The sequence below is a fragment of the Anas platyrhynchos genome, chromosome 24, assembly GCF_047663525.1.
Source record: "Anas platyrhynchos isolate ZD024472 breed Pekin duck chromosome 24, IASCAAS_PekinDuck_T2T, whole genome shotgun sequence".
NCBI classification, from domain to species: Eukaryota; Metazoa; Chordata; class Aves; order Anseriformes; family Anatidae; genus Anas; species Anas platyrhynchos.
In genome coordinates, this window is record NC_092610.1 from 296308 (window position 1) to 438547 (window position 142240).

Genomic DNA, 142240 nt, shown 5'->3' on the forward strand with positions numbered 1-142240 from the left:
CAGCACACAGTACCAATAATCTGTAAGGGCTGGAATTCAGAAAGTCATGTACAGCTAAAAATTAGGATATAGACAAGTGGTGAATGTGTGAGAAAAGGCAGTTAAAAGGAAAAAAAACACTGAATGTAAATGGGTTATTATTTCAATCACCCAATTAGAAATCTACAGACTCTCTTCTCCATTTCTTCTAAGGCAACGTTATAATTAATTAAAGAAAAATGTCTCTGCGCTCCTCTGCTCCGCTCCTGTCTGTCACTCACCAGCGAGTCCGAGTGAGTTGCACAGGCCTCCCATGAACCAACAAATACAAACCATAAAATTATTAAGAAAAAAAAAGTCGAAGCCACAGCGATATCGCCAGGCCCGTTGACGCCACGAATCAGGTGACGCTGCTCTCCCACCCAGCGGATGCCGAGCTGGCGGCTCTGCTGAGCCGACCACAGAACCACGAGCGAGCCAGAGGCTACCTGCACCGCCGGCGGGGTTTTCCTCTTCCTCCCCCTTGCTGCTGCCTCTCCCATCCCTCCACCTCCTCCTGCCTGCCTCCAGCTCCTAAGGGGGAGCCGAGCTGCGGGACGAGGGGATGGCTTCCAACAGCATCTTCGACTCCTTCACCACCTACTCCTCCACTTTCCTGCGCGGTGAGTACAGACCGGGCTGCCTCATTCCACGGTGGCAGGAAATGCTGTTGGGTTTTGCATTTATTTAGTTATTTTTTAAAGAAGCAAGCCAGCAGCAGGCTGTGATGCAGCTTTGCTGGCACATCTCTTCTCACTGCTCCTCGCCAGGGTTTTCTGTTGGGTCTGCAATGCTTTGATCCATCGCTGTCCTCGTGTAGGACTGGTGTGTGATTTCCTCCCAGTAGTTCTTTTCCTTTTTCCCATGTGGTATTGTTGCCAGCTGTGCTGGGAAGGGTCAGTGTGGACATTGCAGAGGGTCAGGACTGACTTGTGCTGGGACTTACTTGATGTTTTTTCTACTGTCCAAGTTGTTACCTGGGCATTGGGTGTTGTGGGCTGGATGCTGTGCAGGTACAGCAGGAGGTAACCTGCAGGGGGAGTAAAAATCTGCAGAAGTGTAAAGAAATTACTTCTAGGGAGAAGCTGCTCTGCAGGTGGAAAAGGGCTTGTGGGGAGGTTTGAGCTGCATTCAGGCTTGGACTTTTGTATGTTTACTTCTATATAAAACTATAAATGTGAATACAGACAGCAACTGTACATAGCGCTTCACCAATTACGTAATTTCCTTGGAAAATGGATTTATTCAACCTGTTCTTACTGCCATGGCCTCTCTGCAAACCCTGGGACATGGTGGCCTCTTTCCTCGTCTGCCTCAGGACAGGCACGTTGCCTGCTCAGTGCCTGCTTCTCTCTGGGTTTCTCCTCTGCAGGGTCCCAGCTCCCAGCCAGCAGTGCCTGCTCCCAGGTGTGGCACTGGGAGGAGCAGAATTGCAAACTGCCACAGTCCGTCACTTTTTCAGGCCATTGGTGCTGTTTCAACTGCATGTTTTATGACATGCAGTGCATGTGTGCGAGCACAGAGACACCCTGAAGGATTTATGTTGCAAAGGATCTTTCTTCAAGAAGGGGGATAGGGCCTGTAATTCCTGCCGGCTGCGGTGTGCTGGTCCCTGTCTCTTCATTGCACACTGGTGGCTGCAATGCCTTCAAAATGCATCTCACAAGAGCATACATACTTTGCAGGTAAGTTGCATGAGATGAGCCAGATGATTTGGCCTGTCCTTGTTTCTGCAGGCTGCAAGCGGGTATATGATGACACCTTTTTGGGAAGAAGCTTGGTGCTTGCTAACGAGTTGGGCAGAGCTCTGCAAACTGCTGCCTTCTCCCTTCCTAGTTTTGCAGCTGCAGTTAGGGAGTGTCAGCCGAAGCTTGAGCTGATCACAGCTGTAAAGACTCAGGTCCTGAACCCAAATGAATAGGGGCAGGGTGATCCTAAATTGAGCCCTACTTTAGGGGCAAAATAGAGCAGGCTGCAATTCTTTGGGGCTTTCCAGCTGCATGACCAGAAATGGATTAGCCATAGTTTTTTCTGAGAATGCAAAGGTTATGTGTACTTTTGAGGCAGATTGATGGTGTCAACTCTCATTGCTGTACCTGGGGGTTTTGAATTTTCTTCTGAGCAGAGGACGTTGGACAGGGAGCAGAAGCCAGAGCTGGTTTGGGGTATGGGAGTGCGAAGCCGGGTTGGCTCCTCTGACCCCAGCATGGCTGCACTGTGCCAGAGGACAGGGAGAACAGGCAAAATACGCATGGTTGTCGTAATGCCCTCTGCTCAGGGACGGTGGCATTACAAATGTGTCTTTTGTACTCCATGGAGCTAATTAAAGGCAGTTCCATGGCAAGGAAATAAGAGAATTTTATAAAAAACATTTGCATGGTTCTTTTTAATCTATACTTCAGCCTCCACAAGGCAGATGAAGAAATGCCGGAGTTTAACTGTGTTTGCTCATTTAAAAATAAAAAGAGAGTGAGAAACAGAAATATCACGTCTCGTATGCAATTTCCATACAAATAGGAACTCATAAAAGCAATAAACATCTTTGTTTCAGACATAATTTTTATTAAACGGGGGAGAATTAAATGATTACTCCAAGGGTGGAATATGGCCAAATGGTGAAACATTTGTTTAGTATTAGGACAATAAATCCTTGTTTTCTTTACGGAGCTCAGTGTGTCTTCTGCACAGCTTTGTGCACAGCTAGATTTGGGTGAGTACAGTAAAACATTCATGAATGTTCATTTAAATTCTTCATGGCTTTTTTGGATTCAACTGTATTCATATTTTTTGTTTGTTTTTCTGGGCATATCCATGAAAATGGATGTTTGTTTGCACAAACATTTAAGGAATGAAACAAAAAATCCCAAAGGTATTCACTAGTTAGTCTGGAAACCCTTTTTTTAATAGAAAAAGTATTTTTCATCTCTCCAATGGGGTAGCTGAAGAAGTGCCACATGGTAGAGCTGCACCAATCGCCAGTCAAAGGAGTGAGGAGGAACTGCTCATATTCACAGCTGAGTAAAAGATATGGTAGAACCTCAAATGAATTTGCTTTGAGTCCATGGCTTTTTGGATATAAACCCCATGTTTTGTAGGGAGAGCAGCTCCATGGGGCAAAGAACTGTCGACAACATGTGGTTCAGCCGATGTTCCTCATGCCCAAAGCAGGCACAGCTCCTTATGATGCTGGTGGTAAAGAATTATGATTTTTGCTCAGCAGATCAGCTCCTGGTTCCAACCATGCCCTCCTGGGACCTCACGAGTCACCACCCTGGTGGCAGCAGGTTGCCGCAAAGTTGTCAGGCCACTCGTGTCACATTAGCCCGTTGCTAGTGATGGCTGTCGGGACAGGAAGGCTCAGCGAAGACCTCTGCTTTCTTCACAGCCACCACTGCTGCTTCAGTAGAAAACGGCTCCGTTTGCAGAACTCTCTGGCGGTGGCTGGGCTGTGACACCGCGGCGGGGCCACGTTGGGTGGCCGGGGCTGCCAGCACTTCGCTGCGGGTCGTGAGGGGCTTGGTGCTGGGGCGAGCCCTGCCGAGGCCTGCTGGCAGCGGCATGGGCGACTTGTCTCCACAGCTCAGAGCGCCCATGCTTTGTGTTTTCCCTTTGCCTTTGTAAATCTAAGAGCACGAGGGAACAGCTCCTGAACCAGCACTCTCCGTCTGTGCTCCCCAGTGAAACAACAAAACTGTGCTATCTTGTTTTTGCATCTTTCTCCGTCATGTTGGTGTCCTTGTGGGCAGCTGCCCTCTCCTTGCCTTGTTGGTGGCTTGACCGGTTTTCTGAAATCCCACTGAGAAAATTGGCTGCCCCAAAGGGGAAGAAATGAGCCACATTCCCACGGGGCACCATCCCCGAAATGCAGCGGCTCACACAGATGAGTTAACTTCTGTCTCCAGGGGTGGCCAGTGGGAGCTCTGCCTGCTGTCCTGCTGCTGGGGGGAGGGGAGGAAACATTGTGGCCGCAGGTGTCAGAGGTGCTGCTGGTCACCTTTGTCTTCTGAAACTGGGTGAGGATGACAGCCCCCGTGCAGTCAGAGGCTATATTTCTTCTCTGTCAGGTCGATGCCGTCCGCATGTTGCCAGCAGCCCCAGGGAGCCCATGAGCACAGGTTACTCAGAGGTTTCACCATGACTGGCTGCAGCGGCTGTGCCCTCAGGGCGCCTTTCCCTGTGCCCCCAGGCCCTGTACAGCCCCTTGCCATCCTCTCCCTTCCTCCTTCCCTCTCCAGCTCTTGCCAAGTGCAGCAGGTCCGCTGCTCCTTCCAGAACCACTTTTCTTCTCATCTTTTTGTCATGGACCACACATGTTTTTATAAAATGACCAGCTCGCCTCATGTGCTTGGGAGAGGCAATGTCCCCGTCTCTCCCTAGGCAGAGGTTTCTTCTTCCAACCTTCCCATAACTCGCCACCTCAGGATTTCCTCTCAGCAAACTGCCTTTAATGGCTTTCTGTGTTTCTTCCTAACCACAGAAAACTGTAACCCTGGCAATGTTTCCAGCAGTTTTTCCTTGTCCTGCCTCCCGACGCTGTGGGCAATGCCTCTGGCCGAGGCTGGCATGAGCAGGCACCACACATCCCCACGTACGGGTAGTGGCAGCACTGAGCTTTGCAGCTGAGTTTCCCTAAATGCAGGTGCTGTGTCTCATCCCGCAGCACTCAAGGAGACTTTTTCTTGTTTCAAACACGAGAGCAAATGCAGTTCTCCCCAGCATGATGGCAGTGTGCACCAGAGTCTGCAGCAGGGGTGGGAGGCAGGAGGACAGGGGCCATACCTGCCCGTGGCTGGGCACCAAGCGCGGCCATGTCTGCGGGTGGGAGAAGCAGGGCAAAAAATCTGGATGCTGGGGAGGGGGGAAGGGATGCTATGCAGGCCAGCCCACAGACACGTGTTTTGGTGTTAGGCTAATTTATAATGGGTAAAATCGGTGGGTCTCAGCACTATGCTTTAGCTTAGAGTGCTGAGGAAAGCTGGTGGTGATTTTGGACAGAGAGCTGGTGATTTGGGTGCACTGGAGCAGTGTCGGAGCAATGCTGGCTATCTAGGCAGGGATGCTTGCACACCCTTGAGCACTGCACACCTGTGAGCTCTCCAGTGATCACAGCTCAGCCGGAGCCTGCTCTCACCCAGTGCCTACCTATGCATGCACAAAGCCTGGCTCAGGGCCCCCCAGCGCCCTGTGGGTGCAGAGTGGGGGAGCCCGAGTGCTGCACTGCACTGCCCCTGCAGCACGCACACACTCACACACGTGCCAGGGGCCTGGTGTGCTGCAGCACGTGGCCGCAAGGTCTGCTTTGTCTCCATTCATCCTCCCTTCGTTGGGATGGCTTGTGCGGTGAGTTTGACGGCTCCTGATCGACTGTCAGTGGCTTTGCCTTTTCCAAGGGCACCCTGCTGACTCGTGGCATGTCTTTTTTTTTTTTTTTTTTAATATATTTGTGTGTGTATGTTTTGGGGGGGGCAACAGTGAGTATAAATTCATTGTCTCTCATCACCTTGTTATGATCTAATAGGGGTAGAGAGACAGTGGCGCTTCCCTTTACTAAGCACTTTAATTCATGATGATTTCTTAGACTTGATCTGCTCTGATATGTCGTCAGTGTTTGTGGTCCACTGTTTTGGCCATGTACAGTTTAGGAAACAAAGAATGAGCTGTGTGCTTGCAGGCTCAGATCCACACATGGTTGGCATTAGGAGCAAGAATGTGACTTCCCATCTGAAGCAACGAGCCTGAGCCACGGACCACGCCATAAATATTCCCCAAACAAGGCTGATCAACAGAAGGGAGAACATTCAAAAACCTGCCAGTACGTTCTCAGCGCCCGCCTGGCGGGACATCCCCCAGCAGCGTCGGGGCGGTGGCAAGGAGGGTGTGGGGCTCAGCCACAAGGATCCATGTTTCCTTGTCCTCCCGTTACGTGGGGCATTCACACCCCATTTTTTCTCATGGGTACGTCCAGGGTGGGAAGAAATGTCATTGCTGGGTCGTTAGCTGCAACCTGCTGAAAATGGACTCTCCTGCATTGAACTGCCATGCAAGCAGACCAGGGTCCAGCAGGCTGAGCTGTGCCCTCGTGGTTTCCTGAAGCACCCGACCTGCCTGCTGCAGTGCCCCAGCCGTCCTGGCACACGGTGCTTCTCAGACGGGCGCTTTCATTTTCTTTGGCCTTGGTGCTTTATCCCTGACATGCTGGGGATGGAGCAGGCGCAGCAGCTTGGGCTGAATCAGCACTCCAGACCCTTTCATCCTGGAGTCCCAGCAGCCTGTGCACAGAAGTCCCTTTGAAGCCTGGCCACCAGTTCACTCAGGGTTTCTTGGTGTGTTGTTTTTTTTTTTTTTTTTTTTTTTTTTTCTTTTTAGAGCTCACCCCAGTTTTGCACATTTCCTGTCCTGTGCAGAAAGCAACGACCAGTACTTAGATCAAATGGAGCAGGGCCAGTGCTGCCATGCAGTGCCTTCCCACGGAAATCGTGCTGCATGCCAGAGCAAATGCGCTTTCAAGGAAGACCTGGTTGGCTTTAAGAGCTTCAGCTTTAATTCTTGTCCCAAAAGAACACTATCCTTGCCCTGACAGCAGCACCTGGGGTGGTGGTGTAGGGTGGGATGGAAAAAGGAGCAAAACCCATCTATAAATGTGGTAACTCTCCCCCTCCTCCCTCCCCCCCCCCCCCCAAATTATACACAGGCTGTTGGTGTTTGCTGCAGCAGAGGGAAGCATCACAGACACTTCAGGCTTTTGGGCTGCAAATGCAAACTGTCCTCTGCCCTGCAGCCTCCATATTCATTCTGACCATGCCTACTCCATCCCTGGCTCCTGTGATCACCCAGACCCAGCTTGTTAATTGCTCTGATTTACCTGTGTGAGAGCAGTGGGCAGAACACAGCATCAATGCACTGGGTGTTATACAGGCCCTGGTGATGCTGTGGGGCTCTGACAGTCTAAATCGACACCAAAGCTGGCTGTGACCATGGTCCGCAGCAGGACTGAGACCCACATGTAGGTCCCCAGGGTGCTAGGCACAGCCTTTGAGCACAGCATCCTCCTCCTCCTTGGCTCTTCCCTTTCTAAAAATGCTTTTTTTTTTTTTTCAAGAAAGTGGGACAGTCAATGCGTCTGCAATCTGGGGGTATTTTCCATAACATAAACATATTAAAAAGAAAAAGAAAAGGGAAAATAAAAAGAAACAATGTTTTTCCATTCCCACTGGAAGAAGCAAGTGCCTTTGGAACATGAGGAACGTATTACTCAAGCTATTGTAAAATAAAATATAAAAACAACCAAAATAGGAGAAGGCAGAGTTGAGTTTTTGTTGTTGTTGTTGTGTTGTTGTTTTTTCAAAGAAAATGAAGGATTGAGTTGGGAAGGGAGATGCTGAAAACGTGCTTTTTTCAACAGCCCCTGTTATGCAGGAGGGCCCTGCAGGAGGCCTGACCTCTGCCTCTGGGACAGCCACAACCAGGACAAGAGGGACATGAAATGATGGAAAAAGAGGGTCCAGGGTCTGTGCGTCCATTTGGGGAGGTGAAGGCTGGGAAGGGACCTCCTGGCACTGCATTATTGTCCCAGGGAGAAGCAGCCCAGGAGGGATTTGTGGTCCTGAGGTGCCAGCAGCTTTGTAGCGGCACCGTGGGGTAGCAGGCACGCGGCCTGGCACCCGCCACGCCTGCTCAGGCCTCCACCTGTGCCTCGCGCCACGCCGGGGCTGGAGCTCATCACTGCCGGCAGCCACGCACCCGGAGCCGGGGGACACCGCGTGCTGGGGGCTGCCCAGGAGACAGCCACGCTGTGGGAGCGGGGCCGGTTCTGCCCCTGATGGTGGGACTGGGGGGTCTGGGGCTGCTTTTTGTCAGTCAATGTTTGTGTTTGTCTGCTATATTGGGATGCGATTTCACAACTCAGCATGGTTTTTGTTAAAATAACTTCTAAAAAATCAAAACAAAATGGTAGGAATGATGTTAGCAGCACAGCCCTGGACAAAAGTCTGCTCTGGCTTCTCGCACCCTCTGTGCCTCCTGGTCCCTGGCCAGGGCTCGGTCTGGCATGGGGACAGGCAGACAGGCTCAGGGTGTCGCAGACTTGCCGCGGGGCGGTGGGGAGCGTGCAGGCAGGTCGGTCCCGTACCGATACACCAAGTCATGGCTGGGCTCTGCTGGAGGCTTCCCAGCGGGCTCCAAGAGCAGCCCTGGTCTCTCTGCACAGAGTCAACAGCATGAGTGTTAGTGTCTGCTGAATGGGCGTTGGTTAAATGGTGCTTGGTTTGTGGTTTGCAACTGCAGAGGTTCATGCAGCAATGATAACTTTGTAATGAAGGGGAGTTCTGGGGATGAAAACTTTAGCAAGCAACCGAGGCATTGGCTTTCTGATCTCTGCAGCGAGCACATGGTTATTGCTGGGAGAGGCGTGTTTCCTAAGGAGAAATGCAGCCTGTGCACACCTCCCATCCAGCCTGCTGCTGGTAGCATGATTGCTACACGAATGTCCCCAGCAGTAGCTTGATGCTTGATTTCTTTCCTGATAAGGAGCCAAGAAGCAGGGGAGGAAGCCACACTCATTACAAATATTAAAAACTACTGCCAGAGTTGCCTACTTCCATTCTTGTTCAGACACTGTGTGTCCCGGTGCCATCTGCCCATTTGTGAACCCATGGCTCTGCTGGAGTTAATGGGACCATTTGAGTGAAATTATTTGCACATGCCTTGATGTCTGCGGAATCAGCGTGTCTCACCCAGACACCGATTTTTGCCTTGTGCTACTGCAGGGAGATGCAGGAGATCATTTATTGGTGCAGCAAGGATGTCTCTTGTTCAGCAAAGGCAAGTGCATGAGAATTGCAGATAAATGCTTGAGCTTGGTCTGGAGCAGCAGCTTGGGCTGGGTGCGGGGAGATGCACTGAGGTGGGCAGAAAAGCTGCAGAGGCTGTTTCTTCGCAGCCTGGCAGACATTAAACACCAGACATGGGCTTTGCTGTTCCCTTTAAACTCAAAGCATATGCATGGAGATAATTTCAGGACAGAGCACAATGCCATGGTTTCAGTGACTTGAAGTCAGGAATAAACTACTTAGTGGGATTTGAGAAAGGCTGTGCCATTTTCCCTCATTAGGAGAGAGAGAGAGAAAATGCTGCCCGGAGAATGTAAAGAATAAATCTCATGTTCTGTTCCAAGATTAAGCCTTGTTCTGCAGCTCCTTTGTACCATGGCTGCATTTTACTGGCCACTTTTGTGCCCAATTACATTGAACCCTGTAATTAAACACCTCCTTTTATTAGTCCTGGGTCAGTTTGGAAAATCTCACTGCATGGGCAAGCCCACCATTTTTTCCATAAACTCAGCACAACTGCCAGGCTAGGGAGCAGCAGCCCCAGCCCTGGTTCCTCATCCCTGCACCCAGTGGCAGGGTGCCCACCAGCTCCTTGGCCCCGGTGCTGCTGGGCTGGGTCCCTGGCAAGGCGCTGGCTGTGAGGATTCATCTGGCACCGTCCCCCTCTGCCTGCCCTGGAGGTGTCTGTGTCCCCACATCAAAGCCTCTTATCCCTACAACCTTTGGTGTTACGCTGTCATTAAAAATCCTGTGCACGTGCTTTAAACTCTCCCTACCTCCACAGCTAATAGGGGCCTCTAAGTGGCAAAGCATGTCAGCTCCTAATTTACTCCACATTAATGCTGTGTGTTTGCTTTTGCACCTTGAGCTGGGCACAGAGCTTCCCTTCCCTTGTGTTTTTTCCAAAATGTCATGGTTCTGCTCCTTGTTAGCTTTGCTTTCCTGGCTCTCCCCTCGCATAGCTGAGTACAGTGGCCCCTGGGATCACAAGCAGGAGCTTAAACCACTCTTCCAAGTGCTAGGGCAGCTGAAATCCATTGTCACTTGCTTTCTCGTGTAGTTTTGGGCACTTTAGGTCTGCTGAATTTGATGTCAGGATTGTGGAGGCGTTTCATGACATACAAGAGATGGAGAAGGTGTTGGGGAGACATCAGTGTGCAACAGAGTTAACGTGCTGCTGGGAACCAGACCTGTCCACTTCAGTCCTGAGTCCTTCCATCCTGCAACTCTCCCCATTGCCTTCCTCCCTTGGGTGATGGAAGCCAGTAGGGTAATAGATATGAATGAAGTAGTTCCTGGTCAGCCCCCGATTCAGCTAACTTTTCCAAGACCAGGCTGTGGTAGCTGAAACCCACTGACATACATTTTTCTGCTATCATTGCAAAGGCTCATTCCTGCTGTGATGCCAGAGTTCTTTGTAATTTATTCTGAGACAACATTACAGGATATTATTAACATGCAAAAATGCTGTTCAAATTATTAGAAGGGGATTAGGGTTTTATGGGAAGACCACAAACGTCTCTCATGCAGCAATCTTGTAGAGCACTGGGAGTCCAGAGGTGTACCTGCTCACTCCCTCTCCTGCAGCAGCTTTTGCCTGCGCAGCTCCTGGGGACAAGGAGCTGCTCTGGCCCTGACCTGTGATGGTGGGATGGACTGGGATCCACAGCACTGAAACTTTGTGTCTGTGGTGGGACAAGCAGGTCTACGATGCTGGCCCCCCAGCCCCTCCATCCTGGCTGCCCCTTCACAGGAGGGATTGGATGGGAAAGGCAGTGCTAGGATTTCTCTTGTATTGACACACTCTTTGGTGTAGGAGGGATACTAGCCAAGCCCTTGAGGTAGCTATTTTTTATTAATTTCAAACCTCTTTCTACCCTGAGAGTCAGCAAGTGCTATTTAAACTGACACCCTGCAGAAAACACAGCTTGGGCGCTTGATGTCCCTGTCTCACCCTGAGTCAGAGGAGGTGAAATACCCTCATCACCTGCATAGAGCAGGTGCGTTGGGGTATGCTTCCGAGATGGGGGAGTCATAGTTTGTCTCCCCAGCATTTGAATGGAGACCTCCCGCCACCCATCCCCAGCCATCACACGGCCGCTGCAGTTTTACTGTGTGGCTGCATTTTGGCAGGAGAGAGGATCCTGACTGTTGAGAGATCAAAAGACCCCGTCCCGTGAAAATCCGTTCCTGCTGACATAAATGGAGGTCGAGAGTGCTCGCTGTTGGCAGGACTGGCTCATATGTGCGCGTATTTTATTGGCACGGTGGATTGAAATGTCAAGGAGTCAAGGATGTGAGGCTGCCGGGGCTCGCAGTATTTTCCTTGAAGGAGCACCATGGCCAGGGCCTGATGGAAACGGGGGCTCCTCAATGCCAGATGCGGGATGCACACGTGGCACTGGGGTGGGTTGTGGTGCTGGGGGCTGCCAGGGCTGGGAGAAGCACCGTTATCGCTGCTCTGCAGATGGGGGAACCGAAGCACTTGCTGGAGCCCATGAGCAACTTGTCCAGAGTCCTTGGGGAAGGCTGCGGTGGAGCTGCGAATTGAACCCAGACATCTTGCTTCCCCCGCCAATGCCTTCTCCCAGAGCCCACGCTTCCTGCCAGTGATGGCCCTCTGTTCAGTTTTAGGAGAAAATGTAAAAATATTCTCCAAAACCACACGATCTCTTCCAGTTTTGGAGGTTCAGGCAGTCCCTTCAGCCAGACACAGAACGGCTCAGACCCGAGGAAACAGCTGAGGTTGCGTTTCACAGATAAGATCCCCCCTCTCCCCGCAGAGCTGGCTGCTCATGCTAGACTGAAAGCCACTACCATGTTGTCTGGACAAGTTCTCCATTTCTCTCAGCTCCAGCCCTAACCTGCTGCTGAACTGCTTCACTTCCCAGCCCGTGGCCTCGGCTGGGGTGGGAGCCTGCTGGTGGTGTCAGACAGCTGACCCCGGCAGACAGGCACCTCCTGGTTGCATACAAACTTTTATAAGAAACTTCTGCAAAAATGAGCTCATGTAGCACGAGGCTTGCAGGGCTGGGGGGTTGGAGGGCAGGCGTGGTTCCCTTCCCAGGCCCAGGCAGGCGTGGTTCCCTTGCCAGCATGCTGGAGATGGATGAGCAGCAAAAAGGACTCAACAACATTCTCTACATAACATTGCATTTGATTTGTCAGAGTTCATAGCCAGAAACCAGAGAAGTACCTTCCATGTAGTTTTTAGCCTGTGACTAATTCCTTAAAGTCCAGGGGATTTGTTCTCTGCCTACATGGATGCTAAAGTGCAAGGTGAATTCACAGTCTGAGCCCTCTTTGGGGTTTTCTGTAGCTACTCTACCACTATGAGACTTACCATCCAGGGATGCTGGTTGCCAATGAGAGTCTTTACAGAACGGCAAATATGACAAGAGAACGTTTGCACCGGAAAAAATAATCCGAGGAAGGAGCAGAAGCAACCCTAACCCAGACTCCATCTAGTCAAAGCTGCCTGACCGCAGCTCTGCTGTGACATCGTGGTGATAGTGCATCGCTGAGAGTTATTCATAGAAGTGAAACTAGTGAATAATTGCAAAAAGCAAACCAGCCTGGAAAAAAATGGTGTGGGCCCAAAGGACAACTTGCAACTGGAAACAGAGGCCAGTTTTCTCAGAATTACTTTACCATAGGTTGGTCACTGACAGCAGATTGAGGTTGCTCTGTGTCACTGGTGGAGAACCTTTACTGTTTCTCTGGCTGATTGCCATGGAATCTGCCAGATAAGGCACAAGTCAGGGATCAGTCCCATGGGAATGTTACACAACTTGTAAAGGAAAAGCTGGTCCTAGCCTGGGACCTTGTTTTCTGGGGGGGGGGGGGGGGGAAGCCAATCAGTTGCATTGACAGAAATGTCCAGGGTGCAATTACAGCCCTGGCATTGCAAAAGGGATGCAAGCCAGCCTGAATCTCATTCGTATCATCTGCCTTGAGCTATAAGGTAGTTATAGCTGTGTTTGCCAGCGATTTCATGGCTTAATTTGTAACTGGTGTGATCCTCAGGGAATGGCTGTTGAGTCCCATTGACAGGGCTACACACAGCATCTCCTCGCGTGCTCTGATGTGTCCCCAGAGGCAACTTTACTCTCCAGTGTGAGTTTTGGGGTGGGATGGGCCCCATGGCCTCAGCACCCCGTGGGAGGAGACCTTGCCAGCACTACTGGTCCCCAGAAATTCCGAGGTTCTGGGCAAGCTGCTTGAGTCACAGCCCATGTGAGGTGGACCTGGGGCAATGACCGAATGCAGAGACCTGGGATCTGCCCACAGGGCTCGGCCGGCAGCCGCTGCTGGCTGTTTGCTCATGTTTGTTCCCGTTGCAATGCTGATGTTCTGCAGGGAAGTTAAATGGTTGAGGTGTGTTTGCACTTGCCTATAAAACTGGTTTTGCTGAGATGTGGCACTAAGAGGCTCTATTAGACCTGAAAAGGAAACTGGAGCTCCAGCTGGTTCCAGTTCCAGCTGCAAGATGCTGTCAGTCCCCTCCTGCCCTCACCAGGCAGACAAGCACCTGTTTCTGTCCCTGCCTCCAAGGCGTAGTTGCGGCCATTGCAGCAATATCTAAATCTACGGCCACAGTTTGCTACAAGCCCGGTGCCTTTCACAGCGATATTAGGTGAGAGTGGGAGAACATGAGCACTTCCCAGCATTCACTTTCTCTCTGTTCGTGTTTGACTTCCCCAAATGCGCGGCTCCAGCTGCTGGAGCACGGCGCAGCAGTGTTCAGGGCACTGCGAACACTTCACCCAGCTGGCACGCAGGCACACAGCCTGGCCGCTGCTTTGGTGTGCATGAATGACCCTTCCCAGAGGCTCCGTGTGCAAATCTCAGCCTGCCACAGGAGTACTGTGCACCCATTTGATACCCAGCATCACAGCAACATTTGGGGCCAGACTCATGGGAGCCTCACTGAAAAATGTTCTTTGGGAAACATCATTACACATTGAGTCACCACATGGAGATAAGTGATGGGGCAGGTTTGCCAAAGCACGGCTACTTTCTGAGACAAGAAAGTGCCTTCCAGAGCCTGTTCGTGTTGTGGGAGAGCTGCTTTGCCTGGCACGTGCAGCAGGGTTTCCCTGCACACTGCAGCTGTGTGGGTGCAGGGCTGCCAGCGCCCCAGCCCTTGGCCTGGGAGCCCTTCCGTGACAGCAGCTCCTCAGAGCGCCTCTCCTCGAGCTTAGAAATCATACTGTGTTTTTTTACATCGACCCCGTTGTACTTTTCTTGTCGTCATGTGCCTTTCAGTTCCTCTTTCCACCATCCAGACATTTCCCCTTTTTCTTTCCTTTGGAATTTTTTTTTATTTCTCCCCATGTCGCATTTTGAGTTTTGAAGGGTCTGGCACCAGCCCAGGCTCTGGCAGCACCTGAGGCCTTGTGCACGGCTGTGGCCTGGGCAGTGCCTGGGGCCCGGAGGCTGGAGGCTGCTCCCTTCTCTCCTGGTTTGGGCTGCCTAGGCTCTGAGAGAGGTCCATGCCACATCCCAGGTGCCCTGCGAAAAATTCGGCAGGACTTCAGCCACCTTCCTGCCAACGTGGGAGCGGGCACCGCGGGGGTGTCTCTGTGAAAGATGAGTCCTCACCCCTATAGGGTCTGGCAAGAGGCATTGTACCCCTCTAGACTCCTCAGAAACCCCCAAAGAGACAGAAACTCCACAAACCTTAATAACTCAGAAAAAAAAGCGCTGTGTTTCCAGTTGTTATCCACCTTGGGCATTTTTTTGGAGGAGATGGGATGTCCTTAGGTGCTCCATAACCTTTGCATGAATAGTTCCTTTTCTCTGCATAAACACATTCTTAAAGGAGCATCAGGCTTTCATTCTCCACTTACTTCAACCATCGTACTTCTCTGTTCACTTGTTTAAATCAAGCATAAAGCTCTAACTGTTCTTTGAATATTTATGACTAGTTTTTATCTCATGCCATGCATACAAAACATACTTGATTTCTTTCCTAAAAGTTTTTTCAAGTGCAAAGTTTTAAAAACATGTGGCTTTTATTGCAGGCAGGAATGAATAACAGCATTCCACCAGTAACCACATTAAATGGAACAGTAATATTCATATGCGTAAGGGCAAAAGCTGCCTTGTTTCCTATTTGCAGTTGAACTCTGAAATTAATTAAGAACTAAAAGGATCTGACAGTCATTAGGATCTTTTAAAAAGGAGTGGAAGTGGCAGATGGGACCCATGCTCCAAAAAGCTCGGCTGTGCTATCAATAGCACAGAGGATGTAAGCCCTGAATATGCTCTTAATTGTTGCCGTTGTGAGGAGAGGAGAATCACAGTGCTGAACAATGAAGAATGGCACTTTCGTGACTTCAGAACCACAGGATTCACGTCAATAGCACTCGTGCTCCTAAGTCACTTTGCAGCTTTTGAAAATCTCCTCCCATCATGCTGCACAGAGTACAGGACACCCGCAAAAGTCTGGTGCCAGGGGAGCCGTGCGTTCTGGCTCTCATTGCATGCGGTGTGTAGTGCTGAGAATACCTCAGGAGCAGCGGCATTGCCCGTGATTCACCCCAGTGCGTGCCCCTGGGGCTCAGTTCTCTGGTTCCTGAGTGGTCAAGGATGCGTGTGTGGGTGCACATGCATGTGGAGAGTCTTCCTGGGGATGCTGATTTAAGTAAGGACTGGTATATAATGCGCTGGTGTAAAATGGGGAGAAATGGGAGGACAGGCAAGCCCCAAAGTTGTAAGGAGAGAATGCAACCACTCCTCCAACTGTGGCCTTTCTAGTCCTTCAAATGGTGAAAGAAACCTGGCCCCAGGCAGCCAGGTAGGAATCTCATGTTGATTTTCCTGGGTGGCAGCATTTCATGCCAGGATCCAACACTTTTGCTGGAGTCTTCCTCCTGCTCTGGCTGCTCCATGCAAGGATCCTGGACACCAGGCTCCAGAGCTGCTTATGAAGACAGTGAGGTGGAGCTGGGCAACTGTGGCTCCCATGGGGTTAATGGATGCCCTGGCTCAAATATTGATGTCAAATTGCAGCTCTTGCCTTGTGAGCGGGTGCTGACATAGGTTTTCCTCCCTTCTCTATGGGTGTCACCCAGCCCCGGGGCATACTGGCCACAGAGCAGTGTCTGGTGCAGCACTGCTGGAGTCACCAGCAGGACAGTCTCACAGCAGGTCCCTCGCCCAAGTACAGGCTTCCCAGTGAGTTATGTCTGGGGCAGGCACTGTTTTTTGCGCGCGCACACACACACACACACACACACACACCAGTTTCCCCATATTTCTTCCTTTGAGTGCCACAACTTCCCTCCTGCAGGAGCCTCTGACTGCGGCTCACATAATTGCCTCGTGAGAGCCTGTTTTGTCTGTGACACTCAGGGGTTAAAAATTGTCACCATCATGCACCCCATTGGACCTAGCATCTGTTGTTTGATTTATGAATGAATAGCACGCTCCCTCCCTGCATGCTGCTCTCAGATCCCCTTCCCTTAACTACAAAATAGATCCAGACACCCGCATGGCCCTACTGAGCACTGTGCTCCTGAGACAGAGTTTGTGATGAATTTTTAATAGAAAGCTTCCTATAAGCCTCTGCACTTACTTCCTTGCTGTTGAAGCAAGTGGCTCTGCTGCTAAATAACAGCTCAAATGAATTAAAAACTACAGAGGAGACTGTAAGGGAACTAATCCCAGCAAGTAATGATTTAAAGAGCTGCTGACCTCCCTGCAAATGTGAACAGTAGCTTCAAAGTATTTGAAAAGAGGCCCATGCAAATCCGTGGTCTTATACCACATTAACCTTCCCTGGAGTGAGCAGGGGATGGAGGAATACTCCCCACGTGTCGATATTTCCTGGTTTGCAGAGGAACAGAGTGGTGTGCGCTTCGTTCCTCTCTCTCCATTTCCAGCGCAGCTTCCAGGGCAGTTGCTGTCCCGTTTGGCTCTGTGCTGCAAAGGGAAAGGGCAGGGGCTGGCAGCTGAAAGCCTGGTGTTTCACTCGGACGTGAGTGCCTAACTTTACCCTCCATCACCTGGAGGAGGAGCCCCTCTTTGAGACTGAGGGATAATACAAACGAAAGATAATTCCTGTCAGGCTCAGAGCTTGCTGGTGCCAAGGGTCCCTGTAGCTCTGGGACATGTTTTCTTGCTTGAACACCTCTTTGCTGGAACAGATGCTGAGTTGCTTTGCTGGGCTTTACATGTCTTGGGATGACCAGCCAATCTGAAGTTGGGGAAAGTCTGATTTACCACTGCTCAATGTTTTAGGTTGCATTTTGTGTTGCTGCAAGGCAGTGGCCAGCTTTGTACCTATGCAATGGGGAAGTTCAGGGCCACAAAATGATGCAACAGGTTATGGGAGTGAGCTTGCCTCCCGTTGCTCAGAAGTAAAAAAAAAAAAGTCAGTGTGGGGGATCAGAGGGTGCTGGTGTGAGTAGCTTTTGGGGTGGCTGCAGGGGAGGAGTGGGACATGGTATGCTTCACACCTGGAAATACCCAGCTTGGGTGACTGACTCCAGGTATTTTGGGGAGGCATTTATATGGTACCTTGAGGACACTTAGACGATGAAATTAGGTGTCCTTTTGAGCGTGTTGTTACCAGTATAAGAAGGGGTTCGAGCAATTCATGGACATCAGGGCTGCAAATGGACACTGACATAAGGCAGGAATGTGCCTCCATCATACCTGAAAGTGGAGGTAATAGCAGGAGTGTAGGCTATGGAAATCATCCAGGTTTGTGCCCTCTCTCTGAATAGCATCACCTCTCCTCACCAAAGGATGATTTGGGTTAGACGAAAAAGATTTGCATAAAGCGTAATGAAAAGCAAGAGCCTCCTGGGGAGGACAGTGCTGTGTGGCCACAGTGCTTACAGAGTCCCGGTGCGGAGCAGCTCGTCAGCACACAGCAGCTGGACAAATGCGCGAGGACGGGCTGCTCCTGCCCACCAGCAGGCCCCCAGCTGGGCACTGCCGGGCCCGGGCCCGCCTGTGCTGGGGGACGCCAGCCCCTCCGAACAAGCGCCCAAAACCCGTGAATGGGTTTGATGTGCTCCATGGCAGGTGCTCAGTCCCTCCCTGGCTGCAGTGAATGGATTATATTCTCACTTTGCGGCATCTATAAACAGGAGAAGAACTTGTCACCTCTACTGGTGGGGAGCAGGCTGGGAAGAAGGGGGCTGAGGTGCTGTGTCACTGCTCATGCTCTGTGGGAATGTCAGGTTTTAGGGAGAGACACTTTAAAGGCAAGTTCCCAGCAGAACTTTGAAGAAAATAAAAAATAAAAATAAAAGACAGGACAGGCAGGAAATGTAAAGCCAGTAAACCTAGAAATGAGCATCATGCCGCGGGGAGGCAGCTCTGTCCCACCGGGACCCCCCCACACCGTCCCAGCCCGGTGCTCCGTCTGAGAGCAGCCGGGCGAGGAGGTGGGGGGGGGGGGGGCAACACGGGGGCCCCGGGGCCGCGCCTCCCTCTCCGTCGGGGAGAACCCGCGCCAGCGGGGAAGAACCGAGACCGAAATCACATCGGGGGGGGGGGGGGGGGCGGCAGCAGGACGAGGTCGGCAGCCGCGGCGGGGCTCTGCGACGCCAGAGCAGCGCCGGGCCCCCCGCCCAGCCTCGGCACGGCCCCGGTCCGGGGCGGCAGCGGCCCGGGCAGCCCCGTCGCGGCCGCCCCGTCGCGGAGCCGCCGCGCGGAGCCGCGGCGCCCACCGGCGGCCGTGCGCCCGCACTGCAGCGCTGCCCGCGCCCCGCCGCGCAGGCGTGCCGTGCCCGCCCCCTGCACAACCCCTCCGTGCCACCCCCGAGGGTACCAGGGGGACGGCGGGGATCGAGCCCCGGCCGGCCCCGCCGGGAGGCCACGACAAGCCCGGCCCGCCCGCGGCGCTGCCCAGGGCTCCGCGCCCAGCGGGGGCAGCCGCTTTCTGCGTGCGTCTCCCTCGCGGCTACACGGGGGCAAAAAATAGCAGTGAACGCGGCGGCCCCGCGGCCCGGCGAGCTTTCCCCTAAAAAGGGCAGGATCGCAGCGCCTCCGCGCAGGGAGCCGCCGGGAGACGCCCGGCACGCGGGGGTCGGCGGCCGCCCCCCCGGGCCGGCTCGGGGCCGGTGCTGTCCCCGGCACCGGTGCGGCTTCCGCGGGGCCGGAGCAGCTTCCCTCTGTGCCCCGGTTACCAACGGGGCACCGCCGCGAGGGAACCTCCGATCCTCCCTCCTCTGTCCCTGTTAAATGATGTCTTTGTTCGCTTATTTTGACACACGCAGATTTTGTCTTTCGGTCGTGTCCCCGGCTCGGCTCTTGCCGGCAGCGGAAGGGGAGCCCGGCCTGGGCTCCTCCGCGCCCTGCGGCTTGCGGGGGAAAATGTTTCGGCAGTTCGAGGCGGAATTCGTCAAAATAAGAATTTTCTTTCTTTTAGTTTTAAGGGAAACCGTGCTGCTCCCAGCGCGGAGCCGGGCCGGCTGCGCTCCGCCTCCAGCCCCGACGTGCGGTGCCGGCCCCGAACCTGCGGGAGGCCGCTGAGCCCCCCCCCGCGCCACTCGGGCCCGACCGCGGAGCGCGGAGCTCGTCCCCGCCGCGACCCAGCCGGGCCCCGGGGCAAAGCAATCCCCGCCTCGCCCCTCCGCCGCTGCCCCCCGCCCGGCCCCGGCGCGGCTCGCCTCGCGGCGCGGCGTTTCCGCGGGCAGCCGCAGAGAGCCCGACGCCTTCGTTTTGTTCCTGCAGCACCGGTCGCTTCGCCACGAGTTTTCTCGCCAACGATTCCGGCCGGGGCCGCCGGCCGTGCCCAGACCCGCAGCCCCCGCAGAACGGCCGGGGGCGCCGGGCACCGCGGGCGCCCCGGGACCGCCCGAGGCTGGGGCGGCTTCCAGCTTTGGGGGGCCGGAAAACGGAGGCCGGGGAGCCGCGGCTTGCAGCGCGGTTTGCGGGGCGAGCCGCCCCTCGGCGCGAGCCGGCGGGGCCCAGCGGCGCGGCCTCGGCTCCCCCCGTCCCGCGGTGACAGAGCCGCGCCGGGGGTCGCGGGCGGCGGCACCGGGAGCGCTCCGCGGCGGGGAGAGGAACGGGCCTCGCTCCCTGCCGCGCCACACGGGCACGGCGGCGCCTCCGGCCCCAGCCCGGCCCCACCGCCCCCCAAAAAGCCCCGGCGGCGGCGGCGGCGAGAAGCTGCCGGGGCCCCGACGTGCACCCGGCCGGCCCGGTGGGGCGGGGCTCCGCGGGGACACGCCCGCCTCGAGGGAGACCCCGCCCCCTCGGCGGAGTCACCGCCCCTTTTCCGTGTGACCACGCCCCCGCGCCCCCCAGGAGCCGGCGGGCGGGCGGGGACGAGGCCCCTCGCGGCTGCCCCATTGGCGCGGCGCCCCGTCCTTCAGGCGCGGCCCGCCCCCCCGGGGCCGGCAGTAAATACGGTACCGGGCGGCGCGGCTGGCACTGGGGAGCTGGTTTCGGGGCCGCCCGGCGGAGGGGACCCGCCTGCAGCCGAGCGCGCCCGGCCGCGACGTGGCTGTGCCGGGGCTCCGCGCCGCCTTTCCCCGGGCGGGGCGGGCGGGACCGCAGCGAGGCCTCCGGAGACGCGCCCCGGAGCCGGGCGGGAGGAGCAGCCCCCCCGCGCCGCTCGCCCCGGGCCGCCCCGCCGAGCACGGGAATCTGCCGGGACGGAGCGAGGCGGCGCGGGTCCCGACTGCCGCTGCCCGAGCCGCCCGCGGGGAGCGCCCCCGCCGCGCCCCGCCGCCCCGCCGCGCCCCCCCGCGGGAGCCCCGCCGCAGCCGAGCGGTGGGCGCCGGGCCTCGCCGGGCCCCTCTTCGTCCCCCCCGGCCGCGGCGGTTCCCTGACGCCCGCTGTTGTGATGCGTATTCCCGTAGACCCGAGCACCAGCAGGCGCTTCACACCCCCCTCCACGGCATTCCCCTGCGGTAAGATGGGAGAGAACAGCGGGGCGCTGGGGGCCGCCGCACCGGGCGCCCGGGCGCGACCCGAGGTGCGCTCCGTCGTGGATGTACTGGCCGACCACGCCGGAGAGCTGGTGCGCACCGACAGCCCCAACTTCTTGTGCTCCGTGCTGCCGTCCCACTGGAGGTGCAACAAGACGCTGCCCGTCGCCTTCAAGGTAAGCCGGGAGCTCCGGGGACGGCTGCGGGGCGCCGGGTTCCGCTATCCCCCTCCTGCCCTCCGTTCCGACCCGCTCGCCTCTCTCCCTCCGCCTCTTTCATTTTGACTCGCTCCTGACATCACCTTCACGAGAACCTCTTTTATTATTTTTAATCAAGTCTCCGCATTGCCCTGCGGTCACCGCATCTTAGATATTCCGTACAGTTAGGAGCTCTCAGGCAACTTTGAAGTTTAATGAGACTGGAGGTTAATTACCTTCCCGGGAGAGGGAGAGGGAGGCAGGGAAGGGAGATCTAATCTGCAAGAAGAAAGCGAGGAGCTGGAGCGCCGGCACCGGGTTGCGCTGCCCGGGCCCCGCGTGCCTCCCCGCGGCTCCGCTCCCGCGGGACGGGACGGGGCGGCCCGACGGGGTGCACCGGGATGGGCGGCCCCGCTGCGCGACCGGCGCTGGGGCCGGGGGAACGGGGCCAAGGCGAAAAAAGCGAAAAGAGCAGCGGGAGGAGAGGCGGGGGAATCGGGAGGGGCTGGAGAGCAGGGCCGGGCTCCGGGCAGCCCGGCGAGGCGGGGAGGTTTTTACAAACCGAGTCCCGCTGCCGTGCGCTGTCGCCGGGAGCGCGGGGCGCCGCTCCGCGGACCGGGGCCGCTTCGCTGCCCGCCGGTCGCTTCTCCCCTCGGCGGCCGCTCCGGGACCCCAGGCGCAGCCGCCCCGCGCTCGGCAGCGAGTTTCTCCCGAACCGAACAGAACAAATCCGTAAAGCCGCTGTTCGCCCCTGCCGGAGCCGTGCGGCGGACAGACCCCCGGCACGTGGAAGCCCCTCACTACTTCTTACCCCCCGTTTTAGCTCATTTTCTCCTTCCCCATCCGTTTTTTAGTGTGTGGGTTTTTTTGTTGTTGTTTTGCTGTTTGTTTTTTTTTTTTTTTTCTTCTCGGGGACTCGGATTGCTTTTGGTTTTGGTTTATCTTTGAGGGGGCTTGAGGGGAGAGAAACCGTAGGGCAGGTTAGCTCAGACCGCAGTTAAACTCAGCCTAAAATCCTTTTGTCCTGCCCTAGGTTGTAGCCCTTGGAGATGTGCCTGATGGGACGGTGGTAACGGTGATGGCAGGGAATGATGAAAACTACTCTGCAGAGCTCCGCAATGCCTCCGCCGTGATGAAAAACCAAGTAGCAAGATTTAACGATCTCAGATTTGTTGGGAGAAGCGGCAGGGGTAGGTATCGGCCAGGAAATGGTTGGCCTTCTTATTTGGCTTTTATTTTCTCTAAGAAAAAAAGAAGTTTGTTGTACTTTAACGGCATATGTCTTGTGAGCCAATGGAGGTGGTTTTGCTGCTGCGGGCTGGGCTTGTTGGGCAGGGAGGAAACCTCCAGCACCGAAGTGGTTTTTGAGTGGGCCGTGGGCAGTGGGGCAGTTGGAGGGATGTGGCAGCATCCCCGGCTGCTCCCTGCAGAGCAGATCTAGTGGCGGCTTTGCTCCGCTCCTCCCTGGGGTTTTTCTCTGCTGAGACATCAGGCACAGATGGTGCAGGAAAAGAAACCTTGTAAAACAAATGTGGTGTTGTAATGCAGCCCCTCTCAGGTGCATGGGTTTCACTCAGAAGTGCACATGCATGAACTGGTAGGCAGCCCCAGCCCAAGTACTTCTAAATTTATGGAGAGTCTTCTCAGTGAGATAAGGCAGACAGGTGACTGCTGGAGCCTGGGTCCCCTCTGCCGGTGGATGTACTTGGGGTCTGATGAGGCAATAACCTGCCTTTCTGTTAGCTGTTAAGGGGTGCAAATCAAATGTTTGAAATTCTTATTAGAAGAATAATTCCGTGCTCTGCATGGAGTAGATGCTGTGAGTAGGGTTGCAGAGAGATTCATTCAAATTGCTGTGGGCAGTACCACTGCCAGGGACGCAGGAACTGGGGCAGTTGCAGGTGTGAGTGCCTTTTGGGGAAGATGCGTTTGTTTTTCCCTATGCTTGCTGCACGGGAAACTAGAACAGAAATTTTACCTTCTGTCTCTAGAGACTGGCTCTGTTATTTATCCTTAAACTGATCACAGTACTGGCTTTTTGGAAACAAATCATCAAAGAAATTAGTCCTTGCTATCTGAGAAAAGCAGAACAAATCCCATGAAAATACTGAGAGCCAGTGGGTGTTGAGAGGAGATCCCAGTGTGCCCTTCACTTCTGCACAATTCCTCACAGCCGCATTTCACCTGAATTTCAAGTAATATAAATAGAATTTCAGCATTTCATCACCAATAAACACTACGGACTAAACCACTTAATTGTTAATTTAAATAATAATTAAAAAAAACTATTTTAAATGGACATATGATAGCACTTTCTCAGTCTTTGAATGTACACATACAGTGTCAATTGTATTTTGACTTCTCTGCATTAATTAAAAGCAGTGATGTTAGGAATTATTTGCATGTAATAACTGTTTACTTGTTCCTCTTTATGAAACTTGAATAGTTTACATTCTTTCATACATTTCCTTTTTCCTGTTGGCTCCTTCTCCAAATTGCAGTTTCTTTAAAACTCTCCACTTAACTGGTTGCAGGTTGATGGATGGAAAATGTTTTTCTTTTATGAATTAAGCTTTCATTTCTGTAATCAATTATTCTCTTAGGCTCTTTTCTTTGTTTTTTCATTCTCCTTACACAAATTTCCAAACTGAATGCAACCCAATCTCAACTTGACTCTTGAATTCATTATTAACTTTCCTCCTCTGCAATCCCGAGCTCTGAATTAACAGTAGTTTACAGTCTACTGAAAGTGGCTGGGTGAATTGTCTCCTTCCTCCAGCAGAGTCCTGGTAAATGCTCATTACAGCAGTGGAAACACCTCTGTTGCATCTAGCAGGCTTTGGAGCCAGCAAGAAGTTTTAACTCAAGTGCGGATTTCTTTACCTGTTCTTACGGGATGAGGCTTTGTAGTGTCTGCACAGACCTAACTCCAGCAAGGCTCCCTGGTGCTGTGTGAAACAGGCACAGTGGCGTTTTTTTTTTTGCAGCTGGAAGCGTGTGCTTAGTTCTCTGTGCATGGCTGTGCTTTCTCAGCAAGGGGCTACTTGAGGCATATTTAGTGCTAAAAATCGTTTAAACTGAATTTTTAATCTTAATCTTAATGTCCAGTGTTGGTTTTGTTAATTCTGGTGGAAATCTGAATTTGATGCAGAACATTTTGTTGGAACAGAGTTCTGTGTGTGTAAAGTTTGTGTAAATACGTTGTGTGTAGATGTGTGCTTGTAAACACGCACAGCCTGTGTCCACCGACTAACAGCAAGTCAATGTGCCTGAGCTGCAGGAGAATCACAACCAGCGAGGCTCTTGTTTTGAAAACAGGAGCTGAAGTGGTTCAGAGCCGGCCACTTCTGTTCCTATCGTGTGGGTCACCCAGCACCGTGAGCCGCCCGGGGGCCGGGGAAAAAGCAGGTTCTTACCTCCCCCTCTCCAAAATTACCATCCCCCTGTGCAGGACGAAGGGAGGGGAAAAGGGCCGGGTCCCCGGCTTCGCTCGAATAAAGATTTCTGCTCATATTTCAGCATATAAAATGAAAGCCAAGGGCAAGGGGATGCTGCAGTGTGCGCTGCTCTCCCGGCCAGGGAACATCCCCACGGAGCATCTCTCGGAGCTGCCCGGACCCCCCGAGGGAGCCGGGCTCCTTCTCGAGCCGCCGGCGAGCGGCTGCTGCCGCCCAGGCGCTGGGGCCGGGGAGCGGTGGGAATGAGAAACCACAGCCCGGCTTCCCGAGAAGGCGGGAAATGAGTAAAAATGGTGCTGAGTAATAATCGTCATTTTCAACTCATGGGAGGATTTTTGAGAGCTGTTAGAGACGCAAAATGTCACGGCCGGCTCGGCTCTGCAGCCGTGCTCCCTGCGCAGAGGTGTTTGTATCTGCGGGGAGCAGGGAGTGAAACCGAAAGGCAGGGGAATTGTCGCTTGGAAAAGAACAATAATTAAAATTAAAAAAATAAATAAAAATCACACCTAGTGGGAAGTAGCAGTGCTGAGCACGGAGCTGCGAGCTCCGCTCAGCCCTCGCTGCGTGCCCGGGGTGCTCCCCGCGCTGCGCTCCCACGCGAACAAAAGGGCTCTCTCCCGTTGCCTTCCTTCCCGTGAAATAGCTTCCTAAATAATTTCTTCTAATAATCCTCATCTGTGCACTCGGTTTCTGCAGACATTTTGCTAACAACTACTCTGCTTGTGTCGGCCGTTTTTGTGTGAACGCAGTCCCCGGGAGCCTCCGCGCTCTGCAGGCTGTGGCAGTGTGGCTCTTTGGTGCAGGTCGGCAGCCGGGCTGCTTCCTTGGGGGTTACGTTTTCATTTAGGGGGGTAAAAAAAAAAACAAAAAAACAAAACAACAACAAAAAAAAAAACTCCTTGTGTAGAGAATGAGCTGAAGGTTTGTGCACCGTTTGGGCTTATTTTGAAAGCTGAAGTAGGGCATGGATTGGTTTCTGGCTTTCACAAATCCTTCTTGCCGTCTGCTTTAAAGCCAGCCTTACTCCCCACCCCCCAACACTCCCGTAGAGAAACTTCCCACCTGAGATAACTGCTCAGTGTTCTCTGCAGGAGATAATTTATTTTTCTATTTATTCTTTTTTTTCTTTTCCTGTCTAGCTGTATAAATACCACTGATTTTTACTATGAGCACTCTTAGATCCACCCTTATAGATGGTGGTTGGGATCTGGAAAGCCCTAATCCAGGGAAGAGGGAGAGGAGTCTGTTTCTTGCTCTCGGTGGAGCTGTTTGTGAGTGAAGCGAAGGCTGGAGGAGCTCGCGGGTGACTGCGCGGGCACTTCAGGGCGATTTGTGCTGGGTTTTCTGCCTCCGAAATACCGCCTGCCTTCGAAATCCCGCGGCGATTGCTCTTGGGGGATCGGCTGGCGCGGTTCCCTTGCACGCACACGCAGCCCCCCCGTTACCCGCGGAACTCCCGAACGCTGCGGGGATGCCCCGGGAGGGGGCGGGAGAGCCGAGGCCCTTCCAGGAGGAGCCGGCGCTGCCGAGCCCTGCGCCTGGCGATGGTGTCCCCGACCCGCCTGCAACGGGGGCCGGGCCGGGGGCGTGCTGCTGCTGCCGCTTCTCTCTCTGCACGGGGAGAAAATGCCCTCTGCGATGCCAGAAGCATTTGGGGCTGCAAATGGAAACGTGTTCTGCCAGAAAATGTCACTGTTGTGCTCTCGCAAATTATGGGTTTGGAGAGCTTTTCACCACCTACCTCCCTGCCCCCCACTTTTTTTCCCCAATAATTAAAAAAGTGAAAAGCTCAGTGCGTCAAAAGCATCACTAAAAGCCCACCATGATGATGTAAGAAATCTTTTTTTCTGGCAGCGTGTTCCTGCTCTCTATTTGGGGCTGGGGGAATGGGAACAGAAGGACAGTCCCCCCAGTCCATGGGGCCACGTGTGTGGTGGCCAGTCCTGGTGCACAAAGCTGGACATACTTGGTGCAGGCTTTGCAGCTTCCAGTTTCTGCTGCAGCCTGGCATAAGCACATGTGGGCTGTGTGCCGCAGGTGCCCCCATGGCCAAGAGCCCCATGTAGCTCCCCTCCAAACCTACCTGTGTAGGTGCCTCTGCAGGGCCACAGCCACCAGTTTTACCCAGCAAATGCCATCATCCATCACATCTAAACTGATGTGATGTTGCCTGATTTTTCCTCTAGGAGTATTCCATGGGTGCCAGGACCCAAATATGGCCCTTGCAGAGAGGATCCACTGTGCAGTGCTGCATTTTGGGGCTGGATTCCCATGGGAAAAAGGGAAATGTCCAAACAGGGAGGCAATGGGAAGCTGCTGTGATATTGGGATAGGGGAGGGGAAGGGGGACAAGTGACTTTTCTGTCCATGAAGGTTCAGGCTCCTGCTCTGAACCAGGCCCAAGTCTGTCTTCACTGCAGCCAGCTGAACCCCAGCGGGAGGTGGCTGAGCTTTGTCTCGACAATAATGTCTTATAACGTTAACTGATATGTGTGCTGGAGTTTGGTGTATGCAGATGTTTGTGTCTGAGTTTTCTCCAGCAGGAGCAATTTACTCTCAAAGGAGCTGAACGTATGTGAATATCCTCTTTTTCTCTCCCCCCCTTCCCTTAGGAAAAAGCTTTACCTTGACGATCACAGTGTTCACCAACCCCACCCAAGTTGCTACCTATCACCGAGCCATTAAAGTGACTGTAGACGGACCCCGGGAGCCACGAAGTAAGTTATGTTTTATTTGGCTGCTGAGCAGTGGGGGGGTGTCACAGGGGGCTGAACTTTCCCTGGCCACGCGGGTGAAGGATGCCTCTGCAGCCGGGACAGCTGCCTTTCGCAGCACACAGAGCAAAGATGACGGTGTGGTCAGGCAAACCCCAGGAGTGTGCCCAGATTGTCTTCATTTTCTTTTTCTCCATGGAGCACCACACGTGTCCTGCCTGCTGCTTGTTCCCTCTTGCTGTGCTCTGTGTCCCCCAAGGTCTGTGCGGTTGTACAGCCCTGCTCCTTGTGGCACTTGGGATGCAGTAGAAATGACAAAGGCTCAATCCTGGGGGTGTGCAAGGCATTTTTGGGGTGGGGGGAGTTATGAAGCTGGAGATGCTGTGCCCTGCTTCAGAGGCTGAATTTCTGATTAATAACACGTTTTCAGGTTTCCCTTGCTCTGTGCTTCTCTTTGCCTGTCTGTCCACATGGGCCCAGGAGAGCTCGCAGGGTACCTTCCCCTTCTGTTTGTTGGCAGTTTCACTTTCAGGTTGTCAAAGCCTCTGGCTGGCAGTGGCCACTGATGGAGGCTGCATTGCTTGAGAAAACCAAGCAGACGATTCAACTACAGAACTATCTTTCTGTTGTGATCAAGAAGGGTCTTCTGGATATTGCAGGGCTGGCAGTGTCTCTGCAATGGCAGCTGCAGACTGGCTGCACTCAGTTGATTTTTGGAGTTGGGGTGGCTTAAGTTCATCTTGGAGTGCCTCTCCTATGATCAGAGGAGACTGGGGAAATGCTCCGATAATGTCAGCAGGAGGATTGTCCCTCTTCCTTGAGTACTTGCTTGTCAGGACCCCTGTGAGGTGGGGTCCCAGGACCTCGTTCCCAGCCCTCTGTTGCTGTCCTTCTGCTCCAGCTCTGCCTTCCTGCGTGCTCAGCACCACCCTGGGCACTATAAAGCAGAGTTTGTTCGCTTAGCATGTAAAGCTGTCAGTGCCCAAATTTAAGGGAAACAGTTTGATCCTTCTAAATATGCTTTAGAAAATATTTTCTGTTGATGCTGTCACTGGGCCATCGGCACCCCTTGATGTCAGGCTAGGTCAAGGCTGTTACCTCTGCAAGACAGTTTTATTTGCCTTGTTTTTTGATTTTTTTTGTCCCCTTTTAAATTTTTTTCTTTTTTTCCCCACCCTTTTTTTTTTTAGTGTTGGAGCTTGGGGTGTTAGAAACCTTATATAAGCCCATTGGGCTGCTGGTCTGGAGTGCTTGTTTGCAGAGATAGTACCTAGGCAGTGCGTTTTTTTTTGTTTGTTTGTTTGTTTTTTAGTGTTTTGTTTTTTAAACCATAAGCATAAGGCGTGTCCCTGTTACAGTGCTGTGGCACTGGAGAGCAAACATGGGTCGTGGTAGGCACTGCAAATACCTGGGAATGGGCAATCTAGGCTGGGCGGCAGAAAGCAGGCAGGGTTTGGGCAGGGAGTTGCACAACTGTTCCATGTCAGGAATAGAAACCAGGTCTCCTGACTCCTGGCTCAGCCCCTTGTCTGCTGCATCAGATCGCCTTTCTAATAATAATAATCATCATCACCATCACCATCATAGGGAATATATAAATAATAATACAAGGCAAGATAGTTACTACTCTTAGCGTTTGGTTGGCTCTGACTTCACCAACGCTCAGTACTTGCCAAAACCAAGCTGAATCATACCCACTCCTCCTTTTGAATTTCAACACGATGGTTGATCATTACTGATCTTTAATTTAAACTTTCTGATACGGAGGCACAGGATTTGTAACTAGGCAGGGAGCTGTGGGTTTGAGCCATGGACGCTCTTGGCCTTGGTGCTGTGCCTTCATTTTGCACAATTAGCTAAAACCTGAGGATGGGGCAGCTGGCCCTGACTCTTGCTTGGTTTGCCTGGGGGATGCCGTCCTGGCGTGCAAGGTCAGCAGTTTGCTGTTGTGTGTTTTTTTTTTTTTTTTTTTCTCTGATTTGTGTACCTCATAATGTTTGTGCTGACGATTTGGGCTCTTTAAAGAGCTCTGTGTCGTATTTATTTGTTGCTTATTTCCTTGTCTTGTGTGGATCCTAAAGGTCAATCTTTTTTCCTCATCCCTGTACTACCAAACGCCCTCCTCCCCCTAAATCCTATGAATTACTGATCTGAAGAGTTAAAACCTAAGCTGTAGTTTTTCTGCTATTTGCAGATGGTCATAGGTTTGTTGGCTGCAAAGGTCATATTTGTAAGCTCTGGGTCAAACTGGGAATTCACTCCTGTCTTGTGAAAATACAGTCTTACACTGTATGGGAAAAGTTTTTTTGTTTTTAAAGTTCTCTCCTTTGTCATACTTCATTGGTTTTAATTTTCTAATTAACCTGAAATTTAAAAAAATAAAATTACATTTGTCCCTTCCTCTCCCTGCACTCCTGTCCCTGCAGAAATCCTGGCTGTAGAACGATGCTGGCCCACCTGGTCGTGGAAACCAAAGGTGGTTTTCCTGGGTAACCTGCCACTGGGTGGCTCTCTGGGATAGCACCCCTGGGTGCACCCGGCACCTGCTGGGAAGGGAGCTGGAAAGGCTCCGGTAACAACCATCTCTGGCCATGCATGACAGCTTGTGCTCTCCTCCCGTGCTTGGTTTTGGGAGGTGAGAACCACCAGCAGGACTTGCAATTATTTTTATACATGCACGGATATTACATAGGTGCATTTATAGATGTAAATATATAAGTAAAAATATTTTTTCCCCTTCTTGGCTGCCCTGTTGCAAATGAGAAGGATGTGGTGCATAGCGGCTCCTCTTGTGCAGGACTGGTGTTGGCTGGTGCTGGAGGCTGGACACGGCTGGGGAGGGGCTGTTGTGATCGTGCGGAAAAGCATCCTTCATACGGAAAGAATTGGCCATTTGTCTTGGTATCCTGGGAAAGCCCTGGGCATCATCTTCTCAGATGCGGTGAAATTCCTCCAGCAAACGTTCTCGTGGGGTTTTTGGCCAGAAACGCGGCTCTGCTCCACGCCCCACCTCTGAGCTTCCCATTCATCTTCCACCCCTGTCCCATCACTTCATCTCAGCCCTTGAGCAAGTCTTTTAACTAAAGCTTTGCCCAGAAAACATCTGAGGAGTTTGAAATCAAGTTGAGTTGGGTGAGAAACTGCAGGGAACCGAGTTGCAGCCAGAGCCCGTTGCGGGGCCAGTGGTTAAAACCCGGATGGGGAGACTGGGAGAGCCAGACCGATGTGTTGAAGACACCCAGATGTGCTTGTTTGGAGGACCCATGGTGAAACTGTGGGTCACAGCCCACAATAAAGTGAAGAGTAGGGTCAGGCTGTGCACAAGGCTGGTAGCAGCAGTGGCTTTGGTCAAGTGCTCATGTTGGCTGTGGTTCATGAGCATCTCCTGCAAGCCATGATGCAGGCTTGCTCCCAAGTTCCCTGCTCACTCATTCCATTATTTTTTTTATTTTTTTTTTGCTCTGCTTCATTGTGGGTTAGATCTGGAGAGATCAAGGACACTCTTTCAAGTTGACACCTTAGCTCTAAACAAATGGTGCATTGGGTGCCAAGTGTTGACATACTTCGTACAAACAGGAAGTAATAAAATATCTGAACTTCCTGTGGAATTTCCTTCTCCCCCCTCCCTTCTCTTTATTTAGCAAAAACCTGACTTAGTTGAGCTGCAATCCTTGTGCAGTCTCTCGCATCCACGCCTGCTTGCAAAATAATCCACAGAAGGCAGAACACAGAAAAATGAATAGCTGGAAGCTATGCAGTAATGTTTAGTCTATGCCTGGGTAAATGAGAGCATCTCCAGGGCCTCCCCCCTCACACCTACCTGTTGGGTGCCTTCCCCTTCCTTTCCTACAGCTCTTCCCTCTTGCCTTCTGTCACTTCTTGTCAACCCTTTTCACTTGCTGTCCTCCTCCCAGCTCACCCCTTGCAGCAATAGTTGCTTTTTGTCCCATCTCCTGAGAACTCTTGTGCAAAGTCCTTCTTTTTTCCTTCAGTGTCTTTAACTTGCTCTGACTTTTCCTGCTGCTGTTCATCTTTCCTTAACCTCCCTGTATAAAGTCCTTTAGCTCTTAACCCCTTGTTTCTTGTTTCTACCCTGTCCCTGCTGTCCTGGCCACTGTGAGGAGCAAAGGGCACCCACAGCAGATGTGATCACCCATCCATAACCCTTGTGGGGCTGTATGTAAATGTCCAGCTGTGTTCACTGGGGGTGAAAACCACCCCTCTGGCTGTGAGTGGGTGTCGATCCCTGAGCATGGGTGCTGTGGAGGTGGGCAAGGTGCAGGGCAGCTGTGCCAGGATGTCCGGAGCCCTCTCTGCTCATGTGGTGAGGACCTGGACCGCTTGGAGGATAAGGTCTGTTCCTGAGGTTCGGTGCTGGCCAAGCTGTACACATCTGGCTTTTTTTCCCCCGTCACTGCCCCAGCAAAAAAAGCATGTGGAAGAGGGAGCAGGCATGGGGCTGAGGTGCCAGCACAGACCCACTTGCTTTTACACTGCGGCTTTTACACTTCTGTCCTGAATGAGTGACGGAAAGGAGGATGAGGGCAGGAGGGGCTGTACCTTGGTTTTCCATGGCTGAGGAGCGGGATGGCAGCGGGGTTCCTGCCTTCCCCCCTCCCTGGTCAACCAACAGGCCATGGCTAGGAACAGCAAAGCAAGCGCACATGGTTGGTGGGGGCCACTGGGCAGCGAGTTGGTGTCTGTTGCTTTTGGTCATGTCCCTGCTTGGTGTGACCACAGTAAGCATGTCCCTGTGCTGCGCAGTGTCTGCTGGGCTTGGAGTGGGAGGGGACAGATGATCAGTGCCAGGCTCACCTCCACCTAGCAAAAACATTTAGGCTCCTGCTCCCCACCACGCTGACCCTGCAGGGACTTCCTGGCTGGGCCTATCCTGTACAGGCACGAGGTGTCCCCTCCTTGGCCACCTTTCCAAAAGGCTCCTTCCTCACATCCACTGGAAACACATGCTGGGAGCAGAGCCCCTGCCGTGGGTGCAGCGTGTGGCCGTGGTTCTGCTGTGCCCCGAGCACCCGCTCCCCCCTCGCACAGCACATAGCTGGCGGGTGGAAAGGCTTCTCACCTCCCACGTTTCTGAGTTGTTTCCAAGAACCACTGGTTTCTGCTTTGATATTTTTAAGAGCCTCGGCTGGGTGAGGGTTTCCCTCTCCGCCTGTCCCCTGCGTGTGATGTCAGTCCAAGCTGCAGCACAGCCACGCATTCTCAGCAGGGAAGTGAAGAGCGTGGGGTCTGCAGAGGGTAGCAACCTTCCTTCCTGCAGATGGGAACGCTGTTCCTGTGCAAGGTGTTAATGGGAGAGAGAAGAAAGACTAACTGGTAATGCCAGGTACCTCAAGACCCTCTCTAAAAGCATTTCTTCCAGCACCGCCTGCACTGCCCAGGTAGCAGCTAAGGAAGAGAAAGGGTTGTATCAGCATTTACTTGAGATGATGCATACCTTGCTGTGGCTTCTCTATCCACCTTGAAGCTGCACTGATAAAAAACCAGCGCCCTGAACCACCCCGTCCTGCGCTGGACCCGCCAGCCTGGACACACCTCGGCTCCACTGCCCACACCCCAATCTCGCCGCCTCCATCTCGGTTCTCATCCCACGCCCAGCGCCTCTCTGGCCCCGGCACCTCAAACATCGGCGCCTCCACAAACCACCCTGGAAAAGCTGCTTTCTTGCTTTTATTTATTTTTAAGGTGTGTCTGAATCGATTTTCTTGAATTCTGAGGGTTCTGTTTGTTTTTTTATTCTATTCTCAGTGGATGCTCCAGATTGAAGCAGAGAGAAAGAGGGTACACAGGGCTGTGCTAGTGAGGAAGGCGATCCCCCCCAGAACTCCCCGTCCTCGTGGCTCCCTCGTGGCCACGATCTGTTTCTAGCTGTAAATCTGAGATTTACAGCTAGAAACAGCAAAACTTGAAAACCTGTTCTATGCAGGGAAGGGAAAAGAAGTGCAATATTTCACCCCGCTAGTCAGAATAAGCTCTGTAGAGACCCCAGTATGATGGTAGCAACTAGAAATCACCAGGTATCTGCTATAAGATGGTGCTGAGCCTAATCTGAGCCTCCATTCCTGCTAAAATTTACCTGCAGGCTTAGGGCAGGGGGCTGTGAGGCTGAGCACCTAGGGTTTTGCACTTGCTGTGGGCTCTGTTGGGAGGTTTCAATACTTCAGTTTGTGTGGTTGTGGGGCAGAGTTGGTCGATGTGTCCCTGCAGCAAGCAGTCTCTGTTCAGCACCGGGTTCGACCCCAAAACCAACTCCACTCCTTGAGCACCTCTGTAGCCCCAGGCACGGTGGGGATTTATTTATTTGAAGATGAAGGCAGTTTGCCCAGACCTGAGGCTGTGCTGCGCGGCAGCTGGGTGAGGCCGAAGAGCTGAGTCAGCCCGTCCGTGCTCTCCAGCATCTGGGGCTGACGTGAGGGCTGTTGGTGGTGGGGTCTTCCTCAGGGCCCCCAGTGGTGCAACTTGCCAGGCTTGTGTTGGCTTTTTCTAGGATATGGCCATCCTGTGCAAAACTGATTCCTTTACCTGCATCATGGTTTCATGCCTTAATGGCTTAAATGCCATAAAAAATACAAAAGTGTGTTTAATATATTGTGGTGTTGGTTATTTACTTGCAGACTTCTGGTTTATAATATATCTGGCCAGATTTCTGACTCCGCAGTAATTGTAGCAGACAGCACCTCTGTAGGACTTCCCTCACCTGCACCATTTGGGGGCAAAAAAAAAAAAGAGAAAGATAAAGCAGAAACATTCTGATTACCTCTGAGAAATTTGGCTGTATGGGGGTTGTACTATGAAGTTAAACGGTCCATGCATTCGCTCCTCACATCCTGGCCCCACTGTAAGGTGTGCTTCAGAGAAGGAAATTGCTGGAGAGGAAGAGCTGCTACCAGCAAGCGGGGTGATGCCGGGCGCCTGCCCATGGGGACGCAGCTCTGCTGCCTGCCAGCCCAGCGGTGGTTTTGGAAGGATGATTTCAGGATGTTTTGTCGCGTGGACCTGCGCTGCAGAGGGATTTGCATAAATCCACACCACGCTTCCTCCGCAAGGGAAAAAGTGTCAGTTGTCTCATGGTTTCGAAGCAAAATGAGATGCGAGAGGGACCCGTAGGGCAGTGCTGTGGGGAGGCTCGGGGAGGTGTTGCAGCCCCTGGCTCCGTGAACCTGGGTGGCGGAACAAAACCCGTGGTGTTCCCATGCCTGTGACACGGGGTGCCAGGATCTGCTGCATAGTGGACATGGTGTGCGTTAGCAAGGGACAGCTAAAACCAGCTGGGGAGTAGAGAGGAGAGGAATGCAGCCAAGCAGAGTGACAGGGCGGAGGCAAAAAAAGGAGTAAGGACAAAGTGATCCTCTATCGCAATCTTACTGTGGGCAGTCTTGGGACCCCGTGGTCTGCAGCTTGCCCAGGGCCATGGCAGTGACGCCCCACGTTTGCTGTGCCTTTTGTCCTCAGAGATGTGATTTTGTCTGGAAAGCCCTTGGAGAAGAGATGATAAATTATTACAGGGTCTATTGCTTTTCTGCTCGAATTCATACCAGGACTTGGGCTGCGTTGTGCCAGGATTATATGGTTTCAGATCTTTATCTTGGCAGAAAGGGTTTCTCAGGGGGGATACATGAAACTTGCCTTTGAGATATTTCTGTAATTAAAACCAGGATTGTTGCTTAAGTGCTCCCGTGGGGTGATAGTTTGGGGTATTATTAGGGTCTTTTGTTTTTTTCCCCTGCTTGTCCTAAGCTAGATATAAATAAACAAATGTTTCCCAGTCTGTCCGGGAACTATTTAAAAAAAAAAAAACTGTAAATAAATCAAACCAACAAGATCATTTAAATAAATGACCTCACCACTTCCTGGACAGTCACTTGTTGATTGTAAAATTGCTATCATTTTTTATAATTTAGAGTGCAGTGCTTAAACTAGGGTGATTTCCCACTTCTTAAGACCTGTCCCCTTCCCTAGAGAGCAGAGGAGGAAATCCTGAGTGACAGTTTCTTGCTTCCATTATTAACTGTTTGCTCTGGATACACTTCAGCTTGCGAGATGAGCCCTCACAGAAGCCCAGCAGCTGCTCCCTGCACTGGCCCCTGGCCCAGCGGTGGTGCAGCCCTGGGCATGCTGGGCAGCCACTGGAAAGCTCCCTGGCCTCTGTTCCTGCTCTGCCACACAGATCCTGCCCCCCTGGAGGCTCCTACCTGGAGGAGCAGAAGGGTCTTCGAACAGGGCATGAGATCTTCAGAGTGTCATGAAACAAAGCACGTGTGTGAAATCCTCAGAAAAATGCAGCATATCCTAATGTTTTAGTTCTACTGCTGTTTTCTTATATTGTCCCTTAAAGCTGTCATCATGGGGCACTTGCATGGAGGGTGCCTCCTGCACGGAGACCAGCCTGCGCCATCCCACCCTTCCATGTCCTGTTTGCTCTTTGAATGGAGAAAAATGAAAAGCCAATGTTGGTTGGGATGATGGCTGGGCCTTGGTGCTGTCACTGCACGCCCTGAGCAGCGATGCACCTCCTATTCCTGCCCCATCCACCAGGTCCCTTCAATTTTCCCTGGTGCCCTGTTCGCCAGGGGCCGGGCAGGAGGTCAGGGCTGGGGCCAGGGCTGAATCCGCACAGCTCAGGTGTGGGACTCTGAGTTCACGCGGGAGTCCTTGCAAATCAGTACTTGCTGTGAAGCAGGGTTTCTCTGTGTTTATTCCCATCTCTAATGTGTTTTGATCCCAGCGGGTGAATTTGAACCCTTTGGTATCTGCTGAGACCGTCCAGGGCATTGTTTTCTTGCAGAGGCAGTTTGGGACTGCTGTTGATACATGCATCGCAAGCAATTATGTTAAACTACCTCCTCCTCTAATTTCTTATAGGTACTGCTATCCAGTTAACCCCTTCTGGGCAGAGACAATGTGTAGGGGGAGTGAAGGTTTGGCTCTGGGTTGGCAAAAATCACTCGGGAAGAAAAGCAGATGGGCTCTGGGTTTTGGCAGGCCAGGCTGTGCAAGCCTCCATCCCCACTCACCCCTCGGCTGGGTACGGAGCTGTTCCCGGGTTGCCAGGGGCTCACGGAACCTTCCTCAGCAAGAGCAAAGTTTGCTTGGCTGTGCCCAAAGCAGTGGGTTCACATTGCCTGGTCCTTTGGTGTTACAGTTTAAGGCTGTAATCCCAGCGTTGAAAGAAGTATCAATAGAGCAACCAAAATTATATGGGCTCCAGTAAATTCACTCCTCTAATTATTTTATTTGGTGCATATGCTAAGTTCCACCTCTGCTTTTATAATCACCCAGTGTATCACAACTTCAAAATCATTTCACTTAAAAATGATTAGTATTTTCTAAGCAAAGCAGTATTGGGAGTCAGAACAGGGAAATTATTTTTGCTTGCATTGTACAAAGAATCTTTGTTGAAATTGGTTGCAACACCTCCTGCTTTTGAATGCTTTGGAAAACCCCAGGGCATGATTCTCAGCTGAGTAGGAGAGCACACCTGATCCTGGTCTGGCTTTGGACAAAAAAAAAAAAATAAATCAGAATTGTAGACAAGACATTGATATTGTATCTGGAAGAGATTAAACTGGAGCAAAAGTATCCTCTGGTGGATGTGGCACATCTGGAGAATGAAGTATCATTGAAGGCTACTTCCAGAAGGATGTCAGTGGTGTTTTGGTCTTGGGTGCAGGGGCAAGTTGTGTCAGCTGCTGTAAAAATAAATAGCAAAATAAATTTCTGCTGAATCCAATGGGTGAACCAAGCAAGTGCAAAGGGATGAGATGGGACAGCATGCAGGTGCCAGGACACCCTTCCTCCCCCCAAAAAATGAGTATTTGTGACAAGGCTGTTGGCAAGCTTTGGTCCTTCACAAGGGGTGTCCCAGCAATTTGTCCTGTATCTTATTTTATCTGTTTGTAAAGTGAATCTAATAACCTGGCGCATAGTGGGTGACATGGGAGCACGATGTGTAAATGGAAGCTTCTGTTGGTGAGAATTTGTTGAACTGCAGCTAGAACTGCATCTTGCAGGTGTATTGACGCATTGCAGCCCCACTCCCCTTGGGCAGGATTTGCAAGCTCAGGAGGACAGTGCAAAGGGTCGCAGACTGAAAGAGAGAAAAAAGTCAATGCTAAAAGGCAAGTTTCGTTTCAGGGAAGACAACAGCTAAAGGACCAGAACTATCAAACAAAACCACAAGATCACATCAGATATCAAGGCAGGACACATCTCGTTTCTCCCTCCCGAAAGAGCTTATCAGTGCAACCAATCACTTTAATGATGTGGTGGAGGGAGGAAGAAGATTTGACTCAGAATGAGATGAAATTTAGTTCCTAAGACCCTGCTCTTCTGCTGCCGGAGACTAGTCACCTGTTCTGCAATCACCCAGAGATAAATCATATCCTGCAGCGGAAGGTGCTTAGACATGATTTTGCATTATTTTATCTTACTCTTTCCAGTGAATCTATGCGCTGTAGTAGGAGAGGGGAGGGAGAAGCAGCAAGCAAAGAGCGGCTCCGGTGCCTCCAAGCCGTCGCACCAAGGATGACAGCAGTGGGAAGGTGCCAGCAGCCGAGAGCTGCGCCTGCTTGCTGGGGCTGCTGTTGCTCTCCCAGCTGCACGCCTCCCAAAAGCACGTGTGGAGCAGGCAGCTCAGCGGCATGGAGAGGTGAGCCTGTGCGTGATCCCACTGCTTTGGCTCTGGAGAAGCAGCGTTGTACAGAGGCCTAGGGGTGCCATGCTGGCAGCATTGCTCTGGGACTCTCACTTACAGCATTGCGCTGTGAGTGCTGGTAAAGCTTGGCAGGAGCTGTACTTATCTGACATACCAGCTGGTCTCTGGAGATGGAGCTCAGGGCTCAGTCCTGGGATTGGGGGATATTACTATTCTAATGCCAGGGCTTCGCTCCAGCTCTGTCCTAGGGTAAAGGGGAAACACGACGCTCAGCATCCTCAACCTTGGGAAAGTTTGGATCTGACCCGGGTTGTGCTGTGTTACTGAGAGCACAGGACTGTCTGGCAAAAGCTCCTACATCCAGTTGTCTGCTGTACGGCCCCACAACATCAGGTGCATCTCGTGTTTGTCAGCTGTAACAGCATATTCCTTGCACAGGTTTGAACCCAGCAGATGGTCCTCCCTGTCCAGGGCAGAATATCCTAACCCAGGTTGCCCAAAGGAATTTGATGTGCTTGCCCTAATGGAACAGGTTATTAGATGGGAAAAACCAGCTATACTGGTACCATGCAGGTCCCATTTCAAGCTGTTAGATAGCAGGTATTAACTCACTGCCTGCTGTAAATTGGCATAAATCCACTGATCTACCTAGTGACAGCTTATATATATGTGCACTTGAAAATCTGATCTCAGACTAGACTGAGGCAATACCAGCTGGATGTGCTTGAGATGTGTCTGCTTCCTCCCAAGTGCCCAGCCTTGAAATCGTTGAATCAGGGTTTTTGCCTAATTCCATGAGAACTGGATCACAGCCCATAATTGAATTTTGCCTTCCTGGAAATGGGAGGAAATGCAGCAAAGCCAGTGAGGCTGGTGGGTTTTGCACCCTCTTATGAAAGCTGCTGTATTTCCTACAGATGTGCACTGATCTGCTAGTTTGTGACATGTGAAATTTTCAGATCTTCAGTCAAAACCTTTAAAAACCTCCTAATTGACTCCGAAGTCTCAGAGCCAGATTTTCAAGGGTATTTAAGGATGGAAAAATACAGGAAAGCACTTGTGGGGTTTTTCAGCAAGGCACAAGCAGGCTAAATGCTTAAACCTAATGATTTTTACCCAGTTTGTTGTTGAGACTCCCACCAACTTTACTTGCGCTTTGAAGTGCTTTAATTGTCCTTCAAATCTAGAAAGACTCAGTCTTCCTGCTGAAACCCTGGGGATGGGGAGCCCATATTCTTCAGGATCTGTGCTGAAGCTGCATCAAAATTTGGATGCGAAATTCCTTTCAATTGGAACGTGGGCCACAGCTCTTGCATTGCAGGAGGTGTTGGAACTGCTACCCAAGATTTCTTTTTAAATATCTGAGTTAATGCCCTGCTTTGTTTTCCTTCCAGAGGGATGAGTTTTTGGGTCTGCTGGTGTAATAAAAGGCTAGAAGTACAATAGGATTTATCAGAAGCTGCCTGCTTGCATAGCCTCCCACCACAGGGTGGACAGGGAGAGAGGCAGAGGCAAGCAAAGTCAAGGGACTAACCCACAAGTGAGAGGAGATTAAGGGCTTGCAAACCAGCTAATCAATACCAGCCTGCATATAATGAACATCTCTCCCACTGCTGTAGCTTCAGACAGTAAAAACCTACTGTAAATGCAACATATCTCTGTGCTTCCTGCCAGCTGGCCGGGAGCCAGCGTATTTCCTTCAAAAAGAGGGATATTTATTTTCATCCTTTTAGAGGCAGCCAATTCATCTCAGACCACCACCAGCTAAAAAAGCTTTATAAATTAGCAGCCTTTTTAAAATTCTCTCCCCCACCCCCTTAAATATTATTTTCCTTTCGTTGTTCAAGTCAGTGTAAATCCTCTGCCAGAACATGCGAGCCGAGGCGCATTGCGACACACTCGCCTTTCTCTCAAAGCTGGAGAAAGACAGTAGCGGTAGTGTCTCACGAAAGCCAGAGGAAACCAAAGCAAAGACTCGCCGTGACCGATTCTCTTTCCAAATGGCGTAAGCAGGCTAACTTCAAACATGTGAATAATGAGTTATCTGTGCTTGACTTTGTTCGGCAGCAGAAGAGACAGTTCCTTCTAACACTTTCTTCCTTTCCTCCTGCTCCCTCCTGTGAACTTCTTTGCTTTCAGAAGCGGGCTGAAGTAGCACTGGCACTTGCCAGCTGCTGCTGCTCTCTGGAGCTCAGCAGAGCTCTCCATCCTCTGCAGAGACATCGTGCTGGAGTCCTTTCCAGCTGCTGGTGCCGTGAGCAGTCCGGCTCCGCTGCCCTGCCCTCCCTCGGTGGCCATGGGGCTCCACCACGTGCTTCTTGGCTGGGCATTTCCCAAGGTGCTTGAGCTGGAGGTGGGGTTCCCAGGAAGACCTGAGGGTCATCCTGCGTTGCTGGTGTGCAGAGATGAAACCACCCGACCATCTGTTGTAAGGGACAGGCCTGATGTTCCTGTAACACAGGCCTTTCACATGTGGCTTGTTTCTGGAGAACATGCTGGGACTTGATAGTCTAGCCGAGGCTTAGACCAGAAAAAAATTCAATGCACTGTAGAGGATTGGTGTGTCTCTCTGAAGTACCTATTTTGAGGGCTACAAGAGAGATTTGAAAGCTATTTTGTGCATTGAGATGGAGTTTTATCCACCGGTGATTGCTTTCTTGTGGTCTCTTTTCATGGATGTGTAGTAACTAAGCCATTAGGCTGTGCATGGCATGGCTGCACAGCTGATCCGGGTGTACTTCTCAGCTGGGCTGCTAGGGTTTGAGCAGCACTGTGGGAGAAGGATGGTGGGAGCTGGCAGCTGTGACAAGCCCTGCTTTGAAGAGGGACATGCTAGGGGTCCTGTGGCTGCTGATGGCTCATCTCAAGCTGCTGTGGCATAATCATAACCGAGGCACTGTGCCCCAGCCCACACTACCATCTCCTGGTTCTTGTCTCCTCCTCTGTGGAGCTCAGGAAATGATCTGCAAATGCGTGTGTTAATAAACACACACATACACACACATACAGCCCTGAGCTGAAACGCTCTGCATTTCCTTTGCTCCATCTTGCCGCCAGTGCTTCGCAGCAAGACGCCTGGGGAGGGCCAAGCCACTTCCCACCATCTGCTCTCCCTTCCTTTGGTAGCACAGGGTTATGGCAGGGGACAGGGATGAACGTGACACCCGAACCCCGACCTGCCGAGGGCAGAGAGCGTGCTGTGCCAGCTCCCTGCCTCTCTCTGCCGTGACTCCATCTGTGCCTACGCACAGATAAACCAGGGGCCAGGACCCCAGGTGCCCCAGGGGGCTTTACAAGTTGCCCTAGCATCTGTACTGGGCCAAATCAAATTTGCAAGCTCTTGGAATCTGGTATCATTCAAGTCATGAAGTTTCTGGAGCCCCTTTCTACCTTTGGTCAACGTTATATGCTGTACCTAAGCAATCTGGGGAAATAATCTGCTCTTGTTGAGCGCTGTAGACACCCCCTACAGCCTAGAAGCCCCATCCTAGCTTCCATTTCAGAAGCCATGTCAAGTTGCACACTCTTAGAAGGATGAGCAGGGTCTGTCTGGGCTTTGAAAAGTTTTAATGCAAGAAAGCCTGTCTTTAAATCATAGCTTTAAGGACCTGAGCTTCATTGCAGCAGGAAACACCCAAAACTTCCAGTATGCATCTTATTACTGGTTTAAAGTGTAAAATGCTCATTGTCTCTTCCAGCAGGGAAGTGCTCAGTGGGACTGTTTGTTTGCTATGCTGATACAGGTCGTGTTCTTATCCCAGGAGCTGAGGTGATCTGTCAAAATATACATCTTGTCATACTGAATATCAGAGTTGACTGACTTGGAAACTTGACCTACCTTCAAAACCCACATTCCATTGACAAGAAGTGTCCAAGGTCAGCAGCTGCCATAGAGTTATAACCATAAGGCTGTTGTTTCCATGAGCACTGACCTGTGCAAGTTGGTGCTAGTGCAGCCGGCTGCATGGCCATGGAGGGCAGGAAGCCGCGCGATGGAGTAAGGTGCTTGCACTGGGGCAAATGCAACACAAAGTTTCCAACACAACAGCAGGTTTTGTACCCAAAAATTCACTGTTCAGGGTGATGAAGACTTCTCAGACAGATTTCTGGGGCTGAGGTCTGGAGCTGTTTGAAGTCGATTGAAAATCCACCCACTGACTTTGTGAGGCTTTGAGTCAGTCCTTGGGTTAAGCTAGAAACCACCTTCCTTTTCTCTAAGGTACGAGCTATTGTTCATTTGACGGCGTTGGTTTCCTCTGCATGACAGCTGTGGGTAGATGGGGAAGGGCCTTTAATGAAGCCAACCACTGCAGAAATTAAAAAGCTCAGGTTGTTCTGATGAAAGAAACCCATTAATAGCAATTCTCTCTTGCGTGACAAAGTCTGACGTCCCTAGCTCTCAGTGACAAGCGGCAGGAAGTCCTGGGGAGACAGCCTGTACCAAACAGAGTTGGTAGTCCGCAGAGCTGGTGGTTTTTAACTCGTTTGTTTCCTCATTTCATATAGCTCAGTGCTGCCCAGCCCCAGCTCCGTTGATGGAGTTATGACACTGCCAGTGCAAACTGGAGACGGTCTGGGAGAGCCAGGAAGGGTCCTGGCCTCACTCCTCTGCTCTGAGTTTCACTCCTAAATGAGACCCATTCTTTGCTTTGACTTAGTTTGCGTCAAGTTTTCTACTTTCTTTTTGTAGGAACAGTCCTAGGTTTGAGGGTGGGGGTTGCTGGTAGTTGCTGTGTCTGCCCACAGACCGTCCCCTTTCAAGGGTTGTGAGTACAGCACTGGTATTTACTTGAGGCCTAAAAACCCTGTGGGTTTGTGCCTGTGTTCAGGCAGCGCAGGGACCAGAGCAACCACAGTGCAGCATAGTACAGCCACATGAAGCCCTTGGTTAGGTTGCATAGCTGAGTAATCTTTAAAAGCATTATCAACATAGACATCACTTGATTTATTTTTCAATATTTTCTCTGTCACATGCTAAACACTACTGCAGGATTGGGTTTCAACTGAGACAGAGGCAGGGACATTTCCTTTAAATTTCTGTATGACTTGGTCTTTGCAGTCCTTTTAGCTTCTCTGCTAAGCCCTACCTGAGAAAACTGTTAAAGGAAAAACTTAAACTTTTTTTTTTTTTTCTTGTATGTTCAAACATATATTGAAATAATAAAATGTGGGCCAAAACAAGACACCTCACTGCACACGCTTTCCCCCTTGGGGAAAACACAAACACCATGTGAGTTGCTGCTTGTGTGTCTCTGAAGGCCCTCAGATAAGACAGAGATGCCTGAGGTCTAGGGGCTCACAAAGATTAGAAGAGATCTTTTATGGTGTTGATTTGAGGTTTCCTTGGTTTACTTCACACAGCAGGGAAAATGCATTTTCAAAATACCATTGGGTTTTGCTTTCTGCTGGGAGTCCTTTCGCAGCAAGTTCTGCTCGCTGGCATTGGCATGTTCTTGTTGGGGCTGCAGTTTTGCTTGGGAGCAGCCCAGGGACAGTGGAGCTCAGGGCTGGTGCAGCCTCGCAGGGTGCTGGGGTGCAGTGGAGTGGCCCTCCCGCAGTCATGGCTGTGCCCTCCCGGCTGAGCCACCCAGCACCTCCATAAGCAGCCCGGGAGCGTAGCCCCAGCACGAGAGCCAAGCAGAGGCAAGATCAGAAGATACCAGACGCCAGGTTTAAGGAGGGGAAGTCTGGGGACTTTCTGTGACTTTGCTACAAACTGACACCGAGCTCACACTAAGCAGATGTGAGGGGGAAGGGTTGGGGGGGGGCATGCAAGCAAGAGGTGGCTGTGTTTTGTGCCTCTCAAGAGCAGCAGCATCGCTGTTTTCTAAAAGCCACGGAGATCTCAGCTGGGTGGGTGCCGGGCCATAGAGCTGGTTCTGGTAAGGTGCAGCTCTCAGGAGAGCCTCCCGTTTCCTTCCCAGCCCCTCTCTGGCCTCCCTGCCAGCCTGCACACCTCTGGTGCCCTGAGCTCTGTGCTCGGCTATGCCAGGATCAGGTGTTTGCCACCTCGTGGAGGTACCTTTGTGACTGGCGCAAAGAGCCAGGGGCACTGCATGGCTGCCTGGCTGCGGCAGGTGAAGAACAAGGGAAACCCAAGGGCTGAACCCAGCACTGGTTCAGAATGTAAAGCTGAGGCAGCTCCAGCCTCGCTGGAGGCCCTCCAGCTTTGTGCGGGTGTAACTGAGACTGGAATCCGGCCCAGAGAGAGTGAAGCCGTTCAGTGATGATTAATATAGTAAAATGCGAAAGTTATGTATCAAGTGTATTTCATGCGCCTCTTGCCTCAGGCCAATTAGCATAAATTTAATAATTATTGCCCTGTTCCAGCAGCTGCTACCTAAGAAGCTGGGAGTGTTTTACAAATGCTCATTAGTTGCTGCCCTGCCTCAGGGAGGTAGGTGAATAGTCTCCCCGTTTCACAGGCTTAGGAGAAGAGGAGTGGAGAAGCGAAGTGACACAGCTGAGGTGCAGTACCGTGGGGGGCTGTTCCCAGGCCCCTGCAGCCCCCTTGGCTCTGGCCACATAGGCTGGGCAGGGGACTGCAGAAAGACAAGAGTTTGCTCTGGATGCCATGAGCAAATGCTGTAGAAAATATTTAAAATGCAACATTTCCCTTGCTGGTTCCCCAGCCACAGCTGTGGCAGGAGAGAGGCCTTCTCCCACCTCGTGTGTGTGTCCCCTCTCTCGTTGGGAGCAGGTGAGGAGGGCGCAGACTGGTGGTCAGGAATGGCCCACGGAGCCCCTCCAGGCCCCCACCGCATATCACAGGCCGCCTCGAGGACCAGGGCTGCTGTGCTGACACTGTGCTTACCAGGACAGTCCAGCCAAAGGGGAGCCGCTCAGACACCAGCTTCTCTTATCGTGTTCCAGGGCACAGACAAAAGCTGGAAGACCAAACCAAACCCTTCGCTGACCGCTATGGGGAGCTGGAACGGCTGCGCCAGTCCATGAGAGTCACCCCGACGACACCCAGCCCTCGTGGAACTCTCAGCACCCCAAGCCACTTCGGGTCACAGGCCCAGACTCCAATACAAGGTACCAGCCGCGCACCACCCTGGCGTCGTGCAGCCGGGACAGCCGCAGGGCTCAGGGGTCGAGCCAGGGGTGGGTGGGACGGGGATCTCACCACCAGAAGCTTTCTTGCACCCGCTGAGTAAGCAGATTACAGTTATGCTGAATTGTAAACCCAGGCGATTTCACTGAGCGCACCATTAGGTATGGGGTCTGAGGTAAAACTGAGGAGTTCCAATAGGAATGCAAGGGAGAGCTAGGCATGCTTTGAATTTGGTAGCTTCTTTGATATGAAGGCACCCGCGCAGACAGTTAAGCATCAGCAAGAAAAGGGTGTATTATACTTTACATGGTAATCCAAGTGGTTTCTTATCTTGTTGCATTGTGTTTATGCCAAGTCTGGTGATCCATCACCTAACTCCAGCATAATTCCCCACATGTATGCACACCTGCATGGGCGCACGCGTGTGTGCACACACAGGCTTTGCTCTTCCCATATTTGCAATCAGCATAGCTGAGCCCTCGGGCACTCCCCGTGGGTCTGCACTGGCGCTTGTTGCCAGGACAGTGGTAGGAACTGCCACTAGTCCTTCGGAGAGTTACCTGTGAGAGGTCAGTCTGCTAATCCCCTGCGTTTGAATTTCATCCCCAAAATAGGCATTGCATTTGAAAATATCCAGCTGCCTTGCAACTCCCAGCTTGCTGCACTTCTCAGCAACACCAGACACTACTGTGATGTATTAAGAGAGTCTGTTCTCCCACCTGCACATTGCCAATGATCCTTTTCCATGCATTTTTAATCTTGGTGTTGTTTTCCTTTGAAAATCAGCAGAAGTACTAACAGAAACTTAACAGATATTAATTAAGCAGTCTGTAGTTTGAGTTTTGGTGAAAAGTTGTGCCTCTTGGAAGGTTTTGGGCTAAAATGTTTCAAAAGCTTTTATGCTGCATTTTCAGAAGTGACATAGATGTTTGAAAACCTCAATGTCATTGGCAAAGGAGGGTGTCTCAGGCACAAAAACATGTTTGAAAACGTTACCAAGCTGTAAAAGCTACCACACTCCTCCCAACCCAAAATTACAGTGAAAGCTTAATTTATTTCTCATTGAAATGCAAATCTTTATGCTTGGAATTTTCATTGATATTAGCACAGTTTATGAGAAGAACATGGGCATTTTGTGTAGGATCATCATTTGATTTTTGTTTTTTAAAAGGAGAGAGTTTTATAGGCTCGACTCATTGGCTGTACAATAAAAAGAGTCTTGGGAGGGGGGAATGCATATTTTAAATTAGCACAGTCCCCTGTAGTGCCAGAAACCCAAAGTGTGTCATTTGGAGCAAAGAGTCAGGTGATGACACAAATTCAAAAAGAAAAATGAAACTGGCCACAAGTTACCGCCTGTGCCAAATTCCCAAATGTCAAGTGACAGCAGGAGTGGAGACACACAAAATTAGCCATCTAAAATCATTCCTGCGGAGTAAATCCAAAGTACCAGGAATGCTGCAAAATGCAGTTTGTGCACGCTCTGCTCTTGGCTCTGTTGTTTCCAAGTTGGAGGAACTGTCTTAAAATTACTGTGGGTTCTTACCAGCGTAACTGGGAGCAGAATCAACTTAGTAACTTTAATCCCAACTGTGTCCTTTTGACACAACTCTAACTATAACCAATAATAATAATAATAATAAAACCCTTTCTCTCTCACACACACAGCTTATTCACAAAGATCGTAATTTTTACCCAAGCAAGTGGAGCCTGACGCATGCCAAGAATAACACGAGAGTTAACAGGCCTGTAATTCTCACGACTTGGCACATTCTTAGGTAACACACATGAGAAGCCGATTAGCAAAAGCATAACGAGATATTGGTTAGGAGGGAATGAGGCAGGCTGGAGTTCACCCATCCCCACTGCCCCTCACCTGGGTTCTTCAAGCCTTAACTTCCTCAGTGTCCTCGCACCCCTGTGCAGGGGGGGGGGGAGCAGCTGTCCCTCCGTCAACCAACTTGCTGGCGTTGGTTGGCCTCCCAGTTCTGCTGACCCAGTGGTTTGCATGAGTGCTTCCTAATCCACTTCTGGCAAAACCTGGGCAGTGAGCTGGGATGCCCAGAAACAGCCTCAGCCACCAAAGGGGGAGTCAGGCACCGCAGCTCCTTGAGCTCAGCGCCTGGAGTTTTTTCTTTGTAGCAGAAAGTAGGAGATAGGATTCCTCTCTCAGAGGAATTAGGGTCCTTTGGAGATTCATTTGCTCTGGATGTATCCGATCTTTCCTCCCCAGGAGTGAAGGCCATTTGGCCACAGTGGAGATCACAGCAAGGACAGTGGTGTAAATGAGGAATCTGGCCCTCAGCCATTTGCAAGAATTTCAGTAAAGCAGCGCCTGGAGGTTATAAATAGCCCCCATGTAAAATGATCATCCTGAGGTTAAATGGTCTCAAACCAAAAACCTCCTGGTAAGAGAAAACCAATCGTTTCTGAAGCGCATGCCAGGAAGCACAGGAGGAGAGTGTGCTCTGCTCCAGCCGAGCGGGTGAGATTCTGCTCTTGCACTGGTTTCCCACTGCCCAGGGAGATTTTACTGCAGTGGCTCTAGTCTCACCTTACCCCTTGCAGATGAGCAGAGAATCAGTATCTTCCCATGCCTGTCTGCAAATGGGACAGACGTTTTCAGCCTTGCACATGCCAGATTTGATAGCCATTTCCACTGTTCTGGAAGAGAAAATGAGTGATCTGAGCGCAGCTGTGGTGAGAATGGGCAGGTGGGACAGGCATACCCACACCCAGCATCAGCTGGCACTCCTTTCCTGGCTGCAGCAGAGCAGAGCCATTTGTCTCCATTGAGGATTTGGCCCAATACTTCTCCAGTGAGGTCTGGAAAATGTGAGGTTTTGAAATCCCAGCTCTCCCATCTCTGCAGCGAGACACCAAGCTGTCATTAGGATGGCTTGAAATGGTTCCTTATTATGGGGCACACGATGCCAGAGCCTTGCGTGCTTACTTCATTGTGAGTTTTGTCTTCTAGTTTAAAAAAAAAAATCAAGGAGCTCTCAAAAGTGAAGCAAGATGTTAAAGAAACTTGCTTCTGTGCGCTTTTGGCTGCTTCTCAGGGCCTCCTTGCTCTGGGGAAGTGGGACGGTGACAGGCACACATCCTCCTGGGGAGAGCCGAGATGCTCCCAGCAGCCCCCTATTCTCTGCGCGATGCTTCATCCTTGCCCATGTTTCAGCAGTGGTTCATGCTGAACCGTTTTATTCCCATTGCAACAGAGGAGGACCGCCCACGCAGCCGGCTCCTGTGTTCTAGCTTTGCGGTGGAAACATCTTCAATCACTCAAAAGCAATTGTGTGCATTGTCCAGCAACATGTAGGGGCCTTGTGTACATGAGGACAATTGCAAAGTGATTTTAAATTTGATCTACTCAGTAACAGAGCAAGCTGTTTTGATTAATGCACTTAACATCCCCTTGCACACTCTTCATATTGCTCCAGCAAAACCAAATTCCCTTGACTTCACAGGGAGAACAGTAAACGCTGCATCCTTTTGCTTCTCCCAGCCTTAGTGTCTGCTAAACGGTTTTGGAGACATTGTGCTGGTGAAGAGCTTTCAGATCTCCTGATCTGGAAACAGCTCAGCTTTAACCAGTTTCATTTGCAATCCATTACTTAAAGCCAGTGCAACGTTTTTAACATAGGCCAGTCATCAGCAGAATGCTTCACCATATGCATTTAAAATAAAATCTCTCTCTCTCCTTTTCTTTTTAAATATACATTTTAGAAGTATTATATTTCTTTTAAGAAGCCTCTTGGCATAGGCAGCAAGTGCCCTATTGTTTCCGAAATGCAACGTGGCTGCTCTGAGGTTAAGTCCTGAATTATGGGCCCAGCAAATACCCTGAATTGCTGCTTCCTAATCCCTGTCCAGATCGACTTATGGTTTCTTTAAAATATCCGTTTCTTAATGGATAAAAACATTCTACCATGGGCAGAGGCTAAATTGTTTCCAAAGGAAGCTAGGCAAGCATTAGTGGGAAGAAAACATATTGTGGGATTCAGCTTCAGCCTCAAAGGAAGGAACATGCTTAAGATGGGTTTCCTGCCTCCTCTCAGCCTCTGAATGCTTCTGTGCCTGTCTTCAAACTGCTTTTCTCCTCCTCTCAATTGCATTTGCCCGCTGTGCAATGGCTATTCCTTAAATGAATTTGTCAGGTAATGGTCAAAGATGAAACACAGGCCAGCACTGGTCCGGAGCTGAGGTGCTGCTGGTGGAAATGGAAGGCAGGTGTGCAGCAGGACCAGCCGGCCTTGCCCTGGGCTCCAGGGCAGCTGCCCTGCCTCCAGCAGGGGTTCAGGCTGCACCGAGCCCCGCAGGGGCAGCACCCGGCTGGGCTGCGGCGCGGGAGCGGTGGAGCAGGGCGGGCACCCGGGCGCCTCTCGCCCACCGCTGCCGAGCTGCAGTGGGTTTCCCATGGCAGGCCGGCCTGGCCCGAACCTGCTCAGCAGGCAAGGTGGTCTAGCTGCAGGCTGGGTTGTAAATTCAGCTACTTCCTTTTATGTAGTCAGGGCTTGTTAATTTTTTTAATACCCTTTGAATACAGGTAAAGAGCAAAGCGCGGGCAGGCCGGAGGCAGTGCCTGCAGTAAGGCAGCGCTCCCTGTGCAGCCCGCCCACCCGCGCAGTTAGCACCGTTAGCTCGCTCCTCGTCCGTGCGGGACCCAGCAGCGGGGACTGAGGCTGAGGCAGCGCGTGCCGGGCAGGGCGTGGGGCAGAGCCGGGCTCGGGGATGGTGAGGAGAAGTGAGGGGCCTGGTGGGAGGGGAAGCTGGAAGAGCGTGGCTTGTTTAGTCTAGCAAAAGGCAGGCTGGGAACGGAGCTGATTGCTCTGTGTAAATACATCCAGGGCATAAACATCAGGGAGGGAGAAGAGCTAATGTAAGCTATGAAGGACAGTGCTGGCACAGGAGATGGGGCTGAACTGGCCCTGAAGCGTTAGAAGTGGGGTCCTCCCCAGAAGGGCAGGATGGGTGCAAGGAATGTCTGGGACAGGGTAAAAGCATGGACCTTGAAGGCTTTGCCGAGGAGGCTGCGATGCGGTGTGGGGGTCAGTGAGCCAGGAGCACCCGGGGCAGCCCTGCCTCCAGCCCTGCTCTCCTGCAGAGCCTGGGGGCTGCTGCCCAGCGTATTTGGGGCCCAACTGGAAGTGCCAGGGGAGGACCGAGGAGAGCATCGTTGGCTGGTTTGTGATGCTCCTGCGGTAGGTTTGGGGGCTGGGTCTGTCTGCACAGCAGCACACTGTATTTGAAGAGAATGAGAAAACTGAGTAGCAAACGTGCTCGGCGATCTTGAGGTGGTGCTTGGCGATGCTGTGATAAGCGACATGTGTGTTGTTGTGTTTTGGTTTGGGTTTTTTTTTCAGGCTCTGCAGAGGAAGTACTAGCACCCAGTTCGTGAGCCGGTTATATCAGATACAGAACAATTGCTCCATGGGTGTGTAACAACGGATGCTGTTCACACCCTCATTTTTTTTCAACACCTTCCCCCTCCCCCAAAATAAATGTTGCTCTATTTTTCGTGGGGCAGGAGGAAGGGGCTGTTTCTTTTTTAGTTATCTCTGACTGTGAAACGAATGAACTTGTTCACATATGTGACAGAGGCGTGAGAGCGTGCCTGCGTGCGTGGGTGGGGAGGAGAGCAGCGCCTTTTCTAGAGATGAGCTGGGTCTTCAGAGATTGAATGCATCTTGTGCACCTTCCCTTACAGAGCAGATTCTCTTCGTCTTTGGCCACCTGCCTCTTCATGCTCCCAGATGGAGCCGCTATGATCAGGGGAAGGAAGCAGAGAGGAAGAGAGGTCAGAAAAATGCCGAAAACAACTTAGAGGTCCAAGCATCACAGAAACTAGTAGAGAAAGAATAGCAGAAGGTATATACAGAGAGAGAATTTCTGTCCCCACTCCGTCTTGCATATGCATGCATATTATATACATAAGCATAAAGTATCATTAGTGTTTACATTGTTGTCAATCATCATGGCATAAGACAGGAAAGGAGGTTTCTTTCCCCCGGGGTAGATTTTTCATGACAATTTTGCAAGGCACGTATATGTATATAAATAAAACGGTGATATATGGCCAGGCTGCAGATATTTATATATTCTATATACATAGAGAGTTCTGTACTATCGAGTTCCTTTTAAATTTCCTTTATTCTCTCTGTGTTCCACATGCTATATGTATTTGTGTGTTTTGTATAGTTTACACACAAGCTTAGGTTTATTGCTGACTTACTGAATAAGCCACTGCATGTTCTCCACATCTCTAAAATGGGGATGTAGAGAGTAGTATCTGGGTTGATGTGGAATTGCTCAGGTTCCACGCATCACTGCACATCCCCAGCTAATCTGATGATCTTCTCGTTCAGCTGTACATTGGGCCTCAGTGATGTGCTCTGTGCACGTGCCCTGGGTGAGCTTTGTCATTTAGTTGTCCCTTGGAGCTCTTTCCATGATGTGGCACTAAAGAGGTCCTGACGTAGCTTTTCTTGCCCTTCTCCAGACAGAACACACATTTTCTGGGTTAAGAGGCAGTGGAAGCCCTCACTGATCCGATGGGCTGTACGCACTTTGGTGCCGCTGGTCTCTAAAACCACTTGCAGGGTGCATTGCCTCGGCTCCACGAGGGTTTCTGGGGACTCTGAGCAGACCCACCAGTCCTGACCCAGCATGGGCACAGGAACCCATTTCAGCCCATCCAAGAGAGCTCCTAAACCTAGGAAGGTCTTAAGGGAGGAGGCTGAACACACCCAGACCCACTCTGTGGTCTCCAAGCCAGCCTCCCCACCTCCACGCTCGCTGCCAGCCTGCACCGCCCTGCGCAGCTCCGCCATGAACCTGCCGAGCTCTGCTCCCATCGCCCAGGCGCTCAGATGCAGCTTTGCCTTTTTCTCCCTGCTGTTCAGCCAAGAAAAGGCCCGTATCGCCTCTGAGGTGAAAATAAAGCTCCTGTGTCACTTGAGCACAGTTGTTTTATCTGGAAAGAGGCTGAGCAGCTTTGAAAGTCTATTTCTATCTGACTCTGCAAGAGGGTGCACAAGGGGGTGTGGGGGTCCTCAAAAAGTGCAGATTGCAGCTGCACAATTAAGTGCTGGGGTGTGTCCCGGCCTCGGGGTCCCCTGGGCAGCACGGCCCTAACAAGGAGACAGTGGCATTACTAATCAGGGCTCTGACCTTTACATGGCTTTTATTTAATACACATTCCACACTTCCCCAAACTCCTATCCAAAACATTGACATTTCCGCTGATAGATTGGGTCAGATTTTGGAGTAGTTGGGGGGGCTCAATTCACTCTTACAATGGTTAAATTCTTACAGCTAAATGGGCTTATTCAGTTAGTGCAGCAGCTGGTGTGATTTCGAGAAGAAAATAAACATTTCCTTCAAATATTTTGATTGGCAACTGGACAACCGAAATACTCAAGCTCAGATTGCCAGGGTCCAAAAAAGCAAATGGGGGTTGGACGGCGAACAAGCAAGGCAAACCGTAGTAAATCCTCCGAGGCAGCGCTACCACGCAGATTGTGCTGGCGAAGCGCTGCGAAGGAGGCAGCGAGATGCGATTTTCGAGTGCGCTGCCGGCTGTGACCTCAAAGGGAGCGCGGGGCCCAAAGGTGCAACTTCACCGGCTCCCCGGGCATCTGCTTAGTGCCTCGCTCGCTCCGGACTGCCGCTCGGGAGCTGGCTGAGCCTAACAGAGGGCTGCTTTGTTGCCGAGCTGGGTGGTTGCGGCGGGGATTCAGGGCAACGTTTTTCCCTGGCCTCGCCGGGGCTGTCCCAGAGCCCCCCGCTGTCCTTCCGCAGCGCGGCCCTCCTCGGACCCGGGGCAGGAGGCCCGGAGCCGGGCGGAGCCGGGCGGAGCCGAGCTCCCCGCCGCCAGGGCCCGGGGACGGAGCTCGGCACCCGCCGCCCGGCCCCGCCGGGGCTCCCCCCCCCCAGCGCCCGGGCGGCGGCGAGCCCGGCGCGGCCGCGGCTCCCTCTGCTGGCGCCTCCCGCCGCCGGCTCGGGGCCGCTGCCCCCTGCTGGAGGCGAGACGGGCCCGGCCGGGCTCCCCCGGGGACGGGACGGGACGGGACGGGACGGGACGGGACGGGACGGGAGCATCCATCCCCGCGTGCTCCCGGCGGCGCAGGAACGGGGCTGGCGGCCGGTTACCGCTGCCTGACTTTAACAGGGACGGCCAGAGCCCCCCGAACGGCGTGGGAACAGAATAGACAAGTGGGGTTGGGGTTGGTTTTTGTTGGTTTGTTTTAGCCTCGGATTGGTGGGGGAAGACCGGAGCTTTGTTCTGGGAGAGCCTTCAAGCCCAAGGCCCGGTGGAGATGAAAGCGCAGCCCAGCGGTGCTGTGCGGGTGCCTCACATCTGCAGCACGCGGGGCTGGGGGGAGGCGAGCTGCCGAGGAGCCGAGTCCAAAGCCCGGCACCCGCAGAGCTCACCCGCTGCCTGCCGCTGTGCTCAGGCCATAGCTGGAGAGTTTCTAGCCTGCTGGTATCGCTGTGCTTTGCTCTCTATGCATGCAGCCTGCAATTATCGCTCTCAGAAGCTTGCGTCTAAATTAGTAGCAAATACCAATTGCCAAATGTTGCACATTCAGTCCAATAAAACATAGCCTTTAAAAAAAACCCTTTGAGCATGTTACAGAGGAAAAGGGAAATGTGCCCTGAGCATTTGTGTTTTATTTCAATTTACATTTTTCTGGACTATTATATAAGGGCACATTAAAGCTAACAAAGGAGCACAGTCTGATCACTCGACATCGTCCGCTGCTCTGGGGAAGGTGCTGAGCAGCACCCTGGGGTTTTGGGGCTGGGGATGGTGAATTTGGAGCCTGCTGTCTCTGTGTGTGTAGCTAAACAGTCTTGCCCTTTTCCTGCAGTGACCAGGCTGCATGCTTGTAAGGAGGTATTCAGAAGATCGTCTTTTTTGAGTCTTTCCCAAATTCAGCTGGGATTTTTGTTCTGTGGTCCTACCCTATTCTTGCTGAAGCTCAGGGCTCTGCTCAAATTGCTTCTTGCAGCAACTCTTCAAACCTCACCTCGCAGCACCTGACAGCAGTGCTGGTGCCACTTTTGCAGTAGCATGGCTTTGGGATGGGGCAGAGTGTTCTGCTGGCAAGCTGAGATGTGAAATAAGGTTGGTTTGCTCAGCTCTGAGCGTTTTCCGCAGTGTAGCTCTTTTCCAGCCAGCCCAAGCATGCTACCCCTCCACATAGCACCCAGGATGGATGGAGCCGCGGGTGTGTGCGTGCGGTTCATGACAGCTTTGAGCTGCTCCTCTCTTATCTCACACCAAAGCCGCAGCCACATTCACAAACCAGGTGCTCCCCTGCCTTTCTCCTCCATGGAGCCTGCGTGGGAAGGCAGGCGCTGCCGATCGCCCGCAAACGGCTGGAGGGGAGGGTGGCGCCTCCCCTCCACTGCTCCCCTGCTGCAGGACTCACCTGGACCAGAAAGGGGCTTCAGGTCAGATCCCCTCCCTGTCTGCTCCTCCAGAGCATGTCCTTGCCACTAGTTAGCTAGAAGGGATTAGCTCAGGTGTTTTTTTTTTTTTCCTGGGGAAATGCTGCAGGGACTGGTACACCAGCCCTGAGAATTTTAAAATGCTTTGGCATAATAAATATATATATAATACACATCCCTATCCATACACAGCTAATATGCAATCATATATCTCTGTGTGTCTCTGTATATACACACACTTATGTAAAAATAACAAGTGCTTCTATCATATTCATCTCACACATTTTCTTGTTCGGAGTTGATTCAAAACCCAGCCTTATGAGACAGACAACCAACACCTAATAGCCTTTCTGGCTAGGTTTGCTCTTTAGAGCTAGGCAAGCTTTTATGTGTTAGCTCTGAGCATCATAAATATTCTCATGTGCTGCAGAGTCTGGCACAGCAGAATTTTCCCCCTGCTTTGGAGCAGTGTGTCTCATCCTGCAGAGTGTGGGGAAGAGGAGGGCCTGCAGAAAAGTCTCTGAGACCAGATGACATCCTGCTACCAAAGCAGAAAGGTGCAACATCCCTGCCTTTAACGAGGGAAAATAGTCTTAGCAGTAAAGAGAAAGCCACCTCCAGCCAGCCAAGAGCTCTGAGCACAGTACGTCAGCCAAGAACTTTGGACTGGAACTGTTCTTTCTAGAGATTTTTGTTTTATGGGTGGTGTTAAAAGGCTGAGAAAGGCACAGTAGTAGCCATTTATAGCCATGCCTTCCTTCATAACTAGCGCCAGAGCTTAACGTGAGCTACTGAGGTCCAGAGGACAGGGGTTTTGCATCTCTGCTGGGAGAGCACAGCTCATTTCTCTTTGCTTCCCACAGAGGACAGGACCCAACAGCACCAGGCAGAGGTCCTGTCCAGATAAAAGCTGGCTGCAACCCACTTGACATTTATACCCCTAAGGAAAAGCACAGGGGCTCCATCATCTGTGGGAGCTGGGTAACATCCCCACCACACTGACCCAAGCATCCCTTCCCCCAGTAGAGGAAAGCCTGAATTTCTCACTCTCTTTATCCTCTTGGAAGGAGAAAAATACACAGAGAAAAGCAAGCAGAGGGGTTGTGTGGCTCCTAGCTTGGGAGTTTTCAGCTGTGTGTTTATCAGCTCCATCCCCTGATGGTATCAGCACGAACAGGCCACCCACAGGAAGGCTTAGCAGCCTGGTCTGGACTCCAGCTTTTCCTCTCTGTCTCCGTGTGTGCGTGTATATACACCACCGACTATCTCAGGGACCAGCCGTCTGGGGCCTGCATCCATTTATTTACTACACAGCTGATGTAATGGCTAAACATTTTTTTCTATGTTTATGGGGTGTTTTTTTTTAATCTGCCAGAGACGAATAGACCCCTAGAGAAGTCAGCTTAATTGTGTCCCTTCTTGGATAGGAAACAACAAATTTTAGGACAGGAAATGGGAACAAATTAAACAAAATGGTTTTAGGATTTTTGTATTTAAGTTTCCCAGCTCTCTTCCCCAGCAGATCTTAGAGATGTTTTTCCCTCTGACTTTTATTCCTTGGGCAGGGGATGACCCAGGACACAGGGCAAACTCTACAAGCCACCAGGAGAGTGCTCTAACCACCCGCTTTCTTCTCCCAACCCCGCAGGCACATCAGACCTGAGCCCCTTCTCAGACCCCCGGCAGTTTGACCGCTCCTTCCCGACGCTGCCAGCCCTCACCGAGACCAGGTTCTCCGACCCACGGATGCATTACCCCGGCGCCATGTCCGCTGCCTTCCCCTACACCGCAACGCCCTCTGCGACGGGCATTGGGGGCATCAGCATGACCAGCATGCCCACCACCACGCGCTTTCACCACACCTACCTGCCGCCCCCTTACCCCGGCTCCACGCAGAACCAAAGCGGACCCTTCCAGGCCAACCCCTCTCCCTACCACTTGTACTACGGCACATCTTCGGGCTCTTACCAGTTCTCCATGGTGGCAGGTGGCGAGCGCTCGCCCACCCGCATGCTCTCGTCTTGTACAAGTGCTTCAGCGGGGAACAACTTAATGAATCCCAACCTGGGCAATCAGAATGACGGCGTCGATGCAGACGGGAGCCACAGTAACTCACCGACCACCATGACAACTACAGGGAGGATGGATGAGTCGGTCTGGAGACCCTACTAGGAGGAACACAGCTGGGCACCCACCACTTTAACTTAATTTTCCACCATCATGTTACTCCTTTTGGTAGTGAATGCAGCAAAATGAGACCTAGGGAAAAGGTAAACCAAAGTCTCCCAAACCAAAAGCAAACCAGGATCCTCTACATGGAAGCAGGGCAAACGTCAAGCGAAGATAAACCAAGACCTATGTTACATTTCAAGATAAGCGTCCACAAAGCTTGAATTTGTCGCTTGATGTGGTTCCTTTCATTTGTTTTTAATATGTGGATTGTACATAGGAAAGAAAAAAGATGTGTGGAATCAGATATTTGTTTATTGCAGAACACTTCTCAGTCATCTCACTCTCATCCCCATCCCCACACAAAGCATTCAAAAGTTAAGAAAACCTTGTCCTTCTGCAAAACGTTTTAGAGAAGAGAAAGGACCAGGAAATCATCCGAACCATCTCTCTGCCAGTGCAGAAAGACTGAACTGAAAAAAAAAAAAAAAGAAAAAAAAAAACGAAAAAAACCTTTGTCTCCTCTCAGTCCCTCCCCACCAGTTTAAGGCTCCTGACTACCAAAGATCCGTGGGACGATGCCAGAGCCACATGCCGCACGTGAGAGTCTGGTTTACAGCACAGCCGTGGGTTCTCGGGAATGCACGGAGGCTGCGCATTCCTCGTGGGTCAGACGGCATCAGCCATGTGAACAAGAGCTGTGATGTGATTATTATTATTCTTTGTTGACGACAGAGGTTGTATTGTTCATTTTTGTCATTGTCGTCATTTTTAAAACAGTAACGTGGCTGATTCTGTGCCTGACAGACCCTCCCCTTTCCTGTATGTTTACATATGAGATGTACTTTTTATGAGATGTGTTTTGTTGTGTTTGCTCTTTTGTCCTGACCTCACCATTCAATTCTTTGCCCCTCTTTAGCAAATCTCAGTGATGGTGTCTGAAGCGAAGGCAGTGTTCAGGACAATCCAAGGTGTGTGAGATGCACTTCCAAGCAAGCGTGTTACCTGCAGAGTGACTCAGAAACCTTTGGCATGACCCTGCCACTGGTCTCTGGGTCTTCCTTTCATTCTCTCTGAGTGGCTATACATGCAGCTGGTGGCAAAAGCATCATATTTCTGTTATGATTCTTTCCCATGTTTTCACCCAGAGTGGATTGACACATGATGACTTTTTTCTATTTAGAAACAACTTACACTTGTCAGTTCATGCTGAACGCTCTAACTGAGATTTGGAGAAAGGAACAGTTTCTACGCAGTCCCTTTGGTGGCGGGAAGATTGTGAAGCAATGTTACCTGACGTTTTCCAACCCCTTACCCTCCTTTCCGTTCTCCCAAGTGACATAGAGCGCTGATATCTTGCTGTAGATGAATAAGCTGAAGAGCAGGCCCTTAAAGCTACCACTGGTGCACTGTTAGCTGGTTGGATTGTGTGGCATCTGGAGGAACCAGGTCCCTCAGGCACCGTGCAGACACAGCCCCATAGCTGGTACCAACGAGGCTGTGACCTGAATGAGACCGCACCAGGTGGCAGCAGGCAGCTGGAGAGGTGGCGGTGCTTCCCCCAGGCCGAGCTGGTGGCCTGGCCCCAACGCACGCCGCAGGGTTAAGCCGCCTTCCACCGGCTGGCCAGGCTTTCTGCTGGTGTGCAAACTGGGGCTGGGTTCTGGGCTCCCCGTGCTGCAGGGCTGGTGGCGCGTGGGCAGGATCCTAGGAGCGTTGGGGGGTGAGCTGCACCCCACCGCCCTGCAGCACGGGCACAGGACAGCCCCCAGACTCCACTGCTACCAGTAGCCTGCACCAGGTCATATTTTTTCCACATGTAGGAAAATTTAAACCTTCCAGCTGACCTCCCAGTTCCTTCTATTTTATGCCATTATACCTATCACCAAATCTCAGTTGTAGCTTGTCAGCAGTCAGTCGAGATACAGAGTATTGTAATTGCACTACCACATAACGACTGGAGCAAGACATCCTGGCTTAGTTGGAAAGCTGCGATGACCACTCACGAGTTAAACAAGCAACTAGAGGAACAACTTTTTAAAATAGAAAATTTTAAAAGCTCTACCCCAGCAAAACTGCAACATTTACTTCCTTAGCAACAGGGAGCACCTCTCCGGTGCTTGCCAGCTGTAGAAACTGGACCGCAGCAGCAGCCTGTGTTTTGATGCATTTATGTTTATCATCCAACCACGCCACTGATTGAAAGCACAAAGAAAACAAGGCATTCGTAGTACTAGGTTAATTTAAGACTGTTCATAATGAATTTTTTAAAATGGCAACAATGTTATTTTTATGACATATTGTCATATGAAGGTGTAAATATATGCACCTCTATTGTATGCAAATGGTCACAAAACAGGCCAATGTTTTTTGCTTTGCACTATAATTTGCTTTTTTAAAAAAATGCACAATTGCTTGTACAGTAAAACCCCTTTGTCTGGCTCAAAGAATATTTAACTATAAAATCTAATTTTTGGTCTTATTTGTTATAATAATATAATTCTTAAATGTGTTGAAGGATCCGATTCTTAATAATGCTTCTAATACTTGTATGTGCAGGGTAAAATGACAACAACCAACTAAGGCGTTGAGAACAGAGACATTTGTAGATAAAGAAGGCTAAAGTTGTTGGTTTTTTTAATGGTGTCTTACAATGGACATTAAAAAAAATGCTAGTGATACCAAATAATGTGGTTATTTGTGTAATATACCAGCCCTACTTGAAGGTAATGCCCTATATTTAACATGTAGCCCATCTTTTTAACCTGTAGCACTTGTCACTGGGGTGGGGGGGAGGTGGGGAGGGAGGGAGAGGACGGGGAGGGTCTGCTCCTGTTGAAGTCGTTTGAAGAAGCTCTGGCTGCTGACATCTCTGCCGTGCCAGCTTCCGTGAGAGCAGTCGGGCTCCTTTTTGTTGGCCAGGCTTGTGAACGGGTGGGACAGAGTTGGTACGAAGCCACAGCACAGTGGTCAGTTCTGCTTTTCTATTATCGGTGTCGATGTTCTTATCCAATGTACATGATTATATTGTCAGGCCTTCGTGTAATCATTTTAATGACTTTCCATGTGGAATAATAAACGTACGGTTACAAGTCCCCCCGTGCCTCCTGCCTGCTGACTCCTTGCCCGCAGCTCTGCAGGTCCCAGGTGCTGCATTCCGCTGGGAAGGGCCCGGCCCCTGGCCCAGCACCCCAGGGCCGCTGCCTGGGCTGGCGGCCACGGCCGCAGTTTGGCCAGAGCGGGCGCAGTGAGCGGCCCTGGGTGCCTCACAACTCAGGCACATGCCCACAGGCTCTGGCCAGCTTTCGACTCTCCTGAAATCCATAAAAAAGACTCCTGCAGCCTTCTGCAAGACCAGACTGGGCCCTGACCTGGAGAGCTTGGCAGGCGTTTCATTCCCAGCAAAGTTTAAATATCTCCCAGGACCCGGTCCTGTCACCACGCTAAGGACTTCAGCCCCTTGTCCCTGTTCTCCACGGGCCTGGGCCCCTGCCCTGCGCCCCTCCCTGTCGGTCATTGCCAGCACATGAAAGCTCCGGCACAAAGCCCACACCGCACCCAGCTCCCACGCAGCCCAAGCCCTAAACCCTTGTCTCTTACCACTCACCTCCAGGACCCCACTGACAGAGGAAAAGCAAAGAGCACAGCCCCACAACAGTGTCGGATGCCAGCGCGCTGTCTGCCTGGAAGCCCGGAGGAGCCAAGATGAGACAAATGCAGCCCAGGCACTGGCCACGAGCCGAGCACGGGGATGTCCAGCAAGGGTGGCAGCAGCGGCACTGCAGGGTAAAGCCGGCACCTCGTGCATCCTGCGGGCTGGGGCAGAGCCCTGCTGCCCCTCGGCAAACAGCTCCGTAAGTGCAGCCCGCAGCGGTCCTTGTAAGGGAAGAAAAGAAAGGGAAAAAAGGAAAAACCCAGACAAAAGCACAATAAATGGGTGGGGCTTTGTCGGAGAATGCTGCCGCACACCCCAGTGCTCACTGGGGCACCTGTTGAAAAAGGCTTTGGGAGGGCAGAACAGGCAGAACAGAGCCGGTGGCTGTCCAGGGCCAGGGCTCCCCTTCCAGACGCTGCTGGGCTCACCCAGCACAGGGAGGACACAGCAGCAGCTGAAACACGGACCGGAGGCACATGCAGCTCCGAGAGCTGGCGATGTTAAACTTACCCAACACCTGAAGGCCAGATGGGCGTTATTTTTATACAGGCCACCTACCAAGCACAGGATTCAGAGAGCTGCAGATGCTGGGGCCGCATCTTGCCCAGGTTTTTCACCACCATAGTGACTTCACAGGGAAGGCTGCGCCCACAGAAGCTGCAGTGGGGTCTGGCCGAGCTGAGCGCCCCGCGGCTGCTGCTGGTGAAGGGGTCGGCTGAGCACCGGGGCAGAGCGTGGTGCCGTGCAGCAGCTGCAGCATAAACATTTTTAAATTTTTTTAAACATTTGTGATTTTTCTTTCACAAATTAAGACGGGGGAGGATGGGGGATGACACAGGACACACATCACTGAGGCTTTGGTTTTGAACGTTCAGATATTGAACTGAGCAGAGTTTGTGCTAAAAAAAATCGTAAGAAAAATGAAGAACATTTCCTTTGAGAACAAAGCTAACAAAAGTCTCAGTTACACCAAAATTTTATTGTAGTCTCTTTCCAGACCAAACTCTAAACCCAGTCTCTCTTTTAATAACAGTTTTGTCTCCAAACTGCCCATCTTAGAAATAATCTTTGCACTGCCAAAAGGTTTATAGGCTACCCAGGGCACGTGGGATGGAGCTTGCCTTGGTGCAACGCTTACAAGGCCGTGGGACCTTGCCTTTCCCTCATCCCAGCATTAGCGAGCTGCCGGTGGGCAGCACCATGAGGACACAGTCCTGCCCCTCCAAAACAGTGGGGCCAGGTACTCGTGTGAGGTGCCCATTGCCCTGTCTGCAGCCCCAGAACCCTGAATGTCAAACCCTGCTGAATGCTCCTGCTCTGTCACAGCTTCTGTCTGCATCTGCAGGCGGATAATCCTGCTGCAGTGGATGGGGGCTGCTGGTGTTCTTCTTGAATATGGCCTATTTAGAAGCTAAATGGTAGAAAACATGGAAAATTCATTAGGGTGTCTGGGAAAATGTTAGGTTACACATCATTCGCTTCTATTTACTCAGTGGGACTTCATGCTTTGGGGGAGATACATATTTATACATGTATTTTATATGTATGGGCTGTTTTTATTGATTTTTTGTTCTGTTGTTGTTGTTGTTTTGTTTTGTTTTATTTGTTTGTGTGTTTGTTTTTTTTTCTCTCTCTGTTTGGTTCCCAGACAGACACACATGTGAGCCCTTCACTTCTCACAGGCTCTTCAAACCACGAGGCAGCTCCTGCCACGACAGTCCAGCATTCACTCCCTCCCCAAAACAGAGCTGCAGCTGCAGCCCTGCCCATGTGCTGCCCCACTTGCACACATGTGCCACTACTCACCCCCCTGCCAGTACAGTGCTGATGCTCAGCATCTCTCAGAGGCAGCCAGTGCCTTTGCCATCTACTTGGAAAAGTCAGGAGCTGCTAAACCAAGGCCATAAAGGGCAAAATGCAGCCACGCCAGGACCTGCTGGCAGCAAGCCTCGTCTGGCTGCTGCCGCGGTGCTGGCTGTTAGGAGGCTTGGCGAAGATGGGAGCTGGGAGAAGAGCAAGAGGGGGCTGGCTGGTCACTGCCCAAACAATAAAAATACGAGAAAAAAACAATCCCTCATTCCTGATCACTCAGAAGTTCTCAAGATTGGTGAAATACAAAAACAACCCCATAAAAACTTTGCACTGAGCAACAAGAGTTGTTTTGCTCAGCTGGAGCCAGGATGTTTCATTTTTCAGGTCCACTAACCCCTCTGCTGAGCTGTCTCTCCCCAGACTTGGTCAGTTCTGAAGCCGCCATCCAGCCCCCACACCCCAACCAGAACTTGTTCAGCTAAATGCAGTCCTGAATCAACCCATATACTGCAGACTCTCTATTTCAAATAAAAACAACAAAAAACCGCAACCGTCTGTGTTTTCCTATAAATAGGACTCTAACAACAAATCCCCACTGTTTGGCCATGCCATGACTCCTGCTTTACCTGATGCCTGCTTGTTCCTGGTCGGGACAGCCCAGACAGCATAGAGAGAAGAAGGAGAAGGCATCACAGTATGTAAAACTGCCCCCATCCTTATGCTCGTGGCTCCCCATCATATCATAGAATGGCTTGGGTTGGAAGGGGCCTTAAAGATCATTCAGTTCCAAACCCTCCTGCAGGGTTGCCACCCACCAGACCAGGTTGCTCAGGGCCTCATCTAACCTGGCCTTGAACACCCCCAGGGCTGGGGCTGCCACAACCTCTCTGGGTGAGGGGAGACAAGGCCAGCGTCTTTCCCAGTGCCTAATTTAAACCCGGGTCCCTGGATCCCCGTCAGCCTCCTTGAATCCCTCCCACCCCGCAGGGATGCTGCCAACACAGGGCCGTGTCACTGGGGCACGCATCCCGCTGGCAGCCTGAACCCGCAGGCTGGTGCTTGGTGGCTGCGCCCAGCAGCCTGCGTAGGAGCAAGCACCGCTTGTGTGGCAGCCACACAAAGCACAGAAACCACATCTTGAAATTCCCCTGAAGCACACAATGTGCCGTTCTGCACGAGAGCTGTAACTTAATCACAGATACTACTTTTTATTTAAGTCATGCAAATAAAATCAACTGTATAACTGTTAATTCCCTGACAGTAGCAGGGTGAGATGCAGGGAAGGTGTTTTCTTGTGTAGAGAGGTTGGGTTGGGCTGGGAGATCAGAGGAGTCTAAATTAAAATGCACTCTTACGCTGCAAATATCTATTCTTGGCTTAGCCTACAGAGTCTGAAAGTGATGGCAGTGACACGGCTCTGGGATGCTGGCTCGCTGCATCGAGCGCCTCCCACCGCCATCAGACACCAGGCAATGAAAGCAGCTCGACTTCAAACGGAGACCAAGGACTCATTAACCCTGCAGTCGCGTTAGATGGGGTGATACCAGGCTTTAATTAGGACAGCCAAGGTGAGCACAGGCGACGAGGTTGCAGGAGCGTGTGTGTGTGTGTGTGTGTGTGTGTGTGTGTGCGCGCGCACACGGCGCCGTTTTGACGCAGCCTCCAGGTGAATGCCTGTGGGCATGCACCTGCCTGCGTGGGCAGGGCGCACACGCGTGACGGGGCATGTCCGCGTGGCGGGGGACGCGCGCCCGGCGGCACCCACCACCTCCCGCCACCTCCCGCCACCTCCCGCCAGCCTTGCTCAGGTTCACCCGTCTGCTCAGCTCCTCGCAGGGATGTGCTGCTCCACCAGGGATGCACTGCACTGAGAGGGCAGGATCCGGCCTTTGGGAGCTGTCTAGGCGCATCGCTTCCCTGCTCCAGACCAGAGATGCTCAGGTGGAGAGCGGTGGGATCACAGGGCTGCTGCCCCAAGCTCCCGCACACAGCACAGCAATGCCTATGACCCAGCAAGACAGGAGGAGTGAGGAAATGCCAATGGCCTTTTTGAGCTGCATAAAACAAATCCTGGCTCTGTGCGTTCAGTGCTGAGCAGCCAAGGACCAGGTCAGGCTCCCCACCACCACTCACCGCTCCAGCCCTTCTCCAGCTCCCATCCAGACTCTGGCTCAGCTCCAGGAGGAATATTTCACACTAGTGTTACCAGGCAGCATATTTCCTTTCCATTCTAGTGACTTGCAAAGCCCCCTGGGTCCCTGAGAACACATATATCTAATTCTTTAAGATGGGTGTAAAAGCCCTTGGCAGCACTGGGTTTGGCTGCGGGGAGGGGAGCTGGAGGTGGCACGGAGCAGGGCTGCCCGCAGGGCCAGCGGCCCCGGAGCCATCCCCGGGGGCAGCTGCAGCCCTGTCCCCGCCTTGGCAGGTTTTGCTGTTTGTCTTTGCAGCCAGTGGGTTTATTACAGCTGGGAACACCCAGGTTTTTTTTGCTGTCTGCCATGAAATCGATACAGTAATTTCATTTCTCAGTCATAAATGAAATGAGCTGTAAAGTAAAGTTGGGTGTTTAAGCCAGAGTGAAAGAATGAATTGTTCTAATGGGGGACGTTAATGAGGGGATTAAACATGCCTGTGAAACCCGGGGGTCACCAGGCCGCTCCTGTTGTCCCATCGGGCACTTTTTGGGCTCCCCACGCCCCCCCACCCCTTCATGCCAGCTTGGAGCTGTGTGGTCCAGCCCCAACCATCCCACCTGGGTGGGCGCCTGCAGCCCCCTGCACGCCCCCAGCACAGCGGCGGGGGCCAGTGGTGCTGGTGGGGGGCCAGCACTAGGCATTGGCTGCAGCCCTGCTGCGTGCACCAGCATCCTCGGCACCATGACGCCTCACTTCAACGAGCAGGTAGACAAAGCAAAGGGGAAAAAGTAGAAATGAGAAGTTTCTTAACAGTAGCAAAAAAAAACTTTCAGCTGACCCAAAGCAACTGGCTTTCCACACAGATTTTTTTTTTGGGGGGGGGAGAGAAGGAATAAAAGCATAGCGAGCGTGCAGAGATTTCCACGCCTACCAGGGCCAGACCATTTCCAACAGGTTAAATGCCTTCCCCAGGGTAAGAAAGCCCAATGCTTGCCGGCCCCCTGGTGCCCAATCGCTCCTGCCAAGCTTGATGCTAAGGCCAGCATTTGGCCTTTGTGCCCCTGAAGCAGTCAGAGCAGCCTTGGGACTCGTCCCTGTCTGAATACACGGAGACACACACCCCCCCATCCCACACCGGTCATCACCCCCACACACTTCATCTTCTATTTTTCAGTAAAATGCAACTGAGCACTGATCCAGGTAGGGCAAGAGAGCACTTTGATAAGTCCAAAAATATGAGTGCCGTATTATCTTTAAACCATTAAAGAAATAACACAGCTAAAGCCCTACTGGGCAATGAGAAACTTTAGCCAAGTTCCCCAAGCCAGCCCCCTGGTTCAGTTGTATTCCCTTGGAAATCCTCGCAAAGAAAAACACAGGGCATGAAAAATTTGGTTTTCATTAAAACCTCGAATGTGAGGGGTTCTGTAGCTTTCAATGGGGCTTTGATTCCTATAGATGATGGAATGTTTTCAGAACATTTAAAAAATGTTCTCCACCTTTCTATCTTATATCTACAGAAAACTGTGCTGGCAGATTTTTTACCCCTGCCCATGCAATAGCACTGGTGTGTGTTGAATGCACATGCAAACCATTGCCTTTATTTACTTTGAGGTTTCATTTAAAAATACAAAGATATTTTCTTGTGGCTTTGGAACCAGAGGAGATAATCCTCCAAAGGGGCTGCAGGGCCAGGGGAGAAGAAATGTGTGGAAAATGCTGGAAGAATTTTCTTAAAGGTGTTTTTTGTTGTTGTTGTTGTTGTTTTCTTCCTTCATTGTGAGAAACCAGAGTGTCTTAAAGGCACCTGTGTGCCTTGCTGAGCACCATCGACAGGGAGGAGAGAGGCACCTCATGGGTTTGGGGTGGCTTTGTGCTTTTGCTTGCATGAAAATAAGAAAAAACCTTTTTATGTATGTGTGATCCACACTTGGCATCTCTGTGCCATGCTGGGCACGCAGCAGCAAGGCGAGGCGAGGACCCAGCCCTGCTTGTGCCAAAACGCAGCGCCGCGGTGCAGGCCGGTGGCTGGTTCAACCAGCCGGGCTGGCTGGTCGGCGGCCGTTGCACCGGGAGCCACACCGCGCTCCCCGCTCCCCGCTCCCTATCTCTTCCTTTTCTTCCCCTCCCCTCCGCCGGCTCACCTGCTGCTGTGCATTAAAGCCTCATCTCAATTACACCAGTCATTAGTCGCCGCCCAAGAAAGGGCCACCCAGTCTGCAGTGGCGGGCTGCCATCACGGCCACCGATGGCGTGGGTGCCGGCCCCACAGCTCCCGCCGCCCCGTGCCCAGGGCCAGCGATGCCGCAGGCAGCTCCACGGCTGGGCCGAGCCACGCAGCGCAGCCCAGGGATCACCTGCAGGGCTCCACGTTTATCAGCGATCTGTCCCAGAGGGATGAGAGGGAGCCGAGCGACTTGAATAAACCCAAACAAACCTCGTGCATGTTGCAGAGGCAAGGCCTGCAAAACCCCGAGCATGCCTCAGCTCCAGCACAGACCCAGCAGCACCGGTCAGCAGCCAGGGGTGCCGCTGCCCCCACAGCCTGCATGGTGGCAGGGCCGGTGTGAGTGCAGCTGATCCAGGGGCTGCCTACATCGGCTCCGTGCCCACCCGCGGGGCTTCTCCCAGGCGGCAGGCAGGGACAGGCCCATTCTGGCTGCGGGCCGCTGCCGGCAGTGGTACAGCAGAGGTGGGAGCATTGCAGGGCAGGGGTCCCCTGTGCTCCCTGGCCATGCTGGGGCCGAGGGCTCCCGGCTACCGCAGCTCGCTGCCATGCTGCTCGGCACCACACCACTGAGGCCGGGAGGCGGAGGAGAGCAGCGCACATGTGCCTGCCTGCCACAGCTCACGTAGGCAGGAGGTGCTGCTGACCTCGGCTGCCTCCGCGCTGCAGCAGGAGGATGGCAGTGCCTGTGCACGACCTGGACAGGAGCTGCACATCCTCATGCCGGGCCCTGGCCCTGCAGCAGAGCTGGCAGCCGAGCCCAGCCTGGTCACAGTTCAGCCACCTCGAAGGTCACCATGGCTGTGCCTCGTTTTAGGACGTGTATGGCTTCATGCTGCCCCCACCACTCTCTGAGAGCTTTATATGCCAAGAAGCTATGAGCAACAAGTGGCCAAATAAAAGCTACCCTGCTCCTACCTACCACAAGAAATAAAAACATGATTAATGTTTTTTATATATAATGAACTTTTAATAATTTTTACCCTTGCTCTAGGAGTACAGTTACTGCCTCTGCAGCTGTCACTTCAACGCTGTGCATAAGGAGGTAATAAAACACCCTCTCAGAGCCTTTAAACACTTGATGGCTCTGGGTCCATACGGCAACAGCAAGGACCCCCACAGACGGCATGCTAATTACCATGCAGGGGTGTGCAGTGTTAATAACCAAAGAGCTTTCACCTCTGCAGCACCCCGCTGGCCCAGGCTACAGTCCTGGAGGAGGCGGATGCTGGTTTTGGTGAGGTTGAGCCCCAGGTGCAGCCTCAGGGCCTGGGACCAAGCCCTCCTGGGCATGGGGGGGGGATGCAGCCAGGCCAGCGGGCACCAGGCCCCGTCAGCATCTGTGAGCTCGTCAGGTCCCTGGCACAGCTTGGAACAAGCTGAAATTATTCAAGGAAAATGTCAAAGGCCCCTCTATAACCCAGCACGCAGCAGTGTTGATCTGTGCCTTGATGAGCTCTAGCACTTTGCCCAGAAGGAAAAAATGCTTATTAGATTAAAATCCAGCCCCTCTTCATGAATCCTCTCCCTCTTCCCAAACCCAATCATTTTAAAAGGTAGAAGTGAAAAAAAAAAAGGGGGGGAGAGTAGCTTTAAAGAGACTTACCCGTTAACAGGAGATACTTTGGCCTTCTGTAACTTTACAAATAAACTTTGCTTTAAAAGTTTGACTTGTGGCACAGTTTTGGCAAATTCAGACCCCTTAAATACACCATTTCCTGCATTCTTGATTGCTATCTGAAGGCTTGTGAAAATATACAGGTGGATTGAAAAACTTTAACTGTTTACTCCCCACCCTCACCCTCTGATTTGGAAAGCTGCTGCTGTTGCACGGAGCTCAGCCCTGCTTGGGACAGGGCCAGCACTGCTGGCTGGTACCCAAATCTCCACCACAGCACTGGGTCACCGCATCTGGCACTTGCGGGGCAGCAAGGGGAGATGCTTGGGACAGGCGTAGGGTAAAAGAAGAAGAAGAAGCACAAACATAGTAATTTATGGGATGCTGGGCTTGCATCCACTGGTCCTGGCAGCCCTGGAGTGCAGTGACACCCACCGGGGTGAACTCCCCCTGGAGCCACCTGGCCCTTCCCCATGGGGTAGAGCAGCAGGGATAAGTGCCAGCCCCAAAGCCCACCATGTCCCCAGCTGCCCCTGTGCGGAGGAGCAAACCACCTGCATGGAGCACCAACCAACCCGTCTTGCTCCCTGTTAGAAGCTCATTTTTAGGACAGTTCCCTGACCCTTTGGCTGTGGCCAGCCACCCAGCAGGGCTTTGCTCAGTAAGGTATAGCCAGCCTTTCCCTTTCCAGCATCAGCATCATTGTGGGAGAGCGAGGCTTGGCCCTAATCCTGTTAGTTCCTAGTTATTTCCTCTCCGTCCACTGCTCGAGCATTAACAGGGCTCTTCCAAAACCACTGGGGCTATTGGCATCAACTCTCCCCCTCGGCTGGCCGTGGCTGAGGAGTGCAGATGTGAGGGAGCTGCCTTAGCGGGGGGCCCAGCCCACCCAAGGGTGCCCGGGGATGGAGCAGGGGCTGGGGTGAGCGGCGCTTTTTAGAAACGGGCGCCGCGCTGCTCATGCAGTTGTCCTGGCATGTTTCACCAGCACCGTCTGGCTTCTAAAGGAAACAAACCCCTGCAAATACAGCGAGCACTGAGATTTCAATCAAAAAAAAAAAAAAAAAAGAATCAAGGAAGCCTTTCCCCCACCCCCGCCCTCTCCTGGACAAACAGCGTTTCTCAGCCCACATTCAATACCTAATTTCTTTCTGCCACATCAAGATACTATGGATCTGAATCAGCTGTTTTTACAAGAGAGGATTTTTTTTTTTCTCTTTTGCATTTGCCAACAAAAGTATTAATAGTTTCAGCTCTGGAGATGAAAAACGAGAGGCTGGAGAAAACACAGCCCAACTCCCAGGTGTGGAGCTGTGGGGAATCTGTGTGCTGCCCAGAGCTGGTGCTTTGGAGAGGGCAAGGAGAAGCCAGGAGCTGCAAGTCCAGGTTAATTTCCACCAGAACAGAGAATGAACACCAGCAATTTTGCTGGCCCTAGGCAGCCTGCATATGGCCAAGGAGTATTCCTGTGCAGCTCCCCAAGCTCATCTGTAAAGTAAAACAAACAGGGGCTCAAATAAAATAATAATAAAAAAATCTGAATTGAAAATGCCAGCCAAGACCTTTTGTATAAAGGGGACCCCGGGAGCTGCAAATATGCAGGTCCTCTGGTTTTCTCTGTTCTGCATCTCCCTACCCGGGCTGGGGGCTGCAGCAGGGGCAGGGCCTGGCTCTGGTTCTGTACAGCTTGGACGAGCCTTTCCCTCACAGGCATGCAAAGGAGCGAGGTACTGAGCGGGCCTTTCTCTCCTACCTGCTCAGGCTGCAGGGTTGCATAAAGACAAACTCTTTGCTGCACAGCAGCCTGACTCCAGCACACGTAACGACGGTCCTTGTCAGCCTTGTGCTGGCACAAAGAGTTGTGCAAGAATTAAAACTCACGCCTGATCCCACCCGCTGCTGCTGGACAGAAACCAGAGCCTTTCTCCTCATTCAAGTCTCTCATTTCCAGTGCGCCAGGCTGGTCCATTCTTTCCTCCCGGGCGCATCATGCCATTGCCGGTGGCATGCTTTTGCTCCACTCAGCAGCAGCAAGTTAGGGCCATCAGCTGGCAGAATTTGATGGCAGTTTTGCAGTTGAGTGGCTTGCAAAAGCTGAGTTCGCTTTCTATGGCACACATGGGAATTTATTCGTGAAGGAGCTGTGCTTGGGGACTGCATCGCGGAATCAGCGTGTTGGACAAGGACCTGCCCAAGGAGCCCCCATCCGGAGCAGGCGAGGTGCTGGTTGCTGGGCTCTGCCTCTCCCTCCCATTTGGGCAAACATTGCTAGGGTCTGCTGCATGCCTGGGAGCACGGTACAATAAGGTTTAAGTTGCCAAAACCACAAGGGAAATAAGCATCTGTTTAAAAAAAGAAAAGGGAAAAAAAAAAAAAAAAGAAACAGAAGTCACAACACTGATGCTTTGGTCTGGGATTTTTGAGCTGGGGCAAATCTGAGCCAGCGTTGTCTCTGTACCAGAAACAAACCTTGGGTCAAGCCCAAGCAAAAGGAGGAAATTCCAGTCCCTTTCATTCTATTTGCCACTGTAGAAAGATGCTGAAGGTGCCCAGAAATACATATTTCAGAAACACACTTTGCAGTGGCTCAGCCACACAGGAATAATGCTTCTGCGCAAGAAGCGTTTGGGCTGGGCACTGCTTCTGCAGCTTTTTTCCTGCACACATGGGCTGTAACCTTGGCCTTCCACAAAAACAGGGGCAGGAATGCTGGCAGCACCTGGGCAGCTGCAAGCTGCTGTGGGGCAGATGTTGCCAGCACAGCCTTCCCAGAGCAGCAAGTGCCTCGCACAAGGGCAGGCACCAGCCCAGCAGCAGGAGGAGCCCGGGGACGCGGTGGCTTCAGGGGTCCCTTTGTGCAGCTGCAGAGCCACCGGCCTCATAGAGGAGCTATTCCCTGGCGTGCTGCAGCCAGGACAGCTGGCGAGGGAGGGATTGCTAACCTCCGTGGGGCCTGCGGGCTCCCTGGGGAGGAAGGAGCATTCGCCTCTCCTGCCTCAGCCTACGCTCGCACGAGGCTGCCTTAGCTTTGCAGAGGCCAGCTGGGACCGTGCTGTCAGCCCACTGGGTATGCAGCCAGTTCCATGGCTTTGGCTTGGAGGAAGCCCACAGAGAGCTGCTGCTGAACAGAGCTCCGCAGGACCCTCCTGCTGGCAGAGCGGCGTCTGCGACGTGCCGGAGCTGCGTGGGTCCCTTCCGAGCAACACAGTACGGCTGGGCTTGGGCTCTCCCTTCTGGGGAGTGAAACTAGCTCCACTGAATGAGGCAGACAGCAGCCCCAAGCTGCTGTGAATACCCACATCAAGTGAAAACTACTGGGAATTAAAGAGCTCACCATCACATGGCTCATCCCTCCCAATTCACCTGAATGCCCCATGCTGTGAGCACTTTTACTGACTCCCGGGTACAGGTTCAATCCAACCCACTGATGCAAACACCCTGTGTCAGCAGCCTTGACCAGCAAGTTAGCATGGAAAAATATAACGCCCGTGGAAGCACTCACACAAAATTAACAAGCACTCCTGCTGCTGCTCATCACACTGAAGCACCCCAAAGGCACCAGTTCCCAGCACAGTGATTACCTACTCCAGAGCCTTCCTCAGTTTAAGGATGATCTCTGGACCCTCATGAGACCCACAGAAGGGAAGATGAGAGCTCACCAAAAGCCCAACTCAGCTGTAGTGCTGCCCAGACCAAAGTGAACCCTGGAGTCGAGCTGGAGAATTGGAAACCCTGGCACTGCTCCTGCATGGCACCGCCTGGCCCTGTCCCACAGCACCTCCCGACACCCTGTCCCTGTCCCACATCTCCTCAGCACCAGTTGGGTGGAAAGTAGGAAGGACTCTGGTCTCCCACAGGATTCCCCCGGCCTTGCCGGCCCAAGAGGGAGCTGAGTGGGCGTCCCAGGGGCGGCTGGGCTGCCCTCACTGGTGTGCCGTGGAAGCACGGCCAGGACATGGCCATGAGCGGTGGGTGGTGATGGGAGCCTGGACATGCTGTGGGCCCTGCCCCCTGGCAGTCTGAAGATGGGGATGTGGAGCCCACCCTGAACACTGTCACCCTTGGACACACAGCCCCATGAGGGACCGGGACACGGGGTGTGTAGGGGCATGCTTTCTCATCCTGCTCCAGTGCAGTGGGGGCAATTAACAGGTGCCTAATGAGGCCCCTGTCTCACCCCTATTTCCCCAAGCAGGGCCCGAAAGTGCCTGGGCATCAGGGGCCCATAAAGCCATTCAGCTCTGTAGCTCTGCCCTGGCTGCATCCCACCTGATGCTGGCAGCAGGCTCTGCACTCCCAGCCGCTGCCAGAGCTGGGGCCAGGGCCAGTGCCCCCCAAGGCTGAGAGGAGCTGGAGCTCCCTGAGGCGCAGGGCTCGCACCCCTGGCCCAGGGCAGATGCTGGCCTCGGGCTGAGAAGCGAGAGGCAGCGCAGCACAGATGAAAAGCACAGGGGAGTGTTTCAGAGTGATGGACAGTACCAGGGGAGAGGACAAGCAGATGCGAGCCTGCCCCAAATCGGCCTCGTCAAGGCTGGGGTGAGGATGGGTAACGTGTGAGCCCAGATCCAAGCTCTGCCCCAGACTTATGGAATGACCTCAGGCAACTGCTTTCATCTTGCTGTCTCTGTAAAACTGGGTTAAACGCTCCCCTCTTTCCTCCTTGTTTGTTTAGACTGTGAGCCTGCCAGAGTGAGGGCTGCCTCCCTGGTCCTCCGATGGCCAGCATTGAGGCCGAGCTGCTCCAGATCCTGTTTGACCTGAGAGCCAGCAGGCTCAGGCATCTCAGCTCAGCACATCCACTCATTGCACACCTCTGGGAATATCCCAGGAACCCTGCCTTACCTCTAGAAGTCAGTACAAATTCAGAGTAGAGTCTAGCCCTGGAGTTACAAAACCTGGAATGAAATAAGGGCATCAAAATGGTGCTCCTTTTCTCCATTGGTAGTCATCAGCCCCTCCTTACTCCATCTCCAAGGGAAAGCAGAGGAAGTCTCAGAGCCCCTTTGTCCACGTCGGAGAGCTGGGACAAGGAGCCGAGGGCAGGAGCTGTTCCCTTTGGGGCCCAGACCCTAGGGGCCATGTCGATGCTTTTATTGCACATGCCATGCCTTGTCTACCCTGTCCCCCAGCACAGGGATGGGGCAGGAGGAGAGCCACCGCATGGCTCACCACCCTCCCCGGGTGCTCTGCTGGGGTTTGCAGGGACAAGACACAAGCACACCCATCTCGGCGGGTGCTTCACTGCAGACTGGGGAGAGGACCCGGGTTGTTAACACAAGCACTGAAGGGGAGAGAGGAGGAAAAAAAGGAACCTGAACTAAAACCACACCATACTTGTTTATGGGAATGGTTTACACTGACCACAGGAAATACTGCACATGTCCGGGCAACCCTCCCGACCAGCCTCCGCGGAGCCACTACCTCGGTGTGGGCAGAGCTTGGGCAGGAGCCTCTGGGGTCAGAGCCCGGCCTGCAGCTCAGGAGGCAGTGCCATGTCTTTTCCTCGAGGACACCCGGGGCAGCGCCGGATGCATGGAGAGAGCAGGGGCTGCACACATACACCCGGGCACAGAGCATTTCCTTTTCTCCTCTCTCTGAAAAAAAGCAGTACCAGAGCTTTCAGAGGTCACCACTGTGTGCAACAACATTTATCAGGACTTCTGCTTGGAGAGGCCCCTACCTGCTCCAAGTGCCACCGTTTCAGAGCTAAACAGTGTGGTTCACATCAACCTGCGGGGGCAGCCCTGCACGGGGGCCTGGTGTGGTCCCGAGCTCCCCACCAGCCAGCCCGGCCGCCGCCAGCAGCCACACAGCCCCAACCAGTGCCGCCGCCGCGCCGAGCCAGCAGACCCGGGCGCTCTGACTCATGGCGCGGAGCCGTCCCCGGCCCGCAGAGAAAGTCGGAGGCGAGAGCTGCGGCCGGCGATGGGGGAGCAGAGGCCAAACTCCCCAGGCAAATGTCCCATCTTGGAGCAGCGCGAGCTGATTGTGCAATAACACCCCTGTGCAAGCGGGGCTTTGAAATGCAAAGGCAGAAAGATCTGTTACGTTCATGTAGTGCTGTTGTGGTCTAAGTCAAACAAAGTACACAATATAAATTGGCTGCAATTGCTAATCAGCAGGCAGATTCAGACCAAGAGGCATCTCGCATGTAAATCATATTTACCACTAATTAAATGCACAAAGAAGTTTTTTCCAGGCATTCAAGGTTGCTTCTGCAGAGTTTGAACACCCACACATGCACACACCCATCGCCTCTGCAAAACGACAACTTTTTTGCGCACAAAGCAGTTCATTTCCATGCGCGTGGATTAGGCAAGCACTTGCCGAGATGCCATTCCCATGTTCCCATCCCTGCTCCTGTAAAGGTGCACAGGCTGAGCAGCAGCAGCATCCGGACCCACCGGGAGCTTGTTGCTCCCCAGGCATCCAGGTAGCTCCCAGGGTTCAGCCTCACATCCACCCCAGGGCATTTATATGGCAACAGCACCATTTCAGCCCATTTCCAAGTTCAATGGAGATGGGAGGGGTCTCAAGCTGCTACAGGGTCTGTGAAAACATCTGGTTTGAGGGGGGGAGGCCAAAGAGGTTCCATCTCCCCAGGGAAAAACCCAATCCCCGGTCCACCTTCCCAGGGAAAATCCCAATCCCTGAGGTCCAACCATTTGTTCCAGCTGATCTGCTAGCCACTTGACACGTGTACCATCAGGCACTTGTACCAACAGCCATAGGAGAAAGTCATGTGTCACACCAGTGTAGGTATGCTACATGAACCAGGCAGAGGTAGCTCAGCACCAGCTATATTAGGTATCAGCTGAATGCCAAGGCGGGTGCTGGAGAGACATTAGCAAAATGCAGCATTTTTTTCCCTGACCAGTTTTGGGGCTGCCATGAGATGACATGTGCAACGGGCTTCTGCAGTCTCCCTCTTAGGTGTTTACACCTGAGGGACGTGCACACTTGCCCTGTCCGGCTGATGTCCCAGACCTTGTGTGTGAGCAGCAGGCAGCATCACAGGCCGTGCTCTGCTGCCGCAAAGCTGCACACCAGTTGGGAGCCTGGCTGCAAGCTAGTGAGATAATTTGGCAGAGGAAAGCTTGGGGTCAACAAACAATTGGGTGGTGTGCTGTCATGCACTAGGGTTTGTGAGGCAGCCAGCCTGCAGGACAGAACAGCAAGTGTTGCCTTTAATGGGTGATGAATATAAATCATCTGCTAAACATACCTGAAACTACGGTGACTTCAGAACAAGGAGGAGGTGATGACAGTGAAACTGAGCTGGCCTTTTCCTCGATCTCTTCCCGGAGCAGCTTTAGGGGCAGAGACCTGCTCCATGGCTTAGCTGAACGCGGGCTCCATGGGCAGGGCAGCAAGGTTGGCCTAGGACAAAACGCAGAGTGGCAGCACACAGGGACGTCACCAGCAGCAGTCCCTGGCCACGTGCTGTGCATGAACCCCAGCTCCCCCATCTGCACCGAGCAGCATGGCCAAGCACACCTTAAAATCCTGATGCCTCTATTCAGGAGCTGCAGCACAAGGTGCTCCAGGAGCGGGGGGCTCCAGTGCTTTGAGGAGCAGGGTCACTCACGAGCATCATCTGCGTTTGCAAGCAAGGCTTTAATCTGAGCTACCCGGCACGCCTGTGAGCAATCATCATGCCGCAAGGATGTCGGCACGCACTGGCCCTTGCACAGGACACATTTGGATTGCATTATACTGGGGGTGTCAGCAGAAGGCATGGTGGTGAATGCTTCAAGGCCCAGAGCCGTGGACAGAAAGACATTCCAGCTGCTTTCTGACACAGCAGAGACCCGTGTACGTGTCACGTGCAATTAGAGGAATGATCAAATATATGTCAAGGCACTGGGAATTAAACTCCTAATTCAGTGCAGCACTAGTCCCTGAGAGGATCAGGCAGCAAGTCTGCAAACCCGCAGAAAGAAGAGCTTTCCATGTGGCGCAGTGTTAGGCAGCGAAAGCAGCTGCCGGGGCTGAGGACGGGAGGGCTCAGGAAGCGTGGAGCTACTGGCTGGGGTGGGCTGCAGGCAGCGGCTGACAGCGGCTTCCCCACAGCAGTGGGAGAGGTGCAGCAAGCGAAGGCTCGAGCTGGCCCTGCTGTTCCTCTGCTCTGGCCCCTCATGGTGGCAGAGCCACACAGATGGCACCGAGACACCTCTGTCCACGCTGAGCACACAGGCTGCCCCAGCACAGATCCCCACCAGCACCTTTCCCCCGCGGGGACATGCTGCCACCAGCTGCAAACCAGCCCCTTGCCCTGCCGCCTCCTCCCCACAGCTGCAGCGTGCCCAGGCCCTGGGCGCAAACCTCCTCTGGGATGGGCAGCCTCGCTCCATCCTCCCGTATGTAGCAGCCGCATCCAGGGCTGCCCAGGCGTGAGCGGCCTCGCCAGAAGGGCGCATTTGTGAAGGCAGGCTGCGAGGGGGGGCAGAGGGAAACAGCCCTTGCGCAAGAAGGCAGGCGCTGCTGCGAGCTCGGCGGGACGGCTCCAGGGAGTAATTCCACCCCACGGTGATGGAGAGGGGCGGGGGGACAACGTGGCATTTAGCAGCCGGGTTTTCAAAGCCCACTCCACCCAAGGGAAATGCAGGGGACGTTCAGACAGCAGACAGCAACGGAGGGCCATGTTTCACAACTGCAAATGGCTCGTGCCCCCCACCACCCACGTTTGGGGCGTGTTTGAAATCTAGATGTCGACTTTGTATCTCCTGCTCATCTCCAGTTGAAACATTCCTTCTTGTTTACTGGTCCTCTCCCAGTCACAGGATCCCAGTTGAGCGAAGGAGCCTTCATTTCCTAGGGACATCTTGCATTCATTAGGACATGTTGTTATTGACTTACAAGGCTGCTAATTCTCAAGGTCCAATTTAGCCCTCAAAACCACTAACATGTGTGCTGGGGAGTTGCTACATTGCTGTGACCAGCCAAGCGCTGTTCGCCAACAAAGCAAAGCCGGGCACAAAGGAAGCCTCCATTTAAAGCCATCTCCTCCGTCTCCTGGCGCGGCAGAGGTTTGGCTCCTCTCCTCTGGTGCTCAGGAGCTTCAGCCCTGCATGCTGTGTGGCAACGGCTCTGCTGGGGCTTGGTGGGCGACGAGGCTGGCAGATGAGCTCGAGCATCTGACCTCTGCACATGGGAACGGACGTCAGGAGGGGGAAGCCATAGTGCCAGGAATGCCAGCAGGGCCCCAGTGGGGGACCAGGACTCCCGGCCCCCAGCACACTGGGGAAACGCACGCAGGCTCCTGCCTGAGGAGCACAGCGACAGCCTCAGGGCTGGGGGAGCACAGGCTCCCAGGGCTAGTGCCTGGCAGGCTCTGCACCAAGAAGCAGCACACCCAGGCGCCTGCTTCGGAGTGAATTCAAGTGGTTTAAGAAGTTGCCTCAGCCGCAGATGAACTGTGGCAACTGACCACGGGCTCCTTGTCTGGTCCCAGCATTAAGTAAAACAGCCTTGCTTAACTCCCCATCTCAGGGTACTTCTCCCTACCTGTGGTACCCAGGTAGCCAACAGGGAGGGGCAGGTTCCTAAATTGCCGCCTAGCAGCCCCACTGACTATATATAGGGAGCCCTAGCTCTTAACTTGAGCCCCTCAGGGCACTGACTCACCGACAGAGGTGGATTAAAGTTGGGTGGCTGAATCAATTACAGCCCCCAGCTGCCAGCCCCACCCCAGCCGGGAAGCTGCAGCCCCCACAGCGGCGATGGCTGAACCACACTTGAAGCAATGCCTGAACCACCGTGTTTACAGGCTGCTGAATGAAAGCAGCGCTGGGGTGCTCCAGGGAGCCGGCCCACAGCCGCCACAGGCTCCATGGCGCGATGGCGGCTGATTGCGCCCGGCGGGGCACGCAGCCCGGGGCCTCCGCCGCGGGATCTGCAGCAGCCGGCACAGGGGGCAGCAGGGACGCAGTTGATGCACCTGAGGAAGAAGCCTCTCTTGGAAAAGCCCTTTTGACTTTCGCTGGCCAACGAGAAGCTAAGAGCATGGACAAAGGTAAAGAAAAAAGCATGAGACTGAACCTATGGCCTCCGGTCCATTGCTGAGCTGGTCCCAACCCCATTGCTTCCTCTCCCCAGGAAAGGGGAGGTTTGGAAGCACCACAAGGCAGGACAAGACACCCCTTCTCTGGGCATACAGAGCTTGGAATGGGACCAGGAGCTGGGGCCACCAGCACAGGGATACCCGAGAAAGGTACTTGCTGACAGCTCACTCGTTGCTCCGAGGCTGAGGTGCTGTAGAGGTCTCTTCTGGAGGAGGGGGTCTAGGAACAGAGTTCCCCCCAAAAAAATCCACCCTGCAAAGCCCGTTTTGGGCACCAGCTGGCTGCGTCTCCTGGGACGGTGCCTGGCGCCAGGCCGACGGCAGCCAGGCCCCAGGCATTTCGCCAGCATTGCCCACAGGCTGGGCCCAGCCTTCCCCAGCTGGGCCTGTCCCAGCACACACCGGTCAAGCAAAGCCCATGCACTTATTGCTGCCTTTCCAGGCAGCTCCTTGAGCAGAGCAAAGAGGCGACAGCAGCCAGGAATTGCATTAGCCCCCTGAGGGGTTTCCACAACGCACAGAAGCAGGAAAGCTGCTCGCCATATATATATCTGCACACACACAGGAGCTGCTCGAGTCACTCAAGCAGAGGGATAGCAGCCCAGTCAAGCACAGGGGCCCAAACCACCAAAAAGATTTGTAGGTTTGTAACATAAGGCCCAGAGGCAATGCAAACTGCTGGTTTGGTGGGAAGAGAGAGGGATGGAAGGGAGCAGAGGTGGCCAAAGCTGTCAAAGGCAAGTGACAAAATCCTAGAATCACATTAAGGTTGGAAAAGACCTGCAAGATCACCTGGTCCAACCATTCCCCTACCACCAGTATCACCCATGTCCCTAAGTACCACCTCCTACCTTTCCTTAAACACCCCCAGGGACGGTGATGTTGTTAACACCCAGCAGGCTGACACAGCCCCAGGGCATGGTGCAGAACCAGGAGGTGCTCCAGGCCCATGAGAGGTCGAGGTGTCTTCACGTGCCGCTATACCCAGGCTAATCCACCCTAACTGCAGGTGAGGTGCCACGCTGATGCAACTCCGTCTCCTGCAGGCTTGGCAAGTACTGCTTCAGGCAGCACGTCCTCGGGCAGCAAAGCGAGCAGGACCACCTTGTTTCAGACACGCTGTGCCCAGGAAAGGGCTCCTTGGACAGCATGGCCAACGGAAACCACAGGGGTGCTGCATTCCCTTTGGAAATCAGACGCTGCGAGGACTTTGGGAAGGGACTACACTTAAGAGCCCACTGCTCTTAACCAAGTCCTGGGAAATCCAGCCTTGGGCTCCTTTGAAAAATTGATTCTCAGGTCATGGTTGAATGACTTGAATTCATTACCATACATTTAAAAAATGCAGATGAAGAAGAGCCTGGGACCGATACACCTTGCTACAGGCAGGCATAAGGCAACCTAATAATTAAAGGCTTCAGGTATTTCTTCCCAGGTTCAAGTCATCACTTAACTGCCCGTCAGACGACTTTGTCCTCAGAGGAAGCTGGCCCTGGCCACTGCTCTTGGAGTGGCTGTTCAACATAAAAGTGATATCGGACCAAACCAGTGAAGCACCTGCTGATTAATGCTGGCATGAGACATGCCATCACAGGGCCCATGACCTTAAAAGTCACCTAAAGAAGTTATCCATGTTAAATGATCAGGAAAGTCTTTGATTGCACTAACAATCTGCCTCTATCATTGGGTAAGCAACCCCAAACGTTTTCAGCAAGCAACATGTGTCGCCAAACACAGAAGCCCTGCTGCACGCAGAGGCTGGGCTGCTCCCAAAGCACTGTGCATCTTCAGACGGCCTCCCAACACGCAGCCGTGAACAGCACCAAACCGTGCAAGGCCTTAAAGCAAGAGCTGAAAAATCCAAGCAGATCATTTCCTCCTGGACATATTTGGGAATGTATTTATTTTATATCTTGTGAAAAAATTCCAGGATGTAAGTGAGAAGCCAAGAATGAGTGGGAAAAAAAAGAGGGAAGGGGGAAAAGAAAGAAAACAAATTTGAACCGGGAATGTTTTACGTGCAGTATTAAATCTCCAGCACACAATGAATCACGCAGTTCTTGGTCTAACAAGAAGGACTCCAGAAAGTCTGTAGTATGAAGGAGTCACTGGAGACTCTAAGAAATATGACAAGCTCAGTCCAAAGTGCACAAAAGAAGTGTGTGTGTTTTTTTTTTTTTTTCTGTGTGTGTGTATTTTTTTTAAGTAGAGTAAGAAAGAAAGAAAAGAAAAAATTAATGGTAAGAAAAATTCTCTGAAATTACAGTCCTACAACAGCTCCATTTTGTATAATCCTTCTCATACCCAGAAGCACTACAAAACTGCAGTGCTCAACGAGACTAGAAACAGTTGACAATAAAACAAGGACAATATGTATTTGAACTTTTGTTCAGATCTCAGACGTGTGTTTATGGTGGGACAAGCACATAGGTGAGTGAATGTGCCCACACGCAAGTATGTGCATACAAATCACAGAGAAATAGCGCTGGAGCCCAGGGAGCCGCCGAACCTGTTCCCTCGCCCAAGGCGCGCTCATGTTTACATAGACAAACATCTGAGCGCTGTAACACATCCTTCACCCCCAGTGGTGGCGGCTCCCCAGCCTGCTGAGACTACCCTGGCCTCTGCTGCAAAGCCAGAGATGGTGGGAAACTCTGCACCTTGTGTCCTCTCTTTTGGACATCATCTTCCCTCCTCAGCTCCCGTTTGCACAGGGGGGATTTATGCTTCTTCCCACTACTCGTTTCTCTAGACAATACATGATGTCCCTTCATGTAGCCTGCTTGAGGCTCCCAATGTCTGCCTCCTCTCTGTGAAATTCCAGAAATAGCCACTTACCTTTGAGGTTTGACCTTACAGCCTCCAGCCCTGACTTCTCAGCTGGGGCAGACGTGCACAGGACAGCACAGCAACCAAAGTGGTGCAGAACCACCCAGAAAAAAACCCTGGGGAAAGCCTCTGTTCTCCTGAGGCTCCAGCACAGCCTCTCCCAACGTCTTCCCATGCGTGGTTTGAGCTGAGCAAGGCAGGAGCCAGGTTCCTCTTTTTAAGGCTGGCAATCCTAAGGGATAGATCTGAAGGAAGGTCCAGTGCAGCTGTGTGACTGATTTAGGTCTGCAGATGGGGTACGTACGTTGAGCCAAAAGCTCCCCAAGATGAGATGTATGAGAGCTCCAGGGGTGATGCTCGGTGTGCACAAAGGCAGAGCAGCCTCTGGCAGCTGCACAGCCAGCAGGAGAGGCAGGAGAGGCTTTACAGAGACCTGGCCGTGCTGCAGCAGCAGACCCCTTGTCCACAGTTCCACCAAGACCCCCACCAAGACGTTGCTTTGCCCACCACCCAAAAGCTGCACCGTGGCAGTTGCCCAGTCCCGGGACAGAGCTGCATTTCTTACCAAACCTGTCCAGACTGCTGCTGCCCAGCTTGGGACCTGGCTGCCCTTTGGGTATCTACAGCAAAGCCATGGTTCTGCAAAGAGAAATCCCCCCGACAGGGAGCATGTGCATGCACAGGTGGGCTCCAGCTTCCCTTTGTGTCTGCGACAGGGAGTAGCCAAACTCCACAAGGAGATTGCCCACACATACTGGCCAGGGTGAGTCCAAAACCTCTGGCCTCTCTTAGTCAAAAGTAGCAATGTCAACAGCAGAATGTCCTGCCTTGCCCAGTCACTCCAGGCTCCAACTGGAGCGATTAATCTAACATGTGGAAGGAGGAATGCAAGAGTCAGCAAGCAAGCAGGGCTGGTGGAAGAGCCTCCAGGAAGGAGCGGGGCTGCCTTTTTTTCAGTTGAACAACAGGCTGCAGGAAGCAAAAGATCAACCTGTCAGCTTGGCTCAGCCCAGCCATCAGTCTGTTACTTCACAAGCAGTGAAACACTTTTGTGGTTTTGCTCCATTACCACCATTGCAGGGCCTTTCTGGAGAGCTCACTTGCTTCTCGAAGCAACTTTGATGCAGGATGAATACAATAAAAATGGGGGAGGGGTAGAAAACTCACCCCATGGGCATGCACAAGCACAGCAAACTCGTTCTTTGGCCTTTCATCTGCCTTAATAACATGCTTTCTGTGGCATCTATAGAAACCTGCTAATAGCAAAGAATATGAGCTAAATGTGTATCTAACTTCTTCACATATTAATGGCTGTGAAGGAGCCTGGGGAGCACAAAGTGAGGACAGTTACCCTGCCAGAGAGCAGCCAAGAGTCTCTGAGCATCTGCTGTGGTTAACAAAAGTGGCCACACCATTTAAGCAGCAAGGGCACCAACCTGAGAGAGCTGGGGTAACTCCTGGCTCCCCCACCCTCACCCTACCTGTCCCATCTATTGCCGGCAAAATGGGGACATGAGACCTTCAGATCTCACTGTTAAGCTTTTTCTAGAATGAATTGATGAGTACTGTGGAAGAGACCAAGGAGTGAGAGGCATTTTTCTTTTCTTCTCCATCAGTTCTCCACTGACCCTGAAGCCTCACTGCATACCTGCAGCGGGGAACTTCCCCGCTTCACTAGAGCTCCATCAACCCAGCTTGCCATACAGACCACGATCTCTGTGATTAGCGACTGAGTGCTGTGAAAGCCACGTCCCATTGGCAGGGCAGGAGCCCAGCACAGGTCAGTTCAGGAGCCTAAAGTCAGCTCTGCTAATTAACACCGGGCACCGCACAGACCGCACGCAGTGAGGAACCACCCCGGCATCCAGCCGTGCTTCAGGTTCCTCCGTGGGAAGCCAACGGGCACAGGCCAAGGAGACGCCTTATGGAGTGAGATGGCCCTCGAAATACCACGGTCAGAGGCACTTGTCCAGATGTCCTGCTGGGCACCCATCAACCTCCAGCGTTCCGCACCCAATGCACGAGGCGGGATCCTCCCCGCGGTGCCGCTGGACAAAACACCACAAACTTCCCAGAGAAACCCACAGCCTCGCGTGGGGTCCTGCCTGTGCGGGCACCTCTGAGTTCAGTCTTCAGAGCATCCCTGCGCTCCCCTCACAGCTGAGGACACCCAACGCCTGGAGGACAGCCCAGGAAACCAGCACCCACCCACGGTCCCCGCAGCGCCTCCGAGGCCACCTCTGACCCGCACCCGCGCCCCGGGGATGCGGCACGGGAGGGGACAGGAGGCCCCCCCCCGGCCCCTGCACGCCCCCGGCTGTCAGGAGGGGCCAGGCCGCGGCCCCGCGGCCCCTTCCCGGCCTCCTTCCCCTGCCCTGCCCCGCTCGGGCCGGGCCGCGGTTCCCGGGCCGAGGCCGCCCCCTGCCGGCCCCGCGGGCTCCACCGCGCCTCGGCCCCGCCGGCAGGGGCTCCAAACGCGGCGCGGAGCCGGCAGGCTGCAGGAGCGGGCGTTCCGACAGCTCCGAGAAGCACAGTGGGACACGGGGCCGGCCGGCCCCCACAGCTGCTGAACCACCAGCAGAAAGTTTGCGCCTTGCCTCGTTTGCCTCCTGCATTTCCCTACCGACCTAACGCCGCTTGGATCTCACGCGGACACAAAGAAGCTTGTGGAAGCTCCAAGAAGAGCTTTTCACTCCCCATCTGCCACCACGTGCCCCACACCCTTCTGGGGGTCCTCTCCCACCTCTGAGACCGAAGCAGATGCTGCCTTCAGCACCGTTTTTGGAAGAGCCAATGCACACAGGAACAGAGCCCCAGGCTGATCCCAAAGCAAAACTGGCTGCAGAACCAGTGGTCTCTGACGAGATCCACACCTGGTGTATGCAGGTCGCAGGGAGCAAGGCTGGTGCTGTGCAGTAGGGGGGAAAAAAGGCCCTTGACAGACAAGCTGAAGTACAAACATGCTTTCCAGGGCCTTGAGGACCCATTTTGCATAGAGAGGATGAAGCAGAACTTCATGGCCTGAAGCAGACCCAGCAGTCCTGATCCCCTGAGACCCATACCACTTGCTCAGAGCAGGCGCTGAGAGGCGAGGACTGTGCACTTCTGTGCTAACGCCGTGCCAGGAAGGGCTTAGCAGGTCTCCAGTCTATCAGCGGGCCAGCAAACATTGAAGATTTGGTTTTCAGCTCAAAAACAAAACAAAAAAAACAAACAAACAAACAAAAAAAAAGCACACCTTATTTGCATAGCCAATATTGAGGCTTCCTTTTCTGAAAAGGTCCAAGGGAGCAATGCATATGCCCTGATGGGGAGCAAAGCCATCTCTGGAAGGCAACAGCAGCTCTGAAGGCTCTTGCCTTGCTGAGGTTTTCATTAACAGCTGCTGATCTGAACTCCTAGATGCAGCATTTGTCTCCTCAAAGCCTTGGCTTTGTCTGGGTGTTAGTGTCAGATGCAGAAGTTCTCCTGGGTCCAAGTGGGTCCTGCTTTGCCCTCTGCACACACCAGCCTCCCCTCGGCACAGCATGTGACGGGACAGAAAAGCGCAGCCCCGAGGGGCAGCGTGCGGCCGGAGCGGCAGGCAGTCTCCCTGCAGAAAGGCAGCTTTAAGTTGGTGATGCTGGGGAGACATCAAAACAAGAAAATCAAACGGAAGATTATTCAGAGAACCATTTCAATGCCTGAAGGAAGAGAGTGGGCAGAGCAAAGCCACTGAAACTGGCAGGACTGAGTGAGTGGTTTGCAGGTTGGGGCTGTTTTCAGGAAGGCTTTGGCCAGACGTGATGAGATGCCCCATGCCCCTGCTTTCCTCTCAGCCCAGCCTGTGCTCTGCATGGCACAAGGTGACAGCCCCCAGGGGCAGCCTGAGCCCTGTGCTCCAACACAGACACCGTGGCAGGTTCTCTCACCTACCCAGCCAGGAAAGTGGTTTCACAGAGATGGCAAAGACCTTCCATCAAACAGCTGCATCTGCAGAGCAACATTTGGCACACTGAGGCATGTTCTCTCTCTTCCACCGCCACTACTGATGGGAGTTGCAGGAATAAGCAATGCCGATGGGAAAACAGCCTGTGGCATGGAGAGGGCAAAGATGTCTGGCTGTTCTGCCACAGCCCTCTCAGGTGGTAACCGGCCTTCTCCTTTGCAGACCCCTCTGCTCCCTCCTGGTCGGCTGCTCAGCTGGAAGGAGCAGCCTTGCCAGACCGGTGCTGTGAAGATGACATGAGAAAAAAACAAGTCTCCCATGAAAACTCACTCAGGAAGGCGCCTGGCAGACGATGTGATGTACTGACACATTCTGCAGAGCCAAGTGTTTATACTGAAGTGAACTCTGTACAGATATGCACTCTAGGCTGGGCAGAGATCAGGATCACAACAAGGGTGTAAATAAGATCATGAATGTAGCACTGATTCCAGTTTGCCCACTAACAATGCTCCCAGTCACTTAAGGAAACATTCCCAGGAATTATTCCCATTTGCTATCTAGCAATTCAGGCTGCGTTTTTCTCCTCTGTTAAACCAACGCTCCCGATAAAGCAAGGAGCCTTCCGGCCACTGTCTTAATGTAAGGATACAGGGAAAAAAAACCCTCACCTTTTGCTGCCTGTTCCAACCAGACGGGGGGACAAATCAGGAATCCTGGGGAATCAGGATTCCCGGATTCCTTCCTAGACCCGTTAACGCCAGGAGAGGTGCTCCACCCTCCACATGCAAAGGGGGTCCCTGACATGCACCCCCACTCCACCCGAACGGGTGCATTTGTAAGGTCAGCTCCCTGTGGGTGTACGATCAATCTTGGAAGCAGTGTGATCACGGCAGGGCAGTGCTGCAGCTGGGTTGTTTAACCTCCATACAGCATCCCCCAGATACTGCTTCACCCTTTCAGGTCAGGTCACAGCGGGGGACCTCTGCTCCCGGCTGCGCTGCACGCTGCAGACACGCGCTGGGTGACTCACACAAGGGCACCCGGAGTCAGCAGCAGAGCCAGCTACAGCGCCTGTGAGCAAGTAACCTGGAGGGACCCCCAACGAAGCTGTGAAGCTCAGCTATTCTTGGGAACCAGTCACAACTTGCCTCGGTTTCAAGGCCTTCTCTTATCTTTTGCAGCAACTTGGGCTCATTGTGAAATCTTACCACTGAAGATGTTAACAGCCAAGATTTATGGCTTCTGTAGTTTCCCTTTAATAGCTTCAGCTGGGGAAGCGCTGGCGAAGGATGAAAGATGCTGGTACGGGATGGATGTCAGGAGAAGACTTCAAAGACTTCCAATACATTGAGTCGCGTTATGATACTCAGGATCCTTCTCTTACAACCATCCAACACTTTCAGGAGCCTCTCCCTCCTTAAGCACAGGCTTAACCATTTGGACCCAGAGTCAAGCACCTGCGTCTCCTCTCTAGAGGCTCACAGGCAGGATTCTGCCCCCAAGGAGCCCCTGTTCACTTGCTCCCAGCAAGTTTACCATCACCTACAGCACATTTTGAGTGGTCCCTTCCCCCTTACCCCAGACTTCCCTAAATCCTTCACCTTCCCAAAGATGCTATGAAATGCCGACTGGTTCAGACCAATGCAGTAACCACTGCAAAATCCAGCCTGCAGCAGGAAGTTTCATGGGAAAGAGCAGCAAATTCTGCTGTAATGAGTTACAGAATAACTACCCATAGGGAAAGTTTCATCTGGAGGGGAAGGACAGAGTGAGTCTGAGAAGGGATTTTGCACACTAATAACTGTGGATTGTATTGCCCTGTGGGCTAGTCGCACTGTGAGAAAGTTTGCTCGTGTGCATCTTTCACTGCCCACTAGTATGAAAGGATCCTAGACTAACTGAACTGGTCTGTCACACGTTGTGACTGCAGGGCAGGTAGCTGGGACCCAGGAACAATCTCCATCCTGCAAGTGTGCAAAATTTCTTTCTTCAACAGATTAGCACAGAACTCACCCACTGATCAGAGCAGCATTATTCCACGGTCTTGCTATGGCAAATCTTACTGCGTGGTTGATTCTGGTTCAAAGTCCAGAAACGTTCTGATAATAGTTAGAAATCCCTTGAAAAAAATCTCATGCTGAATACTTCAAACCTGTCAACCCCTCGCATGATGCCTGCAGTAAACGCGCATGTGCTGCAGAGTATCTGATTCCTAGGTGAGTGGGTGCAGCAAGACAAAGAGCCAACCACTGCCTTAATAAAAACACAAACTACAGGAACTCCCAGTCCCCATAAGAAATATTGCCTGAGGAAATTAAAATTAAGAAGTAGCTGAAGCAGCATATGCCTGCCTACACCTTAAACCCACATATACAAGCAGGAGTTGTAATAACTCTCAGCATTCTCCTGCCCTGTGTCCCTGTGACCTTGCATGGTGTGTCCTGGCTTCACATGCTCATTTGTCACAGGTAATGCCACCCCACATGCAAACAGCATTTTACGTTTCCTGGTCCCTGAGTAACAAAAAAAAAAGCACAAGCTTCATCATACGGGTCTATTTCAAACATATCCAAAGCAGAAGCCCATGGATACAGATCATCCCAGCCAGATCAAATGAAAAAATCCAGCTACAAGCCACAGAATCAGTATGAATGCTAACACAGCTTTGTTACACCGATGTAACTTCATTCTCAGTGAGCCAGCAAAGCAAATAAACAGAAGTCATTGTGACCAGAAGAGCTAACAGAAGCCAGTTTCCCTATGGCACATGCCCTTGTCCTCAAGCACCCCTCTCTGCTGCAGCAACCTCAGCTCTCTTCACCCCACAGCCTGCTGACACCAGGCAGGGTGCAGCAGTGCCGTAACTCGTCTGGAGCTCTGCTTGTGCTTAGGCCAGCTCTGCTGCCAGTGCCAATACAGCAGCTGAGCTCTGCCCTTGTATCTCACAGGGACATGACTGTCCAGGATAACTTCAAGTTTCCTCACTGGTATCTACAGATGGAAAGCACTACTAAAATATTTTAATGGAAATCACTCCCTTTTTATGAAAGCAAAAAGGAGACAACACAAAAGGAAAACAGCTTGCTGAAAAGAGGCAAGAAATTAACCCAGGTCCCCTCACATCAAGTCCAGGGAACTATTGTTAAGACCACAGTTCTTACACAATTTACTCTACAAGAAATTCGTCCCAGAAACAACCTCCAAAGATCCTACAGCTGCAGAGTAATAGCTCAACTTAGCTCACAGGGTCCAGTTCTAAAGCTTTACGAGGCAGCAAATTGTTCAGGAAGAAGATAGGGGCCTTTACCTTTTGCCTGGCATCCCACATAGCTGCAGGAGCATTCAGGAGTGTAAGTTCTCCTTGGAAAGCTATTCACACAGCACAACAAGTACAGAGCAACTGGGCCTCTGGGAGAAGGCTGCAAGTTGGGGCTCACTGCTACCAGGCACTAAGCTGACTGCAGCCGGCTGCCTCGTCAGGAGGCTGCAAGTGGGCTGCTCCAAATTAAAACCAGGAGCCAGCCACAGCCATGCTCCACATCCAGATATAGCATCACACAGCAAAGGCTGCAGCAGGAGTATGGAGCTAAAGGAGCAACGAGAGCAGAAGCTGTCACAGACTGATGAAACTTAACGCTGTGAACAAGCAGGGACAGTCAAGACTGTTAGGTTTAGGTGCTGGGCAAAAGTCGGACCAACAAGCTTCCCGTTTCCAGTTTACATCACTTAAATTTTGAGAAGAAAAAAAAAGGTAAAAAGAACAGCTACCTGCACCTGGGTTCTGCTTTCACTCTGACCACCAGCATCTTTTAAGATACTGATCAAAGATTTCTGAAAACCACAGTCCTGTATTACTAATGGGCACATCAGAAGTTAGGACTGGAACAGGACTCAAATGGACACCAAGACAGAGAACCCTGCTGCCCAGCTCTGCCTTGCAGGCAACTCTCTCAGGTAACTAAGCTTCCTCCTTAGCAAAGCAGCAAACCTGCTGCCTCGGAGCGTTCTACTATTAACAGCAGCTTCTTCAGCTTCTTAGAATCAGCTTTTTAATCACACATCGCTTATAACTTTGCCACATTCGACATCTAGAGCTCAACACTGGAAAAGAGTTCTCCTCTACCCTGCATCCTCTGGTACATTCTACCAATGCATGGACTGAAAAGGTCATTTTAACCAGAATAAAAGAGGAGCCGTATCACTTTAATCAGACTCTTTAAAATAAGAATTCCATGTGCAAACTGACAAAGTCATTCTCCTAGGTCCTGCCAAGCCCTTTGCCGTAGGCAAAGGAGCTGAGACATCCCTTAGCATCAATTTTGTTTGTTTATTTATAAAGTTCACATGTTTGATCTTTGTTTAGCAACTGTTTTCATCTCTCTGTCCAGTGGTAAGAACACAGCAGTTCTTCTCTTGAGTCAAAGAATCATGAGTTCTCTTTTTCCGGCTCTGGAAACCATCCAGCATCAGCTCTGAGTGCTCACAAAAAGTTTAGCAAGACCAAATGTTGAGAGAAAGACCATGTACCTCCACGTATCTGCAGAGAGAAAGACCACGTACCTCCAGACCTTTCATTTTTCTCCCACACAGTTAAAAGATGGGCAGCTCTTTAAGTCATCTTAAGTTTATTATGTTTCAGAAGTTATTTATCATGACAAATGTATTACTTTCCCTGATCTCTGGTTAATTTTGAACATAGCAAACACACCCCCAAGTTGCTCAGCCACGATACACTTGTGGTAATCTCAGCAAAATACTAACCCAGGCTGAAGAGCTTTGTTACTGCCAGTGTTAGTGAATTTTATTTTATTATTATTTTTTTTTTTACCATTAAACTGCATTCAGTCTCACACTATACCTACTGAGTACAGTAGACCACCACAAAACCAAGCATTTGGATGCGAGCTATTCAGCAGTTCCAGGTGAATCTTGCTGTTGCAGAGAAAATTCACCAAAGTAAAGCCCTAGAGCAGCAGTTCCCAAAGACTTGTGATTAGAATGTCTGTCAGCTTCTCACAGACCATTCGCCTTTCGTTAACACTATCCCCTGCTTCACGTAGGCCATAAAAACTCTCGTTGGCATCATGGACCACCTGCGATTCACAGAGAGGAGTTTGGGAACCACCACAGTTAAACATATTCTTGATTAATGAGTCACTAAATCCACCCTTTCTCCTGGAGACTTTCAGAGACAGCAAAAATGTTTAGACATTCAGCTCATACTTAGCTTTCATTGTAATGGGTGTCCAAAAGCCTTCAGGCAACCACGTCAAATGAGTTCCTTTTCTATCCCACTGAATACAAAGGTTTGTCCACTTTTCTTTTTCCTTCCATTAAAATCTCAACTGCACTCTGACAAATTGATTTATTCCTACACCAGCACAGAGATACCAGCAGGCTCTCCTTGGCCTTTTAGCTACTGTATTTTGCTGCTGTTTATAAGAAAACCAATTTGAGGAAGTAATTAGAAAATCGTTTCTGGATTTTCCACAACATAACTAGTAGTATGGAAACTTTTGGAAAACAGTCTGTTTTAGCCTCTTTGCAATAAAAAATGGATACATTTGAATACATGTAAAGTGTGCTTGTTGCTGAAGGAATGAACCAAGACAAATCAGATCTTCTGAAATGCAAGCACCACCCCTGCATAAAATATGGAGCTACACTAACAAAATCAGGAAACCGTGTGGCCAGTTAGGTTGGAAAAAATGCTTATTTCTAGCTAATTTCTAGGAACTTCAGTGAAACATCACAAAAATAAGGCGATGAGCATATAAAACAGTATTTCCATACAAGATGCCAATACTTCAAGGCCAATGCCATTAAAAAAAAAAAAAAAAAAAAAAAGATGAACCAGCACTTAAGATCTCCAGATCTTCATGTGGCTTGGTTGCCAATTGTGCAATCAATTGTGGATACCCCATCCCTGGAGGTGTTCAAGGCCAGGTTGGATGGGGCTTTGGCCAACCTGACCTAGCAGGTGGCGTCCCTGCCTAAGCCAGGGAGTTAGAACTAGATGATCTTCGAGGTCCCTTCCAACACAAGCTATTTTGTGATTAAGCTCAGTCAAAATAGGCCAGAGTACAAACAAGAAGAAAAACATTACTCAGATATAACTGGGGTCTAGCTAAAGCCTGTTGACGTTGGAAGAGGCGGCACAGGAGAGGAAGAAGAGTAACAAAGCACAATAGTCACTGCAGTACAGATTCCACTTGTCTCAGCCCTTGCAACTGAGCCCAACAGGTACTGACTGCTTTCACAATTACTACATATCATAATTTAGGTGGTTCAAATCCTAAACCACTGGAGTTAATTGCAAGAGATTTCCAGACTAATTCTCCTAGGGAACACACGAATACTTTTGGAGAGATAAGCCAGAGCTACAAAACCTAGATTCACATCAAGTTCATAATTATTTGGATGAGAGCCGTCCCTGAGAACAGGGAGAATGCAGTGGTCAGAGACAGACATGGGACGTTCAGCCTCACCTAGCTCCCCTCAAGTTCTCCCCATTGCTCACAGACAGCAGCTACACAGAACTGTTTGGGAATGGGCTCCATAGCTTTCACGGAAGCCAAAATCCATCCATTTCTTGCTAGGACATCCAGTAAGAACCTTCTGCACCAGACTGGGTACCTGAAATGCCTTAGAACAACATCTAGCAAAAAATAGAAAGGTTATCAGCTGGATGAAAGCAGCACTTGCAGCAAATTTTAATTATATAAAATATTTATTGTACATCCTAGGACTATTGTTTGTGCTCTTCAGGACAAACACCGTCTTCATAGCTGAACACCATTCCCTTTCTGTACGCTCTTCACACAAAGAGCACGTTACCTTGCTTTACAGTCCGCACGACTGCATTTTGTGGAACTATGTGACCAAAATGAAACAAGGTAACTGGAAATCTCATTGCAAAACCCAGCTCTGATCACAGACCTCCTGGTCAGTAAAATAATACAGGGATACAAGCATGTAATCCTACCCAGGGTTTAATTGCTGGATTTCCTACTCCTTCAAGCACAGCCATTGCTTTCCTGCACACGCTCGAACCCAGATGATAGCATCCCAGATTACAGGCTCCAGGAACGTCTTCTGGATTCCACACATTTCCTTTCAAAAACAAAATGAGACCCAAGATGCACCTCAAACACTCACAAGACAGACAAGAGATTGACATGATAACGCTTAGGAAGTTTTCTTCAAAACTTCCACTAGCAGCTGGTGGTCTCTGCCCTGGAGACCTAATACCTACTTACACTCAGATTAAAAGCAGGGGTGTATGGTGTTTACCACAACTAGTTTAGACATACTTACAAGCTAAAGACAGTGAGGAACCAGGGCTGAAACTCAGAATAAGAGCACCAAAATCCACAATCCAAGATTTCTGTAAAGATGTGAATTCAGTCTTGACTCTCGAAATGCCTAGTTTTAGTGGATTATTTGGGTGTAAACAAGTTTAAATATATATATATTTTTGGATGTATTTTTAATCAAATTTTCCAGTTTAACTTTGAGTATCTAGTGTTCTGGAGAAAAACAAGCTATCAAAATTTATATTCTTAAGTGTTTATACTTAAGAATGTGGAAACCTGAAAGGGGGATCAGAGGGGAACACAAACCTTTCCAAAGCTTCTGTAGGAGAATTTAATGTTTTTCAACTTGTTCTGTTCCTTTGTTACGGGGCATTACAGCTAGTAATAACGTAAAAAACAGCATGTATTCTGCCTTAAGTAAAAACAGAAGGCCAAAAATCGAGAGTATAATTAACTATAAACTTATCCTGAAGTTTAGCACACCACATTCATGTCGTAGCTTACACATACAGGAACTTAGTCTTCAAAAACAATAGAAAATCTGCTCGGTAGTGAAAATATAATTTTATTTTTAACAATAGCTGCCAGCAGTATACTGGTATATCTGTAAAAGACGTTCAAGAGAGTGAAAGACATAAGCAAACTACAATAAATTGTATCAACTCTTCAAGTATTTCTGCAAACAATGCTCCAATTCTTGATATCTTGTCTTGGGAGTCTCTATATCCTATTCTGCTCCACTCTTCTCCCATCCTCACACCTCCTCCCTCCAGAAACAAAATGTAATAGTGGCACAGGTTCTGAGGCAGATTACATATTTTTCACTTGGAATAAAGCTTTCTTCTGAAGATATTAATTGGACGTGTTCAGATAGTATTCTGAGTGGCAAAGAGTAAAAAAAAAGTTGACTGTACTTAGCCACTTTTTGTTCTACATTAAGATAGGCATCAGTGGGTTTGGCTCAGGCATCTTCAATTTATTCATGTCTGTGTTCCTTTGATATGAAATGCTAATTTGCTACTTTAGCATAAAAACTTGATTACATCTCTCTTCTTATCATGGAACTGCACGCAACTCTCAATCAGTTTAGACATGCCCATTGCGGAAAAAACACCAATTTTATGGGAAAATGCAAACGTACAAGCTACATGGCTGTGACTGTCAATGAGGGACATTTACAGAGACCAGCAGTGAACAGTAAATGGATAGGAAAGTTTTGGAGTGCATGAAACTGTTTCAGAAGTTCGCATGCCTCTTGTTCAACAGGCAGCTGGGTACACATTAGGAATCTCTTCAAGCAGTAAAGCTTTGTTAAGAAAAAAAATCATGCACAGTCTATAATCTGGTCTCCCACACAAAACCAGGGTGAAGATGATGGATTTTCCCTTTATGTTCAGGAAACAGAAGTCACCTGTTTTAATGGAAAATTAAGAATATTTCAGCTTGAGAATAGAGCAAGTTATTCAGCATGCTAATACATGCAACCAACTTGCAAACTGGAATGCCTACTTGAAAGGGTAACTGCTGTTTTTAAATTGTAGAAGGGGCTAGAAGCATCATTTTAAATTTAAACAGGGGGTAGATTAATTGCTGTTTGATGAAATTAAAAATGCATTTAAAGATCAGATTGTAAACAAGTTGACAGAAGTCAAGAATTTACATAGTTATGAAAGGGCTTTTTTAATTAATGTGGGGCTGGTGATTGGGGCCAGATGAAAGTGCTCTACCCACACCAGACGCTAAGGCTTTTACACACCACCCTAGCTATACTGTGCTGCTCCGAAAAGATCACCTACAAAGGTGAAAGCAGCTCACCCTCCATTAGATTCCTGGACTCTGCTGAAGCCAGCAAGAGGCTGGCCAGCTTCTGCCACAACACAACAAAGCTGTGCAATAGGAAGCCAGAAAGTAACCGATTCCTTTCACGTTGGACAGTTAACAGCTATCATATGGTAATCGCCTTAGAAATTACTAACCTGGCCCTCATTTGAATTACACCTATAAGGGAAAAGCTCTAACACTCAACACTACATTGTACTGAGATAAAAAATACATTACTTACAGCAAGAGCTTCAACTTTGTTTACAAGCTTTCAGACACAATCATTAAAATATTTAATGCTGAATATAATGTATTACAAGTGTTTGAAGATTGCCTAAAAAGTAGAGAGAATATATTACCTACACAAGACAACATGTCTGGTGTTTCAACAAGTTAAGTATTTGTGTGCATTGATATGCAGGCAGCACACACACTAGAGAACTGCATGAAAGCATTTTCATGTTCATATGCACAGAGTTGCCTGGTGTATTGAAGCGTGCACACGACGGCTAATTTGCTTTCATAAAGAGCAAGGCCTGATTACTACAACCTCAGACAGCTTCTAAGGGCCATCATGATATAGGTTCTAAAGCAGGGTTAAAAATTTAACAAAACTATGCCCACAATTACATTGCTTCCTATACTGTTTTTAAAGGTTAACTACAGGATGGCAAGGAGCACCAAAATAATGAAGGCTTTTTTTCTTCTTTTTTCTTTTTTTTTTTTTAAACCTCTATATATCATTAAAAAAAAAAAAAAAAACTTTTCTCTAACAAAAGAACATGTCATTCCTTTTTCTAGATGCCACGTATCAAAGACTGAACCCCTACAAAGGATTAGTATGGCTGAGAAACTTTATTCAGGATGAGAATGTGACGTTAGAATACAGTAATTATTAAAAGGCTACAATTAATTCTTCCTAACCAGGTCACCCTGCAGAACTCACTTTCTGTGCCTCAACACTCCTGTAGTAAGTTATAATAGGGTCTAGATGTATCTATGGTTGTCTTAGAAAGACATGTAACAGGATTGTTAATTGCCTTTATATTGCAATTCTAGTTCTAGGAAGGCAAGACAAGGCACCACAAGCCATGTATACAAATACAGATCTTTTACTCTAATTTTTCTATGTCAAGCTAACATCATGGGTATATAAAGTAGCAAAAGCAGGATGCTTAGAAAAGTCAGGCTGGTTTTCATAAAACCAGTGCTTACCAAAAAAAATAGTGTATAAAAGTGTTTATGTGAGCATTTTTATGTTATTGCATAATGTTAAATATTCCAAGAACAACCTAACAGGAATAGCACTTTCCAGCTTCTAAAATCAGTTAAATATAAAAGTATCTTTACAAAAAAAATAGGTATAAGTCTAGCTTTCTTTGGAGTTGTTTATGATGGCCTTTTAAAAAATAACCTAGCAATTTATTTCATGCATCAAAATTTCTTAAACAAGAAAACTATTCACCTGGTTTAGAAATATTTGAAAATTGATTTTAAAAAAATGCAGTGCTATTCCTCAGTGTTGCTGTAAAAAGATTATGTATAGTAGTGCAATGATTACGATTATGCAAAGTTGCAATCCAGGTACACAGACAAGCAATCAGGATAAATTCAATGTACGGACTCATTTCCACGCACCATTTCTTTACAAGAGAAATTAATAAGTTTCCTTTCAAAAAAGAAAAAGGAATACTATAATTTAAGGCAAATGTTATCTTTAAAGGTCACTTTAGCTTTCTTCAGGAAAAAAAAATAGCTTAAGAAAGTTCCCAGAAAGTTACAACTTTAACGGCTGTCAGTGTTCAGTTTTATATCACTAATCATTGCACTGCTATTCACCATATACAGTAGCTACCTATCAACTATGACACTAATGTTTACATGTTTTGTTTACGACAAAGATTTAAGTAAATATCACCAGAAAGACCTATACAAAATAAAGGCTCTTAACTACCAAAAAGAAAGCCACTTGCAATTTTTAAGGTGAACAGATGGCAAGCATCCAATTCTTTTGGTTTCATGATGTTAAAGGGCATCCTGACAGTTATTCGCTGCAACTCAGAACTTGGGGCAAGTGTAAGCTGATGTGTTTTTTTTTTTGTTTGTTTGGTTGGTTTTGTTTTTTTTAAATCTCAAACTCTTGAAGACATAACTAAATGCTAGCTCTGAACTGCGAGCTTCTGGCTATAGTGCACAAGCCTAGATTCAAACTTCCTGATGTTCGAGGTCATTCAAATCCAAATTTCACATCTGAGTCCATTCTCAGCCATCATTGTGATTGCAAATCCAAGAGAAATGTGTGTGTGTGTGTTGTTTTTTGTTTTTAAAAAGCCAAATATTCCACACATGGCTTTTCTGGGTAAGTTCCCTTCTATATGCAAAGAGGATAGACGAACAGGTACAGGTCAATGTGTTGTAGATACGACAACTGTGTATAAATCTTCTGGAAAAGCAATAAATTCCAAAATACATAAATATTCCTGGTACCATATAGCAAGACAGTATCCTAGACCATTTCATAGACAGGGATCAAATGTTTGCAAAGAAAAGTAGCAGGGGCAAGGTAACTCTTCATGCTAAAGAATCTAGAGTTATCCCAGTGCAACATTAACATAACTGAGTTAATGATATTCAGACTTGCTATGAAAAGAGGTAAGGAAAAACGAGGCTATAATTAAGTCTGCAAACTTTAGGTAATTACTGTACCTGGTCTATCCACCATTAACTTTGAATAACTGCAAGTTCATGCAAAAAAAATGCTATCTTATATGAAAAGAGCAGTCTGTTAGAAGCATTGTTACGGAATATGTAAGAAGTCATCTCTTTTGCAAGTGTTGTTTACTTAGTGAGTCTCTTGGCTACATCACTGTAAGCTATTTCAATTTCTTTGTCTCCAGGACAGGTATTGGTGAATTCATCCCTGCTATAAGCATTTGTCAGGTATCTCCAAATCCCTGTCATTTCCTTGGGAATCTCGAAGTTGCGATATTTTTTGGCCACCACCTAGAACAACAACAACAACAAAAAAAGATAAATGTATACATTTCAGCATAAACAACTTTTCCATCCCTCATCACTCTCTTGCTATGTTACCCTTCCAACATGCTCAGAGTCACTTCTCAATTCTGTAGAACCTGCCCCTCTGGGATATGCCTGGACCTGGCAGCATACTGCCTCACGTAGTCTTTAATTTGTCCTCTCCAAAGTAAATACTTCCGCATCCAGGCAAAAGCTTAATCTGTGGCTCCATCTGCAGTACAAAACTGACAAAAATCATTGGAGTGAGTGAAAAGAAGCCAACCCATGACTACACAGGCACATCTTCACTCCCACAGTTTTCCTGTGCTACTTCCTCCTTTCTACACCTCTGAACTGCCTTTTTTTTTTTTTTTTCTTTTACCTCCTGCATCGAGGTATTTACACTATTACTGTTAGAGCAGTTTTCTCTACCTGTATAAGAAGAGGACATGCACTTCAACATTACCTGGTCACACGACATTCGATTTCCTTCTTCTACCTCATTCGTTTACATATTGCAACTTCCTCCTGTGACCATATCGGTCAGCACAGTAAAACAGGATTTAGCTTGTCCCATTGTATCATCTACTACCTGACTTGTCTATTGGTTTACACCTTCATAGAATTCAGCTGCTCTACTCCTAAAGCCTTTGTGAACAGTACCTTCACGTACTGTTAATATTGCAGTTAAATTTACATGGGAGCATGGTTGAAATGAGTTGCACTCCAGAATGTCCTAGGACTATAAGCATTTTTTTTTTCCTTAATTGTCATGTAACTACATACAAGTCATTTACCTTGACAATGTGTAGTTTGGGTAGCAGGTTGCAGTCTGCTAGTGTCATCTCATTGCCATCCAAAAACTTGCGAGTAGAAATTGTAATATCTTCCATGCTATTCTCATCTATTTCATCAGGAAGAGGAGAGTTCAGATACTCATCCAGTTTCTGGAGGGTTTTCAAGAGGCCACGTTCTAAGGCTATTGAAGAAGGAATAGCTTTAAGAACAAAAAGAAAGCCAAACCACAGCAAGCAAATTTCAAAGCAAATTAACATTTAGGATATTGATACTGGTACCAGACCTGAAATACAAAATCCACATCACCGTGGTACCCAGAAGAGATTATGCAATAAAGGATTTCTAATCCTTGCACAATTTTGGTGACAACACCTCTGCTGGAACTGCAACTGCAGTCACTTGAAACACTAGTAACAATGAAACAGAACAAGAATCTCTTAAATATCACGCTGATACAGGTTATCTCAAAGTTAGTTTATATACAAGCTTGCACTAATTTGAAGCACTGTAAGACTATTCACAAATGTTTATTTTTGGATTAAAAAGTGGCTTATGTCAGTTTCTTAAGACTCTTCCTAACTGGCTTAAATTGTAGTTAGAATTAAGTTAAGCTACATAATCTGTTTAATGTCACATGCTCAGCTAAGAGGCAGAACTAAGCATGCAGACTACCCAGGTTTTTGAAACACAGCAGCAGAGGGCAGCATAACCCATAAAAACAAAAAATATTTCTCATTAAGAGTATTTGCAAATATTTTGGAGCTCTCTGACTGAAATAGAGCAGAAAGGCATTCTGATTCCCTGAATGAAGTTTTCCCCTCAAACTACATTGACCAGAAAATATTTGTACTGAATGACTTTAAGTCCTAATTGCACATTCTTTAACTCTTATTAACCTCGCACCTTCCATCTTCTATGTTCTCTCCACATGGAAGTGTCTTAATTCTTCACAGAAACTAACATAAACTAAGCTCAATTCATCAGTGTGAATAGGAGCACTCAGTCACAGAAAGGTCAAATATCAAGTGTGCAGTAAGGCCTCATCAACTGGACTGGAACTCGGTCACTGAGGCATGTTACAAAGTCTGCATGGAATTCGGTTCTGGACGTTAAAATCATTACTATTTAGTTCAAGACTTTTGAATGGCTGTTGCAGAGAGAAATTTCAGTGTTAGGGACTTGTACAACACATGCACACCCTATTAAAATATCCTGCTTGTAAGAAAAGTGGACGGAATGGTTCTTTTTAAAACAAGCTTTAAGAGACTTGAAGGGGTGCAAGAATGGAGTGAAGTCCTTCTCTCATCCAATCTCCTCTGCCATACCTAGAAGGACATGCTTAGTATAAGGGTCTAAGAGGAGACACAGAAGCATGTAATGAGCTTTAAAATTCTTCATGTTTCCATCCTTTCCCAGTCTTACCGGGAAATAAACCATTTTATCTTGAAGAGTGAGACCCTTCACATAGCTCTGAACAACACAAGAATATAATAATGCAAGTATGGCTATCAGCCCTCCAGTGACATACCTTCATTAGCCTCTGGTCTAGAATTTTTTATAAATGCAGAAAACTTGGCAAATATATCCATTCCAGCAGTGTTTGATTCTGGGTGCTTTGGAGAAAGTTTTAGGTACCTAAGAAGTAAAAAGAAGTAGATCTACAGCACATTCAGCAGAATGACGACCATCATACATTAACTAGCACAAAATGACTTTTTTTTTTTTTTAATATTCTGTATCACATACATTTACCAATTTATCCGTTTTCAGATTTATGTGGAGAACTTGCTTCTTATGTGTATTATCACACACTTCTATTTAAGTTCAAGATTTTTAACTCCAACTTACCAGAGGAAAAACAAAGCACATTTCTGCCTTCTGATTCAAACATTTGCTTTAAGCAGTGTTTGAAACAGACAATAGCAACAAGAACAAGTTCCTTTATTCTAGCATAGCTGTGTTGCCAACAGGGCAGATCAAACAGGTAGAAAATGAAATATGCTCTTGCCCATTTTCTGTTCGCAGGAGATTTTTTTTCCCAAGTTATTATCAGTTGTCCCAGAAAATCATGTACCCCAAACCTTTCAACAAAAAAGTAAAGTCCTGCCAAGCTTTAAAGACAGAACAGTTCATTCTGCTAAAGACAGTGTCTGCATTTTGCCACTGTCTCCCAGTTCAGGTAGAAGAAAGCAAACAGTTGAGAGAAACCTCAAACACGTTTCCCATGTTTGTGCTGTTTTATTTAATTATCTCAAAAAGCATTCAGTATTTTCAACTACACTTCCCAAATAGTAAATACTCTATCTCCAGGTTTCATCATCATGCCCCATATGAAGGAATTTTTACAAAAATATTTCCAATTTGCTTTTAGCAATCATTTCTGTACAATTACCAACTGTCAATCTGCTTATAAAAAGCTGGAAAGAAAAATTAAAAAAAATAGTATTAAATACAAAAGTTCACTGATATTCCTGGTGAGAACAAGAAAATTAAGAGTTTTTAGAAGCTTACATAACACCTTGCTTCTAGAAGAATGACTGCCCTTACAAGCCTCCAAAAGGAGGTGACATCTTAAAAATCAGTTTCTACCATGGTTCATTACTGAGTCAGGGCTACGTTTTGTATAACAGGCTCATCTTAATTTACATTATTTGGACACATCATCAGAATGGCCTGCCATAGTCATCAAAAGGAAAAGTCATTTAGTCTGAAAAAACGCAGGTGACAGGAAGGGTGACAGGACTAAGAAAGGACAATTTTAAAATAAGTAAATGTCTTTTAATATAAAAGATGGAAGAGCTGGAGGGACGAAAGGTATGACAAACAAGAGCTCCAAGCTATTATTGAAATCTAAACTGCAGTTTACTGATGCTGAAGAACTTATTGTTTCAGTGCAGAAAACCCCTGAGAACACTCCATCTAATCTAAGGTGAGAAATCATTTTAAAACTTACTTTGGTGGAGCCAAAACGTCTTCCAGGAACTCTTCAATCTTATTCACATCTGTTTTCACCTCACCATTATAAGTTATGAAGGGCGGATGAGTGCCTGGAGCCAAATTTTGAAGGTCTGCTGGTTTTCTAGGGTGAAATACAAACAAATGCAAAGGTAAGCTTGGGACACACATTACCCTATCTTTCAATGATAGGGTCTCAAAAGCAGTGTGTGAGGTTTCCCAGTCCTTGGCAATTCAGAAAATATATCACCAGTTTTCTTAAAAAGTTTAAAACTTAATTAATATTTTCTTTAACAATTAAAGTGCTTAAAAACTACTGCTTTCTCCTACCTTCTGGTTACCTACTTTTCCTCAAGTCAGTTGTATAATGTTGAATAGTGTGGCTGGGATTAGGTCGTATGTGCTATTACCACCCCCCAATACTTACACGCTCCTTCCCAGCGTATGCAGTACAGAGTTTATACAGAGTGTAATCTGCTATCAGTGATAATCCTCCCCCATTACACGTGGCTTCTCTGGAAATAAGCAATGCAGGAAGAGCACTACATATAAGCCATCTACTTGTACCCACTCTCCAACTCTAGACAAGGTGAGGTGCTTAAGAACCATGTTTAAAAATGACACCTGCAGCTTCCTCCAGTGGAAAAAAAAATACAAATAATATCAGCACACTTAGACAAGGGGAGGAGAAGCCATGACGTTACCGTAACAAAACCCAAGAGAAAAGCAGAATCACGCTTAAAATACTTAAGACATTTCCATGCAAGTCAGTTTTGGTGATACCTCTTGCTATTGGAAGACTGACTCCAGCTCCTTTTATACCAATTCTTACCAAGCTAAGCCAGTCAAATGCAATTTGCTCTTCTCTCTAATGGGCCTTGATGTTGTAGTGATGAGTGACAGGCATTACTTCAGGGGTCTGTATGGCAGCTGCACATACACACCTAACTACTCGTTCACCCCTAAATGCCTAACTCACTCTGTAATGTAAAGCTCTCACATAGGCCTTAGCAGCAGGTCTACATGCAAAGCTGGAGTCAATTCGGCAATGTGATGTGGATTCATTAGAAGCTGTAGAATCCAAAACAGACTAAAACGCTGCACTTTTTCTCCCGGTAAACCATTTTATTGTTGTTTAGTCCCATGATAACTGCAGCAATCTCAGTGTAGGCAGAAATACAGTTACGGTACCGCTCGGCACAACAGCGGCAGCACCTCCCTCTGATGAAGCTACTGACTGCAGCTCAGAAGACTATCAGAAGAACAAATACTGAATGCTCGAAGAACCTTTTCACATTTTAAAGGGCAGCATGCAATTCCTAGCTCCTCAGACCACCCCTGTGTACTAATATCTGACAGTGGAGGCACAAGGGTGCACCTACATTTTTGGCAAGTTAACCAGAGCACCCGCTAGATGACGACTACCACCTCTTGGTAATGTGCTGGACAAGGAACAACAAACGATACCCAAATCCAGCAGAAAGTTTGCCAAGACAAAGTTACCCCTTCGTTACTGTTTGAACAAATCCAAGCTGGAGCATCACCCTTGACCTGGTCTGTACTTCGCACAGTGCGGCCGTGACTCTGGAGCCGGACCTGCTGCGTACTGGAAAGCCTCCAGACCACACAGGGCAGGGAAACCAGCCCACCACAGCCACAGCCAGCCTGGTCGGCATGGGAAAGCTTCCAGGGACAGCACTCAAACTGTCCACACACACAGGTACAAGCCTGTCCTGTGGAAACCTACCTTCCACATCCTTACAAGATTTGGATTCCCTGCCAGGACTTCGTGTCCTGCCCACTGCCAAACCTTTGAAGCAGGGGAAACAGCAGTAGCACATAGTGCCAAACAGCACTCGGGACGGCTATCAGCACTTGGCTGAACATGTAAAACCTGCATGAGACAATGGATTTTCATACTTAAGAAAATTAACTTCCCTGCTTTTAGCCAGGTGACAAAAGTCAGATGTTAATACAAGAATTTAACCATTTTCAATCAATTGTTAAGCTTCCAAGAAGTTCCTTCTCACTATGAGTTGTCATTGCCCTCTCACTGTTAGGGCTTAAAGTCTGTCACAGGCTAATGCTCCAACCTTAGCTTAACACTTCATTTAAATACAGCTTTGTAACCCACAACAATTATAGGAAGTCATTGTGGCTCACTTCCAGTTTTGCATCTTGCCTAGATAACATTCCTCAAAAGGAACGTAACTTTAAAAACTGACACGGGCAAGACCTCCAGATTTGTACTAATGCAATCAAAGGAAAGATTGAATTTCAGAAGCAGACTAGTCTAATGAACTAAACAAAGAAGTTTTCTGGAGAATCAGAGTGCATCTCAAGGATACCAGAACATCTCATTGACCCCTCCTGCCACTCCAGTCGAACCATCTGCATCTTTCAAAGACAGCAGAGATTAACATACCACAGCCAAAGCCTAGACATTAATACTGGCTTCGACTTCCAGTTTGCTGCTCTTGCCAGTAGACATTAAACAAACCCTGGCTAACCACATACAAGCCACAGCTTCTCGAGCACCCTAAGTACACGGGAATATCCTTAAAAGGTTGTGAGCACAACTTCCCTTGAAGAACACCATTAAGATACATAGCGAAGTTTATTTCAGATATGAAATTGGGCAGTTTAAAGCAATTCCAGGATAGTTAGTACCTGCCCCAAAGCATGCTGAGGTATTTGGAGGTAGGACCACATACTTAAGTATCTGCCTATCACTAGCTAATTAAATGGGCAAACTCTTTAACATCAGAGCTCAGTTACAGAATAGCTACAAACATCTTGTGGCTTTGCCACAAGCCAGAATAACAATCAGTGTTTCGGTGATTTCTTGAAGATCAGACAAAAGCCATCCCCCAAATTTAATATGCTCTACTGTGATGTGCAATTTAGACAAGTATTCAAACGAGTGTCTGAAGAGTTAACTTGAAAAAAAAAAAGCAAGGAAAAAAAACAACACAGGAAACACATCTCCAGTTCCTAAGCTGCTGAAGTTGCATTCACCTCTGAGCAGTCTTTAATATTTACTAAACTATTTAATTGTTGTCTGTCAACATAATTGTAAAACTACACAATCAAGATGTTTAAAATAGGATTTCAAAACTTAACTGAATGCAACCTGGCCCTGAGTGTTGTGACAAGCCCAACAATGTCCTGTGACTGGTTTACGTACTGTAACTGCTCTAGTCACCAGAACAAGTCAGATCTCTGAGCTCTGAAATGCTGCTTCTGCAAAGAGGAAGAATGAAGTCTCTGTCTGGCTGAACAGAAGCAAGAAATGCATTATTTCTTTGAAAGAGCTGTGCTTCCCTCTTCATTTGCCTATGTGCATGTTTTGTCCTAATAGTAGAGCTGAGGACTGCAAAACTCTTGTTAGCACAGTACGATGTTCAGTGCAAGCATGGAAGGGAAAAATACATGCCATAAAGTCAATCAGAACAGACTCATTTCTTCCTGTGTCCCAAAGTATTAACTTGTGAACTTTTGTATCCAATCCTGACCTTTTAAGCCTCGCAAACAGAGCTTGTCTAACTGCTGAACAGAAATTACACTGAGCCTGAAACATGCTTTGCAAGTAAACCTGCTTTCTTGGCTAGTAAAATAAATGCAAATGATAAACCATTACTACTCAGGATCTTGAAAAAGTTTGTGTGTTTCCTATAACAGGAGGGAGGGGGAAAAAGAAGAGAATAATTGGCTCGAACAATGAAGTTGTTGAATCAGTTTCCTGTGAAATATTAGAAGTACAAGGGCAAAAACTAGCACCTATAATCGTTCTGGTAATGCTAACGTGGTAAAAATACCATCATAAAACATTTCCACTTGAGCAGTTTGCTGAACTTCACGTTCTGCAAGCTACACTAGACTACAACAAGATATTAGACAATTCAGAACATTGTTTTGCTTGTTTTTCTCCTGAAGCTTTATTCAAAGCCTATAAGGAATCAAGTTTGCATCATCATCTATTCAAATCTGAATTAGCTTCAATGGTCCTTATTTTCCTTCACCAGTATGCAAGGAAAAATAGAGTTCATTTGACCTATTCTTGTGCTTTTTTTTTTTTTTTTTTTTTTTTTTGGAATTTTGGACTCATTTTGTGTTTTCCCCTTCCCAACATAAAAAAGAAAACCTGAAAGAAAGCTCTCTTGTGTAAGAGAGAATTGTAAAGGACAATTTTAAACATCTGCAAGCAATTTTAATTCTAAACATTAGTTTTACATCCCATCATGCCCCCATCCAATCAACTCAAAGATGCCAAACAAACCCAAATAAAGCCAATTCAATAGGGATCTTTGGCATTTTAATGATATTTCTCAGACTAGTTCAGCAGTACTAATGCTTCAAAGTACAAAATGGTTCTTTTAACCTTTTTATAATTTTTCCCCAGATGACTGCAAAAGGTTAAGTAACGCCATCATTAAAAGTAAAGCAGGTCCAAAACCTATAAACAACACACAAGCACAAGCTCTGCTCCTGAGGTTTCCACAAACCACATGCAGTGCTACACAGAAGATATGATATATTTGGTTTGTGTGTGCTGGCAGCAGTGTTTGCAGTAATACCCCACATCAGCCAGAGAAAATCTTAAAGCTGCTACAAATGCAAACAATTGACAAAAGCTGCTTTTTACCCATTTGAGGGGTCTGCCTCAGTCCTACTGCACATAGAAATATTTAACACTCGCTGCCACTTCAATGCTGGCAACTGAGAATTAGGTAACACTGGTATACTAAAAAGCAGTATTGTCAATCAAAATAGAGGGGGCCACCATAGGATGTGTTATTTCTTGAAGAAAAAGCGAAACAAGTCACCTCCTTGGAAAAAAAAAAAAGTTAAAAGTGGAGAGGTTAATCCTAGGAAAGTTTACAGATTTTACACTTGATTTGTTGGAGAATGCTGTGTATTTCTATTGGCTTTATTTCTGAAAATAAGATTTGCAAGCACTAGCAGCCTCTCCTCTCTCCAGAGAGTTCAGTCACTAACATCACGTTAGTGCTCTGAAAGCATTACTTCACATCAAAAACAAATACAAGGCCTCTGCTGAATATAGCAGTACCGCTTCTAAAACCTTAGGAAATCAAGATTCCTGGATTCACATCTCATCCTTCTCAACCACTACTTCAAAGATAGTGAAGTTATAGTTTAGGTGACATGCAGCACTGTGACGTTTATTCTTACGCATAAGAAGAAATACTACCTTAAAATCTTTAAAGAGAGGAATAGGCTGCATCTTATTTGTGACAGTTATCCAATATTCATTGCAGATTTGATCTAAGATTTGTTGATCCAAAATACTCACCTGGCAGTTTCTACTTGTGGGGTCTCAGTGTGAAGTTAGTAAGATTCAGTATTCAGTTATAAGAATCTTCACGTCAGTTTTTAGTTTTACATAAGAGCATCGTTTATCAAATCCAACAGAATTTATTGGACCAATTCTTTTTGATTACAACTGCTTATAACATTTAAATTAAGGCTGTTGCTTAGTATCTGAGGACTTTTTTACATTTTGGAAAATAAGGCGTGAGATTTAGAAGTTGCTGACAAATATTTGTTCTGCCAGCTGTACTGTTGCTTTTCAGATAAACCAAATATTTCTTACCTCTTCAGGTCAACTGTTGTGACACTAAACACCACTCCCTTCAGCCAAAGTATCATGAACAGCCTCTGAGAAAAAGGACAGTTTCCTATGCTTTCACCATCGCTGCCAGCCTGCAGAAGAGAACAGAGCACGACTATTAGAAGACAGAACTGTGCCATCTACAGGTGCTCACAACTACTAAAAGATCTTTAAAGCCAGTAACAAAACAAACTCTATTGCCCGTGCTGTCTTCACATCACTAGCTCTTCTAAAGACCCAACAGGCTTACAGTCAAACCTAGGGTCATCTTGCAGCAACACTCCTTTCTTCTCAAAGTCCAGCCAATGTACCTGGAACAGATATCTTGATGGCACCTCCATATAATGCATAAAGATAAGCAACCTCAGAACATATAAACTCGTTTCCTATACCAGGAAGGTATGCCTGGACTTCCACGTCATTTTGTTTCTGTGTTTTTTTATACCTGGACCTTCCAGTGATTTCTTTTTTTTTTTTTTGTAGCAGAAATAACTATGATTTCATTACAGCGAAATTTACAAAAGCCACACTTTTGACATCAGTTTTCCAAAGTCAACATTGTTCTTTGGATTTATTCTTTATACCTTCTTCTAAAAGGCACAGATAATTAACTACAGTCATCTTCCAATTTACTGCTCATCACACTGTGTAGTCCTGCTGAGACAACTGCATCCAGGAGCTACAGAACTTCATTGTGCCGCAGGTGCTGTAAGGACAGACGTAACTAAGTACATAGGGGCTGAGCTGCCAAAACAGTAATATTCCAAAGACAGTTTTTATAGGCAATTTATCAACAAGCCTTTGTCCTTCCACAACAAAGTTCTATTGCATAATAACAGTAGGCCACTCCAGGGCACCCAGCGATGGCATGCATCTCATGATTGCTCTGACAATGAAGTACATACTGCTGAGTTGGAAGATTTTAGTATTAAAGTAGACTAGAATTAGACATTGGAATCCTCAAATCCTGTTAAAAAAATGAGCTTTTGAATAGAAAAATCGATTCAGTTCTTAAGACCAAATAAGTCAGATTATCTTGACATGTACTTTATGTCAAAAACTTATAGAATCTTGCTTATTTTTATTAGAATATTTCCAAGAATAATTTTCATCAATGAAATTCTCAAGACCTAGCTAATCCTTTCATTGTTACTATTACCTGTTCCCTAGACAGCTTTAAAACACGTTGTAAAATATGCTGGCTGTACTCCTCTGAGGAAGTACCCAGGACAATTATGTTTACTAAACACCGCATAGTCACAAATGGAAGGGCTGAATACCAGGCCTGGGCATTGACTGGTAGAGATCCATCTTAAAAAAAAAAAAAAAAAAGTTTAGGCACTCATGCAAAGGAGTTGCTTTTTCTTCAATTCTCTGCCAGTTCCCAGCCATGCACTGAGCAGGGGCCCCAGTGGGGAGAAGGAAGAAAGACTGAGCAAGTTAAAAAGACTAACAGCAGGATTTTCAAAGATTGGGCAAAAGCTTTTCAGAGAAAGTGTCTTAAATTCAAAAAGCTATTTTATTTTATAAAAAACTCAACTGTCTTTCCACAGATGAGCCATCTAGACATATCAGGACATGGGGATTCATGGCTTACAATACCTCAGGTTTATGCTTAGTTGTGGACATTATATAGAGCCATTTTTCTTCACACATTTACTAGTTTCACTAATGAAGGTTAGAAAGAAGAAAAGTTGGTGGGTTGTTTTTGGTTGGTTGGTTTTTGCCTAAGTTACAAATTGCCTCCATTTTCTTGAGAAAGGAAATAAAACTGGTAGCTAATTAGCAGTATTAGATTGCCTTCAAAGCTGGCACATGACTTCTCAGTGTCTGGGAGCCTAAATTCTAAAAGCACCGACTGAAATGAGAAAAAAGGCAGTCTGGTTACTCAGGCCGTTTTGCTTTATACTGCTCAACACACAATTTTCTATTGAGCACATAACCATGGAAAGGATTGTAGCATTGTGGCTGAGCGTGTTCCTACCTCACAACCTGCTCATGTGAAGGAAGAGCTCTCTCTGCGGTGTACTTCCAACAGCTGTATGTTTTTATGGGTGTTAATATTTAACCACAATGCCCATCCCTCCAGATCACCGTGTATATTTCAGAATTTTCCACTGAAGTGGTTACTGTGTTTACACTGGAACAGACACTTTCTGCAGTTGAATTATGCCAACATAGATTTGCACTTGTTTACTCCCCCCAAAAAACACCTTCAACACATGTAAAATCACCTCCTTTGAAAAACATTGAAAAAGCCACCACCTCATCCCACCTGAGGAAGTACATATATTTTCCCGCCCAGTCTAATTCATACTCTCTCAAGCAGAAACGATTCTTTGATTCAGAATCGAGCCCCATCTTCAAGTTTTACACCAACTTCACCAACACTACGTAAAACAAGGCACAGGCAGGAACGGCACAGGTGGGCACGTCCCATTCCGTTACGCTGTCCCCTACTCCCTCAGGCAGAAAAGCCACCACACGTTTACCATAAAGCCACCACACGTTTACCGTAGAAGAGAACATGGGCATCTATCCGGGTGCAGCACCAAGGCCGTGCGGCCGTCCCCTCGGCGCCTTGCAGCAGCTGCTCACGCCGCCGTCCCCAAGGGGCTCCGTGGAGCCACCTGCAGCAGCTCCTCTCGCTCTCCTTTCCTTCAGCACTTCTGACCTCGAGACCACAGCTGGTGCAATACCACATGGCCAGAGGTCTTATTTATACATCCCATGTCTTCTTTCATGTAATACAATTCCACCACCGAGTTTTATCATTTCCAGTGGAAGATTAAAGAATTGTGACTGGAATAAACCAATCTCAAATTCAGGAAGCATTTTTGCTTGTACTACCAATGCAATCTTAGTCCATCTGAAACCCAAAACAAAACTGCTTTGAAGTCACAGAACTGAACAAAAATAAATCAAATTTTAAGGCATAGCACAGAACTGTGGCTTTCATCGAAGCCCAGTAACAAACCCAAAGCAATTCTTATGAGGACCAAAAAAGGTGAAATGCATTTATGCTGTCCCACCAACTTGTACAGAAACTTTTCCTCTCTCTCAATATAAGCATAACATTCAAAATGAACAAACAACATGATCAATATCATCTACTTTTGTTTAAGCATTACAGATTTTTTAATTACTTTAAATCAGAGAAAAAGGATTACAGCCCCCTACCAAATAGTAGTTTTTTCAAAACCTAATGCATTTTCGAAGCTGCAACCAAACAGCTGAACTGAGCATAGACTTTTACATCTACATTCAAAAGTTTGTCCCACTTCTGCTCCAAAAAGTCCCGAGTTATTCTGAGCACATACTGGAAAAGGAATGCGGTCAGAATGCCAAGAAACTTCTGGCTTCGATGCTCTTGCGCCAAGGAATTCTGCTATGTAACTGTTTGCCCGAGAGGCCCGTTTTTTATCTTCCTGTATGTGATGCACTGAGAGCTGCAGCCCAGATCTGTTACAACCGCCATCACGAGCGGCACAGCGCTGGCAGTGCAGCACACAGTTCTCCTGCACATGGAACTTCTCTGGAGGGAAGACGAGTTTGGTAGCTGCTGAGTCTCTGTCAGAGTCGGTGCAGGCTGATCTTCCCCCTGGAATACGTATCTGTGTCGGCAGTAAAGTACCTTTAAATATTGCAAGAATATTCTGATGTTCCACATGACTAGTCCTGCAGGGGATTATCATATACCAGTCATTTCTCAAGCTCACTGCTAGAAGCTAGAAATTTGGCAGTACCTGGTCTTTTAATTCAGGCCACAATATACCGAGGTATCTTCAGTCTCTAGTGCTCAGTCTCTAATCCTCAGCACCATCAGACTGAATATTAAACGTTGACTTCTCTATATTATGAACATCAGTCTAGATTATTTGTTACTTCAACAAGATTATACTCATTCTATACAGAAAAGCTAAGGACATCCAGTTGACTTGAACGAAGTTGTGTTACCCTCCAAACTGACCGCAACTAAGAAATGCCTGAGACGATGTCAAAATGGACCTCACGTTACTTGTCAGGTGCGGGGCAGAGAAAGGGCTGGGCAGCCCCTGCAGCACACAGCGGGCAGGACTGCATGACAAACCGGGCTGCTTTTAAGAACAGAAGAGTCACAAGGCAGTAAAACAAACCAGTGTGCTCCCTGAGAAGACAATCTGATTTATCATAGCCCACAAACTTAAAACGACTAGCAACTTCTAATGGCAAGTACCTCAGATCACGCCAGCTACCTGAAGAAAATGATCTGCTTATCCCCCTGCCCAGGAGGCTCAGCTCAGCTGATCCAGGCAGTGTAGAAGCCACCTCCTTTCTCTTTCCCCAAAGCAGTGATTTCATTCAAATTAGATTGTCTTTCCCCCAAAAAATTGAGAGTCTAAGTAATCATACATTTTTCTAACAGCTAAATAAGCTAACAGAAGTAAAAAAGAAAATCAATTAAAATTGTGAAATATTTGTGTTTACAAGAGCATAAAAATTAACTTGACTCCCACCACAATGACCTGCATGCATTTACTTTACCAAGGTAGCACTGAGGTTTACTGCAGACAGAAATTGACAAGAAATGAAACACTCAAAAAGACCCACAGCCCTCATTATATAGTATAGGTCTAAAAGACTTGAGAGTAAAACAGAATTCTAGAAATCTTTGGTCCTGAAGGCTTGCAAAATTGTTTCCAACAGCAATCAGTTAAAAGGAGCATATTATGATTTTCCCAAACTGCATCAAATGACTGCAGGAATAAGTAAAGTCAAAGTGATGGGAAACACAGTACAGCTCAGGCTCTGCCTATGGAAATAAAGGCAAGAAAGGGCAGGGCAGTAGACCACCCCCCCCCCTCAGGAATGAAGAACCACCAAAGCAATCTTTCCCAGATTTGATATACCAGGAAGAGGCAGGAAAAAAGTTTTGTTGAAGAAGGAAAAATCCAATTTAGAAACACATCACAGAATACTTCCTGAGGGGAAAAGAAAAGCAAAAAACACAGGTGATGAAGCTAGTCACACCCCCAATAAAGTCCCCACTGATCTGAACAAGAAAATTGAACTTCAGCCTAGAGGATTAAAGTTCAAAAGCAAGTAAACAGACTAGGAAAAAAAAGTAAAATGAACAGCAATCTCTATTTCAGTTCTAACTAATAAAAAAAATCTGCTGGGAAATCTACAAGACAAAATAGCATGATATATACCCATTACCTCAAAACAGCAGATAAAAATCACTCTCGCACAGTAAGCTCATTCAAAAAATGAGCAAATTAATAATCCTACATGGATTAGTGTTTTGAGAGGAAACAGTTTAAAGTAAACCAACAAAGTGATTCAAGTGAAAAACAAGCAGCAGTTCAAAACCCCGGAGATGAAAGAATATAGACAGGAGTGGTTTAATGTTCCATGCAGGAATACGGAAAAGTCTGGCAGTATCAGTCTAAACCCTTGCAGCTCGCGCCTTTATCTTGCCGAGCTGGATAAACAGAATTCCATGCTGTTGACTGGGTAGGGCTCTCAGATAAGACGTAAGGAACCGGGTCTGCGCGAGGACCGCGAGGCTCTGCTGCAACACCCTCAGCAGCCGGACAGGCTTCAGGGTGTCGCAGGTACGCGCTGGTTTCGCCTGCCGAAACACACCTTAAAGGATCACAATGCCTGAAATATTAATGAGGCACCATTATGAGGAGGATATAGATGATGAGGTGGTAGGATGCACAGCTCGGGACAGAAAAAATGCGGTGTCTGTAACACGTGTTGTTAGATGGATTCTCGAGCTTCCAGACTTATTAGCTTGTGGGGGCAGTTGTTTTCATGGGAAAAACAGGTCAGGCAGCAAGTTAGAATCCAGCCCCAAACTCTGCTGCTAACTAAATCTGGTTCTGCCACATTTAATCCGAGGTATGACAAAGGGACAAGACAAAGGGACACCTCTGTCCCCAGCTCCCCCTTCGCCTTGCCCCCGGGCATAGCAGATAGCTCGCATCCAGTCCAGCTCCTGGTGGCAGTGGGTCAGGCTGGGATGTACCGGGACGCTGCCCTGCTGGACTGGCACACTGTGATAGAGGAGGCCCAGATGTCTGACAGCCCAAAGGAGCTCCCTGCCACAATGAGCAAGTCAGACTGATGGTCAGATCTAGGAAAAAAAACACACAGCTGTAAAACCAACTGCAACCTGCAAAGGATTCAGAATACTAGAAGGACTTTCTTGCCATGTTGCAATACAGATCCAGCGTTGGATTGCAGCTGCTGGAAATATATAACTAGTGGCAGCAGCGGGTCATTGCTTGTGATGCACAACAAATCCAAACACTCATTATCATCTTCTTAGCAGCACTGGAAGTGATCAGCTAAACCTTACTCTAACTTCAGCACTGAAAGATTGTTTCTAGGTATACAGCCTGCCGCTATAGGAGTTCTTTCTTTCAAATGCAGCTGTCCTGGGAAGCATAAAACAGAGTGCTGAAAAAAGACCTTAACATGGAAAAGTTGAAGAACAGTACTATAAGGATAGACATACTAGCAGATGAAAACAAAATCTCAGGGTCTATTATTCAACCAACCAGCACCTGCTACAGCAGCACAAACCAAGGGGCAGCCTTGGACAAGTCCTTGCAGCATGGTCCCTTCTCACACCAGACATATCAAAGAGTGCTCAAGCAACGAACACTTCACAAACATTGCAAGAATATCCTCTTGCCTTTTTTTTTACAAAAAAAAAATTGTAATTGTTGTTTATTTATTTACATGATTGAACGTCTCTGACAAGTACGCTGACTCTTACAATTCTTTTATGATGCTCAGAACATCCTAAATAAAACATCCAGCATCATTCTCATTACCTCAAAGGTCAGCAGTTTGACAAGTTATATAGCCATTAGTTCAAATTCACCTCTGTTCATCGTGAGCCTACTGCATTTACAGGCACTACAGCATGCCTTTTTCTACATAATCTTGTTCTCCAAATCCATCGTTAACTAACCTTCATCCTATGTCAACTGCTTTTGAACTCAGAAGGTAACTATTTTTATAAAGAGATGTGTGCTTAACTTGCCTCTGCCTTCAACACCTACAAATACAAAAGTATCTGCTAGGAAAAGAATGTACATCCATTTACAAACAGGCCAGATGATCTCAGAAAGCATCAAATTAAGCTTCCAGTGCCTATATCACAGCCTTATCCCTACATGAACTATATTGATTTGTGCAAGCCCTTGTTTGACCTTTAGAAGGAAACAGAGCTTGGTAGCACTACATCAACTTAGGTTTAAACTCTTAGATCACCAGAAAAGTAATTAATTAGTGCTAAAGAACAATTTAGATAATCATTGTTACCTTAAATAGCTGGAGTACTAAGAAAAGCATAGGGGGGGAAAAAAAAAAAAACACGAATCCAGTGCTCATACCTGGAATTAGCTGTAAATACAAGAAGCCTAAGATGATTAACCTATATTTTCTGTGTGGTGATTGACACCTACCCCAACCTGGGGAAAAAGCAATCTTAGCTACTGCTGCCTCTGGACAAGCCGCATCTTCACCTCATTTGTAATTGATCCAACTTCCACTTCAGCTGATATTCCTGGAAACTCAGAAAGCTTTTAAAAAAATAAATGAATGAATTGGACTCCCAGTAAGTACTTGAGATCTATTAAACCAGGGAAAGGAATGTTTATCAGCCCATTCAAGCAGCCTCTTAAGTCATCACCTTTCCCATTAGCTGCTGCTGTGTCAGACATTTGGCTGTAGCAGCAACTGACCATTTTAGGATGATGCTGTATTTAACCTTGTGATGCTGTTCCTATCAAAATACTTAGGAGATTTCTCTTGTACAGTTTCACGCAGCTCTTGCTTATTTTCAGCATAAAACTTTTGGGAAAGGCTATGGGATTTTCATGATGTATTAAAATAACTTCATAATTCAGTAGAAATTAATTAAGCCCTTCTAGTTCTTTGGAGAAAAGACATTATCCCACATTCATCCTTTGGGAGAATTGGATGGAGAGTCAGATCAAAACCTGCATTAAATACTAACCACCATTTTCTTCAGTGGAGCAATTGGCTTAATGCTACAAATATAATGGTACGAACTTGGTATTACTGTGGATAGCCAGACGCACGGCTTTCTCCTAGCCTGATGTAAGGAAAATTGAAGTTATTAATAGCAGAAGCCTCACAGCTCATTTCTTCTACCCTTTTTATTCCAATGACAATACCTTTAACAAAGTGATTCAGTTGTAACAGACCTAAATAAAATAAATATGGCCAAACACACTGAAATCTGCTAAGTGACAGCTTGACACATTCTTGCAATTACACAGTAGGAAAGGCAAGTATGCTGTTAACCATTCAGCACAACATGTTTCTTTCCTCTCCCAGCTTATTAATTTGTTAATGAAGCGTGTGCTTCAGCTACACCCCAAGAGGCCCATTTCCAAGATCTCCCACCAAACACCGAAGCATCTATAAAAATCAGAGGAAGGAACAGCAAACCTGCATCACTGGGGTTCAGAAGACTGAGCACAATCTTAAATTTTAAGAATTCTTCAAATAAACCTTCGAACACACATCACTTCTGTGGGGCAAAACAAGGTGCCCCATTTATGGTAGTGTACAGCCGGGTTCTCAGACGGAGGAGGCGCTGCCAGCTGGGCAGGATGCCCCCAGCAGAGCCAGTGCTGGGTGCCCAAAGGAGTCCCACATCGATACACAAGCGCTCACCCAGGAGTTTCAAAATTCTGGAAAAAAATAACACAGCTAAGCACAACTGCCTCCAAATCTGAAATCAACAGCAGTGTCCATGGAAGAATTGCCTGTAAATGGAAAAAATTGCTTGAATTCTCAAAATTCGCTGAAGAAGAGCTGCCATTTTGAACCTGCACCCCCCGCTAACAGCACATTCAGTGCTCTAGCAAGGAAAACAATTCACTTAGACCAAAATTGGCGTTGGAATTTTTATTCTATAGCTACTAGCACACGAAGATTCCGCAGGAGGCTTGCCCTCTGCTGCTTCTTGCTCCAGTGCAAGTGCTGAGCAATTCACTTACTAAGAGGCACCTCTATGAATGTATTCCACACTCCTCGGGAAGCGGTATCCAAGGTCTTCATTCGCAGAGCAGAACTTCCTCCTTCGGGACATGTTGCCTTATCTCATTAAGATCCAGTACAGCATGTCTCATGAGGGCAGCTAAAACATCACTTTAAAAGACTACAGAAATGTACTTATGCTTTCTTTCATTTTATTTTTAGACAAAACCACGTAAAAAACTATTTCCTTTATTTAAAAATAGCAGCTCTCCAAAGTACAGAAAAAGTCTCGCCAAAAGAGTAATTCTTTAACAGAGCCAAAACACTCTGAAGCTGATCCAGTAGCACTGACTGATCTCATCGACTCTTCTCATGAAAATATACAGATGTGACTTCACTCCTGGATTACGCTCCTATATTTAGTTTATACCTAATATGGATATTCATTGCAGAACTCAGTCATTTCCTTTCCTCGTGCAAAGTTCTTTGTCCTTTGTCTAGCCAACAATACAAGGAATAAGTTTGAACTCCTAGAGAACTTGCACACAAAGACATCTGTAATTAATAGCAGTTTACCTTATACTTTTAACTTCAGCATAAACAAACAGCATTCAGAGCCCTGAAAATCAGATTATGCCACAAATGCATGTTTGACCTGAATTGAGAAAAAAAAAAAATCAAAAAAAAAGTTTAAGAAAAGACACTGTTCTCTTTTTTAAAGAAAAAAAAAATATTTCAAGCAAGGAACATAAAGCCCCTGATGTCAAAGCTCTATTTAAACTCATATCAAGGCAAAATAATTGTTTTGGGATGTCTTAACTGTTAAAACGTTCAGAAACTCTTAATACAAAGGAAGAGTAGAACGAGTACCTGACACCTATTTTAGGAGTATTCTGAATCGAAGAATATTCAATAAAATGCAAGAAATAAAATGTTGATTAGGACAAAAAGCAGTTGTTTCTTAAGGGTCATTTACAGAACAACTTTGAATATAAAAATCGATTACATGGATTAACAAGTTCAGATGTAAACTATTTTTCTATAGACGGTCAACTTGCAACCAACCACCGGCTTCATTGAAGTTTTTTATTTTAGACAAACTTCAGGGCCTCACTTCTAGAAGTTCTTGCAGTCCCAAGTGCCTCTATCCTAAAGGAGAAGTCACCTCACCTTCTCCCACAGTCCAGTTAAGGCTTTATGGAATTGCCCTGCTCAGCTGGTTATCAGTTGTGAGGCCTAATCAGCAGAGGACATCTTCAAAAGAAAAATAAAATACCGACAAGTACATTTATTCAGCCTTAAATGTAGCTTCTGGGGAATTCTGCATAGCCCAGCAGGCCCTGCAGCTGCTGCAGGCGCAGTGCCTTGCATTAGTTGCCTCACAGCGAATGCCCCCTCCACAGCCAGCCTGAACGCGCTCGCAGCAGTGAGGAAATAAGAGTGCGCGGCTCTTCTGGTCCCTTCTAACTAAGGTACACTTAAATGCACACTTTGCAACCTCAGCGTACAAAAGTCACTTTCCGCAGCAGACAGATTACTGTTTAGCCAAAAGTCCAACCGATTCCCTGGCTAGGCGCCTAACACCAGACTTTCACGGGATAACACAGCCCTCAAAATCCACAAGTTCAGTGACAAAAGATGGCTGCAGAGCCAGCTGCTTCTCTGCCCACCCTCTTCCCCTTAGAAGACGAGCACGATTACTTCTCAAAGAGCTCTTTCTTCCCTCCCTGGTTCTTTCCATGAGCTTCGGCCAGGACAGCCTGCGCGGGGCCGGGCAGGGACACCGTGAGGAACCACGACCGGCCGCTCACCACGCTGGGGCCCAGACTCCCATTGGCCCCCCCAGCGGTGGAACCAAGCTCACAACCAGCCCTCACACCCACCCGCTACTTCTCAGCCATCGAGGCAACTCCCTCCAGAGGATTCTCATTCTCCTCAAATATTTTTGTATGATCTCTAGTGGCAAGTGTACTCTTCTCTGCTTCTGTGCATTCCTTACTACGCACGTAGATGGCTGGACCAAAACACAGAAGCACAAAGCTCGCACTGCTCAGCCCTCAGCGTGCATTGCCCCCAACTTTCAATAGGACCCAGGTCCCAAAGCTTCTCCAGCAATACCTGGCCTAACCCACAGGCGCCTCTTTCCTTTTGAGCCTCCACTGTGCAGCCTGAGACACTTCCCTTCGGATTTAGGCTCAAAGAACGCCTTTGTGGCACACAGCCCCTGCGAACACCACGGAGCCGGTGACTCAGAAACCCCGCTGCAGATGGCAGGCAGAGGAGCAGGCTGCACAGACGGCGAGCTGAGGCTCAGGGACTCCGCCAGGCCGCTCGCTGCGAGCAGAAGAAAAGCAGTCGAGCAACAAGCATCCTGCTACTGCGAAGCAAGCCTCCAGTTCTCCTGACCACCTGAGCTGCCTAGCTGCTAACCTAGGAGGGCAGATGCCAGTGAATAAAACCCTTATTGCTGTGGAAAGACATTCAGAAGCAATTTCACAATTAAGATAAAGTAATTCCTCTCCGTAACCCCTTTGGAAATTATTGCTAGAAGTTTTTAAGCTTATTTTCCGATGTTTTGGAAAAAAAGTGTGTCTAGACTTGGGGCCATCTCTCTATCTGTGAAGAATATGTTGCAAAGTGCACTGGTTCCTGCATCAGCAACCAGATCAAAAAAGACAAAGAGGTTTCTGGATATAAGAAGTCTCCCAAGAAGAAATTCAAACAATGTAGTTTGTTGGCCAAAGAAAAAGGCCTGATTCGCCACAATTAAGCACAGGTATACCACGATGGTTATGCTTCAGTGTACAACGGGATCCTTCACAATAAATAAGCCACACATGAAATGCTGCTATCCATACCAAATGCATACTGAGAAAGTTCTCAGGTGCTGAGGTTATTACACTAAAACCTCCAAAGGATGATCTTGTACATAAGGAAGAGATTTATCCAATAAGATTACCAAGTGACAAGCCTGCCCCTGACAACACCATCTCTGAGAAGCAATGTTACGTGCCTCTAGTTTTGTTATTTCTCCTCCCTCCCCCCTTTTTTTTTTTTTTTAGTTTTACAGCTGTATTGCAGTTGACAAAAAATGACAATGAGCAAGTTTATGGAATGATGTGTTATAAACCAACATACAGCAGCACGACAGATCAGACCTTACATAAAGACACTCAGGCAAAGAGCAGCCGTAGAACAAAGGCAGACCCACAAACCAGCAGGACAGACAGATCACGCTCCTTCACCCAGCACGGAGCTAGCATCGAGTCTGCTGCTAGTGATGCGGGCACACATCCCTTCCCTCTCAGAAGCTTCCACATCTAACTGAACAAACTGCACCTAGGTCCCAGAAGACAAAGTTCACCTGCCAAATTTCTCTTTAATTCAGCTATAGAGAAATGTAGATAAACTTCTGACGCAATCACTGGGAGTTTTAGAGGAGGATATTTATCAAATATGAATTCACAGCTTTTTCTCTACAGACAGCACAACTCACATCTGATTTTCAAAACAAGTGCCCAGTTTCACAAAGACATCTTATCTGAAAGCTGCTGGATATCCACAGCCTAATTAATTTACATGTATACACACGTCACACAGCTGAATACGACCATATATTCCTTAATGATTACCTATATCTACTATAAACCAATGTCACCTGCCAACAGATATACGACTAGGAATTTCTTGTTTGTTGAGTTTGTTTTTTTTCCTTAACGCTGAACTCACTGATCGTCCATGTCTTCACCTTGCTATTACAAGAAGAATGCAATTGCTGGCTGCCCTCTGGAACACCAAATGCTGAGCTATAGGCAACTTCCATCCCCACCTCCTTTGTACACATCTTACTCTGCACAGGCTCTGTCCTGCGGTTTCTGCAAAAGAGTGGCTCTGTTTGACCAAAGCAGTCAGACATACTTTTTATTTACAGTAAAAATCCACACACGACCAACTAAATTGCAGTTATTAAAGGGCCGATATGAGCTGTATTCAGATCCCAATGCTTGAGTTTCTGTGTGCACGTTCATCACAGTGTAGTCTTCACTTTTCTAAAATGCCACCAGGGTATATAAAAATATTCATTAGACAATGGAAGTGGGCCTCCCTTATTAATAATACACACGAGCATATGAGGAACTGAATGAAATCAGATACATCACTCGTTTCTCCTAACCAGCTCTCAGAAGACTTGAGAAATATTTTCACTTAGTTTAAAAGAGCCTGCAGGCAGCCCACCAGAGCTGTAACAAAAAACCTCCTGAAGTTGCTTGTTTTAAGACCAAGAAACACATTATTCATGTCAGTTCCAGCACCACAATATAAACATTTTCTTACCTGAATATTCTAATTCTGCACAACCTTTATCACAGCTGATGAAAATACAGGTTATAACAGACTGATACACTACACTGTCTTCTTGAATAAGCCAAAGCAATCAGCGTGTGTCTGACAGCCCTACGCAGCTATTTGTATCTGCACACTCCTTGCTGTGCCCACCCTATCCAGTTACTGATCACAGTTAAAAAGGATTCAAACACAACATTTTGGGCATGAAACCAAGCAGTTTCCCCTGCTTCACAGGTTTGTTTCTCAAGCTTTAACCCATACCTCTGTTTCATCTTAGTCTGGCTGCTACAATCCTTTGTACGCAGGTCATACAGTTGCCGCCCTTCAGCCGCAGGCATTTGGCACACATTTCTTTTTTCGTCAGGAAGTCCTGCCACCGCCTCTGTCTGAAGCACTTTGCAGACTGGCAGTGCACTGTTAGACCCGAGCCCCCACGCGTTGCTCAGAACGTTACCACAGTGTGAAGTCCTGTTCTCAGGCTCAGCAGCGTCAGACTTTTTCTGGTCTGCACCCACAGCCAGGTGAGAACTGGGCAGAACAGACAAAACCAGACACTGTGCTTTGCGTTTATAAAAGAAAAAGACTAAATCAAATTCTAGTGCTCTGCTAAAAAGATGCTGTTAGTTCTATTGAAAAAATATAAATATTTTCCTCTCATTCACATGAAGCGATGCTCTGGGCAGTCAGACACCAAACAAGACTTCTGTTAGGAAGGGATCACTATTCCAGTAACACTTAACAGCTTCAGCCCAGTATGGGGCAGGTAGCAACACCAGATGAAACAACTATTTCCAGTGTTCAGGGGGGTAGAGGGTGTTCCTCCTCTGCAGGACTTTCCAGGAAAGTAACCTTTACGTAAAGATCATGAAGACAGACAAAAATAAATCCCTTTTTGTCCTGAACTCTACCGCAAAGACTGCCAGTATAGAGCTTGTAGCAGTCATTCATAACACTGGGAAAAGGCTTCCTTGAGGGAGATAGTACTCACTGATAATCCCAAAATTCCAGAATTTCTAGGTTTGAAGAGACTTCAAGATCATCAAGTCCACCCTCTGACCTAACACCAACAGTCCCCACTAAACCATCCCGAGCACAGCTGTCCTAAATCCATCCCAATAAAGAAATTTTAACTGAGGGTGACAGAAAAGTCCCCTGCTTTTTCCCTTTCGTATTCACTGATGTCATTGCCAGTCCAATACTAATCACAATCATTTTTTTTCTGACAAGTAATTTTACTCTTTCTTTCCTGCTGCTCCTCAAGCACGACACAGCCTCCTTGAACAGATCCACAAGGATTCACCCTGCCCCCAAACCCTTCTGCCATCAGTAGCTGCTCTAATTTGTTTAAAAATAAAGACAAAAACTGGCGAACGAGCTTTAGGTTGGATGAAGGTAAGCTGGCACGTTACACCGAAGCACTGCTCTAAATAATTCAGAGCAGCCTGGAACGCAACTGCTGTCCCGGGGAGCTCTCACCGAGCTCCGGGAGCCGCCGTGCTCGGCCCAGGACCAGGCCTGGACCCCCCCCCGCACCTCCACGCTGCGAACGAGTCTGAAAAGAGCGAAAGGCAACTTTTCTGGAGCACCCCTTCATAAAGTAACGGCGTAGGAACGGCTTCTTGGCAAAGCCCCCGTGCCGTGCAGGAGACGCCCCCCGCCCCCCGCCGCCCTCCGCGCCCGGCAGCCCCCAGGACCCGGGGCTGGCCTCCCACCGCCCCCCCCCCCCCGGGAGCCGCGTCCCGGGGCCCCTCGGCTGTTCCCGAGCCGCGTTTAAACGGGGAAACCGAGCCGCCCCCCCCGCGCCGCCCCGATAAGCGGCCCGCGGGCGAGCAGTCCCGCGACAGGCGGCGACAGGGGCGACACGGCGCGACACGGCGACGCCCAGCGCGCGGCCACGCGGGGCTCGGCCACACTGGGGCTGCCCCGAGCCGCCGCGGCCCCCTGCGGGCCCCGGGCGGGCGTTTTCCGCCCCGGCCCCGCGCCCCCCCCCCCCCAGCCCCAGCCCCTTTTGTGCGCGGCCGCCCCGCCCCACCCCGCCCGGCCCGAGGGGAGCGCCCCGCGCCTCGGCCCCGGGACCCCGCGTGCGGCCCGGGGGCCCCGCGCCCGCTGCTGCGGGGGACGCGGAGCCCGCGGCGGGGGGAGACGGAAAGGGGAGGTGGGGGGGGGGGCGCCCGGCGGCACGAGGGGAGCGGTACCGGGCCCCGTACCTTGACGAAGAGCTCGATGACGGGCTCCTTGTCGCCCTCCTTGAGCCCGTTGACCGGCACGGACAGCGCCATGCTTCGCCCCTCGCCCGCAGCTGCCCCCCCGGGACGGCCGCCGCCCGCTCCGCCGCTCGCCTCGCCCGCCCTGCGCGCGACTGCGGCCCCGCCCCGGCGGCACGGGGACCCGCCGCGGCTGGCGGCACGGGGGCGGGGCCGAGGCGAGGGGCGGGGCCGAGGGGGGCAACGGTTCCCTCCGCGGGCCTCGGGGGTCGGCACTGGGCGGCGCGGGGGGGACCCTGGCGGAGGCCCCGCGGGCGCTGCTGGGCCCGGGGCGGCGCTGCCCGTTCCCGGTCGTTTCACCGAAGCTGCCCGGGGCCGCCCGCGACCCCCCGGGAGCTGCACCCAAGGCAGCCGAGGACCCTGCGGCCGGGACACGGTGGCACGCGGCGCCCAGCCCCGTCCCGCCGCCCTCAGCCCCTCGGAGCCGCGCGTCCCTCAGCCGATCCCTGCTCCCCGCGAGTCCCCGTCCACAGCAGGGAAGCGGCTGCCGGGCTCTCGCCGCGCCGCTAGGGCCGGGCAGCCGACACGGCAAAGCCCTCGTGGCTCCCGCGGCCTCCTCACGGCGCTTGTTGGCCGCCCCCCCCGGGGAGCCCCCTCCCCGCTGGCCTCTGTGGTGCGGAGCCCGGGAGCCGCGCTGATTCACAGGGTGGGACCGGCTGAGCGGGCAGGCGGTGTCACCGCCACCAACCCCGCTGCGAGCAGGACCACGCGTCCCAGCCCCGTCCAGGAACCTCCGCGAGTAACCCACCCTACATGACTTAGGCCGTGCTACGAGGGTAGCTCTGTTGGAACGGGGCTGGGCGAGAGGGGCAGGGGGGCAGGGGGGCAGGGAAGAACACCCCCTGAGCGGGGTGGTCACGGAGCTGTTACCCTCTGCTGCTCGTCCACTGCCTGCTGGGACAGGCCAGGAGCTGCCAGGAGCTGAGCCGTGACCGGGCAGCACGGGGCCGCCACCCCCCTCCACCCTGTGCCTCACCTGCCTTTTGTGCCCAAGGCTTCAAACTCAGAGGGTTTTGTAAAAGGCGAAGTATTTTGTGCCTCCCCTCCCTAAAGCAAAGACCCCCCTACTTTTGAGAAGGTAAGGAGCAGAGTACAAAGAACCAGCTCCCCCGCAGAGCCACTACAAGTAGGTGCAGCGGTCTGTAAGGCACTCTGTGCTGTGTTGTGTTTTATTTTTATTTTACCAGCAGTACAAATGAGTTGCCAGGGCCATTTTTCCTCACTACCACTGAATTTCTTCTTTAACAAAAGAGTTCACGTGGTGTTATCTTGCCGAGCAGCTAATAGCTTATTTCATTTATATCCAGCTGCACCAGCCTTGTCGGCTGCTTAACATCTTTTCAGTTATTTTACTTTTAGATGACATTTTCCTGGTTTCCAGCTGCCTCATACCAAAGCCCTCATCCTTCCCATTCAATCGAAACCTCTTTCTTTAACGATGTTCAGAACAGTTTTGAATGCTGAAAGCTCTCAGTTGTTTCTTAGTTCTGTAATTGCTGGTTATGTTATTCTGGCAGGTTTTTGCAATAATACTTAGAATTAGTTTGCCCAAGCTTTACAAAATAAATAAGCAATCCTCTTAACGACTCATAGAGAAGTGAGTATTACCCACGTTTTACAGCTAGGAGAAGTGAGTCAGAAAAGTGACTTATTCAAAGCTAAATTTGCACCAAGTCAGGGAGTCAGAACACAGCAGTTCAGGCCTCCCACCTATGCTCAGAGCAGCAGGTCACTCCCTCTATATTATTTTATGCTGTATTGAGAAGGCTTATTTCCATTTGTCAGAGCAGCAGTACAGTGTATTATTGTTTCGTTTCTCTAGCACTTTGGCCTTTATGCAGCAATTTTCCATCTCAAACTTTCCAAGTGCTTTTGGAAGTGGAGGCATCAGTTGTTAAACGTATCAAAGCAAGCGCTCTCCTGCCCCAGCCCTCACTGCACAAACTCAGCCAGGGGCATTTGCTGCCGCATTGACCCCGGGGTTCAAAAGTGGCTCTTTATCCCTGAGTGGGATTTTTCAGGCACTGGAGGCACTCAGCATGCAGATCGTGTTGCAACTCCGCAGGACCACATGCCAAGTCTTCATCCTGTTTTTTAAACACAATGAATCTGCTTAGGGAAGAAAGGGTGCTGAGGAAAGGTTGGAAGACAGAAATGCCTCATAGCCCTGTGCTGGACCATCCAGTGTTGGCTGCAGCTGAAAACAAGAGCCCAGCCAGACTGAAGGATTTGTTGTATCAATATAAAGCCGTGGTGGATGAAACTGTGAGAAGAACCTGCCCACAGACACCTATTAAAAGAAAAGCAGAAATGACTCCGCCTGGTTTAAAAATACCAGTATTCTCATTCCAGTGCTAATTTGGGCCTGTCTGCAGGCTGGGATGCTGCAAAGCCCTTCCCCGGAGACTTGACAACACGGAGGAGCAGAAGCACGGGCCCAGGGATTGCGCGTCCCAGAGGCTGTGCTGCGGTGGTGCCCCTTCGCAGAGTAACCCCGTAAGCTCCAGTTGCCCTCTGCCTCCTGTCCGAGCACAAAGTGGCATTTTTGGCTCCGTCCATCACCTGCTGTCTAGGATGGACTGTTTTTTCTTGCTGATATTGCTCATTTTTATTTTATTACCCCTGTGTTGAGCAGTGTTTGTTTATGGAGCTCATTGGAGGGTGTTAGCCCGCCAGACTTACAGGGATTGCGGGGGAGATGGAGCTTCTGTTTGTGTCAGACTGTTTGCAGTTTGCTGTAGCTCACAACCAGCTGTCCCTAGATAGCTCATTCTCATCCGGGGCGAATGCCAAATTTTAGCATTAACTGCACGCTCACAGAGCTGGTCCCACAAGGCTCTGAAGCGAGCAGCTGAGGACATGCAGCACCGTGCCCAGAGTCAGCATCCAGCACTGGTGAAGAACGTAGTGGAAAAGAGCTCACTGCTGTGGGCTGGCACCAGAGGCAGGCAGAACTGCAGAGGGACGTGTCCCATATCATTATGTGGGGAGCTGACTTCATCCCACGATTTCTGGGTCACTCCTCTTTTGCACAGTCTGAGTTAACACTGCTCCAAGCACAAACACTGGAGGATAAATGCCTCTAGGAAGTGTTAATCGGGAACTTTTAGTGGAAGTAATTGCAGCTTAGAGACATTTAACAATCGATGTACTTTCCATGCAATAGCATTCTTTTTTTCTGGTTACTGGCATATGGTCCTTACCCCAGGGAGCTGGACAGTAATTAATGCATTTTGTGGTTAAATGTTCGGACTCAGCATCTCACGGCACCCAAGGAGAACAGAGGTAGACAAAGCGTGCATTGTCTGCAGGTTTCTCCAGCTTGTGTGAGTCCCCTAAACTGAGGCACGCTGGGGTCAGTTTTACAGGAACGCTGGCAGAGTTTTCACCTCGCTTCCTTTAGAGTCACTGAAACATTGGGAAAGTTATCCTGCTGGCAGCTGGCTGCCCTTGGAGCTGAAGTCCAAGGGGTGGAAAAGGAAAGTTGGCTCTGAGGACCACACATACAGCACCAGTGGGAGGCTGGTGCCGTGCCTCGTCACCTTTCCATGTATTTCTTACTGCCCTGCTCTTAAGATTCAGATATTGGCCCATGCTGCAAAGGGTTTTCCTGTCCTGTTAGCATCAGGAAGCAAATTTAAAGATTTCAGCTTCATCTGCTGCAGAGAGGGACCTGGAAAGGACCGAAGGTGAGAGCTGGATCCTCAGCTGACTATTTTCTTTTAAGGTCTTTGTCATTCCAGCTCTTTGAATTGCCTAATGTAGTTTGGTTAAAGAAAACAACACTAAGCAGCCTGCTTCTCTCAAAATACCAAGTTTGTCTGTCTTTGGTTGGTTAAATGGTTAAATCAACCTCACTATACTGAAGTGCGGCAATCAAATGCCACCACCTGTGTTTCCTCCTGGATTTCCATCTCAGTGCAAAGTGAAAAGCCTGAAAGTTGCCAGTAGCTGGGGATTCCCCTAATGAACTCTTTATGTAATATCCAAGCGGCTCCCAGCTGGGTTTCAACACCATGGACTGGCTTCTGTCATGAAGCTTAAATGGAAGAAATGCTCTTTGATGTGGCTTTTTAATGGTCTGCAAGTCCTGTAAAAGACCCCGGGGGAAGATCTTGTGCTGAAAAGCAGTGCACAGCACAGACAGCCTCTGGTGCGCCATGTGCTCCGTTGTGTGTGAGCTGAGGGTGGAAGCACCAGTCCCTTCATCAGCCTGCAAACAGCATCTGCAGAGCATCAGCCCAATTAAAGTCATGACACCAAGATGGTCTATTTTCTCTCTGGTTACAGGTTAACATCAGAAAGAAAAATAAAAGAAGGGAAAGGAAAAAAAAAAAAAAAAAAAGGAAACCCCAAAACAAACACCAAAAGCTCTTTATCCTCATGCTTGTTGGATACAAAAACCACGCAACCACTGTAGACACCTGATCATCCATCTCAATTTCTTGAAAGACTGTCACTCTTAAAAATACAAGCCATTGTGTTTTTTCATCAGTAAACATACTGCTGATGTCCTCTGCTGCAGCCCAGCCCGCAGCCACTGCTCAGAGCATTTCCACGCTCACGGCAGGACGGCAGCCGCTGCCTGGGCAGGGCAAAGCTGCGCACCACAAAAGAGGCATCCGAACGCCCCCAAGCTTTCCAGGTGGTTCTCTGGGCAAAGCCCATATCCAAGATTGGATATTGCAATCATCATAAGACACAAAAGCAAACGCCCATCACAGAGCCAACCAGCTCTGGACTAATGGCGTAAGTGCAGAGTTGACTCAAGCAGTGACGTGGTGAATGTGGTGTGTATTTCCTCCTGAGTCACAGTGGAATGAGTAAGACTTTTTTTCAAAGGACTTGAAAAAAATAAAAGGAAATGTGATTGGACAAGAAGCCAAGGTCTCACAATCTTATGAGGACTTGGAAATAATCTTATTGATAAAATTATTTGTATTCCAGCAACACCTATAGTGCTAGCAGCTTTCTAAACACAGTAACAGAAACTCCTCCACCTTCTTCAAACCTTGCAGGCACAGCAATGCCGAGAAAGTGACTTGCCCAAAGCCCTGATATGCCCACAGGAGGATGGAGACCTGAACTTGAACCTCCTGAGTCACAGCTTAAAAACTCACAGGAGCAGCTGCGGTCCTTGTCACAGCAAAACCTCTTTCACCCAGGAGATGGGGAGAACGACAATCCTACAGGTAGAACCAGAGCAGAGATTTCCCAAATATGCCCATTACAAGAGCCGGTTATTTGCAGCATGCACTCTACTTGCTCAGGCTGAATTTCTGGTATTTCTGAACACTGGGTATTTGATTTTGCAATTCTAATAATCACCTCTTTAACCCAGTGGTTTTTCTGTGCAATGATCACTACAGGACACTCTTGTAGTGATAGAAATAAGGCTCCTACTACGCTACAATAACAGACATGTAGAGCCTGAAGATTAGATGCAAAACTGGGGCAGCTGCACAAGGGGCCAACCCCTCCCTCCGTCCATCTCACAGGACCAGCCCAGCACCGGGGGGCTGCGCACACAAGAGCTGCTGGAGACCCCCCGGGCCCTGCACGGCACCCCTCTGAGCACCAACGCTGGCCACGCTTTCCCCTTTTAAATCCTCTGCATCCGTCCCATCCGCGGTGGCAGCACCACCAGGCGACCTGCAGCACGTCCCAGCCCCTCGCAGCCACGAGGTGAGCAGTAGAACCACACTGGAGCCACGCGTGGCAGCGTGCAAACATCGCTACGAGGTGGTTCAAACATGGTCTGCTTTCCTACAGCCTTCCCAGTCAGACGCACGAGAGGTTTCTGTGATTCAGTTTTCTCTTACTGATCTAACGTTCTGGGTATGCAAGTGAGCAATTAGCAGGGCTACATCTGTGATGTCATTTAAATTCAAATGACACCCTCATTAAAACGCAGGTGTGCATTTTGAGACAATAAGCCCCAATCCCCTGTTGTCAGCTGGCAGAAGTCCAACCCTCTGCACACCCCTTGTCCTGCGCTGCCTGCAGGGCACTCGCCGCAGGGGTGGGCAGATTTAGGGCTCCCTGGGCATTTTGGCAGAAACCCTGTTTTGGAAGGGAGGGTCCCTGCTGCATTCGCGCAATGCCACGCCATCTGCCTTGGCATTATCCTGTTAATCCAGTGATAACTTCAGAAGACTTCTTGCTTTGCATCAGTGGACGCAACCTGAGGGGAAAAAATCCACGCACGCAGCTGCTCAGGCTCCAGCGCAAACCCGAGCAAGGTTTGGTTACACCCAGATCCCCCATTTCCACGTAACTCCCCCCTACAGGAACTGGTTAGCCTGGGACTCCCCATCCCTCCAGGGGGTTATTTCACAAGCAAGCCCACCCCCAGGGCAGGGCAGGGCAGGGCACCCATCCTCAGTCCCATGCCCGAGGTCCAACACAGGGAACATCACGGCGGGGGCCGCTGCTGTGGGGGAACTGTGCTCCTTGCGTTTTGTATCCTCGATGTCTCCATCCGAGGGTGGTGCCAGGGTCGCTGCTAGGTGCTGTCAGGATGTGGGGGCAGCGCAGAGCCCAGCAGCCACACAGGAGGAGCTGGAGCAGGGGCTGGAGCCGCCTGGGATCTGCAGGCAAATCCCCACTGCAATCAGCCCAGATAAACCGGTGCTGCTGGTTGCATGCAACCTGCCCTGTGGGTCCTCCCAAAAACTGTGGAGGCCCATACGGCACCAGGCCGGGATCTGGCCATCTGCTCACCCAGCTAGGACACCGGTGTCCAGCACCGAGGAGCTGAGAGGACAAACCATGGTCCCCAAGCCCCCGGCACAGCCCATCGCCACCCACATCACCGGAAAATCGGCTGCAAGGGCAAAGCACATTGGGATCCTCTAGGGGGAAAAGTTACTACAGACAAACCAGGTTGACATGGACGGGGACTTCAGAGCGTTTTTAGTTCCTTTGGGAACTTCCAGCAACAGAAGCTAATTTGTGTTTTGGCAAAACCAACTCTGTGTTTGTGGCTGAGGGCAGGTGGGTGCAGCATACTCATGGCAAAGCAGAGCTGTGGCGATCGCAGTGGGTGTGGAAAGGCACTGGAGTACACAGGTCTTTTATTCACATTTGATAACCCAAAACTGATACAGCTTGCTCAAAAGGCTGGAGAGCCAGGGCCCCTTTCCCAGCAGAGCCGAAACACCCCAGGGATGACAACAGCAGCATTCAGAGCCGGGCTCCTGCCGCAGCAGTGGGAGGAAGGCCCTGGCGGAGCAAGCTGCAGTGCAGTGTCCTCAGCTCAGGACTGTCATCATTTCCTTTCTTCCCCAGTGAGAAATGATCAGAAAAGGACACTGAGCAGCAAATTACATTAACATTTTGCTGCAGTTTCTCCAAGCTGCCATTGAGGCAGCGAAAGGCACTGAGTGCTGCACTGAGTACAGGGAGGAAGGAAGCAGCAGCTGGAGAAAGGCCAAGTCCTCGCTGGCAGCACAGCTAACCTTGAGACAAGGTGTTTTGTGCATACAGCGTAATTTGGACAAGCAATGAAGCAAAGCTTTGTAGCAGGAGAGCGGTGCTCACAGCTCCGGCTGAGGTGCTGCTGCAGCCCCATCAGCCATTCGGAGCAGTAAGCGGACACCGGCGTGGCCGAGCTCACAGGATGCCCCAGCTGGAGCAGTCTGAGAGCCTTTGGGAGGATGAAGCTCACTCTCAGCAGTGAGGTTCACTCTGTGGAGGCCCCGGGAACCCACAGACCACCACCATGAGCCACTCACCCAGTCCTGTAACTTGCACACGTGGAGCTGGTCTCCTCCTGGGTAATTCCCGGCTCTTCCACAAAACGTGCGAGTTATTCCATTTTCACATAACTGCTGTCAGTTATCTCTGTCCCGGATAACAGCGAGGTGTCCGTTTTCCTTGCCTGGAAAGAAGAGTTGAAGCTGAAAGTGGAGTCTGCTCCCTCCAGAAGCTGTGAGAACAGCTCACTTTATCCTCGAGCATAAATAATAAAAGGATTAATTCACATGTTTGTAATAGATTAAAAATAAATAAGAAAGAGCTCAATTCTGTTTTGCCAATCATGCACTTAATATAATTTTCTCTTCTTGTCCCCTTGTGTCGGTGCATGTGGACTTGTAGAGGTTTTAATAAGCTGGAAAGGAGCCAAACCATTTCCATCTCATTAAAAAAATATCATCGCAATGACAAAGGTAATTTTTTCACATCGGTAGTCAGATCTGCTCTCTGAACTAAAGTCCAGCTGACAGAGAGACCAATCTTTGATGGGAGCTGAAAACCCCTTCTGGAGAGGGGAAACACACAGGGGCTATTCACAAAGGAGGTCTGACTTTTTCGTAACAACTCTGCGAGCTTCAGTCATTCATTTGAAGCAGACAATTATATTTAAAACCTGGATGAGGAATCACAAAAAGCTGCTGTCCCCAGCCAAATACTCTTTCGTGATCTTCACGAATAGAGCTGCAAGCCCAGGCAGGGTCTGTCCCACCAGGGACACTGATGCCCTGACCTCTCCCAGCACAGCCCGAGGTGCGGGCAGCGCCACGAAGGCAGCCGAGACGGGCGCTGCTGGGGATGGCCCGGGGGGGGATGCAGCATCAGCACAGCTCAAGGGTGGGGAGAAAACTGGAGGGAAGGTCTGGCCAAGTGGGTAAGTGATGCGCACGCTTCTGTCAGCCTGGCTGCACAAGGTGAGACCTCTCTCCAGGGGCCTCCCCCAGTCTGATGTCAGCAACAACGCCATTTATTGCAACGAAGCCGCAACAATTTACGTGAGCTGAAGTTCTGCCCATGGATTTAACACAAAGCTTTTGCAGAGGGACTGAACAATTCCTTTCCCTTCATTGCTTGCCCAAGATAGCACTGTTTTCCATGTTTTCTTTTAAGTAAAACGGGAGGATTCAGAGCTATCCAGGCTGGCATGCCACGAGCATCACCCCACGCAGCTCCCACCCCGTGCCCAGGGGCTGTGAACGCAGCTCACGTGCTCCAGACCAGCCCCGCTCCTCTCCCGCAACTGGAAAGAGCAACCTGAGCCGTCAGCTATCTGTTAGACAACCTCCTTCTCCGTTTCTCTGTAAGCACCTCCTATGCCCTGGATTTATTACCTTAATGCAGTGACAAGATCCTCCTCTAAGCCGGTTGCGTCATCGGCCCGTACCCCACCGGCCCCTCAGCCCTCATGGCCGCTCCGCGAGGCCCTGCTCCCATCTCGCCTCCTGGCTGAGCCTCTCCCGCGCAGGAATTGTTCCCAAAACGTACAGCTGCTCGGGCTGGCCGCGCACACAAAGGCAGCATTGATTTCCCAAGCAAGAGCTACCTACAGCGCTCTGCCCGAGGGGCAAACACATCCTGCGTTTGTATAGAAGGAAGGCCTCAGCCGGACCCACATCCCTTCTGCTGCTTAACTCATTACATCGGGTATTGCAGCATGCCCTGGGTGGGGAAACAGACGTGGGAATTAAAAGCAATTCCTGTTCCCCTGCACCCCCTGGACTCAGCAGGCTCCCCTGGTCCCTGGGGATCACTCACAGCCCAGAGGTTAAGTCCTGCACAACCGCCTGCCTCAGGCTTGCAGCGTGCAAACCCCCAGGGATTGATCCCAGATGAGAGAAAACGCCATTCCCGAGGAATCTGCCACGATACAAACTGCAGAGATAAAACTTTGTGACCGGAGCACCTTGTGGTAAAGGCTCAGAGTCGCCCACCCCTCTGCAGCAAATCTCCCAAAGCTGCTGGGGCGTTGCCAGCACTCGATGCCGGTCCCACTTTGGGAGCTGACAAGCTCTTTCCTGCAGTGCTGATTTTTGAGTTATCCAAAACAATCTCAGCAAAAAATAGAAGCAGAACATTGCAGAACAAGTGGGTGCACACAGCAGGAGGTCACTGTGAGTCACTGTGCCCTCTAATCCCAGTTTCACCTGGCCAAATGAGAGCGCAGTGACTGACTCACCTGCCCCGGGAACCAGCCCATTATAAAATCCGACACTCCCAGCCAAGGAAGCATTTGGATTTTCCATAGTATTTCCCCTGCTTGGTACACTAGCTGGCCCTGTGTGATACCTGTTTGCTGTTCGGACACAGCCCCTTCGCAGTTGTATAGGACATCAGCAAAATAGATAGGAAGCGTACTGCAGATCATGATTTTAAGTGAAAGATTAAAAAAAAAAATAGTACTTTCCAACAGTACTTCTATAGTTCTGCAAAGTAGTTATAATCCTTCTCCCTTAAGCAACAGCTTCCAGTTCAGCAAACCCTCTAGCAGATAAAAGATACAAAATTTAATTAAGTGGCCTGCTGTATGCTGGGCCAGAGCTGGCACTGCTAGCCTCAACACAGAAATTACCCTAATGGATCGGGCTGTCTCCATCTAATCTACTGTCCTGTCTCCAGGAGCAGCCAGCACCACATTTCCTAAAGCCCTGGCATGGAAGACATCGCGCTCTGTTCCTGCAGGCGGCTGAGAGCTCCCCATTTTCTCCTAAGAAGGGATGGGTGGAATCAGTGTTTCCTATTAGCATGCTTGAATTAATTGAAATCACTAATTTAAATTACTAGACAGGAAGCATCTTTTCAAGTAATCAGTTTTATCCTATTTTGCATTTTTAGTTTCATTTTTCTTTAAGGAAAGTAACTGATATAAATGCTAGGCATGCAGTTTACAACTCTGTGGGTCCCTACTCTAACCTGGATAATGTTTTTTGTAAATTTGATACAGCATCCCTGTATGCTTGTGAGCAGTTACCACACAATATGCATACATACTTGTAAATCTGTTAAATACCTCCTTCCTCCCCCTTCCCCCCCCAGTATTTTGCCAAATTGCACAGAGATGAAAGTTAATCAGAACAAAATGTGAACCTTTTTTTTTTTTTTCCCCAGTTGTTTTGCTAAGTCTGGTGATTTTCACAGCCATTTTCCTCTTCAAAAGCTGAAAAACTGAACAATTCCCATGCTCCTTTGGTAGGTTTGTAGACAAGCTCAGTCTGCATGCTGCTTCACTGCCTCGTATTTAATACATTTAACAATACTTAAAACAGCTCTGGTAAAGCTCTGTATACTTTCTGTATTTTTTTCAGAAAAATGTTTCCTACTTTGTTGCATGTATGCATGCATCAGTGTTTTTCATTGTCATCAACAGGCAACGTTTTAGTGAACGGGGCAAGTGAGCCCTTTTCACATTGTGAAGAGACCCTAAAGACTACTTTATAATTTTATTAAAAAGCTTCTCTTGCACCAAAACACCCAAGCCTTTGGGTATTTGGGTCAGACAAAGTTCCACATCAACGATCATCCAGGTAAGGCTACACACCTTTCTCCTGGGGTCCTTTTCTGGAAGTTTCTGCACTGAGTAAATTTAATAGATAACTAAATTAGTCGTTAACTGATACGATTTTTATCGGTGACTCCTCTTGAAGAATGTTGAAATCTAGTTTTGTTTTAAGTGCAAGACACCAGTCGCAGAGGCGCCTTTCTCTCTCGCCCATCCCTGGCACAGCCCGGCCTTCCTGCTCCCAGCCCCACCTGCTGCGAGGCACTGGCAAGTGCATCCTGTGCTGGCACAGCCTGGCCGGTGGCAGCAGCTTCAGTTCCCTTCGTTCATCCAAGGAGGACAGCAGAGGCATAGCCCTGCGATAAAACAAATCCTTTGAAGGTACAAGCGCACAGCTCCCCGAGCTGAATCCCCATTTTTGTATCTTCAGCTGCTGCACGACACAGCACACACACAGCACCTGAGTTACTACAGAGCTCTCTGCTTGCATTAGCTTCCCCCAGCCAGCCCTGTAATACAAATGTGTTATTAATGTCTGCAGTGAATAGACTGAGGACCACCTCTCTAAACAAAGATCAGCGGTGGTTCTACTATTTTAAGGCCATTGAAATAAGACCTCACTCTTCTCAGACATTTTCCATGCACAGAACTAGGCATATGAGGAACTTTGTCCGCGTATTTGCATGTTGATTACTAGAGGTAATCTAAGCAACAATGGAATTAAATAAAACATCACCATAAGGTTTTTAAGCATGATGAACGGTAGCTCAGCTTCACTTTTACTGGAAAACAATATTACCACGTCAGAACCAAACCTGAACAAGAAAAAACAAGTTGTTCTGCTTATTTGAACCAGAATATACCTTGAAACAAAGACTGCGTTATAAGTCACACAGTTTACGTACCTTATGCATTCAGGAATGTAATACAGGAGCAATATGCGATACACGTGCTGTACTTCAAGCAGCTGACTGTCTGATTTCTGAGACGGAGCTCAGACAAAAGTCACTATTATGGGACTACTCCAGCCACCGGGGCAGGGAACAGCATCTTTTTGCTTTGTTTTGTAGCAAAACGGACTCAAAGATAGGAGCTCTTCAAACTAGTTCTAGGAGAGCCAAAGCAGTAAGTTCAAAGTCAAACTTGATTGAATCTGGAAATTGCCTATGGTTTTCAGATTTGAGAATCTTTTTAATATTAAAACAATCACTACTTTCACTGTAACTTATTACAATGACTGAGACTTGACCAAGAGAGAAAAAAATAATTCCACTGTAAAGTTCTGTGAATGACAGGCAAGCTAAAAAGGTACAGCAGTAAAACCAAGCTTCCCTCCAGTAAAGCAAAAGAAGCTGCAAGGTAACAGTAAAAAGTGGCAGATCTCCCTTTGCCTGCCAAAGTCTGTACGACAGTTTTGGATGGAGATTGACAAGTAAACCAAGTATTGCTGTCAATGCTGGATACGAGTCAAGGTTTTATAAGCAAATGATCCTATACTAAATGATGTCATCACACTCAACAGCTGAACTCCGTAGAAATGCAGTTCAATGCCCTGCTGAAAGCTACTCTTTCAATAGCACTTTCCGTATGAAAACACACATATTAGTATGTTTAGTGTTTGTGGAATGAGATCAGCAGTGTGCAAAAACACACGTGATATTTAAGCTGCTACAAGTTAGTGCACCTTACGTCATAGCCTCCACTAGGCAGTTCTCCAGCTCTGAGCCTCTGCTTGGGAGACAAATTAATCAGACAACATGTAGCTAAGCAAGCTTTAACATGCAAAATTTTAGTTATGACTCTAAGCACTGAACTTTGCTTTAGTGATATTATTTATCATTCAGACTACACCAGCTTTCAGAGTAATAGACATTTCACAAACCAGAAGAACTGCCTCTGCCCTGAACATTAAGGGAATTCATAAATTAGTGTGAGTGTAAAACTTCTGGTAAAGCTCAGGGAGCTGGCCCATGAAGAACTCACTAGGCAAAATTCCAAAGTCACGTAAGTGGAAAAATTTAATAGTTCAACAGTGAGTTTCTATAAACTACTGCACACACCCTTGCTATTGTCGCATCTGTTGACGCTACAAATACATCTTTCTTTACTATGAACTATAGATATCGAACTGCCAGTGACTCATTTCATCCTTATGTTTACTTATGTGGAATCATTTTCATCTAAATTATTGAAGTCCAATAAAACTTGATATTTTTTTTGGCATAGTTATAGTTTTTGCAGCAAGTCAGTTGTATAAACCCACTTATCTGTCATTTCAGGAAGGTTGCCTTGATTAACAAGTACACATACAGCATTAGCAGATTCAGAATAAAAAGAACAAGTATGATTCATGCACTAGAGATTCTGCCACATTGTGCAAGGCATCCTACATGGTTACTTATGAACTACAACAGCATGACTACAAAAAGGATTTAGGAACAGAGACAGAAGATTAACCAAGATGAGCAGCAAATAGATCAGACAGGTTTGACTTTGGATGATGTGATCGCAATTGCAGACAATCAAGAGAGGAATTCAATGATAAGGCAACAGTTCACCACTACAAAATTCCACAGTACAGACACAAGCACTAAAGGTTATTATACTATCTATACAACAGGTATTCAGAACAGCAAGAGATGGTATAGTAACTCAAAAGATGACAAGGGTGCTTGCTATCACTTCTCTAGTATTTGAATGTAATGTGATATACAGCTAAGTAGGAAGGAATCTAAGTATTATGCTAAATTCTATTTAGAAGTGAAATTCTTCTTGAAAAGTGTGTTAATTCCTCTTTTCAAACAAATTATTCTTTATGGATAGACACCAAAAAAAATGAGAAAGGGGGCACCTAAGAATTGAAACTCCACAGAGGAAAAGGGGGGAACATCCACCAAGTCTTGGGAAGTTCCGGTATTCCTTCACGGTTTGTCCAAATCGATAGTGAAGTCCTTTATCAAAAAGTACAGTCCTGGAGGCAAGACATGAAAAATGGGCATAAGGAAAGTTAAGCTGTCAGAGACTCAGGTACAGAATATTTTTAAAGAGCTTCTATTATTCCAAAGATTAAAAGGTGCAGAGGTCAAAAATCCATATGAAAATAACATGGAAGTTGTAAAGCACAGAATGTTAACTCCTTGTGAAAACTGCACATATACAGTCTCTTAAGACTGAATTTCAGACTCATTTGTGCTGCCAAGAAACACCACAGGGAAAAAAAAAAAAAAAAAGCAATGACATCAGCACAATACATTGCTAGGTTCTGTAGCTTCATAGCACCACATTGACTCCAATGTATTTTTCAAAATGTGTTTGTCCAGAAAGTTCTTGGAATTTATTATACACATAGTAACAGATGACACTCAACACTGGAGTGTTGATGTACTAAGTTTACAAGCACTTCAGCATTCAATGTATACTATGCTAAGAAACAAAAAAAGATTCAGCATACAAGGAAATGAAGAAAGAAGCAACTTTTAAAGATAACCCTTGCATCTGGTATCTACATAATACCAGTTTTATTTTAAAACCCTACACAATGTCAAGAAAGAAGACTAATCAAATATCTACACTTAATTGTGCACACCACATCTACTTCAGACATAGAACAAAATTTTCAAAAGCTTGTATGTTTCAGTCTTCCTTCCAGAGGAGCCTTACGACTCCAGGATTGGCTTGATATCAGAATCAGAGCTTGAATTTTTAAAGGAATTTGACAGCAGCAATCTACCAAGTTTCAAATATGACTATACAAGACGAGCAACCAGAATTCTTTAGATGATCATTCAAACCAGTGATTACATGAACAAAGTTAATTAACTAAATTTATGCAAACTTGACATTTAAGAGTCATGATTTTTTTTTTTTTTTTGCAATACTTTGAAACATTCTACTTCCTATGACAAGCAGTTTTCACTGGCAAACATTTTTTTTGTGCGCTTATTTTTAGATGTTACTATCCTAACACAATGCTGACCAGGTAAGACTGATGCTCTTGCAAAACAAGAGTAAAACAATCTAGACACATTAGGAGCACCACTGAATTAACAAAGGGCTATTTCTGCTATCTATAGGACAGTTAAAAACAAAGGTCCTGATTTTTCAAAAGTCAACATACTGCATCAAATATTTTTTCTTATCTGTGTATTTGTTAACCCTGTACAAAAGAAAGCTGATTAGCAAATGTAAGTGTTCGTATAAAAATAGCCAACATCTGTTTAAATTTAGAAATTTATTTTGTTTAATCCACAAGCTTTATATAGCTTTAGTTAAAAAAACAAAAACAAAAAACAGTGAAAACATGACAATATCCAAAGTTCAGGTTCCTCAAACTTTCAAAGACCACATCTCTGAAAGTTGCTTATACCATTCAGAAGAACCGCAACGAGACAAGATTTATGAATGGGGCAACGACATCTCACAAACAAAATTTATGTAACTGAAGGAATTTTTCTGTGACTGCTGATCATGGAAACTGCCCTTTAAAAAAAGAACATAAAAATACAAATGAAATTCCAGTGTTCCAAATCAACATGTTACATCAATATAAACCCACAGTGTCCTGGTAAACAACATGCTTTCATTTATGTACCACTCTAAATTGCTATTCTTGATTTGCTTCAATGGAGACTGTACAGGCAACAGTAGAAAGCATTAAAATATATGTACTTCCTTGGTAATTCTGCAGTGGTTTTATTTCTGGGCAAGCTTACAAACCACAAAGGTTAGTAGCATAATGTAAGTGGATATAAAAAAAGTCAAATGAGACCCTCACAAATTATTCTAAACGCTTTGTTGAATTTCAAAGAAACTAGGGAATTGACGGTCATGTTTGAAACCTTCAAAACAAATTCCTACTGCTTCTAAGAAGTCTCACTCTAAATGAAATTATGTTGACTGTCAATGAAAGAATGTCACTAGTACACTGTGGACACCTTTTGTAATGTAAATCCATGCCCTTTGTACATGGTGAACCTCAACCTAGCAATTATTACAACAAATGTTATATTCTAAAGCTCAAACACATTTAGCAATTTGAAATTGAATTCTGAGTACAAACCAAATAAAATGTACATTATATCAAAGGATTCAGCCTAAGATGGTGGTGACACTTGCGCCTTCCTCATTGACCTCAGTGCTTTTTCTCTCAGGTGTTTCTCTAGGTCATCGAGGTTGTCTTCTGGTTCACTTTCTGTCTCCTTGAAACAAAGACAAAATATTTCTTCAAATACTGAAAGCCAAGCTGGGCTGCAGCCCTCCCGCTACTGTAAATCATCAATTAAAGTCATGAAACAGTAAGTTGCATTTCTGAAGTAAGACTGCTATTTGCTATCAGTGCTGTGTACATTCATCTCCTTCTCTACCTATTTTCTTACACTCTACTCTGAAACAGTTGTATCTACCAAATTCCTACCTTTTTAGGTTCTGTCTCTGCTTCCTGTTCTTCCTGTGCTGAGGTGGTATCTGCTGCAGCCACAGCAGCAGCTGCTGTAGCTGCTGCCGCCTTTTCCTTCTTATGTTTTTTGTGTTTCTTGTGCTTCTTATCCTTTTTATGCTTCTTATCCTTCTTTTTCTTCTTCTTCTTTCCACCCCCTTCTTGATCTGAATTCTGTAACAAACCATTCAACAGACATTACAACTCATTTCCAAGACTTAAAAATTCAGTTAGAACAAACCCACACCCAAACACTGGGCAATTCAGATGGACTGTGCAACTTCTGAAACTCACTCAACTCCAGACTGCCTTCAGAACTTGGGGAAAGTCACGTGCCAATGCACTGACAGTAGCAATTCCAGAAGACAGATAACACAATGCATGGTTGTGCTGTCTGAATATAGAACGTAACACCACACAAACTTGATATGCCTGTCACAGCAACAACACACAAGCCTCTTCATAGACATTAATACTGCAGGTGGAATCTAACTCCCTAAAACACTCTTCTACCAAAGAAATGCAGTGTCTCTAGGAAACATTCACAGAACAGATAAGAATGCCAAATTATCTGTTCTTTCCTATTATGAATATAGTTTGCAAATAACACTGCCAAGCATAATTCAGACCACCTCACTTTGTAGGCCATCAAACTAATTACAAGTGAAGCAATACTTAAGTAATCCCAGTGATTTCCTGAAATGAGAACATATTTTGTTTCAAAAGTTATAACAGAGCTTTTTTCAGACTCAGAAACGTTAAGCTTGAAATGTTTGTGTTGTGATCTAAGAATTTTTAACTATAAAAAATCACTCCAAGACTATTTTTAATTTTGCCATGTGAATAAGCTTAGAGCTGTTCAATCATTAAGTCTTTACGAAAATAACTTGCCATATAACCCCCAAACAGTATTGCTTTTATTAGCAAAGAAATACCCTTGCAGGGGATGGGCTCTGAGTTGGACTTTTAGCCTTTTTTGCAGGTGACCAGTTTCCAGAAGGGGAACGAGATCGAGCAGGAGATGGAGGTCCTTGATGTTTTTTTGGAGCTGGTTCAGGTGATCCTGATGCGGACCGCGATGAAGACACCCGTCTTGCAGATCGTGGACTTGGCGTGGAAGCCCTTGAAAACAGAAATGCCACACTTAGATTCTAGTGTTAGAAATACAACATGAAACAAGGAAGTAAAAATTACAGAAAGTCAAATGAACATTTGTATTTATAACTTGGTTAAGCTGCCACTTAAAAAAAAATTAGTTACTGTGCTGGCGTATGTTACAAAGGGCAAAACGATCTCATACCATTGCGTATCCGTAATGCAAAAGGATATTGCAACTTGATAGCTTGTTAAACAATAATGCTATTGTTGTTCAGGAATGATTGCTCCCTTTCTTTTTCTGATATGACTAATTTATAACCTCATTAGAATTCAAGAGAATAGCAATGCTATTTTATCATCCAATGAAGGAAGAGTGCAAACCATTTTGTTCAGCTACACTTTCTTGCTGAAAGAATAATCCAGCACCAAAATTGCTGTGCACCAATCTGCTCGTAACAGCAACATCACATTAAAGAAAACTGATAAAATTTTAAGTATTTATCTTCCATAACCATGTGGGAAATGATTTATGAATTAAAAGTATTGGTTCTATTCTGTTTTATTTAAAAGCTAACTGCAAAGCTTGTTTTGCTTTAAGCATAGCTAGGAAAAAAGTTTTAAAATTCTTTTTATCTGCTCATTCCCAGTAATTTGTTAGGCTACTAAAAAGACTCCTTAGACTCTAGATCCTCTGTAATGCTTCTCCCCACACCTCACTTACAGTTGAAAACACTGATTAAAATAAACCTCAAAAAAATCACTTAGGGGTTGGTTCTATGAAAGCCAACAGAGCCCCCAATACTTGAGTGACCTCAAGATATGAGAATCATTTTCATGTGATCCCCTAGCTATTCTCATTGTATTATTAAATAATAATAATAATAATAATAATAAAAAAACCACCACCAATGAATAAGATTTTTTTTTTTTTTTTTTTTTACTTTGTCTTCTTAGGTTCTGGCGTTCTTGACACCCTCCTGATGGGTCTAGTGCTTGGAGATGGAGACTGTCTTCTCTGCGGTGAAGCTGAAGCTCCCCTTCGCAGTGGTGGTGGGCTTGCAGATGTATGAGAAGCTCTAGGCCTTGGTGAAGGTGAATGCCTTTTGTTTTGTGGTGGAGAACGTGCTTCGCGATTAGACCTACTGGGAGGAGAACCCTTCCTGTGCTTGGAAGATATCGAAGGTGAACGCCTTTTAGCAGCTGGAGAGCTCCTTTGTTTTGGCGGTGGTGAATGGGAGACTCTGCGTTTTGACTGTGGAGACGGTGATGCTCGTCGTTTAGGGGGAGGAGGAGAAGCTGTTCTTCTCTTTGGAGGTGGAGAAGGAGAGTATCGTCTCTGTATTGGTGGAGAGTATCTCCGTGGAGAAGGTGAGCGTCTACGTGGGGGTGGTGACGGAGACCTAGAAAGAAAAGAGATGTTCAGGTGCCACACAGCCATGTGAGTTAGTTTCAAATGATTACACGATCATTCCTGAAATTCTTAAAAACTTTATTAAATAAAAACTTTTTGGAAAAATCAACTGAATAGATGTTATTCAGTACCTGATAACAGCAATCAAACTGTATCCAGACCACATGCCTACCACAGAAAATCTCAGCAGCAAAACTACATTCCCCTTAGTAAAGCTGTAAATCAAGGAATGGGTTTCCTGTATTATGGCATTTATTTTTACATACCGTAGTTGGAAGTCAACAAACCAAAAAGCAATTTTTTCACAACAAAAATGCAATACAGTACCTTCGGCGAGGCAATGAAGGTGACCGTCGCCGCCTAGGAGGAGGGGCAGGCGAAGGAGAGCGCCGTCGCCTGGCTGGTGGGGGTGATGGACTTCTTCTCCTCCTACTAAGGAGATAAAGGGATTACTCAGAAATATTTCAACTGAGCTACGAGATTATTATTATTTTTAATTATTATGCTTTCACTATGCAAGAGCATCTTGCTCATGTACTTCTAATTCTAGTAGAACCACTAATGGGAAAATATATATACATCCAAGTATTTCTACAGAGGTGAGATAATAGATTTTTATTGTAATTTTCAGACCCCACAACACTAGTCACAAGAATTTCACATTCTGCTTAACCTGATCTATTTGCACCCTGCAACCAAAGAGGAAGTCCCATTCTCTCCCATCTTCTTCTCCTAAAAGTTCATTTCTGCCACCTTCCTTGGGCTGAATCTAGTGATAATGTAATGAGTCAGACCAGCTTACTGATTCAATAACAAAAACTCTCAGTCATCAGACAGTAAAACAGACTTTAAAACAGACTTCCAGGGAAGTTTCAATAAAGCTTGTACTTTCCTGAAGTTATAAAGGGAGGAAAACTTGCGTTTTGTAAAGAAAAAACATTCTTCCCTGGCTGTTGTTCTCCAAGGCAATGAATTACACTTTTTATACATAAGAGTTTGCTCCAAAACACATTCTTTTATGATCTGGAAAAAAATAGCCTCTAAATGTCATGGTTGCCCTAATTAAATGTGTTTAAGCATTTACACAAGAAGCAATAGGTGAATTTAGTATGCTGCAAGTTTTATGCCAAATTTAAGATCTTTG

At 48.8% G+C, this 142240-nt stretch overlaps 3 protein-coding genes and 1 long non-coding RNA gene across 17 annotated transcripts in view; 1 reads left to right on the forward strand and 3 right to left on the reverse strand.

Moving 5' to 3' along the window:
* Positions 1-439: 439 nt before the first annotated feature.
* On the forward strand, positions 440-59565 carry RUNX3 (RUNX family transcription factor 3). 3 transcript variants are annotated; one of them, XM_038167360.2, is made up of 6 exons: positions 440-641; positions 20675-20919; positions 21974-22130; positions 27011-27115; positions 44658-44822; positions 55949-59565. In XM_038167360.2, exons 1-6 carry the CDS (start codon positions 584-586, stop codon positions 56470-56472), a joined length of 1254 nt encoding a protein of 417 aa, XP_038023288.1. In that variant the 5' UTR covers positions 440-583; the 3' UTR covers positions 56473-59565. The 3 variants fall into 3 exon arrangements, with proteins under 3 accessions (XP_038023288.1, XP_038023287.1, XP_038023286.1); XM_038167359.2 differs by lacking the exons at positions 440-641; positions 44658-44822 and having other exon boundaries at positions 20250-20919; XM_038167358.2 differs by lacking the exons at positions 440-641; positions 27011-27115 and having other exon boundaries at positions 20251-20919.
* A 33035-nt stretch (positions 59566-92600) lies between these two features.
* On the reverse strand, positions 92601-122010 carry CLIC4 (chloride intracellular channel 4). Its single transcript, XM_038167203.2, has 6 exons — positions 121846-122010; positions 106262-106371; positions 100646-100771; positions 99221-99327; positions 97692-97873; positions 92601-96879 (listed from the first exon to the last, which is right to left on the reverse strand). The coding sequence occupies exons 1-6, from the start codon at positions 121915-121917 to the stop codon at positions 96715-96717; spliced, it is 762 nt and encodes a 253-aa protein (XP_038023131.1). The 5' UTR covers positions 121918-122010; the 3' UTR covers positions 92601-96714.
* Positions 106385-119893, reverse strand: LOC139999394 (uncharacterized). The gene is made up of 2 exons (XR_011804833.1): positions 115312-119893; positions 106385-115002 (listed from the first exon to the last, which is right to left on the reverse strand). It is a non-coding gene; the product is annotated as an uncharacterized lncRNA (long non-coding RNA).
* Positions 122011-137365: 15355 nt separating the features above from the next.
* The window catches only part of SRRM1 (serine and arginine repetitive matrix 1), a 17968-nt gene continuing 13093 nt past the window's right edge, over positions 137366-142240 (reverse strand). For 9 of the 12 annotated variants that reach the window (XM_072027479.1, XM_038167281.2, XM_038167285.2 and 6 more), the window contains 5 exons: positions 141424-141528; positions 140627-141085; positions 139523-139709; positions 138567-138761; positions 137366-138351 (listed from right to left, as the gene is read on the reverse strand). In XM_072027479.1, coding sequence (XP_071883580.1) covers positions 138247-138351; positions 138567-138761; positions 139523-139709; positions 140627-141085; positions 141424-141528 — 1051 coding nt within the window. In that variant the 3' untranslated portion in view covers positions 137366-138246. The remainder of the gene's footprint in view (positions 138352-138566; positions 138762-139522; positions 139710-140626; positions 141086-141423; positions 141529-142240) is intronic. The other 3 variants (XM_072027480.1, XM_038167283.2, XM_038167279.2) reach the window with 1 other exon arrangement.

Bases quoted from the DNA above. Each gene is read 5' to 3' on its own strand.
- CLIC4 (XM_038167203.2), bottom strand. From the start codon at position 121,917: ATGGCGCTGTCCGTGCCGGTCAACGGGCTCAAGGAGGGCGACAAGGAG. The intron at 100,772-106,261 runs GTAAGAAATATT...ATTTCACCCTAG, and splicing joins ACAACAGTTGACCTGAAGAG to AAAACCAGCAGACCTTCAAA. The intron at 97,874-99,220 runs GTATGTCACTGG...CTTCTTCAATAG, and splicing joins TAGACCAGAGGCTAATGAAG to CCTTAGAACGTGGCCTCTTG.
- RUNX3 (XM_038167360.2), top strand. From the start codon at position 584: ATGGCTTCCAACAGCATCTTCGACTCCTTCACCACCTACTCCTCCACT. The intron at 642-20,674 runs GTGAGTACAGAC...GTATTCCCGTAG, and splicing joins CTCCTCCACTTTCCTGCGCG to ACCCGAGCACCAGCAGGCGC. The intron at 27,116-44,657 runs GTAAGTTATGTT...ATCGTGTTCCAG, and splicing joins CGGACCCCGGGAGCCACGAA to GGCACAGACAAAAGCTGGAA.